Consider the following 106,887-nt stretch of genomic DNA (forward strand, 5'->3'; position numbering starts at 1 on the left):
TTTTAAATGTGTAACTTAAATCCTTCCCCAAATGATTTGTCATCCCTGGCACTAACTCCTCCCTAATCCAACCCACATCCCAGGTGCTCTCAAATCTGAATATCAAGGTGTTGTATAAGATAAACTATAAGCTTTCTTTTAGTTTTAAAATTCTTTGATTTTTATGTATCATAGCCAAACTTCCTCTGCACAGAAAAACAAAAACAAAAACAAAAAAACAGAAAATCAGCCCGAGTGAAATCCAATTCAGTCAGAACCAAAAATAATTCTAAGGAGAAATTTGCAGTTACACACACACACACACACACACACACCCCACACACCATATGCTCTTGGGTCAGCTTTAAAGAGTGATACTGTGGGGTTTTTTTTCTCATAACATTCCAGGTTTTGATGCTGCTATACATGATTATGAATGGCTTTTGAGCTGCTCTTACCCCCTCCTTTGTGCAAAACCAAACCGAAATTCTTCAAAATGAATCAAGTCACTTGGGAGTCTGAGTAGAAGCTTGAGCTAAATTGCATCCCTACGTTGATGTGAAACCAATTTCCCAAGAGGTGGAGGTTCTTGGGGAGCAATACAGGCAGCGTCAAACTGATTACGCAGATACCTGTTGGGGCTGTAGTGTTAATGGAAAATTTGGTAACGTTTTATAAAGACCAGCGATGGTTTTGTGATGCAGGCTTATCGTATACCGAGAACAAACTTAAGGACCTGCTGGCGGTTTTTTATAAGCCGGTGCTTTTATGCCCTGTTACCTACTGGGCCAACGTCGGCGGCCAAAGACGGGGAGAAAGCCATTTGTCCCCGGTTTCAGCTAACTGGTCCTGAGAGCTGTGAGTGTGCTGTGACCGCTGGGAGAACCCAACTGCGGGTGCCTGAGACGTTTCAAAATTGAACCGGGAAGGGTTTTTAAACGGCGCAGGGAGAGGTGTTTCAGCGTGACGACTTTGATGTCCCCCCTCCCCTCGCCGTCGGCTAACCATCAGTAATCGCCCCTCGGTCTCTAGGTTAACCCACCCCCAGCCCTTCCCCCTCCCCGCCTCCAGGGCTCCCGCGCTCCGCCCATCCTTCTGTAGCCCGCCTCTACCCTGTCTTTCCTTTCAGCCTGCCTCTCATTGCCCTTCCCTGCCCCCTTCTTCCTTTCCCCTCTCCTCGCCCCTCCTCTTTTTCCCCTCACCCTCCAGCCCAGCCCACCCCGCTTTCTGCTTCTCTTCTACGCTCAGATTTGCGCTCCAGCTGCAAATCACCACCTCTTCTTCCCCAACCAGAGGCCAAGGGGAAGGCGCAGCGGGCCGGCTGCACGCAGGCGCACTGTGCGGCGGGCGCGCGGCTGGCCGGGCGTCCGCGCAAGCGCGCGCTGCTCGGGCTTGGCTCCCGCGCGGGCGGCCGGGCGTCTTTGGCTCGCTCAGTCAGGGTTTAGGACCCCGCGGCGGCGGTGGCACCATGTTTCTTCACTCTGTCAACCTCTGGAACCTGGCGTTTTATGCCTTCATGGTCTTCATGGCCACCCTAGGGCTGTGGGACGTCTTCTTCGGCTTCGAGGAGAACAAGTGCAGTATGAGCTACATGTTTGAGTACCCGGAGTATCAGGTGAGGTTCCGCCCTCTCCTCACCTGGCTCTCGCTCGGAGATTCGGGCTCTTCCTGCCTGGCCCTTCTGTGGGTTTCCTCTGCCCTGGTTCCCCGCGCCTCTCCAACCCCCTTACCCCAACCTCGCCTCTGTCTTTTCCTCCTCGGAAGGCTGCAGAGCCCCATTATCCCCCTCACCTGCCCTTTGTGTCCTTTCTGTACGGCGAGGTGTTTCGTAGATAGTTCCCCGAGCACCCTCCTTGCCCTTCCAGTGATTGTTCCTCTGCCCCTCCGCCTCTTCCACATCCCAAATGCCATGCACAGGCTTTACAGACTAGTCGCGCCCAACCCCCTTCACCCCCAGAGATGCAACCTCAGCCTCTCTCCCGAAATCCAAACCCCACCTTCCCTGCGTTCCTGCCTTAACAGGTGCCCCTGGACCTTCCTTTGCTTCCCACGCGCCTAAATCCTCCCCTTCTTGCCCAGTGATTTACATATCAGCTCTTGCTTTTCTAGAAAGGGACCGAGCTTCTGCAGAGTGTGTATTGGCTACATAGTTCCCTGGACTGCGTTAGACTCCAGGGTTGCACCTCTGTGTGAAAGGCTAACTCGATGGGTAAATACATGGAAAACTAGTGAGGTTCCTTTGCGGAGCCTCCTGCTGTGTAGGTTATGGGTCCGTGCGTGTGCATGCATACCTGTGTTTATGCTGTTGCCTCCTTACCATTTGCATTCAAAATCTTATTTCATGGTGTTATTTTTGTTTTCTCACTGTGTTTGCTATTTAAGAGAGACCCGGCCCTTCTCTCTCTCTCCCTCCGCCCCCACTTCTCCCATTCCATTTGAGCATTTTCAGTCACAATTGCTTCATCAGTTCGGCATAGGAGAATCTAGAATTTCATTCATGACCAGCTGTAAAAAGGGGTTGTGACAAATCACACAACTGCCCGAAGAAATGTCTCCCCAATGATTCTTTTATTTCTAAATGCATCTCCTAATTAAGGAATACATATTATAATAGCCCCCCATAAGATGTATATGTACTATAAGGCATATTGATAAAATGCATTTCTAATATACTTTTTAAACCATAGCAGATTTTTTTTCTTTAAGGTGAAGGATGCCGATCGTGATTACGTCTGTGTATAGATCATTTTGGAGGAGCATATTTGATTATGCTGCTATTATTTAGATCTTAAAACTGCTTAAGGTTTAAATTGCTGATGAGATTCCTTTCCCATGGGCAAAATTCTAGTTTACCTTTTACTTGTGTTGAGATTCTTACCTTCGTTTTGCATCAATGCTTATACGAGGATGGAAGCATTTGATATCAGATGCTATTGCAGGAAAAGATTTTAATGTTACTGTTGTCTCTTAATTTCTAAGCGAATATGCTGGTTTATTTTTATCAGAGTCTATGTATAGTTAAATATTTGGGCTTCTAGTGTAGGTTTTTAAAAAATACTAAAAATAGAGCCCTTATAATCGCCTTTGATTTTTATATGGCTTAATAATTAGGAAACTCCCAATAGATTGAAGTAGGTCACTTTAGTTCTGCACTGCATTGAAGAATTTGGTTAAAATAAAATTATTGTGGAACAGTATACTGATTCCCACTTACTTTTAGATTGCCCACAATCATTGAAGCTATTTTAATGTTTGCAGTAGTAGAAATTGCTTACTGTTGGGAACAAAGCATATGGACCTCACAGATGCATTTTGTGCCTCATAAAATTGACTGAAAAGACACTGAAAATTAGTGTAGCTAATTCAAAAGAGCTACTTGGCTTTTTTTCCTGTTGTTGTGTCTGTATTTACTTATTTTGATTCAAATTGCCCATTTGAAGTTTCATATTCTGTTAATAACTTGTTAGTACAGTAATAATTATAGTGGCAGGAATTTTTGATCCACATTTTTGGTAAAGTTTTATTTTTCTGATGTAAAAAGCTGTGTTAATTCTCTACAGTGTTTATATTTGACTCTTAGTCCTTTTGTTGTACATACTAGGTCGTGCTATTTTACAAATAAATTAAAACCTGCCTGTAGAAATGAGTCATTTTGAGTACAGTGAGATTTCTGGTTAACTGAAGTTGTTCTCTTAAGAACCAGTGGTTTTTAATGAATAAAAATATTGTAAACTTATTTTATATATTGCTTACTTTTAATTATATTTTATAGTAAATTCTCTAGTTGTTCACAGGTTGCTATCCATTAGATGGGATGTCCTCATCACTGGGTTTTCTTCTCTTTCTTGATGCCTTTCTTTCTTTTTTTACTACCCATTTGAATATTCTTTAGCCAAATGTTAGAGGAAATGAACAATATTTGAAACATACTCAGTTTTATTCTCCATTTGAAAAATAGAAGGTGGGACAGGAATTTGAAACTCTTGGTAAAAATGAAGTTTTCAATTTAGAAGTGTTTGATTATTTCTATTCATTCTCTACCTTTGGTTTTCCTCAATTTGCTTATTGAGAGTTAACTGAATGTCTTACTAGCCTATCAGGCAAAATACTCATTATCCTTTAAAGCTTCTTGTCTTAGGACAACAAGGCAAAGCTTTTGTAGGGTAACAATCAGTTTTGGGCATATTGTAGAATTGGAGAAGAAACACCTGCGTTGTTTTCTAGAGTAACTTATTTGCCTGTCTTCAGATATGTGATCTAACAATTGATCTTTGAAAGAAAATGTTGATGTTGGAAAATACAAATCACATATTTGTTATTAAGTCTGATATTTATTTAGCAAATCATTTATTGAATGACTGTGTCAGGTATATTCTAGATACTGGGTATGGATAAGAGGGAATTACAGATGGATCAGACCTTGTGCCTTTAATTTATGTCTTTACAATGCAATGGGGCACAACAGGAATATAATAGATAGTTAAAATGTGCTACATGTTATAATTTGACTGTAAGGTAGTATGTTCAAGGCTCTTCACAGAAGAGCATTCAGGTTCATCTTAGTAGTCGAAGACTGTAGAAGAGGCAGTGAATTGGGCCATGGAGGGTATATAGTTCATAAAGTGCAGAAACAAGAAAATTGCAGGAATAAAGAATAGCATTTGTGCCCTGGCTGCTGTGGCTCAATGGTTAGAGCATTGTTCAGCACACTGAAGGGTTGCAGGTTTGATCCCCAGCCCCGGTCTGGGGTGAGTGTGGAAGGCAACCAATTGATGTGTCTCTCTCTCCTCCCTCCTCCCCCTTTCCTTTCCCCTCCCTCCCTTTCACTCTCTCTAAAAAAAAAAAAAAAATCAATGAAAAAAAAATCCTTGAGTGAAGATTAACACCACCACAAAAAAAACCAACCCACCAAACAAATAAAGAATAGCATTTGTGAATAAAGAAGGCACCAGGATACACTGCATAAGCAGTATGTATAGTATGTTACTATTTATATATAAAGGAGAAAACCTATAAACATGTTTTTTTGTATACATGTGTAAAAATTTCTGGAAGCACAAACTGCTAACATTAGTTGCCTTTTGGGTAGGAAACTGGATGGCTAAAGAACCACAGGTATGAAAGAGAGTCTATACCATGTATATCCTATTGAATCTTATTTTTTGAAACATATTAAAAATAAATTTAAAAACCTGGCATATGTAAGTTATAAGAAAGTAGATAAGAATAATTAGAGCCAGATTTAAGGTCCTCTCTCTTAAGCCTTTATCATCTCAGTATGCAGTGAAGAAACACATAGGTGTATGTTTTAACAAGGTACTTCTTGACAGCAGTATGGCCTGTGGATTGTAGCAGGGAGATGATGACAGGGAGAGAGACCTGTCTAAAAGATTCAGTTGTCCCTAAGTCTTTGTATCAAGCTGGAGTCCTGGAGACTTCTGGAGTATTCTTTTTTTCATTTTATCCATCACCATTTATCTCCTCTATGCCCTCTTCCACCTCCACTCCTCTCCCCCCACCCCCACCTCCTACCCCACAGTCATCACACTGTTGTCCATGTCCGTTGAGTTCTCTCTCTTTTTTTCTTTTTTGCTCAATCTCTTCACCCCACTCCCACCCCCTCACCATCACCACCAGAGCTGTCTTTCTGCTCACTATCTATGAGTCTGTCTCTATTTTGCTTCAAATTTTTTTCAAGTGTATGTGTAGCACTGGTAGATCATTAAATCTATTTAAAAAATTTTTTTTCCATTTATTGATTTTAGAGAAAAAGGAAGGGAGAGGGAGAGAGAGATAGAGACTTCGTTGAGAGATAACATCGATTGCATGCCCCCCACTGGGGATCGGGCCCACAACCTGGGCATGTGCCCTGACCGTGAATCGAACTGGAGACCTCTTAGTGCATGGGTCAATGCTCAACCACTGAGCCACACCAGCTGGGCAAGATCATTAAATGTATTGATGTCACTTAAATAAAATCTACTGTTCAAAGTAACTGATTTCATTTTAAATGGTTTCTTTCATTGAAAAAAAGGAACAGAAGAATTTATACTTTAGTACCACTTTTACAGATGCCTACCTTTTGGGGATGACATTAAGACCTGATTTTATTTTTATTTATATATATATATATATATATATATATATATTTGTTGTTGTTGAAAAAAGTTTATGTGAATTACTGGTTCATTTGGTATACAATCATATGAATTGCCGAGTAGTTTAGGGCTTGCTGACGAGCCATGCACCTGATTTATGAAAACTGAAACAGATACTAATTCATTGGAATGTTTATGGAAAGAAGAGTGTGCATGTCTTGCCCTGCCTGGTTTGGCTCAGCGGTTAGAGCATCGGCCTGCCGACTGGAGAGTCCCAGTTTTGTTTCCTGCTAAGGGCACATACCTTGGTTGCAGTTTGTCCCTGGCCCAGTTGGGGTCATGTGGGTGGCAACCACTTGATGTGACACATCGATGTTTCTCTCTCTTCCTCCCTCTCTCCCTCCTGCTCTATCTGAAGGTAAATGCAAAGATGTCCTCAGGGAGGATAGGAAAAGAAACCAAAGCAGAGTGTGCCTGTCTTGACCAAGACGTGGTTATAAGATTCAGATTAATTTGTTAAGCACATTGTAAGTCAAAGCATATTAAGTTGAAAGGTCAGAAAGCTACATTATAAAACAGACTTGCTTTCTGTTGAATGATGCAACAGCTAGAATATGTAGTTGGGCCTGAGTAAAAGGAGAGACATTACAAAACATTTTTTTTAAATTCCTCACCCAAGGATATTTTTCTACTTATTATCAGATGGAGGGGGAGGGAGGGAGGGAGGGAGGGAGGGAGGGAGAGAGAGAGAGAGAGAGAGAGAGAGAGAGAGAGAAACATGGATGTTAGAGTCACATTGACTGATTACCTCCTGCATGACCCCACCAGGGCCGGAATCGAACCTGAGACTCATTGGTCTGTAGGCCAGCGTTCCAACCTCTGAGCCAAACCAGCCAGGGCTTCAAAACATTTTAAAATAGTAAAAAATATTTGATTTAATAATGGAAAGCTTTTATCATTTCTAAGTGTAATTGATACTGATACTAAATTAAATGAATTTTCAATTATGTTAACATGTAACTTGCTGACATCTACCAGTGTTTTTCTGTTGTCATTGGCTGTTTTGAGTAATTTATTTTTATTAGAATTTTAGGTAGTCCTATTTTATGATTTTCCAAAGAATGCATGGTTCAAAACTCACATAATTCAAGACTAATTCTTCATATGAATAAACTAAAAGTAGAACTTGAACTTATGTGCATTAAGTGCAGTTTTATCATCAGTAATATTTTTATATTGCACTATTTGTATAATTTAAAATTGGGTATGGTTGCTGAATTGTATTAATAACTTTGATTAAAGTAAAATTGCACTCTTTGTTTTATCTTTTTTTTTTTTTGCTGTAGAAAATAGAACTTCCAAAGAAACTGGCAAAGCGCTATCCTGCGTATGAATTATATCTTTATGGAGAAGGATCCTATGCCGAAGAACACAAAATTCTCCCTTTAACGGGTATTCCAGTTCTCTTTCTTCCTGGTAATGCTGGAAGTTATAAGCAAGGTAAGTCTCAGGAGTAAGTTTTGAAAGCTAGAAAATACAATTGAAGAGTTTAACAGATACATACTCTGTGTTAAGTACTGTGCTAGACATACTGGAAACACAAATGTATGACATTTTATCTAGAAAAATACATGTGAGAAATACATGAATGTTGAAGACCACGGAGAAGGAAAAAAAGAAGATGGAGTGGAATGGGATAAAGTGGTGATATAGGGGTTTAGGAATCAGCAGAAAGAAGCTTATATTGGAAATAGAGGGTACAGAGCACAGAACCTGAAGCATTAATTAGAGAAGTAAATCAGTGGTTTCTGTTTTGCTGAATAAGAGAGGAGATTGGTTTCTTTCAAAGCTATTTAAGTTAGACTTAGACTTCTGGTCAAGATGGCAGAGTAGGTACTGCTGTGCTCACGTCTTCCCATAACCACGTCAGAATTACAACTAAATTGCCTAGCTGGTGTGGCTCAGTGCTTGAATGTTGACCCATGCACCAAGAGGTTGCCAGTTCGATTCCCAGTGAGGGCACATGCCCAAGTTGTGGGCCAAATCCTCAATGGGGGGCATGCAGGAGGTGGCCAGTCGATGTTCTCTCTCATCAATGTTTCTATCTCTTTCTTCCTCTCTCTCTAAAATCAATAAAGAAAAAAAAATTATTTAAAAAAAACACCGCTACAACTAAATTATAGAACAACCACCTTGAGAACCACCCAAAGACTAGCTGAACAGAACTCCTATAACTAAGGATATAAAGAAGAAGCACCATTGAGATTGGTAGAGGGGGCAGAGTTTTAGAATGGGCTGGTCCCACACCCGTGTGTGGCGGTTAAGAATTGAGAGGGATAGCCCTGGCCAGTTTGGCTCAGCGGTTAGAGCGTCCACCTGCGGTCCGGAGAGACCCGGGTTCGGTTCCCGCTAAGGGCATGTACCTCGGTTGCAGTTTGTCCCCGGCCCTGGTTGGTCGTGCGGGTGGCAGCCACTCGATGTGTCCCTTTCACATCGATGTTTCCCTCTCTCTCTCTCTTCCTCTCTCTCCCTCCCACTCTGTCTGTACAAAAAATGGAAAAATGTCTTCGGATGAGGATAAAAAAAAAAAAAGAATTGAGAGGGATACCCTGACTAGTTTTCTCAGTGGTTAGAGCATTAGCCTGCGGACCAAAGGATCACGGGTTTGATTCCCAGTTAAGGGCACGTATCTGAGTTGCATGTTCGATTTCCGGTCCTGATCAGAGTCGTGTGGGAGGTAACCAATCAACATGTCTCTCTATCTCTTTCTCTCCCTTTTCCCTCCCTTCGAGTTTCTCTAAATAATCAATGGAAAAATATCCTCGGGTGAGGATTAACCAAAAAAAAAAGAATTGGGAGGGATATCTCAGCTGAGAGGTCCCCTCTGAGGAGCAAGGGGTCCCAGCTCCACTCCAGGCTCCCCAGCATGGAGCACCAGTGCCATAAAGAGACCCCACAAGAGCTAACTATGAAAATCAGCAGGGCCTCAGTTTGGATGAGATAGAAGGCTTCTATAAACTCAGGTGTCTCCTTAAAGGGCCTGAACACAGATTCACTCTCAAACACTCGTCCTAAGCTCCACAGAAGAGACAAGCTCGAAAAGCACCAAAAACACATGGGGAGGAACTGAATTTTCTGGTTTCAGGGCGAGGGGTTGAGGATCAGCTCTCTCCCAGACTAAAGGCAAGGGGACCAAAGAGAGGCACTTGTTTTTTTTGAGCTTTCCACATCAACCTGGCTAACAAGGTTCCCTGGTAATTCTCTGAGCCCTTGCCCCAACCAATTCACTTGCCTGGCCAAACCTTTTTCAGAGGCTGATCTATATAAGCAGCTGGCCTGGGCCTACACTGCAGACTTTCCTAAAATCTCAAAGGTCCACAAGCCCCAAACAACCAGCAGCTGGCTTTAGTGTGCCCTGTACCTCTCGCTAAGTGGTCCCAGGTACTCCATTAGTGGCAGCTGTCCTTGGTTCACAGCATAAACCACTCCTAGGCACCACCAAGCCTAGCACAGGCTAGCTACCAACTTCAGATCACTTTGTAGCTCCTACTAGGTGGCCCCAGGCCAGACACAAGCAGTAGCTGACCTTGGCCTGCACAGGAGCCCCTCTCTAGAGGCCTCAGAACCAACATTCTGGTGGCTAGCTTCAGACCACACCAAAGCACCACCCAATTAGCTCCACAAATGACACATCCAAAGGATGGGTTTGGCAGGCATCAATGCCCTACTAAAGTGAATTCCTTAGCCCCCAGACAATAGCTTGTCCACTGTAATCATGGCCAGCCCTACTAAAGTGAATTCCTTAGACCCCGGACAATAGCTTGTCCACTGTAATCATGGCCAATCCTCACAGCCAGTCAGCCAGAGGGTCGATCCCACACACAGACATGACAGTAGGAATCAAGGCTCAGCTGCAATGGGAAAGCAGATACAGCCCACACAAGGAACCCCTGGAGCACCCAGCTAAGTGAACAGGGAGATTGTGTCACTGGGCCCTGCAGAATACCAACTATATAAGTCCATTCTGCCAAGACTGGGAAATGTAGCAGATCTACTGAGTAACAAACATGGAAAGCAGTTATAATGAGGAGATAAATGTGTCAAATGAAACTACAGGACAAGCCCTGGCCGGTTTGGCTCAGCGGTTAGAGCGTCGGCCTGCGGTCCGGAGAGACCCGGGTTCAGTTCCCGCTAAGGGCACGTACTTCGGTTGCAGTTTGTCCCCGGCCCTGGTTGGTCGTGTGGGTGGCAGCCACTCGATGTGTCCCTTCACGTCGATGCGGAGGCAAGGAATTTACCAGATACAGAGTTCAAAACAATGATTTTAAGGATGCTCAATGAGTTTAAGAGAAGAATAGATCATCTCAGTGAGAACTTCAACAAAAAGACAGGAAACATAAAAGAGGAGATAGAAAACATAAGAACCAGACAGAAATGAAGAGTACAATAACTGAAATAAAGAATATATTAGATGAGCCCTGGCTGGTTTGGCTCAGCGGTTAGAGCATCTGCCTGCGGTCCGGAGAGACCCGGGTTCGGTTCCCACTAAGGGCATGTACCTCGGTTGCAGTTTGTCCCCAGCCCTGGTTGGTCGTGTGGGTGGCAGCCACTTGATGTGACCCTTTCACATCGATGTTTCCCTCTCTCTCTCTTTCTCTCTCTCCCTCCCACTCTATCAGTACAAAAAATGGAAAAATGACCTCGGGTGAGGATAATAAAAAAAAAAAAGAATATATTAGATGAAATCAACAGCAGATTAGATGAAGCAGAGGATCAAATAAGTGATTTGGAATGCAAGGTAGCAGAATATACTCAGTAGGAACAGCAACAGTAAAAAAATGAGGCCCTGGCCAGTTTGGCTCAGTGGGTAGAGTGTTGGCCTGCGGTCCGGAGAGACCTGGGTTTAGTTCCCGCTAAGGGCACGTACCTCAGTTGCAGTTTGTCCCTGGCTGTGGTTGGGTCATATGGGTGGCAACCACTTGATGTGTCCCTTTCACATTGATGGTTTTCTCTCTCTCTCTCTCTCCCTCCCACTCTATCTGAACAAAATATCAAACAATGTTTTTGGGTGAGGATGAAAAAAAAAAGGAGGATTGTTTAAGGAACCTCTGGGACAACATTGAGTGTAATAGCATTCACATCATAGGGGTACCAGAAGGAGAAGAGAGAGAACAAGGGATTGAAAACCTATTTGAAGAAATGATGACCAAAAACTTCCCCAAATTTGTGAAGGAAATAGACATACAAGTACAGGAAGTACAGAGAGTCTCAAATAAGATGAACCCAAAGAGGCCCACACCAGGCATCATAATCAAAATGCAAAAGATTAAAAAGAAAAATTTTTTTTTTAAATGTTTTTATTGATTTTTTAGAGAGAGAGTAAGGGAGAGAGAGAGACATTGATCGGCTGCCTTCTACACAGCATGTGCCCTGACCGGGAATTGAACCAGGACCTCTCAGTCCATGGCACGACACTCAATCCATTGAGCCATGCCAGCCAGGCAAAAGAGAGAATCTTAAAAGCAGCAAGAGAAAGCAGTTAGTTACCTTCAAGGGAGCACCACTAAGACTGTCAGCTGATTTCTTAACAGAAACGTTGCAGACCAGAAGGGACTCTCATGAAATAGTGGACTCTCATGAAATAGTAAGTGATGAAAAGCAAGGACCTATACAACCAAGTTTAATCTACTCAACAAGGCTATCACTTAGAATTGAAGGAGAGATAAAGAGCTTCACAGACAAGAAAACTTGAAGGAGTCAATCACTACCAAACCAGTATTATAAGAAATATTAAAGGGACTTCTTTAAGAAGAAGAAAAAAAATTAAAAATATGAATGAGGAAATATCACAACGAAAAATATTTTCACAGAACACATCATTTAAGAAGATGAACAGAATAAGAACAGTGGAACAACCAACACTAAAGTTAGTACAAAGGATAAAAGGTAAAAATGGAAAAATCATGTGTAATTACAACAATATATTAAGGATACATACAAAAGAAGTAAATAATGACAAAAACATAAACATGGAGGGGGTGAGTAAAAATGGTAGTGATTTTAGAATGTGTAGGAACCTAAGGTACCATCGACTTCAAATAGCCTTTTATAAACATAGCTTGGTATATATGAAGCCCATGATAACCACAAACCAGAAGTATTCAAGAAATATACAAGAAATAAAGAGAAAGGAATCCAAACACAAAACTACAGAAAGTCATTAACATACAAGAGAAAAGAGCAACTGAAAGGAACAGAGATCTACAAAAATAATCAGAAAAAATTAATAAAATGGCAATAACTGCATATTTATCAATAATTACTTTAAATGTAAATGGTTTAAAAGCTCCAACCAAAAGATAAATGGAATGGATTAAGAAGCTGTAGAGCCCTGGCCGATTTGGCTCAGTGGTTAGTGTCGGCCCGCAGACCAGAGTCCTGGGTTCGGTTTCTGCTAAGGGCATGTACCTCGGTTGCAGTTTGTCCCCGGCCCTGGTTGGGGTCGTGTGGGTGGCAACCACTTGATGTGTCTCTCTCACGTCAATGTTTCTCTCTCTTCCTCCTATTCTCCCTCCCTCTCTCCCTCCCACTCTATCTGAAGATAGATACAAAAATATCCTCGGTTGAGGATTAAAAAAAGAAGCTGTGGAACATATATAAAATGAAGTATTACTTGGCCATAAAAAAGAATGAAATCTTTATTACCGTTTGCAGCAACATTAGTGGACCTAGAGAGTATTATGCTAAGTAATATAAGTCAGATAGAGAAAGATGAATACCATATGATTACACTTGTATGTGCTATCTAAAAAACAAAATAACAAAGAATAACAAACTGATAGATACAGAGAACAAACTGATGTTTGCCTAATGGGAGGAGGATGGGGAGACTAGTGAAAAAATAAAGGGATTAAGAAGTACAAACTGGCCCAGCCTGTGTGGCTCAGTGAATTGAGCACCATCCCATGCACCAAGAGTTCCCAGGTTTGATTCCCCATCAGGGCACATGCCCGGGTGTGGGCTTTATTCCCAGTAGGGGGTGTGCAGGAAGCAGCCACTCGATGTTTCTCTCTCATCGATGTTTGTATCTCTCCTCCTTCTCCCTCTCCCTCTCTCTCTCCAATCAATAAAAACATATTTTTAAAAAAGAAGTACAAATTGCCAGTTAAAAATAGTTGCAGGGATATAAATTACACCTTAGGGAATATAGTCAATAATATTGTAATAACTATGTGTGGTGTCCGGGGGTACTAGACTTCTTGGGTAATTACTTTATAAGTTATATAAATGTCTAAGCACTGTGCTCTACACCTGAAACTAATATAATATTTAATGTCAAAAGTTAGATCTAGAAATACCGAGGGAAACACAGAAAGGTGAGGATAGGGAAGTTATATGCGCAGATTCCAAATTGAATGTTGGCTTGGAGATATAGCAGTTATTTCTGGCATAATGATCAAGTAATCTGAAAGTAATTTCAGCTAAAATCTGCTTTTTTGGTTATTAATAAAAATAGAAATATTTCAACATTTAGTATAATTAATTACACATTTATTTATCTATCTTATATTTTGAGGTACCTGCCATGAGCTAGGCAGTATTCTAGGAGTTAGAGATCCAAAACAGATGGGGCCAGATAATGTCCTTTTCTTGATCAAACTTATATTCTTGTTGGGAAGACAGACAAACACATATGCCAGTAATGTTAAAAGTTTGAACAAAAAATAAACCATAGTAAGGAATAGTAACAGGGTCAGCAGGAAAGGACACTGTGAGGCAATGACATTTGAGCAGAGGCTTGACAGTAGCAAGGGACTGAGGTATGTGACTATTTGGGGGAAGAGCCTGAGAAAGGAACATGCTGGATACATTTAGGGCCACTGAGACTAGAGAAAGTGAAAAGAGATGAGGGTGGATAAGTAGCCACAGGCTAGATTACATAAGCTGTGGAAAGCACTTTGAATTTTGATCTAAGTGTGATGGGAAACTTTTGGAGGGTTTTTGGGTAAGAATTATATAATCTGATGTTTTGTTAATCGTTATATTTGAAATACAACACACAGAGAACTGCATAGAACATAGGTATTCAGTTAAAAAATGTAAAATGAGCCCTGGCCAGTTTGGCTCAGTGGTTAGAGTGTCAGCCTGCGGTCCGGAGAGACCCGGGTTCAGTTCCCGCTAAGGGCACGTACTTTGGTTGCAGTTTGTCCCCGGCCTTGGTTGGTCGTGCGGGTGGCAGCCACTCGATGTGTCCCTTCACGTCGATGTTTCTCTCTCTCTCTCCCTTCCTCTCCCTCCCTCCCACTCTATCTGTACAAAAAAATGGAAAAAATATCCTCGGGTGAGGATTTAAAAAAAAAAAAAAATGTAAAATGAATCCTGATGGAACCAAGACCCAGGTCAAGAAGTAAAAGATTGCCAGCACCCTGGAAACCCTGTTTAAAACTTCTCTTTCCTGATTAAAACTCCCATCCCTCTTTCTAGATGTAACCACAATCCTAACTTTAAGGTAGTAATTTCCTTGATTTTTAAAAATAGTTTTAGCATCTAACTGTGTATCTCTAATATAAGCTACTTATTCAGGGCTATTTATAAACTTTGTATATAAATATATTCATTCAGTATGTTTTCTTTTGTGTCTGGCTTCTTACATTTAAATCATTTTTAAAAGCCATCCAATTGTCATATGAGCTATGATTCATTCATTTTTCTCATACTGTATTATTTTATTGTACGGCCATACCATAGTTTATTCTGTTTTGGAACATGTGTGGTGTTTACCTTAATTGGCAATTATAAATAATGAACATTCTTCTTATCTTAGAGCACATAAGCCTGTTTTTCTGTAAGTTGTATGTCATAGGATCATAATTCTATGACACAGTTTATGTATTCTTTTAAAAAAATGAGGTGATGTTTTTTAATATATATATTTTTTTACGTTATTGATTTTTAGAGGGAGAGAGAGAGAAACATTGATGAGAGAGAACATTGATTGGCCGCCTCCTGCATGCCCCTCACTGGGGACCTGGCCCACGACCTATGCATGTGCCCTGACTGGGAATTGAACCAGCAACCTCTTGGTGCAAGGGTTGATGCTCAACCACTGAGCCACACCGGTCGGGCTCTTTTATTTTTATTGATTGTGGTAACTTATACACCCAGAAATAGTACATTACACTTCCCTTTGTTCTACATCCTTGACAACATTGGAATTATCAGATTTAAAAATTGTAACCAAAATGGGCAGAGGAACTAAATAGACACCTCTCCAAACAGGACATACAAATGGCCAAGAGACATATGAAGAAATGCTCAACATCTCTAATCATCAGGGAGATGCAAATTAAAACAACTGAGGTATCACCTCACACCTGTCAGAGTGACCACCATCAACAAATCATCAAACAACAAGTGTTGGTGAGGGTGTGGAGAAAAGGGGACTCTAGTACACTGCTGGTGGGAATGCAGACTGGTGCAGCCACTATGGAGAACAATATGGTGTTACCTCAAAAAATTAAAAATTGAACTGCCATTTGACACAGTGATCCTACTTCTAGGAATATACCTTAAGAAGCCTGAAACACCAATCAGAAAGAATATATGTACCCCCATGTTCGTAGCAGCACTATTTACAATAGCTAAGATCTGGAAACAGCCCAAGTGTCCATCAGTAGATGAATGGATAAAAAAGCTGTGGTACATATACACAATGGAGTACTATGCAGCTGTAAGAAAGAAAGATCTCTTATTCTTTGAGTTGACATGGAGGGACCTGGAACGTATTATCCTAAGCGAAACAAGCCAATCAGAGAAAGACAAGTATCATATGATCTCACTTATTTGTGGAATATAATGAACATAACAGTCTGAGTTATGGGATAGTCCCAGAGATGTGGAAGTAGGGTACAGACTTATAACCCCCATAAGAGGGGGTAGTGGGGGAGAGATAAACCACAGAACTTATATGCATGTATGCATGAACAATGGACATGGACAACAAAGCTGGGGACAGGGCAGGGAGGGAGAGGGAGGAGGGAATCAGAGGGGGGAAAAGGAGAAACATCTGTAACAAAAATAAATTAATTAATTTAAAAAAATTGTAACCAATCTAGTAAGTGTGATTTATTTTTTAAAGATGATCACTCTGACTTTGCTATGCAGGGAATATGCTATAAAAGAGCAAGAGTGGAAGTAGAAAAGATACTAAATTACACTAATCATCAGAGAAATGCAAATCAAAACTACAATGAGATATCATTTTATATCCATTGGGGTAACTATAATCTAAATGATAGATGATAATGCCTGGCTAGTGTGGCTCAGTGAATTGAGCTTTGTCCCATGCGCCAAGAGGCCGCTGGTTTAATTCCTGTTCAGGGCTTGACCCCCAGTTGGGGGTGTACAGGAGGCAGCCAATTGATGTTTCTGTCTCTCCCTCCCCCTTTCTCTCTCTCTAAAAAAATCAATAAAATATATTTCAAAATAAAATAAAAATTAAAGATAGATGATAACAAGTATTGTTGAGGATGTGAAGAAATTGAAACCCTCATACATTGCTAGTGGGAATGTGAAATGGTTCAGCCACTTTGGAAAACAGTTTGACAGTTCCTCAGAATATTAAACGTAGAGTTATATGACCTAACAGTTCCACTACTAGATATCTACCCAAGACAAATTAAAATGTACATCTATACCAAAACTTGTATACTGATGTTCACAGCAACACTGTTCATAATAGCTAAAAGGTGGGAACAACCCAAATGTCAATCAACTAATGAATGGATGAATAAAGTGTGATATATCCATATAATGGAATATTCAGCAATAAAAAGGAATTACTGATACATGAATTACATACTACAGTGTAGATGAACCTTGAAAATATTATAAGTGAAAGAACCCAGTCATAAAAGACTGTATTTTATATGATCCCACTTATAGAAATGTCCAGAATAGGCAAATTCATAGGGACAGAAAGTAGATTAGTGATTTCCTGGAAATAGGAGGAGAAGAGGAATGAAGAGTGACTGTTAATGAGTACAGTGTTTTCTTTTCGGGGTGATTTAAAAATGTCTAAAGTTAGATTGCAGAAATGATTGTATAACTCTGTGATTGTACACTATTCATGATGAGCTGTATGTGAACTGTACACGTTTTAAAAAATGGAATGAATGGAAAACAGTTGCATTTTGTTTGCTATACCATACACTACAAATTTTAAAGCCAATTAATGTAATCAATTAATAAATTCTGTGAAAGGGTTACAGAGTTAAGTCTAAAACAGTGGAAACAGGGAGACCACTTAAATTATTGGACTAGTTCAGACAAGAGATGATGGTGCTTGGATTAGGAAGGTAGTGGTGGAAATGGTGAGAAGTCTCTATTGGGGATACGTTTTGAAGGTAGAGCATGTCCGGATTTTCACATGGATTGGATATCATGTGTAAGAAAGAAAGAAATCAAACGTGTACCTAAACCAAGTGACAGGCAGACTTTTTTTTTTTGTAGGAATTTTTTCATTCTTAAAATACTCAAGAATGTCAAATTTTTTGCTTCTTATTCTTCAAAGAATTCTTTCTCTCCCTTTTATTTATTTATTGTTGCCATTACTGAAGGGAAAGCAGGTAGAGAATGAATGACCTGTTCACTTTTTATTTAATTTAAAAAGATATTTAGGGCACAAGGCATATACCCTCTAGGTTGGTTTGCTCTTCTAAGTTGATACTGTTAAAGGATATCTTGAAATAGGATTTTTATATTCAGGATATGGAAATAAGTTATTTGTTAAGAGACAAAAATGGATGAAACTTTAAAATTTTTTGGTGTGGCTCAGTGGATTGAGCGTTGTCCTGTGGTCTGAGAGGCCCGGTTTGATTCCCAGTCAGGGCCCATGCCCGGGTTGCCGGCTCAATTCCCAGTAGGCGGTGTGCAGGAGGCAGCTGATAATTTCTCTCTCACATTGATATTTCTATCTGTCTCTCCCTAAAAAAAATCAATAAAAACATTAAAAATTTTTTTTTTGTTTAATGTGCACTGTACCCTTTCCTTTGCAGTTCGTTCTATTGGCTCTATTGCACTGAGGAAAGCAGAAGATATTGACTTCAAGTACCACTTTGACTTCTTTAGTGTGAACTTCAATGAAGAACTGGTGGCACTGTATGGTGGAAGTCTTCAGAAGCAGACTAAGTTTGTACATGAATGCATTAAAACAATTCTCAAACTCTATAAGGTAAGAGATAAACTTGCAAATCAATAGCGATCAGCTCTGGCCGGCGTGTTCAGTGGTTAGAGCATTGGACCACAAGCCACAGGATTTTGGGTTCGATTCTCAGCCAAGGGCACGTACCTGGGTTGCAGGTTCAATCCCAGGTGCAGGAGGCAACCAATTAATGAGTCTCTCTCACATTAATGTTTCTTTCTCTCTCTCTCCCTCGCCCCCTCCCTACTGCCTCTACTCTCTCTAAAAATCAATGGAAAAAATATCCTCCAGTGAAAATTAACCAAAAAAAATCAATAGTGATCAACCTACTAGAATCTTTCTTTTTCAGAGAAATTCAGCATATTTCAAATCATTTGTTTATATGGAAGCGGAAGCTTCCATATAAAGGTCTTTTGTTGGAGTCTGTTTTTTTTTTGGGGGGTGGTTCTTTTAACTATTATAAATTAGGAGTGCAATGTATTTCCTAAAAACCATTAGTATAAATTTCTGTTTTTAGTTATGACTGTATAACTGGTACTAAAGTAGACCACTTCCTTATGTAAACAACTATAAAACTGGTCACGATATTTGAAGTACATGTTTTCAGGTGTTGGACAACAACCAAGTAGTAAAGGACTATGATTTCTAAAGGAAAGATAATACATGAAGTGAGCTCCATAAGTACTTTGCCTTTTTGCCTAGAAGCATTTTCTAGGCCTTGGGAAAGTAGGTGGAAATCAGGCAGACCACACTGTATCACTGAACCGAAGAAACTGGAATTTGGGGGCTTCTGAAGTTGGCTGGATTTCTGACGAGATGTGTGAAATAAGAAAACTAGAAAGAGATAGGAGCTCTAGAAATTTGCATTTTTTAGTCTTTGAATGCTGTGCTATTTATACACAGGTCAAGAATTACAAGGCAATGAAATAGAAAGGAGGAAGTGATGGGTGTGTACACCCAAAGTGCAGTTTAAAAGAGGAATAGAACAGACTTAACATCATTCTGTGCCAGCATTTCTAAACATTGTCAGAGATAAAATACAACTACCTACTTGGGCAAGCCACTTCTTCTCTTGGTGTGCCACAATACAAGTCCTGGCACAAAACAGCTATTAGAGAATTGTGAGCTGAATTGAGATTTCAGAGGCCACATGGTACTGGGAAATAGGAGATCTGACCAGCTAGAGCAGAACACTTTGGGCATTCAAATGAGACCCCAGAAAGGACACGATTTAGGATTACTCCAGTCCTAAAGTAAGAGCTATTCTAGTGTCCTCCTTAACAGTGCTTAAATGTAAGCCTCAGAAAATAGCAAAGTTAAGGATATAAAGTAAAAGATGCATGTAACAAGGGAAGAGGTGGGGAATCTCAGCAGAGACATGGAAACTAGTTTTATTTTATTTATTTTATTTTATTTTATTTTTTATTTTATCCTCACCTGAGGATAATTTTCTGTTTATCTTCAGATAGAGTGGGAGGGAGAGAGAGGGAGAGAAAGGGAGAGAGAGAGAAACATCGGCATTAGAGGGACACATCGATTAGTTGCCTCCCGCATGACCCCAACCAGGGCTGGGGACAACCGCAACCAAGGTATGTGCCCTTGCCTTGAATCGAACCCACGACTCACTGGTCCATGGGCTGATGCTCTACCACTGAGCCAAACTGGCCAGGGCTGGAAACTATTTTTAAAAAAGAACAAAAAGAGACTTCCGGTAAGGATGGTGGTGTAGGTAAACTCTGTACTCACCTATTCCCATGACCACATCTAAACTATAGAACAACCATCATTCAGAACCACCTGAAATGGAGCTGAATGGAATTCCTAGAACTGCAAAATTAAAGAAGCCACATCGAGACTGGAAGGAGGGGCAGAGGCACTGAAGGGCTGGTCTCACACCCATGTGTGTTAGATAAAAATCAGCCATGAAGGTCCTCCCCAAGGAGCAAGGGTCCCAGTCCCACACAACGCCCCCAGCTCAGGGTTCCAGTACCAGGAAGAGAAGTCCCTATAACTTCTGGCTGTAAATAACAGCAGACACTGAGTCTGAGGAAGGCTGAAGCTGTTGGAATCCCAGGCAATCCTCTCAAAGGGCCTGCACACGGACTTACTCAGACTCACTGCCTCTGGGCTCCAGCCTTGGGGAGGCAACTTGAAAAGCACTGGAGACATGGGGAAGAACTGAATTGTTTAGTATCTGGGCAAGAGCTAGAGATGCAGTTTCAGTTTCTCCTGGAGCTGGCAGAGTTTATTGTTCCTTTGGTGAGCCCTTCCCCCACGGGGCTGGCAGATGGGCCCCATATCTAGTACTCCAGCAACCACACTATTTGCCCCACCCTGGTAATTCCCTGAGGTCCTTCCTCACCCAGCTGTCAGGCACACCCACTCTGTTTCCAGTGGCTTTACCATAAGAATGACCTGTCTGTGCTCACACTTTGGATTTTCCTAAAATGTCTCAAACAATCCCTGGACGGTTTGGCTCAACCGCTATAGAGCATCGGCCTGCGGTCCAGAGAGACCCGGGTTCGGTTCCCGCTAAGCGCACGTGGCTTGGTTGCAGTTTGTCCCCGGCCCTGGTCAGGTCATGAGGGAGGCAGCCACTTGATGTGTCCCTTTCACGTTGATGTTTCTCTCTCCCTCTCTCTCCCTTTCTTTCCCTCCCACTCTATCTGAACAAAAAATGGAAAAATGTCCTCAGGTGAGGATAAAAAAAAAATGTCTCACACAAGCAGAATCTGGCCTCAGTGAGCACCACACCTTTCACTATGTGGCCCCAGGCTCAGCACTAGCAGCAGTCAGCCTTGGTTCACAGATTGGTCTTGCCTGGACACCTTCAAGCTCAGCACAAGAAGCAGCCATCTACAGATAGTTTTGTAGCTTATGCCTGGTGGTCCTGGGTAGAGCACAGGCAGTGACTGACCTTAGCCTTTGTGACCTTAGCCTGTGCCTCCCAGTGGACAGTGGGAGGCCCTAGAGCCAGCAGCACACCTAGTGGACAGCTTCAGACCACATCGAAACACCACCACCCAATCACTTCCTCAAGTGATACACTCAGGTGGTGGACTCAGTTGGTATCAGCACCCTGCTGAAGTAAGTCTTACTCTGTGTGATGGGCTCTGCACACTTATATCCTTCAAGGTAGTCAGAGGTCAGTAGTCAGTGGGCACAGCTAGTCCTTGCAGCTGATCAGCCTGAGTAAATCCCTCTCACTGATATGTCAACAGCAATCAAAACTCATTTACAACACAAAGGTGTACAGTCCACACAAGGGGTGCACCTCGAGGGCCCAGCTGGAGTGATCAGGGAGGCTGTGCCACTGGACCCTACAGGACACCTACTATAATAGGCCGCTCTACCAATAGTAGGAGAGGTAACAGCTCTACCTAATACGTAGAAACAAACACAGGGAAGCAGCCAAAATGAGGAGACCAAGAAACGTCCCAAATGAAAGGACAGGACAAAGCTCCAGGAAAAGAACTAAATGAAATGAAGACAAGCAATCTAACAGAGGCAGAGTTGAAAACACTGGTTATAAGGATGCTCAAGGAACTTAGGGAGAGCCTCAAGAGCATAATAAAGGACCAGTCAGAATTGAAGGGTGCACTAACTGAAACAAAATACAATGTACAGAGATTTAGTAGTAGAGTATGAGAAGCTGAGAAGCAACGCATGGATTTGGAACATAAGGAAGCAAAAAACACTCAATCAGAACAGCAAAAAGAAAAAAGAATCCAAAAAAATGAGGATAGTGTAAGGAGCCCTTGGGACAACATCAAGCAGGCCAACATTCACACTATGGGGGCGCCAGAAGGAGAAGAGAGAGAACAAGAAATTGAAAACCTACTTGAAAAAATAATGACAGAAAACTTCCCTAACTTGGTGACGGAAACAGTCATACAAGTCCAGGAAGCACGGAGAGTCCCAAACAAGGTGAGCCCAAAGAGATCCACACCAAGACACATCATCATCAAAATGCCAAAGGTTAAAAACAGAGAATCTTAAAAGCAGCAAGAGAAAGGCAGTTACCTACAATGGAGCTCCAATAATACTGTCCGCTGATTTCTCAAAAGAAACTGCAGGCCAGAAGGAAATGGCAAGAAATATTCAAAGTGATGAAAAGCAAGGACTTACAACCAAGATTACTCTATCCTGCAAAGCAATCATGTAGAATCAATGGACATATAAAGAGCTTCCCAGATAAGAAAAAGCTAAAAGAGTTCATCATTACCAGAGTTATATGAAATGTTGAAAGGTCTTCTTGAAGAAGAAGAAGATAAAAAATATGAACAATAAAATGGCAATATATACATATTTGTCAACAATTGAATCTACAAACAATGAACAACAGAACAGAAACAGACTCATAGATACAGGGAACTTTTTGTTGGTTGCCAGATGGGAGGAGGGTTAGGGGAATGGGCAAAAAAGGTGGAGTGATTAAGAAGTACAAATAGGTTGTTAGACTGGCAAACCTCAGAGGGAAGGGAAGAGGGGGAGCCAGAAGAGATAAACCAAAGAACTTACATGCATATACATAACCAGTGGACACAGACACTAGTATGGGGAAAGCAGGAGGGGGCAGGAGCAGGGAAGAGGGAGTAAATGGGGGGAAAATGGGGGGCATCTGTAATACTTTCAACAATAAAAATAAATTTTTAATAAAAGGAAAATCTAGCCCTGGCCAGTTTGGCTCAGTGGTTAGAGCGTCGGCCTGCGGTCCTGAGAGACCCGGGTTCGGTTCCCGCTAAGGGCATGTACCTCGGTTGCAGTTTGTCCCCGGCTCTGGTCAGTCATGCGGGTGGCAGCCACTCGATGTGTTCCTTTCACATCGATGTTTCTCTCTCTCTCTCTGTTCCTCTCTCTCCCTCCCACTCTACCTGAACAAAAAATGGAAAAATGTCCTCAGGTGAGGATAAAAAAAAAAAAAAAGGAAAATCTAGAACTGAAACAATACAGGGTGGGGCAAAAGTAGGTTTATAGTTGTGAATATATAAAACAGTTTATTCTTCTATTATTATTTGTTAATGTATTATTTTCTATACGAAAATACATATCAAGAATGAAAAATTCAGAAGATAGGCTTTAAGCAGATTGAACACTACAGAAGAGAGATAATTGAATTTGAAGAAAGGACAATACAAACTATACAAAATGAAGTAAAGGAAAAAAACAGGTGAATTCACAGAGTTGGAGAATTCAACAAACCTCTCAATAATTGATAAAATAGCCCTAATAGCTCAGCTGGTTAGAGCATCATCCCAATATACCAAGGTTACAGGTTTGATCCCCAGTCAGGGAACATAAAGGAAGCAACCAAAAATTGCATAAATAAATGGAACAAGAAATCATTGTTTCTCTCTCTCTAAAATTAATAATTAAAAAAAATACTTGATAAAACAAAAAGACAGAAAATTAGTAACGTATGGAAGATTTGAACACTATTCATCAGTTTAACCTATTGACATTTATAGACACTACATCCAAAAAGTGTAGAAACAGTATTCTCTTGATATGTACATGGAGCTAAGATATGCCATATGCTAGTCCATAAAACAGGTCTTAATAAATTTCAAAGAATTGGGATTATACAGGGTTTGTTTTCCAATCATAGCAGAATTAAATAAAAACCAACAAAAAGATATTCGGAAAATCTTCAAATATTTGGAAATTCCTTCTAGCAAACACAGAGGTCAGAAAGGAAATTGCAGGTGAAATTTGAAAATGTTTTGAACTGAATTAAAATGAAAGCACATCAGAATTTTTAAGATTAAAATAGTGATTAGAAGAAGTAGTCTTAAGTGCTTATGTTTATTTCATAGGAACAAAGTTTAAAAGCAGTGATCTAGCCCTGGCCTGTTTGGCTCAGCAGTTAGTGTGTCGGCCTGCAGATCAAAGTGTCTCAGGTTTGATTCCGGGCTCATACTTCAGTTGTGGTTTGATTCCCAGCCCTGGTTGGGGTCGTGCGGGAGGCAATCAATCAATGTCTCTCTCTCTCTCTCTCTCCCTCTCTCTCACATAGATGTTCCTCTCTCTCTCCCCCTCCCTTCTTTCCTCTCTCCCACTCTATCTGAAAATCTGGAAAAATATCCCTGGTGAGATTAAAAAAAAAAAAAAAAAAGCAGAGATCTAATCTTCCAACCTCTGAAGCTAGAGAAGAGAATAAAGTACACTCTAAGTACAAATGTAAGGAAATAATGCAGATGAGCATCGAAATCAGTGAAAAAGGAAATAGACAAACTAAAGAAATATAGGTACTGATAGCTGTTTTATTTATTTTTTAAATATCTATAAAATTGATAAAGTCATAGCTAGACTAATTTAAAAAAAAGAAGAGGGGCACAAATTAATAGCAGGAATGAAAGAGGGGGCAGCCTACAGATATTAAGATATTAAAGGAATATTATGAACAACTTTATACCAAAATATTTGACAACTCAAATAAAGGCACAAATCCCTTGAAACAAAGTACAAAACAGACACAAGAATAAACAGAATCTGTTTCTAGCAGACTAGCCTTATATCTGTTTAAAATTTTTTGAGCCCAGCCGGTGTGGCTCAGTTAGTTGAGCATCGTCCCATGTACTAAGAGGTTGCCGGTTCACTTCCAAGTCAGGGCACATGCCTGGGTTGGGGGCTCAATCCCCAGTAGGGGAAGTGCAGGAGGCAGCTGATGGATGTTTCCACCCTCACATCGATGTTTCTATATCTCTCCCTCTTCCTTCCCCTCTCTCTAAAATCAATAAAAATATTTTTTAAATAAAATATTTTAAATTTATAATTAAAAATCTTACTGCCAAGAAAAACCTAGTGCCAAATGACTACAGTAGTGAATTCTATCACATATTTAAGGAAGAAATAATACCTATCTAACACAAACTCTTTTAGAAAACAGAAGGAGAGATAACATTTAACAGTTCATTTTAAGAAACAAGAAAATCCTGGCTATAAAAATTAGACAGTGACATTCTTTGAAAAGAAAATAGGTGCCTAGTATCCCTCTGAACGTAGAAATAAAACCCTTAACAGAAAATTGGGCTGTCAAAATTAGAGATATTTTAAAGTTTAATACATCATGACCAAATAGAATTTATCCCAAGAATGCAAAGTTGGTTTAATATTCAAGTATTAATCATTGTAATTCATCATAAGATTATCTCTGCAGGTGAAATGCATTTGACTACATTCAACACTAATTCATGATTTAAGAAAACAACAACACAACACTCAGCACAGTAGGAATAGAAGAAGACTTCCTCACCCTGAGGAATTGTATTATGGGAGGAAACAAATCATATTTGGTTAAGAACCATTATGTATTTGATAAGATATCTATTGGATAAATAAGGGGCAATCACAAAGTGAGATTTATTTTTATAAATGTTATTCATAGTAATCAAATGTCTTTCATTTTTCATCTTCTGTCTGCTCCCACCACCTCTATTCAACATTGTACAGAGGTCCTACATAGTGCAATAAGGCCAGAAAAAAAGACAGTATTAAAAATTAAAAGATGCCCAGGCTGGTGTGGCTCAATGGTTGAGCATAGTCCCATGCACTGAGAAGTCCGATTAGATTCCCGGTCAGGGCTCATTACTGGGTTTCAGCTTCAATCCCCAGTAGGGGGTGTGCAGGAAGCAGCCAATCGATGTTCCTTTCTCATCATCTATGTTTCTCACCTTTTTTTCTAAAAATCAATAAAACAATGTTAAAATAATAGAAATATTGAAAGATGAATTAAAACTCTATATTCAAGATGACATAAATATATAGGAACATTGAAAGGAATTTACATAAAATTATTAGAATTCATAAGTGAATTTAGCAAGGTTACAGAATAAATGGTCAATATTCAAAAGTCAGTGAACAGCCCTGGCCGGTTTAGCTCCGTGGTTAGAGCATTGGTCTGCAGACCAGAGAGACCAGGTTTGGATTCCGCTAAGGGCACGTACCTTGGTTGTGGTTTATTCCTGCCCCAGCCCAGGTTGGGGTTATGTGGGTGGCAACCACTCGATGTGTCTCTCTCACATCAATATTTCGCTCTCTCTTTCTCTCTCCCTCCCACTCTATCTGAAGATAAATGCAAAAATGTCCTCAGGTGAGGATAAAAAAAAAAATCAGTGGACAAATGGAAAGTGAAATTTTAAAATGCATTTACAGAAGATGGCAACATAGGTAAACACGGTATTGCCTCCTCTCATAACCACATCAAAATTACAACTAAACTACAGCACAACCATCTTTCAGAACCACCTGACATCAAGCTGAATGGAAGTCCTATAACTATGAAATTAAAGAAGCAGCCACTTTGAGACTGGTAGGAGGGGCGGAGGTGTGGATGGGCTGGTCCCACAGCCACATGTAGCAGATAAAAATCAGGAGGGACATCTCAGCTGGGAAGGTGCTCCCTGAGGAGTGAGGGGTCCCCGTTCCACACCAGGCACCCAGCTCAGGGTTCCAGTGTCAGGAAGAGAAGTCCCTGTAACTTCTAGCTATAAAAACCAGCGGAAACTGAGGCTGAGGGAGGCTGAGGCTGCAGGAGCCCCAGGCAGCTCCTCTTAAAGGGCCTGAGCATGGACTGACTTGTACTTGCTCCCTAAAGCTTGGAGAGGAGGAAGCTTGAAAGGCACCAGAGATATACAGGGAAGAACTGAGCTGTTTGGCCTGGAGAAGAGGGCTGGAGAGGCAGCTTTCTCTCAGACAGATGTGCTGGTGGTGGCCTTTGTTCCTTTGATGAGCCCTTCCTGGGGACAGCAGATGGCCACCATATCTGGGACTCCAGTAACCTGATTCACACTGTTTTCCCCACCCTAGTGATTCCCTGAGGCCCTGTCCCTTCCAGCTTTTGGGTACACCCACTCTGTTTCCAGAGGCTTTACCATAAGAATGGCCTGTCTTGGATCCTGTTTTAGAGTTTCCTAAAATCTCTCAAACGAGAAGCATCTGGTCTCAGCGAGCCCCATACCTCTTGCTAAGTGGCCCCAGGACTGGCACTAGAAGCAGCCAACCTTGGTTCACAACTTGGCTTTTCCTGGGGACCTCCAAGCCCAGCACAAGAAGCAGCCATTGGCAGATCACTTTGTAGCTTATGCCGGGTGGTCCCGAATAGAACATAGGCAGTGGCTGACCTTGCCCCAGAGCCAGCACACCCAGTGGACAGCTTCAGACCACATCAAAACAGCACCACCCAACCACCTCCACAAGTGACACGCTCAATGAGCAGACTCAGTGGGTACCAGAACCCTGCTGAAGTAAGTCTTGTTCTGTGTGTTGGGCCCCTACACCACTGATCCTCCAAGAGAGTCAGAGGCCAGTGGTCAGTGGGCACAGCCAGTCCTTACAGCTGATCAGCCTGAGTAAATCCCTCCCATTGACATGCCAAGAGCAGTCAACACTCAATTACAACAGAAGGGTGTACAGTCCACACTAGGGGTGCACCTCGAGGGCCCAGCTGGGGTGATCAGGGAGGCTGTGCCACTGGACTCTACAGGACACCAACAACACCAGGCCACCCTACAAAGCCTAGGAGAGGTAGCAACTCTACCTAATACATAGAAACAATCACAGGGAAACAGCCAAAATGAGGAGACAAAAAACATATCCCAGATGAAAGAAAAGAACAAAACTCTAGGAAAAGAACTAAACATAATGGAAATAAGCAATCAGTTAGATGCAGAGTTCAAAACAATGGTTATAAGGATACTCAAGGAACTTAATGAGACATTCAAGGAACTTAAGGAGAACTCCAAGGAACTTGGTGAAAACATCAACAACATAGAAAAGAACCAGTCAGAAATGAAGGGTGCACTAATTGAAATAAAGAATAATTTACAGGGAATCAACAGTAGAGTAGGTGAAGCCAAGAAGCAAACCATCTATTTGGAATATAAGGAAGTAAAAAACACCTAATCAGAACAGCAAAAAGAAAAAAGAATAAAGAGAAAAAAAAAAAAAAGAATAGTGTAAGGAGCCTCTGGGACAACCTCAAGCAGGCCAATATTCGCATCATAAGGGTGCCAGGAGGAGGAGGAGGAGAGAGAAATTGAAAACCTATTTGAAACAATAATGACAGAAAACTTCCCTAACTTGGGGAAGGAAACATACATACAAGTACAGGAAGCACAGAGAGTCCCAAACAAGATGAATCCAAGAGGTCCACACCAAGACGCATCATCATCATCAAAATGCAAAAGGTTAAAGACAGAGAGAGAATCTTAAAAGCAGCAAGAGAAAAGCAGTTTGTTATTCTCAAATGAGCTCCCATAAGACTGTCAGTTGACTTTTCAAAAAAAACTTGACAGGCCAGAAAGGAAGTGGCAAGAGATATTCAAGGTGATGAAAAGCAACAACCTACAACCAAGATTACTCTATCCTGCAAAGCTGTCATTTAGAATTGATGGACATATCAAGAGTTTCTCAGATAAGGAAAAGCTAAAGGAGTTCATTTCCATAAGTGTCATTCGCAATAAACAGTCATGTGTTTAATGTTATATATTGGTTTCTTTTCTTCTTTGTTTTCAGATTTTCTTTAATGACTACATATTAAATTTATAATAGAACTAACTTTAAAGTTGAGGCGTTTAGAAAGAAAGATTTTTATTATAAGTAAAATAATAGGGCTTAGAGAGAGACAACTGAATCTTGTTGAATGGATAGGATTTGGGTGTGGGAAAGTGAGAGAACATTTGAAATGGAGAAAACCTCTTTTATTCACAGAGTCTACATGCACATATAGCAATAAAATAAAACAGATGCAAGCCCTCCTTGACTTTATGTTCTAGTGGGGAGAGGCAGATAGGAAACATCAGAAATAAGAAAAACCTATACCATAAATGCCAGGAAGAAAAGTAAAACAGGAAGGGGAGATAGGGAGTTCGGGATAGAGCACTACAAATACAAATAAGAGTGCTCAGGGAAGACCTTTGTTGAGGAGCAATGTAATACAAATAAAGAACATGGGAAAGGAGCTCATTTGCATATCTAGGAAAAGAGTACTCTAAGCAGAGGAAACAAATATATGACACAAGCACATGTGTGCTGTATATGAAGAAAAGGGGGAAAACAATGATGCGAGAAGAATTGCCGAGTGATGTACTTGAGAAGGCCAAAGGGAATAACTTTCAGAGCACATGTGTAGTTTGGCTTTTGCCGAGATCAGGTCTGTGTTGGGGATCACCAAGACCTTCCCTATGTTCTGTAATTTTCCAGCAGGACTCAGCATATAGTTGTACTCATGTTATGATTTATTACAGTGAGAGGATACAAAGCAAAATCAGCAAAGAGAAAGGGTACATGGGGTGAAGTCTGGAGGAAATGCAGGTGCAAATTTTCAAAAGTCCTCTTGCAGGAGAGTCACACCGGGTGCATTTAATTCCTGTAGCAACAAATTGTGACATGTATGAAGTGTTGTCTATGAGAGCAGCTCATTAGAGAATCAATGCCCAAGATTTTTACTGGGGGCTGCTTATAAAGATACTCTGTGCCAACCACATACCAAAGTCCCAACCAGAGGGACAGTGTGTTCAGCATAAAGAATATTGTTTGCACAGTTTTATTATAGTGAGCCATTTTTATCATTTAGGGAATGATGGGAACCCTCCCAAAGTCTAAGGTCCCAGACTGCAGAGCAGAGCCAACCTTCATGCAGTCCATTCTAAGGATAGCAGTTTCAGGCTTACTATGTTAACTGTTTTCTGCATAAGGTCCAATTAATTCAAAGCAACAGGAGAGAAGGCATAGATGAAGGATCAGTATGGAGGACAATGAGCAAAATTTGGTAGTGGAGCTGAAGATACTGTGTGGAGACAGAAAATATATTTTTGTAAATGCAATACTTATTTAAGAAATAAAATATGTAATTGTCAGTAAATGTTATGGAATGTTGGTTTATTTTTAAACCCAGTTGCATAATAGGGAAATAATATGCTGAGATAGATATATGATGAGGTAGTATATTGCTGTAGCAACCATCATTTTTCTGTTTTTTTTTTATAGTATTTCCATTTTTAAATAAATTATCCTATAAAATCTAATAGTCTGTTATACACCAAATATAAGGACACCTCTTTTTTTGTTTATCCTCACCTGAGGACATTTTTCCATTTTTTTTTCAGATAGAGTGGGAGGGAGGGAGGGAGGGAGGGTGGGAGAGAGAGAGAGAGAGAGAGAGAGAGAGAGAAACATCGATGTGAAAGGGACACATTGAGTGGCTGCCACCCACACAACCAACCAGGGCCGGGGACAAACTGCAACCGAGGTACGCATTCTTAGCAGGAACCGAACCCGGGTCTCTCTGGATCACAGGCCGATGCTCTAACCACTGAGCAAACCTGCCAGGGCATAAGTACACCTCTTATATCCAATATAACAAATGGTAAAACATGATTTGCTAGATCCAAGTTTTCTGATATTGGTTCAGAAATTCAAAACATAGCTGTTAAAAATATTTGGCAGAACATAAAATAGTATGTATACACAAATTATAAGTATATGAAAACATGTTTCTATATTTTATGACAGGAGGTTAGATAAATAGTTTAACTTTTTTCTATAAAATTGCTCATATTTAGAGAAGTATTTAGTATTGTTATTATAATACTGTTGATTATGCCGTGGTGATTTTTTATTTTATTTTTTAATAGGGTCAAGAATTTGCTCCAAAAAGTGTAGCAATAATTGGTCATTCTATGGGTGGCCTTGTTGCAAGGGCATTGCTTACATTGAAAAATTTTAAACAAGATCTGATAAATCTTCTTATTACCCAAGCCACCCCTCATGTTGCTCCTGTGATGCCATTAGATCGTTTCATTACAGGTGAGTACTGTACACAACACTGACTGACCTCCGCTGTTTAGAATAAAACAAATTCTTGCAGCTACTCCCTTTAGAGTATGCTGCAGATTCATCCATGTGTGAAGCAGCTCAGTTTCAAATCACCTCCACTTCTCTCTGTTTCTCTCTCTCTCTGACTCTCAATGTAGGCTCATAACTGAAACTGCTGTTACTTCTCTCTGTCTAGCATCTTAACATGGACGACATATGTCTGGTTGTCCCTAGGCACTTAGGCTTCAGTTTAGTTATTCTTGAGGATGACTCCCTGGCTCTTAAAGTATGTTTAAATTTCCTATGTTGTGTTAACTTTCCAAGACTCTATGCAAATTAAGCTTATTTTTAAGTAAACTAGTAGAAATGTCTTGTTTGTAAATAAACAGGTCTGCTAACACTTTATGTGGTGAGGTAGAATGGCTAATATTTATTGAGCTCTTACTATATTTCAGGTATTGTTTAAGGACTTTACATGATGTTTTATTATGTCACTTAATCCTTATAGTAGTCCTTTCAGGTAGGTACCATTGTTATCACCATGTTTATAGATAGAAAAAAGGAGTCCAAGATAAAGTTTTTGCCCAAAGTTACGTGACAGAATATAATGGAGTCAGTATTTGACCCTTGTAAACTTGTTTCTGGGCCTGTGCTCTTAACTTTTGCATGCTGTACTGCTTCTTAATTGAGGTATGTTGCTATGATAGAAGAAATAAAAGTATGGATAATGCTCTGATGTTGCAGGGAATTTTGAATGAACAATAGGAATTTATGATTGCTATCATGTAATCAAATAGTGATGTTACAGGGTAAAAATTACCTCAACTTTTTATTGAAGTCAAATATTATCTTCACTGCTTCTTGCAATATTATGTGAATAGAAGAAAATCTTTAAAAAGAAATAATTATTTTTCCTGATCAGTAAATTTATTCAACTTCTTACCCTGTAAAAATTTGCATTATCTTAATTGTTATGAAACTTTTGTATATAGTTAAGTGAGAAATATACCCTGCTGACTCTGTACCAAAGTAGTAATTGTCCAAAGCACTTATCTTTACATAACATTGCCAAGGAGTAACTTATTTGCTGGAATATCTGATACAACAGTACTTAACAGTGAAGTTTGACTTTGACTTTTCTCTTTACATCTAACACTTTTCCTAAAGAAATCTTAATAAAAATTTTTAGTTTTATTATTGAAGTTGTTTAAATCTGTTTTACTAACTCTAATAATTATAAATGACCTATAGGTTTAGAAAACCATCAAAGGCATAGACAAGTCATAATACTGCTCAACATAATGGAGAACTCTTTCTCTTACTGCGTCTTATATCTAGATGAGCCATGTGGGTTAAATTGGATTACTCAAAATATATTTTAAAAATTATTTGAGGAAAACGTTGAAGAGAGTCAGGTTTTATTGTTTTAAAGGGTAGCGATGGTCTGTCCCTGAAAGGCTCGGGCTGAAACTGATTCTTAGGGTCAGGTGTTTTTACTATGATGAGCAAGCTTCTTTCCCACTTACTTTTATTTATTTTTTATTGCATTAAGCCAGAATTAAAATGTAAAAACAGTAGTTCAAGAGGTCTTACATTTTAGGTCTTTAGGAGACTCAAGTGACCTCCAGAAGTAGATTCTGTGTGTAACTGGTGGAAACACTGGCCCTGACTAGGGGAAGGAAGCCCTGCACGGCTCTGCACTCTTGCACAAGCTTTCCAGTGTACAGGCCAAGCAGCCTCCACACTGCAGGCTGTGCCTTTACTTTTAGATCATATTCCAGGTAACCAAGCCTGTAGACTTTTCTTGTCCATATGCCCAAGCCCACTTCCAGGGCCCATGTGGGCCTCTTACTTGGATCTGTTCTGAGGGCAGGTATGTACAACCTTAAGCTTGAGTCGTGGCCAAGGAATGGCTCTGGACAAGGTACAGACAGCTTGGATATACACTGAGGCCCTTGTGATGCAGGACGGAATTGGGATGGGAAGAGAAGGACAATAGCGCAGCGATGGGCCAAAGGGATCAGCTCACTCTATGCTGCCATAATCCATTGTCCAACTATGAGTGTCCTAGAATTCTTCATTTGAGCCTAGCCTTCCAGGTTACTTTGATGATATATTTTTCAAGGTAGGCTGAGAAAATATATTTGATTTAATAGTTTGTTAGCTGGAATTTTGACGTTTAAATATTTAAACATGTGGCATATGTACCCCATTGATACTTTTATCCTGTGTGCTGCAGATGTTAGGAATGGGTTTGCTTGGTCATGATCTCAGTAAATACTAATGAGAACTTTGATGGGAATTGTATGGTGTTCCAAGATATTTGAAGCCCTCAATGGGATCAAATGCATTAAGTTTAGATAATCAGAAGAGGAAATAAGAACTCCCCTGCCCTGACCTCAAATCTTGACACTAAAATTTTTTCATTGTTCATATAAAGTGGAAAAATTGTCTGCAAGTTCTACCCTTTGAAATAGTTATTGCACTAAAGGATGGAACCTTAACCCTCAGATTTTCCATAGCTGCATAGTTCCAAGACTAATATGAATGTCATTGTCCTGATAGATTTTATTTTGAGAACTTACATGGTACTTTGTGTGGTGGTGGTTGGCTTCAGGACAGAACAGAACCAGGGACACTATCTCATTAGGAAGATCTATAGCTCTCTAGCATAGTAAATGTTTATCATTGGAAGAGTTTTAAAGTTTTTTCTTCTTGCTGTATAGTGTGGCTCATGAACAAGTAGCATCCTTGTGGAATGTAGGGACCTGTTTGTGTATCAATTTGTCAAGTTAAAAAATTTGGGTATTTTTTTTCATGATTGATGCCTTTAGTAACTCTTAGTACTTTTTATCTGAATTAATGCAGAAAACAGAGTATGTGTAAAGATATTATCTTAAAATAGAGAAATGTGAATAACATTGTTTATAGATAATTCAGATGCCTTAGAAATTCAGTTTAATATTAATATTATAGATATCTTATTGCTGCAGGGAATGGCCACTAATTGTTAATGTATCTTTTTTATTTTCTACCAGATTTTTATATGACTGTAAACAGCTATTGGATTCTAAATGCTAGACACATAAATTTAACCACGCTTTCTGTAGCTGGAGGATTCCGGGATTACCAAGTTCGTTCAGGACTGACTTTTCTGCCAAAACTAAGCCATCACACCAGTGCCTTATCTGTTGTGGTAATCTTTTCTAAAGAATTTATTGAAATAGTGACATGATGAACACGGTGGGGCATGAAAGGAGAAGTAGTATGTAGCTGCTTGGAAATGACTGCTGAGTTGGTGTAGTGCTGCTGTTGTGCTTGCATTTGTGTGTGTGTGTGTGTGTGTGTGTGAGAAAGGGAGAGACAGAGAGAATGAATGAATGAATGAATGAATGAATGAATGAATACGACATTTTGGGAAGGTAGAGGCATGGATGCCAATGTCCACAGAAAGTAAAAAGAATCTTAGAGACTTTGTGAAAATGACTCTTATTTATGAGAAATAATTGTATCTTGTTCAAAATAAGAGCCTATTCATTGATTTGAGTTATAAATATAAGAAAGTGTAGACTGAAGTCCAAGGGCCTCTTGTTATATCAGAGTGGTATGCTGTGTACAATAGTACTGAAATATCAAACATTATTGCTAAACTTGAATGAAGTTTTACCTATTCTAAAATTTTTAAAAAATAGCTTTGATAGTATAATCAGAACCCTGATTAGTTAACTTGCTAATTATTCTTCCCTGCTAGGACATCAAGTATTTGGTATTTAACTGGGATACATAGCCTCTGTAAAGGGAGTTCACGTTTCCATTTAGGACTTACATTATTTCTTTTATTTTTAACCTTGAAGTCTTCAGTTAAAATCTTAACTTTTTAAACTTAATATACACATCATCTTCAAGTATGACTTAATTTAATTTCTAAAAAAAAATCGATAGTTCCTTTTGCTTTTTAGGAGCCAGTGCTTTGTTTCATGGTTGTTTTCCTCACAGATACTCCCTTGCTCAGCTCATCTGTTGCCCCACCTTAGATTGCTGTTTGTTTGTTAAGCAGGTATTTACTGAAAGCTTACCATGCATAGAACAGAAATTATTAAGCTATTCTGCTATTACCCACCATTTTCTTATAACTGGAGTTGTGGTATAGCCACAGTAAGTAGCCTTGGAACAAAATTGGTAAATCTCTCAAACCTCATTATTGGTATGAATCTTATTTGATGTTGAATGTTTTGGGCAGATATTTGCTGTGGTCATCAAAACATTAAATGTTCACTCTATAAAACAGATGTTTTATCTAGTCATAAGATATAACTTTTCTAGACTTGGTCTAGAGCATGAAGCTGTATTGATATCACATTCTGCAGGCTTTTTAAAAAAAGAACTTTGATCTTTTCAATCGTGTGTGTGTGTGTGTGTTTCCCTCTTTTCTAATCCATTTGATAATGTATTGCTTTCAAGGCAGCTAGTATGTCTGTATCTCTGTTGAAAATATTTTACCTCTTATGGAATTTTCTCAGAGCTGGTTATTTTATAATCTGAGTTTTATTTAATTTTTTAGCCCCCAAATAGTCTAGGGTCTTTCACATTTTAAAGTAGGTTCACTTAAAATGATTATTAAGAAGTAACAGTTTTTTGTTTGTTTTTATCCTCACCAGAGGACATTTTTTCCATTTTTTTTTGTTCAGATAGAGTGGGAGGGAGGGAGAGGGAAAGAGAAAGAGAGAGAGAGAAACATCGACATGAAAGGGACACATCGAGTGGCTGCCACCCACACGACCAACCAGGGCCGGGGACAAACTGCAACCTAGGTACGCGCTCTTAGCAGGAACCAAACCTGGGTCTCTCTGGACCGTAGGCCGACGCTCTAACCGCTGAGCCAAACCGGCCAGGGCAGAAGTAACAGTTCTTTAATGATTATCTCAAGAACAGTTCAATGACATTTACATCCACTGGGACTAGAAAAATTGCTTACTTTAGAGAGCACAGTTGTATTAGTAGGGTAGGCTACACTGTTATATATACTCATGCAGGTAATGGCACTTGAACACAATAGGGGTTTACATTTTATGTGTATAATTTCCCTATGTGTATTTAAGTTGGTGAGTGGTTTTCAGAACCAGTAGCATCAGTGTCGTAAGGGACCAAGGCTGACGGTAGGCATCTCCTTCTTGAGTGTTTTACTCTTTAGGTGGCTCTAATTGTCACTGTTTCAACCCACAGGAAGGGGAAAAAAGAGTAGCCAGTCCTGGAAATGTCACACATCACTCTTATTCACACACTATTAGAGAAAAATTAGTCATATCTTAAAGTAAGACCAAGAGATGTAGTCTAGCCAACTGTACAAGAAGTCAGGAATGGATTTTGGTGGACATTGAGTTTTCACCAAAGATCATGAACAAATACCTTTATTATTTGTGTTGCCTTTCCCTTTTCAACTCTAGCACTGATGCATTCATTAGCCTGAATGAAAGTAAACCCGTTTTATGGTCTTAGTAATGGTAAGTGCTGTCTACTGTGAGTTCTTACTCTACTGAGCATCTAATATAATCTTAAAACCACGATGAACTCTGGTTGTCTTAACTTTTTTAGTAAGCTGCCAGCAGTAATTCCTAAATAAAATATCTAATGTTTATAAGTTCAAAAAGTAAGTTATAGATTTCTCCCATTTTAGAGCCTGGTTGAAGAGTGTAATGTCGTTGTTAGGAAGCCTTCTGCAAATAGTTACTTTTTTTTTTTTTTTATCCTCACCTGAGACATTTTTGCATTTATCTTCAGATAGAGCGGGAGGAAGAGAGAGAGAGAGAGAGAGAGAGAGAGAGAGACATTGATTGGTTGCCACCTGCACGACCCCAACCACGGCCGGGGACAAACTGCAACCAAGGTACGTGCCCTTAGCGGGAACCGAACCTGGGACTCTTTGGTCCACAGGCCAATGCTCTAACTGCTGAGTCAAACTGGTCAGAGCCAAATAGTTACATTTTTAGGAGACTTTGCCCTTGTGTCTCTAACCAGTAGTATATATACCAGTCATCTAGTGATTTTTTTCAAAATAAGTAAGCCTGGACCCCACTTGTAAGAGTCTGATTTGATAGTTTTAGAACTGTGATCAAACATATGTCTTTTGGAAAATCTCTCCAGGCTTAGGTATTTCTTAGGCACACCCTGGTGAAGAAGTAACATCTTTGAATGTATCACGTGGTAGTCTAGTCAGAACTAAAGTTACTAAAATATTTATTGTAATTTATCCATAAACTCTGATTTATTAAAGAATCATAAGCTTAGCTTCTTGTTAGAGGAATAAAGAGTTAGACATTAGCCCTGGCCAGTTTGGCTCAGCGGTTAGAGCGTCGACCTGCGGTCCAGAGAGACCCGGGTTCGGTTCCCGCTAAGGGCACGAACCTCGGTTGCAGTTTGTCCCCGGCCCTGGTTGGTCGTGCGGGTGGCAGCCACTCGATGTGTCCCTTCACGTCGATGTTTCTCTCTCTCTCTCCCTTCCTTTCTCTCCCTCCTACTCTATCTGTACAAAAAATGGAAAAATATCCTCGGGTGAGGATAAAACAAAACAAAACAAAAAAGAGTTAGACATTAAACTCGGGAAGGAACCTGGATGCTTTAATAATTTTTAAGTGTGACTTAGCAGTAATGACAGAGAATTATTTTATGCAGGAAATATCTTAATATGTTTGGAATACCTTTTATAAGAATGCATCATTTAAAAATGGCAATGCATCATAAAATAGTGAAACTAATGCTACATGTTTCTAAATATTAGCTTGTAAGAATTTCAAGACTTTTGGAGAATAACAAATATGCTTTTCTTAAGTTTGATTTTTGTTTGTTTCTTTCTTTCCTTTTTTAGAGTTCAGCAGTGCCTAAGACCTGGGTCTCAACAGACCACCTCTCCATTGTGTGGTATGTTAATATAATTTATTTTGATGAATTGTGATGGTCCTCTTTTCTCATCAGTGTATTGATTGGTTTGTTAACTTTCTTAAAGCTTTATTCATAAGTAGATTTGGGAGACAGATTAATTTAGGGGCTTGGAACTCTAAACTTGGTTCTTGTCTCAGTGTGACCAGAGTTCCCTGGACAATCTATGAAGTCATCTCAGGACCAGTAGCATCAGTCTTAAATGAAGCTAGTGTCAAAAACCAAAATTTTAGTTTGTCATTTAGTTTGTTGTAATTCACAGTTGGGCAGAATTCTTTGTCATTTAGTTTGTCATAATTCATAGTTGGGCAGAATCAAAGGCACTTGTAGGACTTCTGAGCTCTCGGCCAGTCACCAAAGTCAGGGACTCAATTGATGCAGCATTGGTTATTCTAAAGTAGCACATGGAAAACCAAGTAGGAATTAGATTTACCCTTAACATAAATAAGGGTCAAGAAATACACAGACCCTAGGATCTTATCTCCATGTTTTTTGGCTTTTTCACCTTCCTCTGGCTCTTTCATCTGTGGGGTCTGCAAGAACCACACAGTTCAGGGACAGAAAGATGGGGTAGATTGTATCTATAGCTGGGGCAGACGACATTTAGGGAAGATAGATTTCTACTGTCAAATGTCCAGGAAGACATTTTGCTTTATTTTTATGTTTCAACTTTAAGGTATATGATTAATAATTATGATTTCGTAAATAATTTAAGAGTTTACAGCATTAAAGGAAACTCAGATGTTTGATTAAATAATAGAATTGTGTGTTTGTATCAAAAGTATATTTTTAAAGAGTTTCATTTGTAACACATTTTATCCTTTAGGTGTAAACAATTACAGTTGACTACAATTCGAGCATTCTTTGATCTTATTGATGCTGACACTAAACAAGTATGTATTTTTAAAGTTATTTCAGTAAACTAAGAGCTTTGTTGCAGCAATGGTGGAATTAATACATTTTTTACTTTGATATAACTAGAAGCCTGTACTATAATTACTTTCAAAATGGAAATATCTTTATTTTTATGTGATAATACTTTGGCCACTATTAATAATTAATAAAATGCAGTGGAGGAATGGGGGTTGGGGGAGGTAGAAGAGGGTAAAGGAGGGATTAATTGTGACAGAAGGAGACTTGATTTTAGGTGGTGAACAAACAATACAATATAGAGATGATGTATTACAGAATTGTACACCTGAAACCTATATAATTTTATTAACACTGTCACCCCAATAAATTCAATAAAAATTAAAAAAAAAAAGAATGCAATGAAAATGAAAAAGTTAAATGATTCCTTAAATCTTCCCCTAGTTTTTTCCCTTTACTGTTTACATTTTTATATGTATTCTTTTAGGTTTATTTAATTAAGGGAAATACTTATTACAAGCTATTTTATCATTTTTTTTCTTAGTAATGTATTATAGATCTCATGATCTATCATATTAGACATTTTTGTTTAAATTTTTTTAGAAAGCATCTTTACCTTTCTGATAGGATCAAAATATCTACATTTATTGAATAACCCAGAACTTAAATTATGGACTTCTTGAAGCTGAACCTTTTCTGTAATGAGATTTCACACATAAACTCTCCAAACTAATAATTGTATAAGTTGTTCAATTAGCAGGACACCAGGAAATCATAGTGCCCTTTATAGAATATCTTATTACTCTTTCATCTCTTTCTTGTCTACTAGCAGATAAATATTAGTGGACGCCAAGGATTAAAGCAAAATTCAGATAATTCTGCCCATTAACTTACATGTTTGTTTTCTGTGACTTGGGAACAGATTTCCATTATTCATCTTAGGCAGCCTTCCCACAGGTCATCTTGCCAGTGCATCACTATTTCATAGACACATGTTTTGAGAACTATGGCTCTTGTTTCCTCTTTTAGAGAAAAGGTTCCTTGCAAACTAGGGTTAATAATAATAGTAATTATTATTGTTATTATTATTATTATTGTTACAAAGTATTGCAGCCCGTATATTTTTGGATTCTTTCCCCTGGAGACTCTCATTCTTTAAGAGATTAGTATGTATGGCCTCTTTCTCAATTGATTTCTAGGTAATGCTTTTCTTATCATTGTGTTTTCAACCTTGCTCCTGTAGCATTCTCTTGTGGGAGTGGGGTAGTGTCTGTATTTTTCTCCTTAACCCTTTAGAATCATAGATTCTTAGCTCTTCCCCAAAGAATGTAGTGAAAGAGAGACCCAAATTGTTCTGTGTTTTATCGCATTTTAAGCTACAAGATACCATATATAAGTTAGTATATTTATTAAAGTAAATCAGCTTTCATAGAGTTAACATTGTGAATTGGTTATGGAATGCAAACATTTTTCAATTTTTCAACATTGTTTTAATTGTCTTAACTAGGGCAGACATTTTTAGCCTGAGAGAATGCAACTAGATACAATAATATACTCAATTAAAATTGCAAGACCAGTTTGTATTTGAAATGACATTTGGTAGGTTTAGGAAAACCCCATTTCAACCAATGAAGAACACAGTATCTAAGACAGGTATGTATACTCTTAAAAAATTGTACATAAAAATAATTTTAATATATCTTATTTTCCATTAATCCTAAGATGAGAAAAGTTAATACTGGTGTGTAACAAGTTATAATTCTGAAAGGATACGTATTTTACAGACACATTTTAAGAGAAAAATGAGAAATGTTTTATAACTAATACTGCTAAGGATCAAAATATGAAACTCAGTTCTGTTTCACAAACTCACTATTATATAATGAATTGGACTAAATGTTAGACATTAAAATGTTAGGATATGATTCCTACTCAAGAAGCATGTAGTCTAGAAGAAAAGGCAAGCATATATGTAGGGAATCTATAACTCAAATCATAATCATTTTTAAGCATGTGGTACCAAGGAATCATAATTAGAGTATAATTTTTTATAGCTATCAGTGTAAACATCAAAGCTGAACACTTGTGAGTGGATGGGTTTTCTGGAGTGAATAAGGATGGGAGAGTCTAACTTAACTGAAATTTGGTTGAAAGACCTATGGGTTTTAATTGATGGCAATCAGATGCGGCTGCTTTTTAAAAAATCAATACTAATTTTGTATATTAGACTGAATTGGTTGAAGTATAGTTTGCATCAGTGAAGTTAAATTTCACTTTCCTCCCCTCTAGTCACACAATGTCTAGAGAATTATATTGTTTTGTATGTCATATTTTAAGGGAGGACATTAACAAACTTGAGTTTACTTGATAGTTTAGTTTATTCATTAAATTCCACTTGGGGGGGTTGTTGGGGGGTGGAGGGATTGAGCAAAAAAGAAAAAAGAGAGAGAGAGAGCCCTGACCAGTTTGGCCCAGCAGTTAGAGCATTGGCCCGTGGACCAAAGAGTCACGGGTTCAATTCTGATCAAGAGCATGTACCTTAGTTATGGTTCAGTCCCCGGCCCTGGTCAGAGTCATGTAGGAGGCAGCCAATTGATATGTCTCTCTCACATTGATGTTTCTCTCTCTCTCTCCCTCCCTCCCTCCCACTCCATCTGAATGAAGATAAATGGAAAAATATTCTCAGGTTAGCATTAAAAAAAGAGAGCGAGAGAGAGAAAACGCATGGTCATGGACAACATGTGGTAGATTGCAGGGGTAGAGGGGTTTGGGTGGAGGTGGAAGAGGGCATGGAGGGTATAAATGGTGATGGAAAAAATGAAAATAAAATAGGGTAGAACATTCCTGGTAAGAATTGTTGAAATTGAAATGTAATAATTTAAAAAATACTGAGTTAGAAATGTTCATGCAAATACTGGGTGATTTAGTAGATTTAGTAGACCCGAGTCCTCACTGTCATTTCTTTATCATTCGATCACTATGTGGTTGTTGAGAAAAATCACTTTCCTGTCAGGGCCTCAATGCTTAAGCTCGAGAATCGGATAGTAGTAGTTTCTAGATAAATTTTATACCCCAATACATTTTTTCCCCCAAAGGAGGGACTGATATAAAGTTGCCAACATTTATTATACTGGGATATTTTAAAATGGACAACAGAAAAATCCTATTGTTTGTTTGCATTTTCATTTAATGAAAGAAATGATATTTTGATTCGGGAAGTAAATAGAGCAGAATAAAAAGTAGTTTACAAGAAAGAACAATTGTATTTTCTCTAGGGACCATATAATTTCTTTGGTGTGAGATTGGCACTGCCCTGAGTTTAGAAACTAGTGTGTTGGAATCACTAGACTGGAGGATCACTTAAATTCTTTTCTGATTCTGTACATGTTTATATGTTTCATTCTCAACTGTTGTTTGAGAGGCACTATTGCATAATGATTAAAAGCCTGGGCTCTGGAGCCAGAATGCCTGTGTTTGAATACTGGTCCAAATTCTTAATAGGAGTGTGACTTTAGGCAATTCCTTAATTTCTCTGTGTTTTAGTTCTTCATATTTAAAATACAGATAAAAAGGTGATTATCTCCTAGAGTTCTTGTGGTAATTAAATGAGTTAGTAACATGTTAAACACTTAGAAGAGTGTCTGGCCCATAGAAGTAACTGTTGGCTCTTATCATTATTATTACTTGAAGCAAAGTTTCATTGAGAACTATCACAATGGATATGAAAGGATACAGATTGTAACATTGTTCTTTCTAGATAACTCAAAATCCCAAGAAGAAATTGTTGGTTTTGAATCACCACTTTATAAGACACCCAGCAAAACACTTTGAGGAAAATCCGGCAATAATTTCTGACTTAACAGGTTAGTGGTAATAACATGTTTTAATTTTAAGTAGAGTTTTAATTACTATTTTGAGGTAAATTGGTTATTAGGGAAGTCTTTGAAATTGTGATACTTCAGGAACTATAATCCTATTATGTTTTGTTAATTTCTTTAAGATTGTTTGTTATGAGGTTCTTGGTTAAGGAAGGGAAAAAGCAGAAAAGCAATTTGTAAGATGTTGCTGGTAAAAAAATTTGTCCTGAAAATAACATGACAAGTAGAAAAACTTTAAAGATAAGGTTACATGTCTCTATTCTCCTGACAGTCACATAAAATAAGTACTATATTATTCTTAACTTAATCCCTCAGTATCAGTCATTCTTCAATCTTCTTTTGAATTAACAAGCATATATTTTCCTGGTAAATTTTGCTTTCATATATAATACCTTTCATACTGTACTTAATTACTTGTCTTTTTTGGAAAATAAAATATTGACTTTCTTCTGTTGATACTTCCTTAGAGTTAAAGACACCAGATAGATATAAAATGCTTTATTTGCCCTTGCGGGTTTGGCTCAGCAGTTAGAGCGTCAGCCTGCGGTCCAGAGAGACCCGGGTTTGGTTCCCACTAAGGGCACGTACCTCAGTTGCAGTTTGTCCCCAGCCCTGGTTGGGTCATGCGGGTGACAACCACTCGATGTGTCCCTTTCACATCGATGTTTCTCTCTCTCCCTCCCTCCCACTCTATCTGAACAAAAAATGGAAAAATGTCCTCGGGTGAGGATAAAAAAAAAATAATAATAAAATGCTTTATTTGATGTGAATGCTAGTTGGTGATAAGCATATAAAGAACATCTCACTAGATTTTCTAATTTAAAATAGTGTTCAGGGAAACACTTCTTTTTCAAATCCTGTTATGATTGAGAAGTATTTCACCAGTATTTAATAAAGGAAATTGTTTAATATAAAAAAAATAACAAGCTAAACAAATTTATTTCCTTTTCCTTAGGGACATCTATGTGGGTTCCTGTAAAAGTGTCGAAATGGACCTATGTGGCTTACAATGTAAGTATAACACCAATGGATTTTCTTTTACTTAAATAAAAATTTAGTATTTATCATTAAATGTTAAAGACTCTTTAATAAAGATAACCACATATTTTTCCACATTAAAACTATTTATTAATAATTCCTTAATAGTAAATAAATATCTAGTTGGTGTTCAGTTTTCCAGTTTTAATCTCTAATACTTAGTTAACCGTTACCTTTCTTTCCTTGCAGTTTCTTTATTTAAAAAAAAAAAAAAAGAGTCATTTGTCCTATAAAGTTTCAGTCTTGATTTTCTTGATTGTATTCCTATTCAACATATTCCTTGGCCTACTCTTTTCCTGTGACTTAGTAGTTGGACCTAGATGCTTGATCAGATTCAGGTTTTTGTTTTTGCTAGAATGTCTCTCTTTTTGTGATATTAGCAGCTTTGAGGAAAGGTGCCTAGTGTCATTAATTAATTTAGGGGGGTGCAAAAATGGCGATACGCTAATTTGATTATTTATTCTTAATTTATCAATTGGAACCTATATAGAAAAATTTATGTAGGAAATTTATCAAAAATGGAACAAATCATAAAGGAAAAAAATGATAATTACTTGGGTCTTTGGATCTTATATTTACTGGTTTTCAGAATAGTAAGTTGGTTCACAAACATTCACCATTAGTGACTGTAAGAGGTTTGAGGCTTTGTCCCTCCCTGATATTATTATGAACTCAATGTATTTAAGCATATTTGTCTTTCTAGCTAAACTAAAATGCTAAAATTGTTCTATCTTTGGTACTAAAATTGTTCTATCATTGACCAGTGTAAGCCATTTCAAGTTAGTCTCTGGAATCTTCAACATAGCTGCTCTTTAGTTGTCTTTGATAGTTTTCTCACTGTCTTGTATGAGACGATAATTCAGTTCATTTTATATATCTCCTGCCCCAGCCCTTGAATCAGCTCTTTTTTCTATGGAAGTCTTCCAGTATTTGGGAAATGGCACCTAAAATCCATAATCTGGGAACTAAAGGTGCTTATAGATAGTGGGTTAGCATTTCTAGGTCTTTTCAGTGGACAGAACTAAGAAAGATATTTTATCTTGCTCAAAAGAGCAAAAAACAAAACATATGCATTTATACTTACACTTTTTAGACAGATTTCAGAATTACAGATTTTGTACCTGATTTCTCTTTTTTTTTAAGTCTCTCTCTTCTTCTTTGCACTCCTACAGTATTGGTTCTCAACAACACCAAAAATAACAGAATTAGAATAATGACTAATGGCCTTAGCTGGACTTTTGAATGATGAAATTATCCATTCTCATGATAGTTTTATTGTGTTTCTCCTCCTTTTTTAGGAATCTGATAAAATATATTTTACATTTCCTCTTGCAAATCACAGAAAAATCTACACTCATGCCTATTGCCAGAGCACCATGCTGGTAAGATGATTGGTAATTTTATGTAAATTCATTTATTTTTATTTATTTTTTTTTTAAATTTTATTTATTTATTTATTTTTTTAATTTTATTTTTGTTACAGATGTTTCTCCTTTTTTACCCCATTGACACCCTCCTCCCCATCCCCCCCACCCCATCCCCTGCTTTGTTGTCCATGTACATTGGTTATGCATATGTGAATATAAGTTCTCTGGTTTATCTCTTCCCATACCCCACCACCCGTATTCTTTTTTTTTTTTTTAATTTATTAAAAAAAAATTTTTTTTGTTACAGATGTTTCTCCTTTTTTACCCCATTGGCACCCCCCTTCCCATCCCCCCCACTCCTTCCCCGGCTTTGTTGTCCATGTCCATTGGTCATGCATACATGCATGTAAGTTCTGTGGTTTATCTCTTCCCACCCCCACCACCCCCTCTTCTGAGGATTGTCAGTCTGTGCCCTACTTCCATGTTTCTCGGTCTACCGTATTCCTCAGACTGTTATGTTCATTATATTCCGTATATAAGTGAGATCATGTGGTATTTGTCTTTTTCTGCTTCGCTTCTTTTACTTAGGATAATACTTTCCAGGCCCTCCATGCTGTCTCAAAGGATAAGAGACCTTTCTTTATTACAGCTGCATAGTACTCCATTGTGTATATGTACCACTGCTTTTTTATCCATTCATCTACTGATGGACACTTGGGCTGTTTCCAGATCTTAGCTATTGTAAATAGTGCTGCTATGAACATGGGGGTACATATATTCTTCCTGATTGGTGTTTCAGGCGTCTTAGGGTATATTCCTAGAAGTGGGATCACTGGGTCAAATGGAAGTTCAATTTTTAATTTTTTGAGGTAACACCATATTGTTTTCCATAGTGGCTGAACCAGTCTGCATTCCCACCAGCAGTGTACTAGAGTCCCCTTTTCTCCACACCCTCGCCAACACTTGTTTGATGATTTGTTGATGGTGGCCATTCTGACAGGTGTGAGGTGATACCTCATAGTTGTTTTAATTTGCATCTCTCTGATGATTAGTGATGTTGAGCATTTCTGCATATGTCTCTTGGCCATTTGTATGTCTTGTTTGGAGAGGTGTCTATTCAGCTCCTCTGCTCATTTTTTAATTGGGTTTTTGTTTTGTTTTTTATCCTCACTCGAGGACATTTTTCCATTCTTTGTTCAGGTAGAGTGGGAGGGAGAGAGAGGAACAGAGAGAGAGAGAGAGAAACATCGATGTGAAAGGAACACATCGAGTGGCTGCCACCCACATGACCAACCAGGGCCAGAGACAAACTGCAACCGAGGCATGTGCCCTTAGCGGGAACCGAACCTGGGTCTCTCAGGACCGCAGGCCGATACTCTAACCGCTGAGCCAAACCGGCCAGTGCTTAATTGGGTTCTTTGTCTTCCTTTTGTTGAGTTGTATGAGTACTCTATATATTTTGGAAATTAACCCCTTATCTGATGTATCATTGGCAATGATGTTCTCCCATACAGTGGGTTGCCTGTCCATTTCGATGGTTGTTTCTTTTGCTGTGCAGAAATTTTTTAGTTTGATGTAGTCCCATGTGTTCATTTTTTCCTTTGTTTCTGTTGCCTTAGGTGATGTATCAGTGAAAATTCTGGTGCCTATGATGTCTGAAATTTTGTTGCCTACATTTTCTTCTAGAATCTTTATGGATTTATGGGTCACATTTAAGTAACATTTTGAGATTATTTTTGTGTATGGTGTAAGTTGATGGTCTAGTTTCATTTTTTTGCATGTAGCTGTCCAATTTTCCCAACACCATTTATTAAAGAGCCTGTCTTTACTCCACCATATGCTCTTTCCACCTTTGTGAAATATTAATTGAGCATATTGCCTTGGGTCCATTTCTGGGTTCTCTGTTCTGTTCCACTGGTCTATATGCCCATTCTTGTGCCAGTACCAGGCTGTTTTGATTACAGTTGCTTTGTAGTATAACCTGAAATCTGGTACTGTGATCCCACCTACTTTGTCCTTCTTTTTCAAAATTTCTGTGGCTATTCGGGGCCTTTTTTGGTTCCATATGAACTTTTGAAGTATTTGTTCTAGTTCTGTGAAATATGTCGTTGGTATTTTGATGGGGATTGCATTGACTGTATAGATTGCTTTGGGTAATATGGACATTTTAATGATGTTAATTCTTCCGATCCATGAACAAGGTATGTGCTTCCACTTTTTTATATCTTCCTCTATTTCTTTTTTCAATGTCCTGTAGTTTTCTGCAAATAGGTTCTTTACTTCTTTGGTTAAGTTTATTCCTAGGTATCCTAATTTTTTTGCCGCAATGGTAAATGGGATTGTTTTTTTAGTTTCTCTTTCTGTGAGTTCATCATTGATGTATAAGAATACCGTCGATTTCTTGACATTAATTTTGTATCCTGCTGCTTTTCCAAATTCATTTATTAAGTCTAGTAGAATTTTGATGGAGTCCTTAGGATTTTCTATGTATAATATCATGTCATCTGCAAATAATGACAGTTTCACATCCTCCTTTCCAATTCAGATCCCTTTTATTTTTTCTTCATGTCTGATTGCTGTGGCTAAGACTTCCAGTACAATGTTAAATAAGAGTGGTGGAAGTGGGCATCCCTGTCTTGTTCCTGTTCTTAAGGGAAATGTTTTTAGTTTCTACCCATTGAGTATGATGTTGGCTGTAGGTCTTTCATATCTGGCCTTTATTATATCGAGATATGATCCCTCTATTTCCACACTGCTGAGCGTTTTTATCAGAAATGGATGCTGGATTTTGTTGAATGCTTTTCCAGCATCTATTGATATGATCATGTGGTTTTTATTCTTCATTTTGTTTATGTGGTATATCACATTTATTGATTTGCGAATATTGTATCAGCCTTGCATCCCTGGGATGAATCCCATTTGGTCATGGTGAATAATTTTTTTGATGTATTGCTAGGTTCGATTTGCTAGTATTTTGCTCAGGATTTTGGCGTCTATGTTCATCAGGGATGTTGGCCTGTAGTTTTCTTTCTTTGTAGTGTCTTTTCTGGATTTGGAATTAGAATTATGCTGGCCTCATAAAAGGAGTTTGGAAGACTTTCATCTTCTTGAATTTTTTGAAATAGTTTGAGGAGAATGGGTGTTAGTTCTTTTTTGAATGTTCGGTAAAACTCCCCCGTGAAGCCATATGGGCCTGGGCTTTTGTTTGCTGGGAGAGTCTTGATTACCTCTTCAATTTCCTTAGTTGTTACTGGTCTGTTCAAGTTTTCTATCTTTTCCCGGTTCAGTTTTGGGAGACTGTGTGTTTCTAGAAATTTGTCCATTTCGCTTAGATTGTCAAATTTGTTGCCATATAATTGTTCATAGTAGCTGTTTATGATCTTTTGTATTTCTGTGGTGTCAGTTGTTACTTCTCCTCTTTCATTTCTGATTTTGTGCATTTGGGTTGTCTCTCTTTGTTTCTTGGTGAGTCTAGCTAAGGGTCCATCAATCTTGTTTATCTTTTCTAAAAACCAGCTCTTTGTTTCATTGATCCTTTGAATTGTTTTTTTGGTCTCTATGTCATTTATTTCTGCTCTGATCTTTACTATTTCCTTCCTTCAACTTGCTCTGGGGTTTTCTTTTTGTTTGGTTTCTAATTCTTTAAGTTGTGAGGTTAGACAGTCAACTAGAAATTTTTCTTGTTTCTTGAAGTAGGCCTGTAGTGCTATGAACTTCCCTTTCAAAGTGCTTTTGCTGCATCCCATAGATTTTGTGATGTTGTGTGTTCATTTTCATTGGTTTCCAGGAAGTTTTTAATTTCTTCTTGATCTCCTCGGTAACCCATTCATTGTTTAATAGCATGCTATTTAGCCTCCATGTGTTCAAATGTCTTTGCATGTTTTTGTTGCAGTGATTTCTAGTTTCATGCCATTGTGATCTGAGAAGATGCTTGATATGATTTCAATCTTCTGGAACATGTAGAGATTGAGTTTGTGTCCTATTATGTGGACTATCTTTGAGAATGTCCCATGTGCACTTGAGAAGAATGTGAATTCTGTAGTTTTGGGGTGTAATTCTCTGTAGATATCTATTAAATACATTTGGTCTAGTGCTTCATTTAGAGTCTCTGTTTCCTTGCTAATTTTTTGTCTAGAGGATCTATCCAGTGGTGTCAACAGGGTATTGAAGTCCCCTGATATGATTGTATTGCTGTCTATTTCTCCTTTGAAGTCCTCCAGAAGATTTTTAATATATTTTGGTGCTCCTATGTTGGGTGCATATATGTTTATCAAGGTTATATCTTCCTGTTGGATAGATCCTTTCAATATTATGTAGTGGCCTTCTTTGTCTCTAGTTATGGCCTTCATTTTGAAATCTATTTTATCAGATATGAGTATTGCTACCCCAGCTTTTTTTTTGCTTTTCGTTTGCTTGGAAAATTTTTTTTCATCCCTTCACTTTCAACCTATGTGAGTCTTTTGTTGTGAAGTGGGTCTCTTGAAAACAACATATAGATGAGTCATGCTTTCTTATTTAATCAGCTACTCTGTGTCTTTTTATGGGAGCATTTAGTCCATTTACATTTAAGGTGATTATTGGTATGTACTTATTTATTGCCATTTTTGTTGGGTTTGGTTGTATTTTTCTTCCTATTTTTTCTACTAATTACAGCAGTCCTTTTAACATTTCTTGAAGTGCTGGTTTGGTGCTAATGTATTCCCTTAGCTTTTTTTTGTCTGGGAAGCTCTTTATTTGACCTATTATTTTGAATGACAGTCTTGCTGGGTAGAGTAGTCTTGCATTCAGATCCTTGTTTTTCATGACCTTGATTACTTCATGCCATTCTCTTCTGGCCTGTAGTGTTTCTTGTGTGAAGTCAGCTGAGAGCCTTATGGGGTTTCCTTTGTAGGTAACCTGTTGCTTATCTCTTGCTGCTTTTAGGATTTTCTCTTTGTCTTTAATTTTTGTCAGTTTGATTACTATGTGTCTTGGTGTGGGCCTGTTTAGGTTCTTCTTACTTGGGGCTCTCTGTGCTTCTTGAACTTGAATGACTTCTTCCTTCACCAAATTAGGGAAGTTTTCTTTGAATATTTTCTCTAACCCTTGCTCATTTTCTTCTTCTTTGGGGACTCCTGTGATGCAAATAGTTATGTTTCCAGTTGTCACACAGTTCTCTTAAGCCGTTTTTCTGTTTTTTAATCGTTTTTCCTTTTGGTTTTCTGATTGGTTGATTTTTTCTGCCCTGTCTTCTAATTCACTGATCTGGTCCTCAGTTTCCTCTACTCTGCTCTTTAGACCTTCCAATGTGTTCTTTATTTCTGATATGTCACTCTTGATCTCTTCCTGGTGGTTTTTAATTTCCAGCTGGTTTATTTTCAGCATCTCTATGTTCTTACTCATGCTGTTGAGCTTCCTCAAGATCATGGCTCTGAATTCTAGCTCTGTTAACTTGCCCAACTGCTCCACATTGATATCATCTTCAGTGGAGTTCTCTTGTTCTTTCATTTGGCTTTTGTTTCTGTGTTTCACCATTTTGGCTATCACAGTAGGCTTTGGAGCCTGCCAAGTTTTCCCTGTGGGTATTGGTGTTCTGCCGTTTGTGGCTCCCTCCTGGGTTTAGATGAGCGAGGGAGGACCCACGTTAAACACCATTGTCAAGTCTAACTTTCCTGGTTAGAGCTGCTAGCCCAGTAATGGTACTGTTATCCTCTAGCTTTTTGCCTGGAGGCTAGCAGTCCAGGTTACTTGAAGAGTTTTGGGTTGTCAGTTGATTGAAAGACTCCCTCAGTTGCTCAGCATAAGGGGATTTTCCGAGGGTGGGTCAGATGCTGGTTGTTAGTAAGCCTCAATTTGCATTTCAATGGCCCACAGAGTGGGGTTGAATCTCTGAGGGAGGCGCTACTGCCTCTCCCCAGAGCCCTGGGAAGGAGCAACATGGCCACCGTCCTGCATGGCTGCAACTCAGCAAAACCTCTGAGTGCCCTCCAAATCCCGAGTGTCCCCACAGTTCCAGTCCAGTCTGCCCTCTCTCTGCCAGAGCCCAAGGTGAGTGGCTGTGGCTATTTTAGCCTCTGTCCGCTTGGGAGTTTAACCCAAGGGTGCTGCTCACAGCTAAGGCTGCTGCCGAGCTGCCCACCATGGGCTCCCAGCCAGGATCGATTCAGTGTCCCTGGTTATATGGTCCTCGCAAACGCCTTTTCTGTTGCTTTTTCCCATCGATTTGTCTGTGTTTTAGTTGTAATTCCAGTTTGGTCCTGGGAGACGGTCTGTGTAGCTTCCATTCACTCTGCCACCATTTTCGAAATCTCAATTTTATGTAAATTTAAAAGGCTGTTTATTTTTCAAATTCAACTACTATATAGATCTCATCCTTAGCTGTGTGCTATTATTAAATCTAATTAGTTGAGAAATATTTGTCTGGAAAAGAGTTTTGAGTGAAAAGTACTAATCAAAATGTTTCTAAAGCTGATAATATACCAGGATCTAATATAGCACTTAGTTGGTTGATGCTACACTTTGACATATAATAAAGCCTTTAGAAAAGATCATTGGCAGGCATTGTGGGCTAGGTGCTAATGAATGCATACTAATTGTAGTGAGATTATCAGAATTTCGCATCTCTCACAGAGACTGGCATCTCTCAGCCTAAAATATGGATGGGCCATTTATCCTAAGAGAATTTGGTCGAGAGTGATGGCTTAAAATATCCATATTCAATACTAAATTTCAAATCAGAATATCTGTATTATATTGAGAAAAATCCTTGCCAAAGTGTAAATTATGTATTTGGTTTATTGGGGGATTCATTTTCTGTACTTAAGGTCCATGGGTATTAATTAGCAGAAGGTCATGTTGTGAATTTTTAAATATCTTTTCAGTTTTTATTATAGAAATTTTCTAACATACAAAAGTAGAGAGAGAAGACGATAAGGAATTTTCATGTAACCATCACATACAGCTTTAACAGTTACCAGTGCTGTGCCATTCTAATCTTATTTATCCCTTCTCCACTTTTAGAAAAAGAATTTTTAAAATAAATTTCAGGCATTTTATCCTTTCACCCACAAATACTTTATTTTTCTAACAGATAAGAATTTTACACATTACCATTAACACCATTAGTTTATCCAGAGAAAATTTACTACTTTCTTGACATCCTATGGTATCCAGTTCATGTTCAATTTTCCTCTGTTCAATTACATTTTAAGTTGTTTATTTGAATCAGAATCCAAAGTATAAACATTGCATTTGATTCATTGATCTTAAGTCTCTTTTATAACAACCCCTCTTTCTCTCCATTTATTTATTCAAGAAAGGTTATGTGCTCTACAAATTTCCTACATTGTGGGTTTAGCTGATTGAATTCTTGTGGTATCTTTTAACATGTATTTTTATCCCTTGTGTTTTCTGTAAACAGGTAGTTAGATCTAGAATCTTGAATAGATTCAGATTAATTTTATGTGGTAAAAACGTTTTATAAGTAGAGCAGTGTACTTACCTCATCAGGAGGTATATAATATCTGGTTGTCCCACTTTTAGTGACATACAGACTTACCAGTAGACTTAGGTGGTATTGGTATGATCTATCCATTATGAAGTTCTAATCAGTCTTTCACCTAATGATTTTAGCTGCCATTGAGGGCTGTAGACAGATTTTTTTTTTTTTAAGAAATATACATTTATGATCTAGTAGTATTTTCTTTTCTTTATACTTCCTGGAGTTACCAATGCTCCAGTGACTTTTTCTAAGATTTTTAATGCAATTTTTGTAATTAGTTAGGGATGTTTACTTGATGACCTGAAGTTGTTCTTTTGATACCTTCTAGGTTATATAAAAATGGTGTTTTAGGGTGGGCTTGAATAATACTTTATTCAAATCATTGATGAATGAGTCAGAATTCCCTATACACTGAAGTAAGTAGTGTGGAATATTGGCAGTTTTCATAGTAAGGGCTATCTTTGAGGATAGGTTCTCTTATTAGCTGCAAAAACCCAGTGTGAAAGTGGGTTGTGTATTGAGAGGCTGCTAGAGTTTCTTTGTCTCGGCTATGCAGATCTGTTTTGTTGCCTTGTTTTATAATGTCATGTTGTTCTGAAAAGCATAGGTAACTGATACAGAAGTCACATAGGTATTTTGCCGGCAATGGAGAGCAGAGGAATTGAATATTGTTTTTTGTTTCCTTTTAGCTTTTTTTTTGTATTCTTGAAAAACGTCTTAAAATTTTATTTGTTTTATGAGAGCAAAGACCATGTCTGCCTGATTTATCCTTTTCCTTGAGGGCATAATTCTTTGGCTCTGGAATAGACTTTATAAGTTATAAAGATTAGTTTAATGAAAGAATTTATTTATTTATTTTATTGTCCTATATGTATACTAAGGAAGAATTTATGTGGCTATCTGAGCAGTGTCTCTCATCCTCGTATGCCCTGGTAGAATTTCAGTAGTTGGATCATCAGGTCTTGGAACATTGATCTTGCTACTTCCTTAAAAATTGGAGAGATCTTAGGTCATACTTCCCTTATATGACTGAAGCTAAATACATATATATTATTGTTAAAATATCACAACCATCTCTGTAGTATTCCTATGCTATGCTGATAAAGTAGTAACTAGCTTCAGTCTTGGATTGTGTTTCAATCCAAACACATTCTCAGCTGCATAGAAGTTATCTGCCTGGTAATCAAATAAAAACTCAAGTGATAAACTAAAGACTATACTTAGATTAATTGTTATTTTTAATTACTTGGCTCTGGACATTTTTGTTTGTATGGAAGTCCACCTCCAGTTGTTCATTTTTCTGTTTTTGTTAAAACGTAGGTTACTTACTATGTAGCTACCTAATTAAACTATGGACATTGCCAAACTTAAAGTGTTGGTTCACAAATTAGAAATGCTGCCCTGGCCGGTTTGGCTCAGCGGTTAAAGCGTCAGCCTGCGGTCCTGAGAGACCTGGGTTTGGTTCCCGCTAAGGGCATGTGCCTCGGTTGCAGTTTGTCCCCGACTCTGGTCAGTCGTGCGGGTGGCAGCCACTTGATGTGTTCCTTTCACATCAATGTTTCTCTCTCTCTCTCTGTTCCTCTCTCTCCCTCCCACTCTACCTGAACAAAAAATGGAAAAATGTCCTCGGGTGTGGATTAAAAAAGAAAAGAAAAGAAAAGAAATGCTTAGGTCATGTGCTGTGGAGAGATGTCTATCAGGTTACTCTTTCTCATATTGCTACTCTAGGTTACGTGCTTACCTATCTTGTTGATTGTGGACTTGTACCCTTGACTTGTAGATTGTACCCTTGACCTATTTGACTTTTAGACTATCTTGTTTACATTCCTAAATAATAGCTGCTGTTTTATGTTTTCATTGTACCTACTGACCCTATCATGTAACAGTAAAATATTGAAGATGCCTATTTTACATAATGATTTTCTACATTATTTAGTGTGCTTTGTTTGTGTAATTAATCAACAGGACACAAATAGTTGGATTTTTGGCTGCATAAACAGCACTTCTATGTGGTAAGTATTTTGACTCTAAGACCTTCCATTATTCATTTTTCTCAACATAAACATACTCACATATTACACTTTCAGAATAGCTTCATACATTTTAAGCTCATTTTGGTTATATACTAAATTGAAGGGTTGATTTTAAAGTGAAAAATAAATAAAATTAGCATAGCAGTAATTTATGCAAACATTGTAATAGCTGGTTGCTAGGAAAAACAATTATTTTGTTCCAAAAGGGACTATGTGGATAGACTATATTGGATTAGATTTATTAGATTTTATTTCATTAGAACTCTCTCTGATAGCTCTGTAAATGGTTTCTTTTTCTTCTAACACTTATTTATAATTTATAATACTTTAATATATGTGTCCTTTAATTATATTTTTATATTTATTTCATAGCCGGCAAGGGGTTGATTTATCATGGAAAGCTGAACTGCTGCCAACAATTAAGGTAAATTATGGCTTTAGAATTTTAACATTTAGGTGAAAAAAAAATACTTGAGCCTGTAGGCATTTTAGAACATATTTTATTAATTCATCTAGGTATTAAGTAAAACTTGAGATTTTGTTAATCTGCCCTAGAAATGGAGAAATTTAATAAAGAAAAACATTTATTTTAACTTTCAGAGGTAAAACCTATTAACAATGCTCTAAATAAAATTAAATCTATATGTTATAGCATCATACCAAGAGCTACATAAATTTTTAAAATTCAATTTGAGGGTATGTTTAAGGCCCTTTCATTTATATTAGGATATTTGTCTGTTGCAGAAATTTTGCCGAGTAAGTTGAGGTGAAGCCCAGGAGTTTTTTTAACAAGCTCTCCCAAGTAAATCTGATTAGCTTGTTAGATGACCACTCATTGACAGACAGTTCTTGAGCTTCAGAACCTCTGTCTGGACTTGCCCACAACAGTGCCTCTGAAGAACAATGAAGAAAGTTATCTGCAGAAATTTCCTAATGCATACAAATTGGTACAACATATAATTACTCCCACTGCTACATGAACTTCCAGAAAAAAAAAAAGTGCATTTAAAAACTATATTTGGTGGCTTGGAATTTCATTAAATAGACCAGTCTCCTATCTATTTATTCCTTAAAATACAGACTATTGGATCTGGTCTCCCCTTTAGAAGGGAATAGATGATCATTTGGTGAAGTACATTATTAGTCCTATTGTGTCTTTTTTTTTTTTTTTTTTTTATCCTCACCTGAGGACATTTTTTCATTTTTTGTTCAGGTAGAGTGGGAGGGAGAGAGAGGAACAGAGAGAGAGAGAGAAACATCGACGTGAAAGGATCACATCGAGTGGCTGCCACCCACACGACCGACCAGGGCCGGGGACAAACTGCAACCAAGGTACATGCCCTTAGTGGGAACCGAACCCGGGTCTCTCTGGACCGCAGGCCGACGCTCTAACCACTGAGCCAAACCGGCCAGGGCAGTCCTATTGTGTCTTCATGTCATTTACTGAATAACTTCCAGGGGATGATGTTCATATACATTATTAGCCAGCAGCGCTACTAGTTGGGCTATATCAGAATCATTTGAGATTAAGTTCCAATTCTTTCATCATGTTTAGCATCCATTCATTCATCAACTGTCGAGCCTCTGTCATATACCTCCAAAATAAATGTAGAATAAAGCTGTGACATTGTTTGAACAAATAGACAAATTATAAAAAGATCAAACTGTAAATAATTATGTAAAATATTTAAATGTAGTGTTAAATGTCATTTGTTTTACATGAAGGGATACATACAGTTGAAGGGATAGAGGGACTATTTTTGGTAGTCCATATTCACATAATTATTAGGAATTTGACTTTCAGCTAGATTATTGGCCTGAAAATATAAACATGGGCACCTCATGAAGTATTGAACATAAAGTTTGAAATCTGTTTTTTATAACTTTTTAAATAAAAAATAGTGTGTTTTTAATTTATTTTTCTTTTATTGTACTTTAATCTTTGTATGACCTAAGGAATAAAATCAGCCTTTTACTTTCTTTTTTTTCAGTCTCTGACGTTAAGACTTCAAGACTATCCATCTTTGTCTCATCTTGTTGTTTACGTGCCATCTATTCATGGAAGTAAGGTAACAAATGGATTAAGGTGTTATCAGAATGTTTTTGGGATACTCATGCTAAATATTTGTTATTTTTTACGAATTGTTCAGCACAGAGCTGATCTAAAACAATAGCCAGTTTGGGGATCCACATAAGACTGGTAGGATCATCTACTCTAACTTGAACTAAACAGAATAAACCCAAGTCTCTGTTCCTAGTGGGAACATCAGTGTTTCCGAATCTGTTAATTATTGAGACCCTTTTATGTACAGTTGGCCCATGTTTATCGCAGTTAATCAGTTCCAGACTCTACAGCAATAAATGAATTTCCACGAAGTAGGATTCTTTATTTATATACAGTGGCCCCTCACCACTTCGCACTATTTGAAAAAACTGCGATAGAGTGAAGCTGCGAAAGTCAAAGTGCAGTGGCGAGGGGCGACTGTACAAGAGTCTATGCCAAGAATTATAGGAGTCACACAAATGAAGAAGAAACTAACCATATTCTTAAAAAGCTACATACTGTTGGGTAGGGGAAAAGAAGTAAATTTGGAAACAGGGGAAAGAGAATAAAAGAGGTATGTAAAAATATGTGATACAAATCAGAATATAGCAAATACATGAAAAGTGTAAAGGAGGCAATATTTCTTATGGAATCAAGAAAGGCTCTATTATGAGGTGATTTTTAAGTTGCCTTAAAGGATAGTTAGGATTTTAATAGTTAGAATGAACATTCTAGACCTGTTCTATCCAATGTGGGAGTCATTAGCACATGTAGCTATTTAATTTTAAGTTAAATTAAATTAGAAATTCAGTTCGGGGAGTATACTAGCAACATTCAAGATGCTAAATAGTAACATCATGCTAAATAGTAACACCATTACAGAAAGTTATAATGCAGCACTGTGGAGACAAAGAAACAGTGGGAACCAAACACAGACCTGAGAAAGCATGCGGTATGTTTGGAAAACAGAGTAAGTAAATAGTAATTTTTAAAGGATGGCCACTATGAGTAGAGTAGTAATGGAAGACAAGTCTGAAAAAGTGGCTCGTTGCCATATTGTGGAGGGCCTTGATTGGAAGATTCAGGACGTCATAATATTTAGGAGTCAGTAGAGGGCTGAAAGATTTTTACCAGAGTAGTAATGGGATCAGACCTATTTTGGAAGACTAATCTGTTTAAGGTATAGGATGGATTAGAAACAGAGAGAGTAGACACCTCATAAGGGGTTATGAGAGCTGTACTAGAGAAGTAGAAGGAGAAATAAAAGGATGCTAATTTTTGAGAGAAGTGGGGAAGGAAGAAAATGGCAATAAACACCCCTTTCCACATTCACCCAACAAAATTATCCTTCAAGATCTAGCCTAAGTATTGCCCATTTTCCTTTCCTGGATTCCTTCAGTAAACTCTTACTTACTCCCATGTTACTTTATAGCTTCTTTGAGGAACTTATTACACTGAATTATAATTTATTTATGTCTCTGTTCCCATAACCATACTGTAAATCAGAGTAAGGACCAGATAGATTTTATTCTATTTTGCATCTTCAACCTTTAGGTACTTCCACGTAAAATGTTTAAATGTTTCTTGAATGAGAAAGTTGATGAGATTTTAACCAGAATCATTAGGAAAATTTAAAGGAAAAGGAGAAAGGGAAAGGGGGGTGTAGCTGGGAGTCATCTCAAAGATGGAATCTCACAAGTAGCTTATAGTGGATTCATTGTTTTATTTTGCTTAGCTCAAGTGAGAGGTAATTCAGCATCTTCAATACTAAAAGCTCTCTTTAAGGGTTTTTCTGTCAGGTTAACTGAAAATATGGTTTTCAAAATGCAACAGGCAACAAACAGTGTGGTGGTTACCAGAGGGAGAGGTAGTAAAGGGTAAAGGGGATCAAATATATGGTGATGGAAGAAGATTTGACTTTGGGTAGTGGGCACACAGTGCAATATACAGATCATGTATCATAGAATTGTACACTCGAAACCTATATAATCTCATTAACCAATGTCACCCCAATAAATTCAATTTAAAAGTATTTTTAAATTGTATTATTTTAGATACCTGTGCAAATCAATTTAAAACTCCTTCTGGCCCAGCTGGTGTGGCTCAATGGATTGAGTGTTGACAGACCCATGCACCAAGAAGTCACCAGTTCGATTACTGGTCAGGGCACATGCCCGGGTTGCAGGCTGGATCCCTGTTAGGGTGTGTGCAGGAGGCAGCTGATTGATGGTCCTCTCTCACATTAATGTTTTTATCTTTCTCCTTCGCCCTTCCTCTCTCTCTCTAAAAAAATCAATAAAAACACATTTAAAAAAAATAAAAATAATAAATAAAACCCCTTCCCTACTTTAGGCAGTGGCTCACTCAAAAATACTTTATAAAAATATAATGAATAATCCTGTTTAAGAAATGATTTCTCTAATCTTTTAATAGCTGCTTTCTATAATGAAAATATCTGTGTTCTTTGTCTTGTAAGTAAAGAAGGAAAACTAAAAGCAAAGCCCCTTAACATGTTTATTTGTTTTTAATTTCCTCATGTGTGTACTACAACCTAATAACATTTTCCCTCATCTGTTTTCACTTTCAAAATGTCAAAAATTCACCCAATTGACAAACACAATAACACTGCTTCAAACACAATCCAAGTTACTAGGAAGGCCTAAGATAGACCCCACTGACTTTCTGCTTTCTATAGACAGCAGACTATTTGCTAGCTACAGTTAGGCATGAGATTATTTTATTCTTTAGCTCCTATAGATTGAAGTAGTAATGAAATTGTTCTTATTGCAGACAGCTTAGATCAGAGTTCCTTTATGCCTTTGTAAAAATATTAGAAAAGAAATGTCATTACAAAAAATATTGTAAGGATGCAGATTTTAGATTTACTTTTTAAAACTATGTTTTTATTTTTTAGAGAGAGAGAAACATCCATCAACTTCCTCCTGTATGCCCCCTACTGGGGATCAAGCCCAAAACCTGGGCATGTGCCCTGATTATGAATCAAACTTGGACCTCTCAGTCCATGGGACGATGCTCAATCCACTGAGCCACACGGGCCGAGCTAGGTTTTCTTTTTTTGAGATAGCATTTCTTTTTTCTTGTTTCATACATAGTAGACCTTTTTTTTTCTTTACTATGATCGTTGTTTAGCCTGATAATAATTTTATACAAATAACATTAGCCATCTGTAGATGAATGGCAGTGTCTCCAAAAGCTTTTCGTAGTCTAATTAGACTATAGATACTTAATAAATGTGGGATTAAAAAAAAGTAACAAAATCACATTTTTGTTTAGACCATGAAAGTATACATATATTATCGAAATCCTTCATTAATCTTCAGTTAACCTTGGCTTCATTCTTTAATGTCTCTCTTCTAGAAACACCTAAAACTAACTACAGGAAAACTTTGTATAGCTCTGTTGTTATAGCAGTGACCCACTAATGATGTATTTATTAAATTAAGCTTGTTTATCAGATTTTCTTAGTTTAGCATCTCTGCTTGAGGAGTGCTTGCCACTTAGTAGAGCCAGAGTTAGAGGGACACACAATACCATCTCCAAAGCTAAAGACTTTTATTTTCCACTCAAACAGCAAGATGTTTTACTAAAAAAAATCTGTTTTTTTTCTAGTAAATCAATATTTTATATTTCAGTTTGTTGTAGATTGTGAATTCTTTAAAAAAGAGACCAGATCCATACAGCTTCCTGTAACTCATCTTTTTTCCTTTGGTAAGTATTTTGATTTTGGAAATCTTAAGAATTGCTTTTATTTTTAACAGTGCTGACTTATTTTACAAGGTCGTTGCTATAAAGCAGAACCATGTAACAAGACTATTGTTGTGAATTTCAAGTGTAGTTCTTAGAGTAACCATATGAGGTGGTTCAGTAGTTTGATCCTTATTTGATACTGGGCCAGCAGTCATCCTCTGAGAAGTGACATTTTCCTCAGATTTCTTATTGTGATAAAATACACATAATTACATATTCTTTTAAATTTTATTATGAAATAATTTTAGATTTACAGAAAAGTTAAGAAAGATTACAGAGTTCCTGTGTATCTGTCACTCATCTTTCTATAATGGCCTCTTAAACAATACAGTTGTCAAAACGAAGAAATTGGCATTGGTAAAATGCTATTAACCAAACTACAGGCTTTATTTGGTTTTCATTGGTTTTTCTACCTATGTTCTTCTGCAGGTTCCACATTGCTTTTAGTTTTCATTTCTCTTTAGTCTCCTCTAATCTTTTATAGTTCCTCAGTCTTCCTTGTCTTTTGATACCTTTGAAGAATACTGGTCAGGTTACTTTATAGAATATCTCTCAATTTGGATTTGTCTAATGCTTCCTTATTAGTCACAGCTATGTATTTTTGGCAAGACTATCACAGAAGTGAAAAGTACTTCTCAGTGTATCCTATCAGAGGACACATTTTATCACTCACTGTGTCTGATTACTGGTGATGTTAACCTTGGTCACTTGGTTAAGGTGGTGTCTGCCAGGTTTTTCCACTGTAAACTTACTGTAATTAATAAATATCTTGGAGGAGATACTTTGTGAGTTAGTATCCTGTTTTTCTTCAAAATAACCTAGTAATCTTAGCATCCATTGTTTCATCTAGTCAGAAGCAATTATCACTGATATTCTATATTTACTGGATTTCTTCCCAAGGGAAAGTTCTCCCTTCTCCCTGATTTATTTATTTATTTAATTTTTATTTATGTCAATAATGGATTCATGCATATTTATTTTATTCACTAGGTTATAATCCAATACTATTGTTACTTTTTTTTTTTTGCCTAAGTTTTTCCAGCTTTGGATATTGGGATCTCTTTTTCAGTTGGCTCTTGTTCCCTTGAGTGCCATTCGTGAAAAGAATCTGTATTAATAGAGGAAACTTTATGTCAGAAGTCAGAACCTATAAACTGTTTTTTAATATTGAAAAAATCTGTTGGTATTATTTTAACATTGTTTAAGCAATTGGTACATTTTTTATTCTTTGGTATTCTGAGCAATACAATGCCTTTAATTTCACAGGATTATCTTCAAGGAAAGTGATATTAAATACAAGTGGCCTGTTCTATAATATAGAGCTTCTGAACTTTGGGCAGGTAATTATCCTGACTATGACAAGGATTTTATTTTACTTTACTGTTTAGTTAAACAAACAAGTAAATTTTTGTTTTTGTTTTTGTGGTCAAACTCTATTAGATATACCAAGCTTTTAAAATCAACGTAGTAAGCAAGTGCTCAGGAGTCAAAGGTAAGTATATTTTCTAAAAAATATATTAATGGTATTGTCATTTGAAGGATCAGTAGGTTTTCACTGAGTGTTCTATATTTATGCTTCTATATATTATGTGTGAAATAAAATTTAATATAATAGAAAAACTTTATATTTCCAGTGGATTTAACAGACCCTTTTTAAACAGTAAGCTTCTTTTTCTGTTTTAGTTAAAATAGCCATAAATATATATATACACACACACACATACATATATAAACACACACACACACACACACACACACACACACACACACACACACACACACATATATTGATTTCCAAGAAAGAGGGAGGGAGAGAGAGAGAAAGAAACATCGATGTAAGAGAAACATTGATTGGCTGCCTACCGCACGCTCCCCAACCAGGTATTGAGCCAACAGCCTGGGCATGTGCCCCAACGGGGAACCAAACCCCTGACCTTTTGGTGCACAGGACAATGCTTAACCAACTGAGCCACACCAGCCAGGGCTTAAATATCCACATTTTAAAAATACTACATATCTTACTATCTTATTATAGTAGTAATTCAGATTTAGCTGTTTAGTGTTTTTCCAGTTTCTTAGTACTTTCCATATGCTCTAATATCTTTTGTAAGTCTTAGTATTATTACTTAATAATTCCCCATGATTTTCTATTATATTATATAACTCTTACTGATTTTTTTATGAAATTGGTAATTGTATAATTATGTATTATGGTAGCTTAAATAACATTTGATGTGACATAAGGTTAGTAATACATATTTTCTTTGTTTTCATAGAAGAAATAACTAGTATCTATAAACTTCACATACCCTGGTCTTATGAAGATTCACTAACCATTGCACAGTAAGTATATTAAAGAATTTACCTTAAACTGTTGTTTTTGAATAATACATATACATTCTACTTTATACTTTATAGTTTATTTAAATCATAATAGAATTATTAAAGTGTCTCTTAGTAAAATGTAGGTATGCTTTATGTAACATTGTGCCCATAAGATATAATATATGATATTCTTATTTAAATGTTACAGAATTTAAACCTTAATTGCTTGAAACATGAACCCTCTCCTTCAAATCCTATGTCCTAGAGGGAGTATTCAGACAACTGTGATATGACTAGAAGTGTCCATTCATAATAATGTGTCTGACATCCACCTTCCTCTACATGGTCGCGTTGTGTTGTGCCAAGGATTGACCTAGCCATTGTTATTTATTAGCATTTTATATTTGAGGATTGATATTTAAGTTACTTTTCAGGGTTCCATCTTCAACAGAAATTTCTCTGAAACTCCATGTTGCTCAACCAGAAAATGACAGCCATGTAGCATTATTAAAAATGTACACATCATCAGACTGTCAGTATGAGGTAAGCTGTGTTTGCTTAATTTTTAAGATTTAGTTATAGAATAAATTGGAAATATATTTTTATATTAGCTTTAGGTGTATGTTGATGTGAAAGGTGATAAATATTAGAAATAGACATTTATAAAAAAGGAATAGACATTTATATTACTTTAAATATTCTCTTTTACCTATTATTAGCACTACCTCAGTAGTTTCTTAGCTAGACCATTGAAAGTATACATCTTGATAAGTAATAGAAAAAGAAAATTGAAACTGTAGTTTAACCTTTTCAATTTGGAAGACAAAAGTCCAGAATCCTTTATAAATTGAAAAACATCATGAAGTCAGCTATGTGGCTTAAATTTAGTAATTAACATGATGTATATTGTTTTCTAGCTCTACTGGATAAGCTTAAGGAACTTCTTTCCTTTTCACTAATTATGTTAGGCTCTATTAGTCATTAATATGTTAAATTTGGTGTTTATTGTGTTTGTGTTACAATTACATAGATTTATTTGTGCTAAGAAGAGGTAAATAGAACTCAAAATTAACGTTTTATTAACTTATGGATTTATGAACTCCCTGTATTAGAACATGCCAGGTTCTGAGGATTCTAGATTTAAGTAGTTGAAGTATGCATTTGTGGTGACATCACAGGTCTCTGGTTTATGTGAAATACCTTATTTCTACTCAACTGCTTTAAACCAAGCTTAAATATTTGGATTCTGTACTAGTACTAATTTTTTTGGGTAAAGTAGAATTGGTAGGTCAAATGAGTAGAATTTGTTCTTATAACCAAGTTTCAGTTGGACCAATATATTATGAATTATTCTAGATTTCATGGAATTTTTTAAATGCTTTGATAGCTTGCTTTCTGTCTCTAACATTGAAGGATTTTACAGGGCTCTAGTGATTTTTCACTTGTACCTTCATATTTTACAGAGGTAGTAAGGATTGTGTTAATACTTTGGCTCCAAATACTGCACACTCAAAATGTTCATGTTTTTACAGATAACTTTATATTTTCAAAAACTCTTTCTTGACAAAATGTAGTCATTTTTGAACCTCCCTGTGAAAGATTTGTTTTATTTTCTCAGACTTCCTAATATCAAAAAAGGTGTATTTATGTTAGAGGTAATTAATAATGAATATCTGTTTAAAATACTGTTTTGGCTTAAATTTTACTAAATGTGCTGTTTTTTTCCTGGTCTTATATCATATGAAACCGATTTTTATAAAATTTACTGAGAAGTGGTTTAACTTAATTCTGTTTAGTGCTACACAGTTAATAAGTTTGAGACCTTAAAAAACTGGTTGTATAATGGGTTAATTTGTGCTTAATTTTTCAGCAAACATATGTATAGCATCTGGACTCAATCATTAAAACATTTCTCTGGTTTGCATGATCTTGTAATATGATATTCTAGTTAATTAAATATTTTAGTTAGTAAAGAGTTGCTATGTATACCATAGCATTCATTCAATTGTCAAAGAATTAGAATGTGGGAAAATATACTGAACAGTAAAATGACTTTTGATACAAGTTAAATGTTGGTGATTCAGAGGATTATTTTGAGATCTTGAGTTCCTTTAGGTTTATAACTATAAAAAAAGTTAATGATTAATTTAATAAAATCTGAACTAGAGAAGCTTTTGGTAAAACAACCTTTTTTTTAATGATTGTTTTAAAATAGGTAACAGTTAAGACTTCCTTTTCACAAATACTTGGACAGGTAAGACACTCCTGTTTGATTATTTATTGTCTTGTGAAGAGATACTATAAGTCAGGGGTTGTAAACTTCTTCTGTTAAGGACCAGATAATAAATATTTTAGCTGACCATCTGTTGTCTCTGCTGCCAGCCCTACTACATCTGCTCTTTCTTTTTTCTCTTTTCTTCCACTTTAATAAAATCTAAAACCCATTCTTGGCACACAGGCCATACTTGGCCATCCTGGCTTTAAGAGAATGCTTTTATGTTTGATACTTCCTAGGAATAAGAACTAATTTCTGATTCTCAAACAGATTGATATTCTGCGCTAACTGAATGTCATATTAAGATTTCATGTTTTTCATACACTATAATTTGTAGTCTAATAAAATCTATAGATTGTCATTTAATGAACATTTGCAAAGAACTTTTAATTTTGTGCATGCTCAGTTTGTAATGGGTAAAAAATTATATTCAATAAATGTGGAAAAATAGTTTAAATGTATTTGCAGAATATCTTTCCATAAATCATAGAAAATAGTGTTATAAAAATAACTTATCAGCCCTGGCCAGTTTGGCTCAGCAGTTGGAGCATCGGCCTGCAGTCTAGAGAGACCCGGGTTCGGTTCCCGCTAAGAGCACGTACCTCGGTTGCAGTTTGTCCCTGGTCCTGGTTGGTCGTGTGGGTGGCAGCCACTCGATTGTCTCTTCCACTCTCTCCTTCCCACTCTATCTGAACAAAAAATAGAAAAATATCCTCGGGTGAGGACAAAAACAAAAAATAAATAACTTATCAAGCAGTATAATTAGCATATTATTCAACATCACTATAATTTTCAGAATTGTACAACTATGACATAGATAATATTGATTAGTCAGAGAAATTAGGTAGTTTTTTCTTTTTTTTTTTATCCTCACCCGAGGACATTTTTCCATTTTTTGTTCAGATAGAGCGGGAGGGAGAGAGAAGAAGAGAGAGAGAGAGAGAAACATCGATGTGAAGGGACACATCGAGTGGCTGCCACCCGCACGACCAACCAGGGCCGGGGACAAACTGCAACCGAGGTTCGTGCCCTTAGTGGGAACTGAACCCGGGTCTCTCTGTACCACATGCCGACGCTCCAACCACTGAGCCAAACCAGCCAGGGCAAATTAGGTAGTTTTAAGTCACTAAAATTTTTATTGTGCCTTTTATTACTTTCACTTTATTCATTTTTTTGTGCTTTGCAATCTCGGTATAGCAGAATAATTTAAGTCATTTAATTCTATAATTATAATAAAACTTATAAATCAAAATTAAATTAGAAACTTTTTTATATGCATTATCTTGTTTGATCCTCATAACAATACGATGAGAACCAAATTTTATTATTAAATATGTGAACATTAGAAAATAAGTTAATGTGTAAAAATCTTGTGCTACATTAGAGAAGATTAAATGTTAGTACAGGTTGAAAAATAGCATCATGGAGAGTTATAATAAGCAAAATGTTAAGGGATTGATTATTAAGAAAAATTAGCTCTTGGAATATAGGGGAAGAATCCATGCTATCGTCTTTTTAGTATGTCCAAAGGCATGTTACTGTTCATGGTGGTATGGGCTGAGGATGTAACATTCTGTATTCTCTTTTGTCAGTTTGGGCTTCATAATTCAGGTTAGTGACAAAAAAAAGTCTAGTTAGCTCAGTACTCTATAGTCAAGCATAATTATATGTGCATCAAAGATGACTAAAATCCTTGTTTAGATGGGGAAATTTTTCAAGAAAATGAGGATGTGGGTGTTATAGGATCAGAGGTGGGTACTTTAAAAGTCTGAAAGAATCTGTGGTGATTGAGTTAAGTCCCTCTCAAATTATTGAAAAGATATAAGATGCCCTTCCTGCCCAGCCAGTGTGGCTCAGAGGACTGAGCATTGTTCCATGGACTGAGAGGTCCAGGTTCAATTTCTGGTCAGGGCACATGCCCAGGTTGTGGGCCAAATCTCCAGAGAGGGGCATGCAGGAGGCAGCCAATCGATGTGTCTCTCTCATCGATGTTTCTCCCTCTCTCCCCCCTCCCTTCCTCTCTCCATAAAACCAATAAAGAATTTAAAAATAACATAAAATATAAAGAAATATTATGCCAAATATAAAACTAAATGAAACATGTTATAATTTGAATTTGATTCATGGGGGATGCCAGTTTATGATTGTTGATTTAGTCAATTTTATACCAGCTGTGTATGTGACCCGGTATAACCGTTAATACTCCTAACAATTATACTCAGTCATTAAAAATAAATTTTATGTTCAGAATACTCTGTTTAGGACCTCATACAAGATTTTGAAAGACAATGAAAGCATTAAAGGTTAATAATAACGGCTCATATTTTCCAATCACCTACCTGTACCAGTTACTATTCCAAATGCTTTGCATAAATGAACACATGTAAGCCTCAGATGCCCAGTGAGGTAAGTGGTATTTATTTCCATAAATGGAGAGAGTTGGAAGGGTAAAGTAACTCGCCCAAAGACACAGAACTGGTGAGAGGCAAGGCTGGAATCTAAACTCAGGAGTCTGACTCTGAGCCTGCTATGCTACTTAACTTCCCTTCCATACTCTATACTCTCTTTTTTTAAAATGTTCTTTTTTTTATTGATTTTTAGAGAGAGAGGAAGGGAGAGAAAGAGAGAGATAGAAACATTGATGAGAGAACATAGATTGGCCGCCTCCTGCATGACCCCCACTGGGGATTGGGCCCACAACCTGGGCATGTGCCCTGACCGGGAATCGAACCAGCGACCTCTTGATACATGGGTCGACACTCAACCACTGAGCCACACCAGCCAGGCTATACTTAATAACCAAAGTATGCTGTATATTTCTTAGCATGTGATTAGCAGGCAGTGAGTGTCATTTAGTAATAGAAAAATGACTGTTTCTCTTTTACTCAACTCTCTTCTCTCTCCACTAAAGATATCAACAATGAATCATGAATATAGCCTGTAAGTTTTTTTAGTCTTTCTAATCTCTTTTAACCTGGGAATCTACAGAGGAGCTTCAAGAAAACCTTGAACTTTCTGAAATTTTACTCAGCATTATATGTAAACATGTATAGTTTTTTCAGATTGCCAGGGAAATCTATGTTTTCCAAACAAGTTTGTGTAATAGAGAACATGTGTTAAAGTAAATTTACTTTTAAAACTTTATCATTAAAATAAGAACTTAAGCCCTGGCAGATGTGGCTCAGTTGGTTGGAGCAGTGTCCGTACACAGAAGGTTCACGGGTTCCATTCCTGGTCATGGTGCATACAAGAGGCAACCAATCATTGTTTCTCTCTCACATCGATGTTTCTCTCTCTCCCTCCCTCCCCCTTCCTCTGTCTCTAAAATCAATAAAAATAATTTTTTTAAGTAAGAACTTAATACTTTTTTGTGTAATATGTATGTTTTTTTACAGAGATTGGACCAGCCAATAGGCTGGTTTGAGACACTATTACAATGATTCAGTACTTGGGCTCTGAGTTAATTCCCATTCACAAGATTTCCAAAGACAGTGGCAGACATAAAAGTTTAATAATAGCTGCTAATATTTTCTGATAGCTTACATGCTCAAATTATAATTCTAAATGCTTTACACAAATGAACATGTTTAATCCTTAACTGAAAGGTAAGTGCTATTATTGCCCCTGTTTTACTGATGAGGATATAGAGAGGTAACAAGTAAGTAACATGCTTCGTATTATATTTTTAACTGTGCAAGTTATGTAGGCTCCCTGTGCCTGAATTCTTTTATTTGTAAATAGGGATAAGAATTATCTCAAAGAGTTTTCAGAAGGAGAGCATGAGATAATGCATATAAGATGTTTAATATCAAGCCTGGAGCATGGTAAATGCTCAATAAATATGCCTTATAAAAAAGTCTGTAGCACTTGCTGCTCAATTATCTATTCTCCTTATTATGCCTTTGATGAAAAATTCAGATACTATGTTTCTAATATGCTATATATTATTAACATTTATTTTACTTAAAGTTTTGAAACCCATTTACTGGAAATACCTTTGTGACCACATCAGGAAAGACATAAAGTGAAGAACAACATTTTTATTTCATGTGAAAGTACATTTATTTTATTAACATGACTATTTAGAAGTTGTCCATTGATTTGCCTGTTTTCTAGGTAGTTCGATTTCATGGTGGAGCTCTTCCTGCTTACGTTATATCTAGCATCCTTCTTGCTTATGGAGGACAGTTATACTCTCTTTTCTCAACAGGTAAGAACGTTATGCCTTCCTCCCTCCCTCCCTCTCTATTTTCTTGTTTTCTCCGTTTTATACTCGCTTTTCTCCCGCAAGAAATTTCTTATTTGCTTTCTCCATATTATATCCTTGTGCTTGAAGAAACCTAGATTAGAGTTGCCGAGGAATGTGGAAGTATTGGAGGTGACAGTTCAGGGGAGCAAAGTTTCTTTTGGGAGTAATGAAAATGTTCTAAGCCTAATTTATTAGATGGATGTGTGATGAATATACTAAAAACCACTGAATGGCATATACTTTGAATGGACGAATTCTGTGGTATAAGAATCATATCTAGTAAAGTTGTGGGTTTTTTGTGTTTTTTTTTAAATCACCTCTGGAGCTTTGTGAAAATACATATGATGAAATCCCAGCCTTGGTTTCCAGAATTTGTTTCACAAGTGACTAAGAGTATACTCTTATATGAGAACCATTAAATTACAGTAATTTTTCATCTTTTGAAGAGTCTATGTGGTAGTAAAGAGGACCCTTGCTTTCTCTGACATGAAGTATGTGCTCTTACAGACGATGTAGAATATAATATGTCTCATTTGTAATTTCTGTGAATTATTTACTACATACAATTTTTTTTTTAAATCACCAGGTCATTGCTTAGAATATGCTACTATGTTGGATAAAGAAGCCAAACCATACAAAGTTGATCCTTTTGTAATTATGATTAAGTTTCTATTGGGGTAGGTCTTATTATCTCTGATAATGACTTTAATTTTGTATTGTATATAAAACATTGTGTTTGTCTCCATACTGGAATATTAAAAATACAAATATGGCAATTGACTTATTTATTAAATGGGATTTTTCTCTTAGACAAAGACCTGATAACTATATCAACATTTACGTCAACAGTATAATCATTTCAAAAGAAATTATTGAACATATATATATCAACTAAACTTAGACTGTAGATATTCCAGGCCTTTAACATTTGCAAAGGGATATATATGGTCCATGATCTTTGAACATCCTATATCGTTAATATAACCATTATAGGATATTGATGAGACAGTGCCCCAGATGACTTTTTCTTACTTTACATACAAAATATGTTTTAGATCTCTCTACCCTACTTAACATTCCATTCCTAATTTATACAGATTTTGTTTTTGCTTAAGAACCATTGCTTAGATCTTTCTTCTTCTGTCATTAAAACTAGCTATTGACTTTCCAACTTAAAAATTATAAGGAACAATAGAGAGCAGTAATACTGCATTGAATCTCTGGGCTCAGATCCTTGAGATCAGTAGACTCACTTGGAAGATAAATGACTTGAAGTTTGTTTTCTGGTATAATTACAAGTTAAATATTATAGCAATTTAGGGACTCTAGTGAATGGTCATACACCTAAAATATTAAATCCTTAAATGTTAGTTGTTGATTTTTTTTTGCTTTTATGTATATTTTCTTTTATCCACAGGTATAAATGGTTTAAAGAATTATGGGATGTTTTATTATTACCAGAATTAGATGCTATCGTCTTGACTAGTCAGAGTATGTGTTTCCCCCTTGTATCCTTGATCCTCTTTCTGTTTGGAACATGTACTGCGTACTGGGGTGGCCTACTCTCTTCTACATCTGTAAGACTCCTCTCTTCATTGTGGCTAGCTTTGAAAAGGTAAAGAATGAATGATTAAAAGCTTTCACATTGCTCTTAATTAAGAAGAAAATTATATTCTGATGAGGAAACTTAAAATTCATTTGCTTTCAATAGACTAATTTCTAAGGAAAGGTGTTATAACTAGAAAAACGTGGATTAGTGTAGAAAGTTATGTCCTTGTCCAAGATAATCATTTATTGTAAGTTAAATGCTACATTTGATTTTGACCTTGTTGCTTGACTTTCAATCACACTTGAGGGCAAGATACTCTAATCAAGATGTTTAGGATTAGATTAAGATTAGATGAAACATATAAGAGCTCCAAAAACATTCCCTGTGGTTTTATTATAGGCTCAAAGACATAATTTTAAATTACTGGTCAACTTTTCTTATAAACCACTGATTTAGTTTCCTTTGCTCCTCCTCCCACCAAACTTGTTACATGATATACTGTCACGGAGGGTATTATGTGTGATGCTTCCTCTTCCACCCTTCCGAGGTGCCTTTGACACCATCACATGTGTGAGTGATCTTGAGACTTTAAGAAATAAAAAACTGTTTCTCCACCTATCAAGATTAGAAATGTATGGCACAGGGCCTATAACCATTGATTATCTTGAAAAGCAACATTATTTCCTTAGCACAAATGTCAGCCATACTGAATCTAAATGGAAGAGGTGTTATCACCATATATTACAGAATTTGTAATCAAACTTGCCTTTATAAAAAAATATCTTACTGTTAATCTTATGGGACTTGCATATTAGTAAGCAGGAAAGACTGGCAGAGTGCTGTGGTGTTTTTTCTTGTATGTGATTGTATAAATAACCATTAAGAGTTTTATTCTTGTTTTTCTAGGCCCTCTGAACTTCCTAAAGATATCAAGATGATATCACCAGACTTGCCCTTTTTGACCATTGTTTTGATCATAGTTAGTTGGGCAACTTGTGGAGCATTTGCCATACTTCTTACTTATCTTTACTATGTGTTTAAGGTACGTCAGATCAATAAAGTCAGAATAGCTGGGCTTTGTATCAGGCAGGCGTAGAATTTCCTGTAGGTGTTGTTAGCAAAAATTATAGTTACTACTGTAGTAATCTTATGTTGTATAAGAGGTTTAAGTGTAAAGGTTTTTAGCATCTTAGTTAAATTTAAAATATAGCCCTGGATGGTTTGGCTCAACAGTTAGAGCATTGGCCTACGGATCAAAGAGCCACGGATTCAATTCCAGTCAAAGGCACATACCTCAGTTTCAGTTTGATCCCCGGCCCTGGTTGGGGTTGTGTGGGAGGCAACCAGTCGATGTATCCCTCTCACATCAATGTTTCTCTCTCTCTCTCTCTCTCTCTCTCTCTCTCTCTTTCTCTCCCTTCCTCCCTCCCTTCCTCCCACTCCCTCTGAAAATCAATGGAAGAATATCCTCGGGTGAGGATTAAAAAAATACACGCACACACACACACACACACACACACACACTCACACGTACCTTTAACTGTGAAACTGAAATTATTAACCTGAGTTAAATTAGTTTGATAAAAAAAAAGAGGGGGTTGGAGGAAAATATATGATCTGTTCCAAATTGCTTCCAGGTTTTGCAAGTAATGTTAACTTACATAAAACATTTTACCAGAGCAATTTTTATTCACACTTCCCTCTAAACAGGGGTTATAGATAAAACAAAAAGTTATGTCAGTTAGGATCCAGCTATCAGTCATGCTAAAATAATGTAAAATGTTACATATGTTGCTGAAGAATCAGAGGACAGTGATAAAAATAATTAGACTGATAATTTTACTGGGAAAATAAAAACACTTCCGCCCTGGCCGGTTTGGCTCAGCGGTTAGAGCGTCGGCCTGTGGTCCAGAGAGACCCGGGTTCGCTTCCCGCTAAGGGCACGTACCTCCGTTGCAGTTTGTCCCCGGCCCTGGTTGGTCGTGCGGGAAGCTGCCACTCGATGTGTCCCTTTCACATCGATGTTTCTCTCTCTTTCTCTCCCTCCCTCCTGCTCTATCTGAACAAAGAATGAAAAAGTGTCCTCGAGTGAGGATCAAAAAAAAACCCACTTCCAAGGTTGATAGCTTTGCAGGAAAATATAGGTCATATACTGCATATTCTCTATATTAGTCTTATGTAGAGACCGTTGATACCAGAATGCTTTTTTTTTTTTTTTTTAAACAAAAGTTTATTTGCATCTTCTTTTAACACTAATACATACACATTATAGATTATTTCCATCAGAAAAAAACTATTTAGTACTACTTTGATTTATAAATATAATATTTTGAGTTTTTTTATTGCCTTTTTTTTTTTGGTACATGTCCCTAGCGTGAACTGAACCTGGGACTCTCTAGTCCTTAAGCTGATGCTCCAACCGCTGAGCCAAACCAGTTCAATAAATTTCATTGAATATTTTATTTATTTATTTATTTTTTTTATTTATTTTTTTTTTATCCTCACCCGAGGACATTTTTTCATTTTTTGTTCAGGTAGAGTGGGAGGGAGAGAGAGGAACAGAGAGAGAGAGAAACATCGATGTGAAAGGAACACATCGAGTGGCTGCCACCCGCACAACCAACCAGGGCCAGGGACAAACTGCAACCGAGGTACGTGCCCTTAGCGGGAACCAAACCCAGGTCTCTCTGGACCACAGGCCAATGCTCTAACCGCTGAGCCAAACTGGCTAGGGCGAATATTTTAATTAACTAACCCAATAAGCAAAACTTTCTCAAATACTTAAGCAAATCTAGTAAATTAAACTTACAGACTTTCTCAGATTCTTGTGAACATTTCACCACCATATATAATTGAGTTCAGTTATTCAAAGATTTAGAAAATATGAAACATGTTACTCTTTATACTGTACTGAATATAATCGAAATTTTATTTATTTATTTTTTTGAAGAAAGAGAGAAACATCGATGTGAGAGAGACACATTGAGTGGTTGCTACCCACATGACCCCAACCGGGCTGGGGACAAACCGTAACTGAGGTACATGCCCTTAGCAGGGACCAAACTTGGGCCTCTCTGGTCTGTGGGCCGACACTCTAACCACTGAGCCAAACCGGTCAGGACTATAATCGAATTTTTTATTCACAAGACACTTTTAAGCTGTTATAGCCAAAGTATCATTCAAACAGAGATTCTAGGATGTAAAAGGTGTAGCAATATATCCTGCCCCCAACTTACTCTGGAAGTTTGTATCATTTTTTAATCCATGACAGCAGCATGTGTAGTTATTACTTATCTTTTCTAAAAGAATATTTTTAAATGTTTAAATGAATTTTTAGGTTTTAAGATTATAGTGCTTCTTGATTTTAATATAAATGATTGTTTTTTGTTTTAAAATAAAGGTAAAATTAAATGGTCATTTCTTTTTCCTAGGTTGTTCATCTGCAAGCCAGTCTAACAAATTTTAAAAATAGCCAAACTGTGGTAAGTTTTATTTTCAAAATTCTACATCACTTTAATATAAAAGAACATGGGAAATTAAAAAAATTTTTTTAGTATTGTGATTTTACACTGTTTAAAAGGCATTATGAATTTAAGTAATTTTATGAAAAGTGAACCTAATGAATATTAAAATAGATTGCCTAAGTTTAATTTGATCTTTGTTAGTACTTATCATTTTTGTTATTACAGATGATATTTTAATTTTTATTTTGAGTTATTACTTAGAAAGTATTTTTTCAGCAGTGAAATAGCAAGTCAAAGAAATAAAAGTTTTATAACTGATAACCACTTTAAAACAAGATAATTTAAGCATTTTATATCAATTTGGTAATGAAAAGATTAATTTATTTAGCTATTAAGTCATTGAATACAATCCTAAATAAAATAAATGGTTTATTTAATATCTTGATATTTTTTCTTTATTGTTTATAGAATCCGAAACACTCTCGAAGAAGTGAAAAAAAATCCAATCAGCATAAAGACTCTACAGCACACCCTCTTCGTCTGTCTGCCAGTGATGCTGAGGACAGTCTCCGCATGCACAGTACTGTGATTAACTTGTTGACATGGATTGTGTTACTCAGCATGCCGTCTTTAATTTACTGGTTGAAGAACCTTAGGTGTGTTTTATTTATATCATTATAACTTAATGAGGTTCGTATAGTAGATATCTATGAGTAGAGACTTGGTATATTCCTAATAGTCCATAAAATTTCCTCAAGAACAGGAAACTATAAATCCCCTGAAATTTATTTTTAATACATTCACATTTTCTCCCTTATCATGAGAATATAAACTTTGGGAAAATAAACTTCCCCAAAATCTGGCCCCCCCAAAAGAGGGAATTGTCACCTTTAACCTTCTTTGATCTAGACATGTGAAAATGTGCTTTATTTTGTTGACTTAAGGTATTCATAATGCTAGTGCTTTATGTATTTTTCAATTCATGATCAGTTTTATGTTTTCTTAAATTTGGGAGGAAGAAAGATGCTTCCATTTAAAACTATTAGAAATAATGAAAGAAGTACTGTATGTACTTTTCTAATATGTCCCAAACATAACTAAAATAAATGATTAGCTATCTTACTACTAAAAACCATCATTTGCTTTACTACCTGCTAAGTGTCCTAGGTCAAATAAGTCTGAAATGCCCTCCAAGAAATCTCTAGAATATTTCATTATTGATAAGTTGTTTTTTTAAAAAAAATACGCCCTGGCCAGTTTGGCTTAGCAGTTAGAGCATCAGCCTAAGGACCGAAGGGTCACAGGATCCATTTCAGTCATGGGCACGTAGCTGGGTTGCAGGTTTGATCCCTGGCCCTGGTCAGGGTCATGTGGAAGGCAACCAATCAATGTATCTCTCTCACGTCGATGTTTCTCTTCCTCTCCCTCTCTTCTTTTCCTCTCTTCTCTCCCTCCCTCCCTTTCGCCCTTCCACTCTATCTAAAAATCAATAGAAAAATATCCTCAGGTGAGGATTCACAAAAAAATTTTAAAAAATAGGCTACCTATCTAAGTAATAATTGAACCTCTATTCAATATAGTTTTCAGAAATTTATAAAACTTGGATTCTCTAAACACTGGAAGTTTTGTTATTGTATTGAAAAATTGACAGGACCAAAATAAGTGTGATAAATTAAGTCACAGATTACCAGATATTAATATCCTTTCTTTGTCCTTCATTTTAGTCAAGATCCATATTTTTGTTCACAGATTTGGGGAGAGAATTATTTAAGGAGCACAAATTTGTGATTCTGAAAGGCTATAGATGTTACACTATCAATAAATGCAAGAAATGAGAATTTGAATTTTAAAAAGATAAGGAACAATTACTTTATATAAACCTATTTCATCTTTTCTAAAATAGAGAAGCCTTAATATATTTTAAATAATTTGTTTTATAATTTTTTTGGGGGGGTACGTGCCCCTAGTGGGAACCGAACCCAGGACTCTCTGGTCCGCAGGCCAATGCTCCAACCACTGAGCCAAACTGGCCAGGGCTGTTTTATAAAATTTTTACATGAACTTTCAGGCATATACTTATAAAAAGGAAGCACGTTCGTAGTGAATATTTTCATTTCCTTTAGTAATTTCTGAACATAATTCTCCATATAGAGCTTGGGTATAAAGATAATCTAGAGCAAAAATTATTTATCAGAGATTTCATGAGCTGTTTAGAGCTGTCATATCTATATTACTACTGGTATGTTTTGAAATTTATTGAATGTTATTGATTCTGATCATTTAAAATGATCAGGTATGCTTTGTTGATTTATTTATTTTTTCTCTTTGATATAGGTATTACTTTAAACTTAATCCTGATCCATGTAAACCTTTGGCATTTATCCTTATCCCAACTATGGCAATTCTTGGAAATACTTACACTGTTTCAATAAAATCAAGGTATGGTTGTTTAATCTTTCTTTTTCTCACATCTATTCCTGGCTCTCTTACCCTTTCTTTTATGTCTGAATCATGCTGTTCCTAATACTTTGACTATTCTTAAAGGGAAAGCTATAATAGTAACTATGGTGTAAATGCAAATATAGTTTATATGAAAGTACATTATATTTGTTTTCTTAATTATGGGTTTTACTTATCAGGATATAATAATGTTTTTTCTTTAAGTCAACCCTTAAAAGATATGATGGCTAAGATTTACTTCAAAAAATACAGCAGTGGAAGTGGATAGGAATATAGGTAAAATAAGTTTGACTGTGACTTGATAATTTTTGAAGCTGGATGATGGGTACATGAAGTTCATTATACTGTTAGTCCACTTGTATATTTATGTTTTTTAAATTCTCCATAGTAAAAGTTGACTTTTCATTGACTGGTTGTTTGCTCTCAAAGCCTTTTCTGTTGGTTCTGGCAGATATTCACAGATGCTGCAGAGTCAGGCTGACATGGGTTTTAAATATTGGCTCTGCTATTTTATAGCTCTATATCCTTAGGCAAGTTTTTTAACTCCTCTTATCCTGTTTCCCTGTTTTCAAAGTAAAAGGTCTTTCCTGATAGTGTAGATGCTTCTTGGCATATGATGGAGTTATGTCATTATAAGCCAGGTCATCGTAAATTGAAAATATCATTAAGTCGAAAATGCGCTTAATACTACATTGTAGAGTATTGGTTGTTTACCCTCGTGATTGCGTGGCTGACTGGGAACTACAGCTCCCTGCTGCTGCCCAGCATCGCAAGAGAGTATTTCACCACATATTGCTAGCCAGAAAGATCAGAATTCAAAATTCAAATGATAATTTCTACTGAATGCTTACCGCTTTCGCACCATCGACAAGTCAAAAAACCATAACCCTAACAGCCATAAGTCGGGAACTATCTGTACATTTCTTTTAAAAATATTCAGTGTCTTGTTTTATGTGCTCCTCTCACGAGTGAAGGATGGTTACTTATTTTTTTTGGTTGAGGATTGTTTTGCTATTTTAAGTAGGGTTAAATATTTCTGTAACTTAGTCTTAGTAAACATTATTGATTATTTTTGTTAGGATGGATTTCTAGAGGTAGAATCGCTGAGTAAACATCCAACTAGTATTTTTCTATTGTTAAAATTTAAAAGACTAAACAAAGCAGGTTATTTACTTTTATAGAAATATTTTCTTTTTTCTAACCAAAATATAACTTGGATTGATCATCTTTTAATTATTTCATCTAAAACCACTTAGAACACTTCCCTAAAACTCTTTATACGATCAACATATTTTGGTTTTGCTCACAATGTACTTTACGTAATATATATTTCTCTCTTTTTACAGTAAATTGTTGAAGACTACTTCACAGTTTCCACTCCCTCTGGCTGTTGGTGTGATTGCTTTTGGGTCCGCACACTTATACAGGGTTCCATGCTTTGTCTTCATTCCTCTTTTACTGCATGCGTTGTGCAACTTCATGTAAGACTGGATGAAGGAATGATGAAGCTGATTTTTGCCTTTAGAGTCAGTAAGTAATAAGAGGGATTGCACAGATCCGTCAATGTGGACAAGATCCTTTGGAGAAGACACATCTATTTTTACAGTATTGAAAATAGGAAATTAGTTTTGTAATGCTTGAAGAGAGTAGTTGAAGCATGGTTTTGTTTTGTGGTGTGGCATCTGTATACTAGTCGTTTTTTTAAAAATTAGTAAAAGTGTATGGTGGACACTGCCTTGGAGGACTCCTCTGCGTATCTGCTGGTCTGTTGGATTGGCCATACTAGGGATCTTCTCCTAAATACTCAGTAAATGTAAAACATTTTTTGTAATCTCACTTCAAGCATTCTGCTCATTTTATCAAACTTTCTTCTAAAAAGTGGATTACTTTGTATTTGCTACAGTACATACATTATGAAATAAGTCTTAAAAGATTGAAATTCACAACTGTTTGGTTTCTCAAAAATGAAGTGGCCACGAAGAGTCTTCGGTCAGTTTTCAGCATCCACAGTAAACAAAATAGATCTTTTGTTTTCTTACATCTGTGAAAATATACCTTTTTATTCTAAGGAAACATGTTTTCTTAGTAACCAATGCAACACTGATGGATGGAAACATAATTCAAACTCAAAACTTAATATTTTCTTGTTACTTTTCAAATACAGATCTTTAGTTTTATTCTTGGTGAATATGAGGAGACTATTAAAGAGATCTATTATTAATTTTAAAGAAAATGCTCATAGATATTTACTTACTGGGGTTGGAGCAGGTCAGTTGTTCAATCTATATCATTTATTTACCAGTTTAACCATTGACCATGGTTGCCAAAAGTGCCTCAGGTCAAGATGGATTATTAACTAAATTCCATTGGTCAGAAAAAAAACCTCTAGGTTTGCACAGTTTTGACTATTGTGGGAGGAAAAATTAGCATGATCATGTGCAGTAGCACATTTGATGTATAAAATTATTTATTAATGGGGTAACAAACTGTTACCCTGTTAATAGTATAAGTATAAACAGTATACCTGAATAAATTAGAGGCTTTTGACACTAGATTTAACAGTGGAATCTTAATTTGTCAAGGTAACTACTGTTTGACAGATAAGAGATTAATATTTCATTTCAGATTTCAGCTCACTTTTATCTGGAAGGGTAGGAAGCAGGTAATGGAGCTAGGTATCTTTGCCTTAAGAAAGAATAAACTCAGGCTGAGGTATACCTGGCTGATAGAGCCCTTTAGATGTATATGCTGTGAATACTGAAAACCTCTCAGATTCTTAAGTCTCAGTAATCCCACTGTTACACCTGTGAACTTTCATCCTTCTTAGTACCCAGGAACGTCCTAGAGTACCAGGTTTATTTCATCTGCCGTTGCATCTGGAGTCCATTCAACCTCTCAGCTGTTACTGCCTACAGAGGGTGATCCCAATGTTACTGCCTATATAGGGTTACCCCACCTCTCAACTGTTCCTCAGGTCTTTGCTCTTTTGGCATCAAAGAGGGTCTTGCTATCATTTCTGAGGCTTGTAAGTTTGTTTGAGTCCATTGTTGTCTTTTCTGACTTCATGCCTATTGTTCAGAAGTCATATTTCACATACTGATTTCATTAAAGGGAAGTGATAACCTCATAGTAGACACGGCAGGCATACCAGGCTCTTTTTTTGTTGTTGTTGTTCAGACAGAGCGGGAGGGAGAGAGAGGAAGAGAGAGAGAGAGAAACATCGATGTGAAGGGACACATCGAGTGGCTGCCACCCGCACGACCAACCACGGCCGGGGACAAACTGCAGCTGAGGTACGTGCCCCCGGCGGGAACTGAACCCGGGTCTCTCTGTACCGCAGGCCGATGCGCCAACCGCTGAACGAAACCGGCCAGGGCCATACCAGGCTCTTATTTGAGAGAAATAGCAAAAGGGATAAAATACAAAATGCTTGAGTGTTCAGTACCCAAAAGGAAAGAGAATTTGTAGATTGTACACTTGTCCCATGGCATATCACATATATATGTTTAGCTATACTCTGATAAACAACTTCTATACACGTGGAATCTTTTATTTTTTCACGGATATAATTGTACTTCAAGATATAGATTAAACGTGTTATTTAATTATTTCTAAATTTGAACTTAGGTTTATATACAGAAAGAACTTCAGAAAATTTGTTAATTTGAATCCTCTATTGACAACCATAATCATTATGTTTCTGTTATCTGACATCTCCTTGTTTAGTCAATATGGCTCATGAATAGAATGTAAAAAGGTTAAATTTCTCATTTGTGAGTAATGCTTTAGCTTTTTAAAGCAGCAGGGTAGGCACACTGTTTCTCACTAAAATATTTTTATGTGAGTGTAGTTATCAAGTTCTAAAGTCTTATTTATTCCAACAAAATATTTCATTTTTAAACTATAGAAAGGATTCTAATTAAACATTTTAGGAACAACAGTAGGTTGGATCTTAGCCATTATATACATAAATATATACACCATTTTTTAAAAATACACTTGGACAGGATCTTCACCAAGTCTTGATGCACTTTAAATCCATATAACTACCAGACATGGGAAGGTAGACTCTGAAGGTTAGCAAAATTGATATTTCTGTCTCTTGAGTAAAGGAAAGTGCTTTTGTGTTTAAATTACACATTGTGTCTGCCATGCTTACAACCTATGTTATTATCTGGTAAAACCACACAGCTTTATTAGTGATGTTATTAAAAATGAAATTGTTTATTGGTAGTTAAGGATTATCTAATTCAACAAACTTCTGAGCTCTAATGTTACAACAATTTTATTTAGAACATATTGAGTTTTGAGTAAGTTTTTGCTTATAAAAATTACTCCTGAACCCTGTTGCTGATAACTGGATCAAACATAGGCTGTGCAGGAAAAACACTGGGTACTTTGTGTTTCTAAAGCCACCTCTAGAGTTACTGCTCTTACAATTTAGAACTGATAGCACAATAGAAATCATTAAAGCTCTTTTTTCTGGATCTCTTTCATGCTACAAATTAAACAAGTTCTGCTAACTCTTTTCTTGTTTGTCACCAGAGTTAAATTTTTTAACACAGTTGTCCTAAAAAAGCCATTTGTGCCTGGTTAACACTGCTTTTTTTTTAAGTCTCTTTAGTATACATTAGTCATGTATCAGTCAATTTTTTTTTTTCCTTCATATTTTGGTCAGGTAAATTTAGATATATAATGGAAACCTTTTCTTAATTAAACCACACTGTGATAGCTACATGATTATACAGTAAGGAAAAAGAAAGAACTATAGTAGGCCTAGAAAGTGTTTGTTAATGATCATATCACTCATGCAGACAGTACACATTTGCGCACACACACACTTAGGGGAGGAGGATAATCTGATGTGTTCATTCTCTAGTTCCTACACTTTTCTTAACTCTTCAGAATTTCCACTTAAAGCATAGTTTATTTCACCTCAGTGTTCATTAGCACTTCTTACAAAAAGTGGTCAAAAGAAATTAAAGGAAGTAAAACTCAATTTTCAGTCTAGTTCCTGAAAGCTCTGGGGAAAATGGGGGAGACAGAGATTACGAGACAAGCTGGGGCTGTTGACTCTTGAACCCCCAGATAATAGAGTTGGCCTATATTTTCATTGTAGGCATTACATCTAAATTAGTGGAATGTCTTGCTTTATGATAAGATTTAATGGAAAAACTTCACATTGCTGCATCTGCAGTTTCAGTAAATTAAAATCAGTTGGGAAATGTTTTTTAAATGTGTTGAGACCTTCTATGAGTAGGCATTTGTTGATTACTTTTCATCATCATTCTGTTTTCTCCATGTTTTAGATTTGTGAACTTGTATGTCACAGGAACAAGACACCTTGTGAAGTTTTGGTGGGGAGTGAATCTGGGGAGCATAGCACTCCCCAGGATAAAGGAAGCAACAAAAGTATCTTTGTATTAGGAAATTAGACCCTGACAGAAAACTTTATTGCCATATTAGGTAAATAAATGTAGAAGATAATTTTACAGAATATTAAGATGATTAGGAGCTAAATTTTATCTTAGTCTTTTTTGAATAAAGGACATTTCAAATTCTTTAATGAACTTTTATTTATACATATTATGCATTCTTTAACAACCTGAGGAACTAGAAAGTCTATGAGGCTACTCTCTTTATTGTTAATAAGAATAATGGGAAAGAAAATTCCGGTCAGTTATCAAAATCCAAATATGTGTACTATAATTACTCAAGAATTCACTCTTTTTAATAATGTATTATAAATATGGAAGATTGAATTTTGTATATTAATACTTAGTTTTAAGAATGGAATAATGTTTGGAAATAGTAAGACCCAACTGCTATTTCATTAATATTATAGATGCCGGGGTGGGCAAAAGTAGGTTTACAGTTGTTCATATGGAGAATAATAAATAATAATACAATACTAAACTCTGTTTCACATACTCACAACTGTAAACTTTCTTTTGCCTAGCCCTGTATAACTACACCTGAATTGGTAACATGTCTTTCATATGTGAGATGATATTCTAAGCTACATCTTGATTACATTGTCAATGGCCAAAAATTTTTAAATCAGTACAGTGCTTACTAAAAGTGTTTGGCATGTTATGCTTCCAAAATGACTGTTTTGAAATTCCAAGTAACCAGTTAATTTCTGATGACTTTGTATAGAACTTGATATATATGAGTCAGAATTATTCTGTTCTGATTCTGTACATTATAACTGAACACTTATGAGAAAAACTCTTGATGTATTTTGATTAGTTAAGTGTAAATTTGTTTGCATATTTGAATCCTAATCTTAGTTTAGGAAGTCTAAAAGTAACCATTTTTGTAAAGTTCATATGCTCTTTTTTTAATGTTATCTTGGTTTTTAGTATTTATATAGTAGTAATGTTACTAGTAAAAGATTTATAGACAAAGCATATAACTACTAACTGTTCAAAAGCCTAAATGATAGGCATATTTTGTATTTCATGTTACACTTGTTTTGTTTCACAGTGAACTTTTTAATCCCTTTTAGTAAAATAAAAAAGACATTTGAATTTCTTTTAGCATAAAACTCTACATTGGAAAATATAACTGTGTTCATATGGTTAGCAAAATACACTTTGCCACCAAAGCTAAATGAAAATGTAAAATACCTCCAGATATTTGTGCCAATGAACTTTTCTTAGCATATTGGGGTTAAAGCAAAAATAATCTTTTATGTATTTTTCATTTAGGATTTATGTTAAATATGTAAATCCTCAAAACTTATATTCCATATGCTAATTTTTCTTTGAAAATATATAAAGCTTATAGCATTGTTGTATTCTATTTCAACTGATTTCTGGAACATTAGTTCTCTGATATTGGGGGTAAAAATTAGTTTACCCATTAATGTTCTTTCAGTAATTAATTGAAGTAATCACTTGAAGTAGTCTTACTTTAGATTCATTCTGTGATGTAAAACTTTAAATTTTGTTGCACAGATAATTTTTAGTACAGGTGTCTCATTTATGCAATGAAAGTTTATAGAATTTGTTTTCTTTGTGTTTCCATTCAGTCCCTTTGTACAGTCATGTGTTTCATAGGAGAGAATTATCCACTAGACCCTAACATAGTACAATGAAATAAATATTTTAAAATGCGTATCTTAAAGGAAATTATTATTTAAAAACCAAGATGTTAATGCTAAAATGTTAACATTGGTATGGTATACTCTTGAGAGAAAAGTAGAAATTTGGTAGATTCAAAAACTTATGTTTATGGTTAATGTTCCTTAATTTCTCCCCTATACAAATTCTCACAGAATTTTAGTCTCTTTTATTTTAGTATTTTCCTTAATTTAATGTCACTTACTGTTTCTCTGCCTAATAATGTGGGATGCAGTTTGCATAAGAAGCCTTGGCTGTGAAAAGGCAGCCGAGAGAGCCACGTATTAAAATGTTGAGCCTTGATTTAGTGACACTTTACCCAATAATCTGGTTGAGACTGTGGATCTTAGTAAAAAGATGACGTACAAGACCTAAAAGTTAAGTGAACATTGTTTTTTGGAGTGAGTTTGTCCTTTGTGTTGAATAACTTGATCCTAAGTAGGAGATGCCTGTATTTAACATAACCATGCTTTCTACATAATCAGATATGTGTTCGTTGGAATACTGGTAGAAATAACTTTTCTCTTCCTCCACTGTGGAGGGGGGGAAATTCCAATTTTTAGTGTATATAAATTAGGAAGTTGTATATTGTATTTACATTTTTAAAATATGAACATGACTTAAACATATTATTTTAAAGTGATTGTCTTATTGTTTCTTAAACTTATGACTAACTAAATGTAGCAATGTACCCATGAGAAACCAGACCAAAATTGAATGCATATTATCACTGTGACCTTGAACTTATAGTCGTTTGGGATAAAATAGACTGTGCCTTAAAATGATGAAGGAATGAATGCCCTGCAATTTTATAACTGTATATTTTATTATTGATAATCTTCTCAAATTGGCCCAACTCCTTTTCTTTGAGGTTGGTGAAGTAAAAGTCTAAAGTAAAAGCTGACCAGTATTTCCCTTAGTATTTCAGAACTTTGCTGTAGAGGCCACTCTTAGTTTCCAGAGTTCTCATTTCAGATTAATGATGACTTACACTTTATAGACATAGAAAGTCACATTGGGTGTAAGTTTATGAAAATATTTTTTAGGATAAGGTGGTGACACTTCTGTTCTGAATTTATAACACATGGAAAGATTAATCTTAATCTTAAATGTAATTCTTTTGTCTTTTTAAATAAATACTCTATCAAAGACAGATTCTTCCCTAAGACCTGTATTTATTTTTCCTCAGATTTTTGAGGTTTGTATTTATGTTTAAAATAAACTAATTTCACCCAATGATGGTTTTTAGTAATTAAAATAATCTCATTCATGTATACTTTTAAATATTATTTTCTCCTCTTCTGTTTTTCCTTCCTAATTATTTTTAAGATATTTAGAGAACTGACTACAGTTTTGTTTTATTGTTTTTTTTTAATGTAAAGACTTGCATTTTACAGTTCTTATTTAAAACCATTGATATAGCTTCTATTAAAACATGTTATTACATTGCTTCTCAGCTTTTTGGCTAAAATCAAGTGTAGTATCTGTTCGTACCAGTTTAATATCCGATACGTCCTCTGTCCGAGGACATCATATTGCATGCGTTTTTGGAGCAGGGAGATGGAATGGGAGCTTGCTCCTTCCACTCTGCGCATCGACCGGTGTTGCAGCGTCTCCGGGAACGGTGCCTTGGAAAAAATAAATAAAACAAGTTATTTCATCCATAGGACATTCATGGTCTGTGTTAAAAGATGCCCACATCTCTCAGAAGTTGATGTATATTTTTCTGTTTTAATTTTGAACATAAACTCAACACATTTCCCTCTTTCCATTTTATCCACTACCTCCCCCGCAAAAACATAAGTATAGGTTTTTCTAAAAGTATGTAGAGAGAAAACATGTATTTCCTTAAAGCATGGTCCAGTTGAGTTGGAAGTAGTTTGGGCAAGGGTATGTAATAAAATACATGGCTGTCAACCTATGTCAGTTTTTATAGTTAAAAGTTTATAGAGGATAAACTGTGTTATGCTGAGGTAGACTCAGTAATCATTTGTTTGCAAATTGATCATTTTGTTCTCATCTATAAAATGCAGTGCTTAGTAACAATACTTAAGTACAGAGGAATTTGTCCCATAGTATATATGGAAAAATATTGTCACCTCGCAGATCTTTCCATTTGAAAACATGCATGATCTTTTCCTGTGCTTTGTACAATGTATGGTGTACTAAATACACTTAAGTGTAATTTCCTGTGTATTTTTGGTATGGTATATAATTAACATTATTACATTAACTGGTTATGATTCACAAAATGCAGTTTATTGTATTCGGTAGAGTGTTGTGAATGTTTTTATCTGTGTTTCAAAATAATGGTGTAGGGTTTAATAGATGAATATTTGCCTTCGGTCTCCGCTCAGGTATTAATGTGTAGCAATTTTTGGTGCTTTCTTTTCAATCTGTCATAATCTGGTGTTCTGAATGTTCAACAATAAATTTGGTGAACAAGGACGTGTGGTGCAGAGATTGCTTACCAGTTCACTTTCCACAATGCCATCTCAGGAAAAACACCTTAAACATGCTGTCTTTACAGCATGCCCAGCATTCCAGGAATTTTAACATCTAAGCATGGGGATATGGTCAACATGATACATCACAGCTAAATATTGGCAACAAGGTAAATTCTGGTATTTTCCAATTTGGTATTTTGTAGCTTCCAACATGCATTTGTATGGACATTTCATGGTTCATGTTTTATTTTAAGGAATTGTATAGTTACATATCTCTCGGAGACCCTGCTCTCTACTTTCTTACCCTAACTTGATATATATTCCTGGGTGGCCAGTTTCCCAAATTACATGAGAATGGGAATGATTTGGATGTTGTTTGTAAACAGATTTCCAAGTCTCCTTGGAACTACTAAATCTGATCTGTGAGGAAGAGACCTGCAGTTCTGTTTTAACAAGAGCCCAAATAGTAATTCCCAAACACTGCTTTAATCTGTAAGATGAACGTGCTAGGATTGCAAGATGCTGGAAGAGACAACATGTAATTTGAGAAGCTAGCATTGATCTAAACTTTATTATAGAACAAATGAGAGGGGTAAAAAAAATGGGGTAGGACCTCTTTTGAGGGATAAGTGTCTTCTGACACGTTGAGTAGAAGTGTTTTCTAAACTATTTTAGCCAGGATCTCTAAATATGTGAACATTTATAAATCATCTGTATGTGTTAACATTGTGTATATTATAAAATATACCCCCAAAAATAAAGTTTTAAAGATGAGAAATATATAACCTAGAAGCTTTAAAATTTTACTTGAATACTTAAAGAATTATCTTGAGCCCAGCTGGTGTGACTCAGTGGATTGAGCGTTGTCCCATGCACCAAGAGATCACTGGTTTGATTCCTGGTCAAGGCACACGTGCTTGGGTTGCGAGCTCAATCTCCAGTAGGGGGCGTGGAGGAGGCAGCCGATCAATGTTTCTCTCACATCAGTGTTTCTCCCTCTCCCTTCCTCTCTAAAGTCAGTAAAACATTAAAAAATAAATAAAAGAATTATCTTGAAACCACCCCAATATAATAGCCACTTAGGTATACACCATGATAGCCTCATAGGCCTTTCCGTCTAGTTTTTCTCCCCTTTTTTCAGTTCTCACTTCATCTTCACACTTTTTCCATTGTGTGTGTGTGTGTGTGTGTGTGTGGTGTATGTGCTGCTGTGTAGCAAATTACAAATTAACAGCTTAAAACAACACATTTATTTATACATAGTTCTGTAGGTCAGAAGTCTGGGCATAGACTTCTCAAATCAAGGTAACCATCAGAACTGCTGTCCTATGAGGCTCAGTCAGGTTGTTATGGGCTAAGGTTCCTGTTCTCTTGCTGGCTGTTGACCAGGGGCTTTCTTCAGAGCTCCCGGGCCATTCTCTGCTCTATGGCCCTCCACACACAGGCTGTTGGCTCCTTCAAGACCAGCAGGAGAATTCTTCTCACAGTTTGAATCTATTAAAACTTCCTCTTTCTCTGAACTTTAGACCCAGATTTAGAGGGCTCACATGAGTAGCTTAGATCCACTGAGATCATTTCCCTTTTGCTTAACTCAAGGTCAACCTTAATTACAGCTGCAAAAGTTCTTTTTGCCATGTGAGGTAACATAACTATGTTTCCATCGTACTCACAAGCTCTACCCTCACTCAAGGGGCATGCATGATTCAAGGTGTGCACACTAGGGGGTGAGAATCTTGGGAGGCATTTTAGAAGTCTGCCTACCATGCATATCAGGGAACTAAAGTCTTTTTCATATCTGCTATACTTAAATGACATTTTGTCCATAGTTTTAATTGAAAGAGTTGATAAATATAAAATGTTTCAGTGGAAGAAAAATTTCTACATTCTTTGAATTTTTATAAAGACCTTAGAAAGAGGAGAATAAAACAATATCCCATCCCTGGGTTGTTTTGTGTGTCATTTTTATTTGTTTAGAGATGGGTTTGTTGTTTTCGTTGTTTTATTTGTTTTTGTTTTTTTTTTTCATTGATTTTTAGAGAGGAAGGGAGAGAGAAACACTGATTTGTTGTTCCACTTATTTATACATTTATTGGTTGACTCTTTATGTGCCCTGACCGGGGATCTAATCCACAACCTTGGCGTATCTGGACAACACTCTAACCAACTGAGCTACCTGGCCAAGGCCTGAATTCAAGAAAGAGTAGGATAGCTTGCTTTATCAAATGAGTGAAAGCATTTTACTATACTTAATGGATATAATTTTATATTGGGTATAGGTCAAGAGTAATGATTCTAACTCAAATAAAACTATATACAATCAAATTGATCTTTTAAAAATGTTTCTAGCCAGGCTGGTGTGGCTCAGTGGTTGAGCGTCGACCCATGCACCAAGAGATTGCCGGTTCGATTCCCAGTCAGGGCACATGCCCAGGTTGTGGGCCTGATCCCCGGTGGTGGTGGGGGGGCATGCAGGAGGCAGCCATTCAATGTTCTCTCTCATTGATATCTTTATCTCTCTCCCTCTCCCTTCCTCTCTCTAAAATCAATTTTAAAAAGTTATAAAAATGTTTCTAGTGATTTGCTTTCCTTTTAAATATGTTTGGAGCAAATCCACGTTCATAAACTTTCTAAGTGAGCTTAAATCATAGTACACTGTGTAAATGAAAGCATCAGATTTTGTAGAGCTACATGTTCATCTGAATATTCATATATGCAAATCAGTTCATCCTTAAGTATCAACTAGTTCTATAAGGCATGTTCATATTAACACATGCTCAACAAAAAAGACTCAGTCACCATACTTTTTACCTTTAGTATTTGTGCCATTGTGATCAAGAAAAATTATAGAGGGTTAAGAGAAAAATAGCTATAATGATCTAAGTTTTCCCATCATTTGAGTATAAGATTTGATTGAAACAATGAAAGGCCTCTTCACTCTGGAACTGCGAAGATTTAGTTAGAGGATATTTAAAGAGGAATATTTTGTTCACTTCCTTTTTGTTCCCTGGCTTACAGAAAATAACATTTTATATTGTGGGCATTACAGAGATTGTTGTCCTTAGGAAGGTGATATAGGATTAGGAGAAGGGAAGAGGAGGGAGTTGTTTTCCTTCTATAAAAAATGTTTGCCCTGGCCGGTTTGGCTCAGTGGTTAGAGTGTGGGTCTCCAGACCAAAGGGTCACTGGTTTGATTCCCAGTCAAGGGCACATATCTGGGGGTCAGGTTTGATCCCAGACCCTGAGTGTGGGAGGCAACCAATTGATGTGTCTCTCACATTGATGTTTTCTTTCCCTCCCTCCCTCCCTCCCCCGCTATCTAAAAATCAGTGGAAAAATATCCTTGGGTGAGGATTAACAACAACAAAATATTTTGACCTGGAGAAAAATGAAAAGGAATTTAGTTAAGAAAGGAACTGGTTTACCTTTTTTAGGAAAACAAAATAGTTGCTTTTTAAACTAAGAATGTGTAGCATTCACTGCATTTAAAAATCTTTGTTCTAACCAGTTTTTAAGTACAATTAATAAAAGTTACATTTTTTATTTTTTATTTATTTATTTTTTAAAAGTCCTTTTTTAAAAAATTTATTTTTTATCCTCACCCGAGGACATTTTTTCATTTTTTGTTCAGATAGAGTGGGAGGGAGGGAGGGAAAGAGAGAGAGAGAGAGAGAGAAACACCGATGTGAAAGAGACATATTGAGTGGTTGCCACCCGCACGACCCATCCAGGGCTGGGGACAAATTGCAACCGAGGTACATGCCCTTAGCGGAAACCGAACCCGGGTCTCTCTGGACCGCAGGCTGATGCTCTAACCACTGAGTCAAACCGACCAGGGCACATTTTTTAAATTACAGATCCACAGGGCACTGTAAAATGAAATATGGTTGTTTTGGACAGTGCTCTCCAAACTTTCATTGTACGCTTCTATTGTTAAAAAAAAAAGGTTTGAACTTTTCTCCCATGCATGCAACTACTACACTAAGATGTAAATAGAAAAATGAGAAAGACAAGATATGGTTTTAAATGTCTTGCTAGTTATAATAGCTTTTCTTTAAACCTTCACCCGAGGATATTTTTTCATTTATCTTCAGATAGAATGTGAGGAGGAAGAGAGAGAGAGAGAAACATCGATGTGAGAGAGACATTGATTGGTTGCCTCCTGCACGACCCTGACCAGGGTCAGGGACTGAACTTCAACCAAGGTACGTGCCCTTGACTGGAATTGAACCCGTGACTCTGGTCTGCGGGCCGACGCTCCAACCACTGAGCCAAACTGGCCAGGGCATAATAGCTTTATAATAGCTAATATCTCGAGGGAGAAAATACATTTAGGGCAACAGTGAATATAAATTAATTTTTCCAATAATCATATTTTTTAATATTAAGGGAGGAGTAACTTTTTATCAGATTTGATAATCGTTTTTAATTCCTGATGAGCCTGACAAGAATAGAAGTGTCAGCACTGGTATTTTCTTTCATTGGTTTGTACTTGGCATTATCTTTTTTCAGCTTTTTATTGTAAGGACTAGTTTCTTGTGAGGAGTATATCTAAGGCTGCTTGATTTTTTTTATGATAGTTACATCAGTTAAAAGTAGGTAATATAATAAATACTTAGTAATATAATCCATGAGCCCTTTAACCGGCTCACATATACTGCAATGTCACATTATGCTCGAAGTAAACACAGATGAGCACAGCAGGGAGGTCCCCGCACCGCCACCTGCTGCGGAAGCCCTGTCCTGGGCTCTCCAGGGCGTGGAGGTCGGCTCTGGGAAAGGCAGAGTGAGCGCTCTGGTGTCAGTCCAGGCAGAAGATGTCAGTGCAGTAACTTGTTTGATTGAAAACATGAAAATGAATTGCTTTTCTCCCATACCCCAATATGTTATCCTGCACACCACTTAGAATGTACACACTCCCTTTGCAGAAATTCACTAAGAATATATCTTGTAATCCTTTGAGGTCGTCTTTGATAGGTTTTTAGTATCTATGCTTATTTTATCCTAAAAGCAAAACAGTTTCTGGACGAGGAACAGAGTGTTACTGAGGCAGAGCTCCTGCCCTGTGAGGGGAGCCGGTGAACCCTGCGTGTGCAAGGGGTTTGTTGTGCACGGCGGGAGAGGAGCTTGGAACCTGAACCTGGGAGCTTATGGAAGGTGGGAGCTGCCTTCCTCCCCTCCTGAGACCAGAAGAGAAACCTTTGCTCCCAAATGTTTTCTGATCTTAGGAATGTAAACGTGGTTACACCAAACAGGAGGCAAGCGGGAAGAAGAGCTTTGAAGAGTAAACATGTTTGGGAAAAGGCGACACAGCATGTCAATTAATTTCCTTTGATGAGGAAGTCAAACCACGCAGAAATGAAAATACTCACAAAGCATTGTTCCCCCAATAATCTTCGTGGAGTACAGAAATAGTGCCTCGCTCCTAGCATCACTGTTAGAAATATTTAATGACCAAATGGAGTTGGCAGCTTAACTCCCGTGGCTTATAACCCTTCCCTAGTGATCTGTTGGGTAGGACAGGCAGGAAGGAAACTGGTGAGTCAGCATGGGGAGTTCTAATACTGACGTTGGTAAAAATCTTTGTTTAAAAAAGACTGGTGGGAATATAATGGGATAGAAGGGACGTGGGTGAGACAAGGAAAGATCATTTATGAAACTGCTGTAAAATTTGGGGTGCTAGTGATGATGACCTAAACTAGAAAAGAGGAAACCAATGTAAGGGTGACTTTAAAGTTCTAGACTCCTTAGGGCTTAGCAACTCATTGAATATGATCGACAAGACTCTTTCTGTGTTACGTTTGGTCTGGGACCCTGCCTGACTCCCATGATGTGGAGGATGTCATGAAACACAATCCAAGTTTCTTAAGATACTGCCGGCCAATAGCCTATCTTAATTTTCATGATTTTCCCAAGATCGTACGTACCACAACTACAAGGGAGAGCGTGGAGAAGAGGCTTTCTGAATCTCCATGTTATTCTTTCTTCATTGGGTTGCAGTATCTTACAGTTTTAAATGAACTTTTTTTAAAAGAAGTGTGTTGTTCCAGCGAGACTATAATGAAATAATATTTAGGAGGGCCAAAGTGCAAGTACCAGGAATCCTTAATCAGAAATATATACTTTAATTCGACTTTGAAGGAAAAGACACAAGTCATAAGAAACCCAAAAAGTATAAGCAGTTTCTTTCAGTAACCTGCCAGCCCATATTGTGGGGTCCGTACAGACGGCCTCGTCACCTGGACTGTGTCTTCCAGCAGGCACTGGTTGAGTACCTGTTGTACCAGAGCCTGTCCCTGACATTCACACGGAGCTGTTCATTTCGTTCTCCATAAAAACCCTTACAGGGAACGTTATTATCTCCACATGACAAGACAGGAAATTTCTCTGCTCAGAAATTAAGCAATTTGCCTCTAGTAGAGTTCAAAACCAGATTGTCTAAGAACTAGAATTCTTCCACCAAAGACCTGTAATATGTAATAATCACAATATTAGTTCACTTTCTTCTCTGTGTCAAAATCTTTTCTGACTATATTCCTCTTGCCTTGAAAAAAAATTGTTTCTAATGATCTGCCCACAGCCTTCCTTTTTTCCTTTATATTCTCTCCCTGACTTCAATGTTATATTCTTTTTTTAAAATTTTTTTATCTTTATTGTTGAATGTATTACAGATGTTCCTCATCCCCCCCCCATTGATCCCCTCCTCCCCACTCCCGCCACCCTCCTGCCTTTTCCCACTGTTGTCTGTGTCCATTGGTTATGCATATAAGTTCTTTGGTTTATTTCCTCCCACCCCCTAACCCCCTTCTCTTTGAGGTTTGTCAATCTAGCAACCAATTTGTTCTTAATCCCTTCACATTTTTCACCCATTCCACCAGTCCCCCCTCCCATCTGGCAACCAACAAAATGTTCTCTGTATCTATGAGATTGTTTCTGTTCTGCATGTTCATTTTGTTTGTAGATTCAATTGTTGATAGATATGTGTTCGTTGCCATTTTGTTTGTTCATATATTTTATCTTTTTCTTCAAAAAGACCCTTCAACATTTCATATAATAACAGTTTGGTAGTGATGAACTCCTTTTACTTTTTCTTGTCTGGGAAAATCTTTATATGGCCATCAATTCTAAATGACAGCTTTGCAGGATAGAGTAATCTTGGTTGTAGGTTCTTGCTTTTCATCATTCTGAATATTTCTTGCCACTCCCTTCTGGCCTGCAAAGTTTCTTTTGAGAAATTAGCTGACAGTCTTATGGGAACTCCCTTGTAGGTAACTAACTGCTTTTCTCTTGCTGCTTTTAAGATTTTCTCTTTGTCTTAAACCTTTTGCATTTTGATGATGATGTGTCTTGGTGTGGGCCTCTTGGGGTTCATCTTGTTTGGGACTCTCTGTGCTTCCTGGACTTGTATATCTGCTTCCTTCACCAAGTTAGGAAAGTTTTCTGCCATTATTGTTTCAAACAGATTTTCGATTTCTTGTTCTCGCTCTTCTCCTTCTGGCACCCCCAAGATGCGAATGTTGGCACGCTTGAAGTTGTCCCAGAGGCTCCTTACACTATCCTCACTTTTTTGGATTCTTTTTTTTTTTTTTTTTGCTGTTCTGATTGGGTGATTTTTGCTTCCTTATATTCCAAATCGATGGTTTGCTTCTTGGATTTACGTACTCTACTATTGAATCTGTGTAAATTATTCTTTATTTCAGTTAATGCCTCCTTCATTTCTGACTGTGCATCCATCATTTCTGACTGGTCCTTTTTTATGCTTTTGAGGCCCTCACTGAGTTCATTGAGCATCCTTATAAGCAGTATTTTGAACTCAGCATCTGTTAGGTTGCTTATCTCCATTTCGCTTAGTTCTTTTCCTGGAGATTTTATCTGTCCTTTCATTTGGGACCTGTTTCTTTGTCTCCTCATTTTGGCTGCCTCTCTGGGTTTGTTTCTGTGTATTACTTAACGAGAGGTATGGGGCTAGCTGAGACCAGATGCTGCTTGTTTGAAAGAATTTAGGAAAACCTGAAGCAGGATCCAAGACAGGCCAATCCTTTGGTAAAGCAACTGGCAACAGCTTGGGTGGGCCTGCAAGTTGGGTGGGGCGGGGCCTCAGGGAGTCAGCAGGGTGGGGCTACCAGTGTGAGCCAGGTTGCTGGAGTCCCAGATATGGCGACCGTCTGCCGCCCCACGGAAGGGCTCACCAAAGGAACAAAGGCCTCTGACAGCATGTTTGTCCCAGAGAAAGACCCCTCTCCAGCCCTCACTCCAGTGCCAAACAGCTCAGTTCTTCCTTGTATGTCTCTGGCGCCCCCCGAGCTGCCTCCCCTCCGAGCTTAGAGGGAGAGAGTCTGATAAATCCATGCGCCGGCCCTTTAAGAGGAGCTGCCTGGGGCTCCAGCCCCTTCAGCTTCCCTGAGCCTCAGTTCCCGCTGATTTTTCCAGCCAGAAGTGATGGGGATTCTCTTCCTGGCACTGGAACCCTGAGCTGGGTGCCTGGTGTGGGACGGGGACCCCTCAGTCCTCAGGAAGGACCTTCCCAGCCGAGGTGTCCTCCTGATTTTTATCCGCCACACGTGGGTGTGGGACCAACCCGTCCGCCTCCGCCCCTCCCTCCAGTCTCGATGTGGCTGCTGCTTTAATTCCGTAGTTGTAGGACTTCCATTCAGCTTGATTTCAGGCGGTTTTGAATGATGGTTGTTCTGTAGTTTAGTTGTAACTTTGATGTGGTTGTGGGAGGACGCAATAGCGTTTACACTGCCATCTTGACCGGAAGTCCTCAATGTTATATTCTTGATGGATGATTCACCAAGTCAGACAGACTTGCTGCCTCGATTCCATAGCTAAGTATCTCTGAATCAGTGGCAATAACTTAGCCTCCCCGGTATTGTATCCTCATCCATAAATTATGGCTGGTAACATTATACAAAGCTGGGGTGAGGATTAAATGAGAGAACAGACCAAATGCACCTGACACATAATATAGGTGCTCAAGAAATGATAGGTGCTTTCTACCTAACACCAATCTTTCGTTTTCTCCAAACTAGACAAACTTAGTTTCAACTCACTGTTCAGATTTAATTTTTTAAATTTCCCTCCCTGCCTAAGTAGCAACTCTTTTTAGTTTCCTCTCAATTACAAAAATTGAAAATCCATTTATTTTTATAATCTCCCCCTTGCCCATGATATCCAATTAGTTACTAAACCCTAAAGAATCTGGCACTTTAAGGTCACCCTGACATTGGCTCACTCCTCTCTGGCTCCCACCCCAGTTTAGACCATGATTACTAGTACGTATTCCAAATTTTACAGCAACTTCAAAAATGATGTTCCTCCCCTTGTCCCAGCCACTTCCCTTCTATCCTGCATATCATATTCCCATTAATCCTTTTTACACAGCAATTTAGCGTTTTTACTCTCTTTTCCAAAACTTTTAAATCTTCCTTCATTCCATGTTCTATAGGATAAAAAAAGTTAAAACTTCTTTACATTTTGATCAAACTACATTTCCCACCTAAGAAAGGACTTGAAGAGCTTATAGTCCAACAACTAAAGTTTTACAACTTTCTTTCTGCCTCTCATAATATCCTTTTCTTTTCATATTCAATTTATTTATTTAATGTATCTTTATTGTTGAAAGGATTACAGATGTCGCCCCTTTCCCCCCACTGATACCCCCACCCCCACCCCAGGCCTTCATCACACTATTGTCTGTGTCCGTTGGTTGTGCGTACATGCATGTACGTTCTTTGGTTTGTCTCTTCCTGCCCCACCCCCCTCCCTCTGAGGTTTGTCCGTCTGTTCCCTACTTCCCTGTCTCTGGATCTATTTAGTTCGTCAGTTTATTTTGTTCATTAGATTCCACAAATAAGTGATTTGACGTGATACTCATCTTTCTCTGACTGGCTTATTTCACTTAGCACTTCTTTTAGCATCCTTTCTTCACCTTTACCATTACGTTTGATGTATAGTCTAATTAAGGTTGTGATTCAGTCAGCACATATTACTGGATTTCTCATATGTGTGTAGCCTTGTGCTGAGTGCTCTATTTCCCTTTCAATTTCTAATGGAGAAATGCCAGCAAAGACCTTCATTCTGGTGCCTGAGTTGGAAGAGCCTTTTTGCCTGAAATACCCAACTGCTAGTTTTGCAAATGCTCTATTTAATGAAGAGGCCAAATAGGATAAGTTAGACCAAATTAATGATTTGGGAACCTGAACTATCCTGGGGGTATTTTCCTCTCTTTTGATTGTACTTGTCAACCAAATAATGGCAAAAGATCTCCTTAAAGGTGTGTTGATACATTCTGAAGCAATATCAGCCTTATCAATACATTCTGCTCTTTAAAACAGATTTACATTTAAGAAAAAAAATGAATGAAAAACAATTGTTTTATTTAAATATATAATTTATTCTAAGAAGCAGGGAAACTCCAGTCTTAGTGAACAAGATGATAATATGTGTATATTCATTTTAGTCCATTGCTCCTTTGAGAAACTAAATATTTCTTAAATGGAGAACTCTTAAAAAGGGGAACAAATGAACTACATTTTTATACAGATGGAATTCAAGTTAGAAGTTTTTTGTAGAAAAATGCCTATGAACCTCTATTTTAATTTACTCCATCTTTCCCATCCAAAAAGTCTGTGTATGGGGTCCCGGAGGCACGGGGATGTAAGGAGTGAGCTCTGTTGAAGGAGTTTACGTGTAGTGACCTTGCTATCATCTCATTAATAACTTAATACTTCAGTATTATCAGGTGTTTCAACTTCAAAGCCCTGGAGTTTTAAGGACAGTTGATGTAATGAAATTCCAGGATATTCTTTTGCTCACTTAACCACTGACAGTCAAGCACACTCAAGCCTCTCACATTAAAAACAAGGATGGCACCATCTTCTCATGACTCCATTTCCCCTCCTGTTACTGCGTCTCTCTCTCCCACCTGTCTCTTCACGGCTGAACTTCTCGGGAGCTTGATGTACCTGGTCTCTCTTCTCGTCCATCCACTGACTTCTTTCTAATCTGACCTTCCCCTCCATCTGCCACAACAGTCTAATGCTCCATGGACCCTGCTCAGCCCTCATGTCACTCCCTCCGCCCCTTCTTGGAGCACTTGCTTCTGCTTTCCTACTGTCCCGGTCTCCCCTACCCCCAGGGTCTCTTCCGTATAGATTCCTGTATATGGCTGTTAAGTGTTAAAATTTCTCCAAGTTCAAGCCCTAGACCAACTTTTCTTCTCATTTGCTAATCTTTACTGAAGTCTTACCCATGTATATGCCAACAACTCCCGCTTTTACACTTTCTTCCCAGACCTCCCCTCTGAGCTCCAGACCTGTGAGTCCTACTGTGTGTCTCCATCCCCACTTGGATCCCCAAATGTAACATGTTCTGAGCAGAACTCATGACCTTCCCCATCCATGCCAGTGTTTGATAGCTCAGTGAATGCTGTTATAGTGACCTAGGGATGGTTTTGAAACTCTTCCCCTTAGCTCTGCCTCCTGTCGTATCCAGTACATCACCAATACCCTCTCTGTCTCTCAGACCACCCACATCTCTGCATCTGTGCAGCCATCCTCATCCCGTTTAGCATCCTGTCCTGCCTGGGCTGCAGCAGTAGCCACCTAACTGGTCTCCCTCATCTCTCTTCTCTCCCTCAATCTGTCCTCCCCTTCCAACCTTTCTAAAATGCAAGTCTGATCAAGCTGCTTGGAGGCCGTAAACCTTGCAATGACTCACCACTCACTGCCCACAGCAGAAAGGTCATTCTCCAACTGCCTCTCCAGCCCCATCTTGAACCAGGCCTCGGCTTGTGCCCGCTCCTCCTCGCATGCTCACTCCCAATTGCTTTAATGTGCCGTGTTCCTTTCAGCCACAGTCCAGCACAGTCGTTCATCTTGTTTGAAACTCCTCTCTCTCTGTCCGCCCTAGGTTGCCTAGGTAACTCCTACTACCCCATGTCAGGTCACTTCACAGAATCCTTCCCTGACCCTTGAGGCTGAACAAAATTTCCCTGTCCTACACTCTCATAGCACCCGGTTTCTCCTCAGAGAAATGATCATGATTTGTGTTGATATAATTTGTTATATAATGATTTGATTAATGTCTGTCTTGCCTACTAATATGCTAGTGCAATGAGGGCAGGACCTGTGCAGTGCCTAGCACATAGTCAGCACTCAACAAAAATTTGGAATGAGTGAACAAAGAAATGAACAAATGCTTGTCATAGTGACTGGTCCAAGGTCAAGATAAGAAGGCTGAAACCATAGCCAGGAATTCTAATTTTCAGTTCAGATTACTAACCTCAGCAAAGAATTCGTCTGGGATTGTTCTGCATTACGGGAACCAAAGCAACCTCACAACTAAACACCAATTTCTCAACCCTGTCACTTTCTATGATTACACTTATTCAGCAAGAGGATGTTGTAGGTATAGTGGCTTTTCTTTTTTCCACAAAGCACGTGCTATCTTGTAGCTCTACTGGGGGTGGGGGTGGGGTATTAGGAAAAGCCATGCCACTATTTAAAACTTGTAAAGATTGCCCTGGCCGGTTTGGCTCAGCGGTTAGAACATTGGCCTGCAGTCCAGAGAGACCCGGGTTCGGTTCCCGCTAAGGGCACGTACCTCAGTTGCAGTTTGTCCCCGGCCCCGGTTGGTCGTGTGGGTGGCAGCCACTCGATGTGTCCCTTTCACGTAGATGTTTCTCTCTCTCTCTCCCTCCTACTCTATCTGAACAAAAAATGGAAAAATGTCCTTGGGTGAGGATAAAAAATTAAAAATAAAACTTGTAAAGATTATTGAGATTCTCAGAAAAAATATAAGGTATAGATCACAAAGAGCAATTTTGTGCCTTGCAATAGAATTTTCTGTTAAAAAAAAATGTGTTGTTAATTTCAAAAGCTAATATCTCAAAAAAAGCATTTGATTAGGTGGGATAATCATCATCATATTCCCAGCTGCTGTGTACAATACATGTTCTCTTAAGAGGAAAAAGCCGCGTTGCTGTTTGGGAGTGCCTTTTATGTTTTATGATATCCACATAAAAAGACCAGTGGTTGCGAAATTTATAAGACAAATTGTTTGTCTGAAGAAGTTTGAAGATGTGATTCTCAAGGGTATTTATGCTGCGGATGAAAATGGAATCATTATGTTGTAATTCCCCTTGCTCACGTCAGTGACTCCCACCCGCAGCCAATCCACTGGTTATAAGTAGCCATGTCCTGCCTTGTGGATTGTAGTCCACCAACCAGGCCAGCCCAAGCCAAACTCCTGGTAAGCTTTATGGGTCCTTTCTATGGGTTTCGTTTTCATTCCACACCTCTGGGTGGGAGACAGTCTTTACTTGCACTGTGGTGGTGTGAGTCTCAGATGTGTGTGTAAAGTGCATTTCTCAGTTTGGGGTTTTTCTTTCTTTTTAACATTCAGTGTTATGTTATATTAGTTTCAGGTGTACAGCACAGTGGTTAGACAATTACATAATTTACAAAGTGAGCCCCCTGATAATTCAAGTAGCCACCTGGCACCATACTCAGTTATTACATTGTTGTTGTTGAGACTGCTGTCTTAACACTTATTGAGTAACGTAAGGTTGGTTTTTCGTGCTTTTTTGCGTGTTTGTTTAAGATTTTCACTTTTTTTTTGGAAATAAAGTTCATTTTTTCAAAGATAAAATAGTATACTCAGAATTGGTAGGTTGTATTCACAATTACTTTGCTTTTCATTGTATAATGTTCTCATTATCACGGACTCCTTTAAGCCCACCCTGGATTTTGAAGGTCTTAGTTGCAAATGAGCCTGGAGGGAAAAGGGGCTGCAAACTTCAGGTGAACCGAGATACTGTTTCTTCTTCCTTGTCTCCCTTTAAAAATGTTTCTTTTCTTTATTCTACATTTGCGTTCTCTCTCTCTCCCTCTCTCCCTCTTTCTCTCTCTGTCTCTCTCTGTCTCTCTCTCCCCCACCCCCTCTCCCCCTCTCTCCTCTAACCATTGCCATTTCCCCCATCCTTCCTTTCACGCAGCTTCACTCCGCCATGCCCAAAGCATTCCTGCTGCTGTGTGTTGCCCTGGTGCTACTTGGGCCTATACATGGAGCCACCCTGAGAAATAAAGAGAAATGGAAGCCACTCAACAACCCCAGAAACGGAGATCTTGTAAGAACGTGCGCGGGCCGTGCGGGGCTGGGGAGTGACCGATGCCTCTCTGGATCTGTGCGCACTGAGCTCAGCGCGCAGTCCGAGAAGGCTGCCAAGGGCTAAGCGGACGCCCAGCAGGAACGGACCAGAGTTTTCCTAGTTTAGTAGCTGACATCCTTTTGTTCCTCTAGCTAATTTACATTTGCTTCTGGAAGGAGAAACGTTTATATTTAGAAGTGACCTGATACACACAGCACATTACATTTGTAAGTGATCGTCTATGCACATTGATGTGAAACATAGCAATACAGGATGAAAACAATCAAATAGCCCTTTGCACAGCTTCTGTGTATTTATTCATTTCCTAAAGGAAAGCTGAAAAGTCCATGTCTGAACAACAACGATTTCAGAAGATGATGTCAGTCCGCGAGTTGGCGCCAAGCTCTGACACTGGAGTGCAGTTTAATCTCCGACGCTGGTATTCAGAGACGGTTTACAACAAACCCTCTGCCTGGTGCTGTTAAGTCACTGATATTCCTCTCTCACCATTCAAGAATGGTGAATTACTTGTTTGGGGTTGATATGTCGGGAAGAAGGCAGGGTGGAAAACAGTGGAGGGCGAGGGGGAGAAGTAGCCAAAGCTGATACCCCTGAGTTGTCCACCTCCTGGTCTTAGAGAAGCCTTACGGTCAATCCAGGTGGGGAAAGAGAGGGGAAAATATTCATCTCTGAGTATTTTTGCTGTTTAATTTTTATATGGCAACTAAACATTTTCTCTCTTTCTTCAGTTTTTCAGAACCCTTCAGGCATATTTCAAGGGAAGAGGTCTTGATCTTGAAAGCTTTCCGAATACTTTCACCATGAGTGAGAACCCCAGACCTCTCTCTTTGCCATCAGAACTTATTGCTTCTGCGTTTGCTGATTATGAAAAGCAGAAAAAGCCCTTTCCCAGTTACCTCTGAGGCTGAATGTTTCTTCTGAGAGCAGGTAAAATGTATCCCTTTATTCCCAAACACACAGCTCAGTCACAGTGAGATTTTGAAAGTATTTATTTGAAAAATGATTTTATTTCTTCATAGAAATAAGTGTTTAGTTTAGAAGATACTCATTACTGGTAATATTTGGACTTGGTTCAGGCATTTCATCTCTGGTTTTAAAAAGAAATGACAGCTATGATTTTTTAAGCATAGTTTTCTGGGAAGAGATGTAGTAAAATAATAGAATTCCCCATCTTAATTGGATTATTAAATTTAATAGGCTGCCACACACTTTTACCTATATCCTTTTAATCAGACCAGGTCATATAGCTAAATTATGTGTAAAATCATATATAAAGAAGATACATCCAATTGTGCAGTTAAATTAAATAGAAAGTAGGGTTCAAAGAATGGCTCTTTTTAGAAGAATGTAATAAGCATATATTTGAGTTTGAACTTCTTCGCCTACAGGAAAAAAGTAAAATATTAAAGATGAATTCTTCTCATTGGAAAACTGTTCAAAATTTACTTAATGTTTAATACTTGAATTTTATTATTCTTGTTACTTTAGCATTTCTATCTAATGAATACCTGTCATCTAAAAAAGATAGGTGTAGTGCATTCCAACAAAATACATTCTGATTCTAGTCTATTAGCTTTTTGTTCAGCTGAATAATAAAGGGAACAGAATCATATTTGTATCTACTCCTGCTCGTCTGCGGGGTAGGGATGGAGTCACGGGGAAGCATTGCGCCATTGCACTCGACTGTGCACAGAAAGGATTCTGATGATCAGTTCTTTTCAATGTGTTCAAAAAACAAAAATACAAACAATGTTATTCTAAAAAGAAGATGCAACTTACCATGTGGTATATGCACTTGGAAACTCTCCTACATGAGAAAATAAAATAGAATAAACAGAAAGATGTTAATGAGGTGTTCCCTCGACCATTTTTCACACTTAGGCCCTAGGCTACAGGAAACCGACCCAGAACAGTTATTAACACCACAGCAGCGACTTTAGTCTGAGACAGAACTGCATGCAGGTGACTTGTAAGCCTTAGTTTCTTTGTCTATAAATTGCAGATACTAATCTTTAACTCATAGGACATCCGAGAAAATGTCAAACGCGTACTTTGATGTGGGTGTGGAATGAGTTCTGGGTGGGGGGCAGGAAACAGGAAGAGCACCCAGTTTGCTGTTACAGTACAGTGGGAACCCCTCAACAGGGGGAAAGAAGCAGAGCTTCTGATTTGGAGAATTTTTTATAACTAAGCTCTCCTGTCCTAACATCTCTGGGTATAAAATGAGGACAAAGTGGTTGAGATGTGTTGATCTTTGAGTCTTTGTGCTGGTTGCCCAGTCTTCATTTTCCATTTCATTGGGACATCTTGTTCTTGCAGGTATCTGGCTATTTTTTAACTGAAGATGAAGCCTCTTGTTAGAAAAATCCAATCATGGTCATCGCTAAACTTCCCCCTCCACTGTCGTCAACCTGCAATGATTTTATTCTATGTCCAGATTTATAGGGAACAGCTTGACTTTGGGGTCATCTGCAACTCGTGCATATTTCTGGTGTTTTTCACTCTCTAAATATCAATGTAGAGCACTGCATACATTTGTAAGTGTTACAAAACACAGAGACAAGAGAAATGATCTTCTAAATTATGTTTCATTTAAGCTTGTCTTATATGTGTATATTACTTTTTATCAATCAATACTTTGAAAGGGACGTTCCTCCTTTTTACTTTAGGTCATTATATGTACTAGGGATTTGGGTTTTAAATTTGTTTTTTTTTTTCTTGGAAAGACAATGCACTCACACTTTCAGCATATGCTGTTGAAAGACCTCCCAGTCTTACCTGGCTGGTGTGGCGCAGTGGATCGAGCATCCTCCCATGGACCGAAATGTCCTGGTTCGATTCCCCATCAGGGCACATGCCCAGGTTGCCAGTTGGATCCCCAGTGGGGAGCATGAAGGGGGCAGCCAATTGATGTTTCTCTCTCACATCCATGTTTCTATCTCTCTCTCTAAAAAAACAATTAAAACATAGCTTGAAAAAAAGAAAAAAGAAAGACCTCCCAGTCTTAGTTTCATACCAAGGAAGGTAAGTGATAAATATCCATAATTAAGTTGAAATAGAAAGCAAAGAAACATGGGATTCTAGAAGTTGCTGGGGTCCCTGAGAGATGTACTCTGCCACTGTGTTCAGAAGTGGATGTTCGCCACACCAAATACCCTAGCCCACCTCAGCTCTGGCTCTCCCGCACACAACTCCTCAAGAAGGGAGGGGAGAAAGCCAGAGGGAATGGGGGTAGGGTAGGTAGAGGTGGGCAAAGTAGGGAAAAGGGGAACAGAAAGAGACAATGCAGTGTGCAGATGATGTTTTATTGAGTTATACTCTTGAAACCTGTATGGTTCTGTAAATCAAGGTCACCCCCAATAAATTCAATTTTTAAAAGGGAGAGGGCAGAAACTGGGGTGGGAGACAATCAACCTTCTCCCCTCCCTCCTTCTTGGGCCAGATTATTCTGATTCTCACATTCTCATTTGGAATAACTGCTTTTCCTGTATCTTAATGGAGAGCTGCATCATTTTCTCTGTGATTCTTGCCAAAGGAACATGGTAATAGAAGTAAACATGGTGTCCTAATAACACTGTACATTCCAAGTTTTCTGTGGCTTTTCTGTGGATGATTGATACTGAATATCACAAATAACATTTATGCAAGAACAGATTCTGTGTCTGGTTTAATATGTTCTGTTGTAATTAGTTGTGTATGTGTCTGTTTTCCCTGGAGGGTTGTGAGGCTGTTGTAAGCCATTTTTATTTCTCCAGCACCTAGCACAATGCCTAGCATGTAGCAAGTGTTCAATAAATACGTGTTGACTTGAAATAAATGTGTGTAGCCCTGGCTGGTTTGCCTCAGTGGTTAGAGGGTTGGCCCTCAGACCAAAGGGTCGCAGACTTGATTCAAGTCAAGGTCATGTACCTGGGTTGCAGGTTTGATCCCATGCCCTGGTAGGGGTCATGTGGGAGGCATGAGTTTCTTTCCCTTCCTCCTCTCCTACCTTCCACTTTCTCTATAAAATTCAATGGGAAAATATCCTTGGGTGAGGATTAACAATAACAAAAAAAAAGAAAAAGAAAAGAAAGGTGTGTTATTCTGCTACTATTCACCCAGTAATGAAAGCTCACTCTAGTTAATGTCAAGAATATTTTCGACCACTTAAAATATATAAATAATTATTGATGAGCTATTCCTCATAAAAATATAGCCTATTCAGATCAATGGTGAAGTGTCTGGAGACTGGTTTTCCCTTTCCTCTCCCCACCCTGCTCTGGGTGTCAAGACCTCCACAAAGAGAATGCTATCAGTTCAGGGCCTTTGACAAGGAAGTGTCCACATGGGACTTTCAGCTATGAGCTTACAAAGTCTCAGGACAGGGATATGTATCCTTCTGGAAAATTCCTCACAATTGGCAGGTAGCTGTTAATGAAAGGCTTGCTCTCCACACTGACCAGAGTTTCTTAATGCTGATGCCATTGGCAGTTGGAGAAGGTCCCGTCTTCACCATGTGTGACCATTTAGCACACCTGGCCCCCAAACACTACATGTTAGTAGTTTCCTCACCGCTGCCCTGCTATGTGGACAACACAGACCTCCCTACACATATTTCTCAAAGCCCACTGGGGAAGTGATTTTGCTCTTGGCCAAGAACCATCGCTAGGAAAACAGCAGAAGAGCAGTGTGTCTGTGTCTCCTCCAATGGAAATAAATGTTCTGCAGGTGATCTAGGCTCTCAGGGGGTCATTGGGTACTTCTCTGCAGTCTCTCAACACTGACTGTTCCTGTTTGATGAGCACTCCTCTCCCATCCTTAGGACATAGCCTGTTGTCTCCAATCCCAGATCTAGGGAGGTAAAAGCTGTTAAGGGTGTTTTTTACCTTCCTTGCAAGCTACATGCTGTCCTGCGTCAGTTTCACAAATCTTGGCAGACACATGAGACCCTGGGTCTGAAGCAATGGATTTGAATACTCATGGTGTGGCAGGCAGCATGAGGTTTACATTCACCTTGGTTCTCCTGATCTGTCAAGGTGTCCTGGGGCCATTGAGGTGGGTCCAGGTGTATGCTGTACACAAGTGGGTTTGTGCCACAGCTGAGGAACCTCAAACTCAGGAAACCCCTGCTCTTATGATGGGACTACTAGCAAGAAAGCTGAACCTTTGCCCCAGAGAGAACTATTATCTTTATTATACTTGTCAGAAAACAAATTTGCTCTCTTCCCCAGAGAGAGAGAGAATATCTCTGCCTTTCCAAGGATGTTTGTAAAAGATAGCCCAGACTGAAAGCTGTCACAAGCTTTTACAGAAAAGGGGAAGATGCCCTGGCCAGTTTTGCTCAGTGGTTGGAGTGTTGGCCTGCAGACCAAAGAGTCTTAGATTTGATTCTGGTCAAGGGCATGTACCTTGGTTGAAGTTTGGTCCCCAGCCCTGGTCTGGGTTGTGCAGGAGGCAGCCAAGAGATGTGTTTCTCTCACATCGATGTTTCTCCCTCCCCCTCTCTCTTTCTCTCTCACTGTATCTGAAAATCAATGGAAGAATATCCTCAGGTGAGGGTTAAAAAATAAATAAAAGAAAAAAAAAGTGGAAGAACCATGGAAAGATATCTTCCCAGAAGGGTCACACCCCATTCTGGCTCCTCTTGACTGTTTTATAAGTAGAAAGGATGGAATAATTTCTTCCCTCATACTCTTAATTCTGTTGTCACAGCACAAATTCAATGTTCTGCTTTCTTCAAACATTCCTTTGATTCTCAAAAATGAGCTTGAAAGTCTAAAAAGTTCCCTCTTGCTATTTTCATTACTGCCATAACAATTCCATTTCATCGCAGGGTATGGTGGATGCCCTCTAACTCACCAGGGGACAAAACACTCACAGGGAAGTGGAGAAAAGAAAAACAGAAAGATTACAATTTCAAGTTATCTTGCTATGTTCTGACCTGGAAAAGAACTTCCAAGTCATAAAGGTGTTTTATACCAGAAAAATTATCCTTGCACCCCTTGCTCCCTGCTCCCTATTCTCCACAACATGAATCTATATCTTCACAATCATTATTCCCCTATTCCAGGCAGCAGTACTAAATCAGTGCAAGCCAGCTTGGTTTTAGGAGAGCATTCTCCTTTACCAGTTGACCGTCCTTCCTTCTTTGATTCCCGTCTTTTCTTCTAGGACTAGAGACTTTTAACTGTTTCTTAGGTGCAGTTCCTGACTGCCCAGAGAAATTCAGAAGACAATTTCCCTATATGTGATTTCTGTGGATTACCTTAATCGAACCTACCCTGCTAGCTCCTCATATTTTATACCCAGCTAAAGCCCTGAGGATTCTTCATCACG

At 37.7% G+C, this 106,887-nt stretch overlaps 2 protein-coding genes and 1 non-coding gene across 5 annotated transcripts; all 3 read left to right on the forward strand.

Annotated features, from left to right (window-relative positions):
- The first annotated feature begins 1,404 nt into the window (after positions 1–1,404).
- On the forward strand, positions 1,405–82,545 carry PGAP1 (post-GPI attachment to proteins inositol deacylase 1). Of its 3 annotated transcripts, XM_036254691.1 has the most exons (28): positions 1,405–1,594; positions 7,424–7,577; positions 18,134–18,309; positions 30,915–31,086; positions 34,134–34,291; positions 37,958–38,010; positions 38,855–38,921; positions 42,656–42,761; positions 43,732–43,787; positions 45,113–45,196; positions 54,627–54,673; positions 55,067–55,118; positions 56,686–56,763; positions 60,392–60,467; positions 61,773–61,846; positions 61,947–61,998; positions 62,783–62,849; positions 63,266–63,374; positions 65,047–65,085; positions 69,223–69,316; positions 69,942–70,032; positions 70,773–70,970; positions 71,811–71,946; positions 74,336–74,386; positions 74,837–75,024; positions 76,703–76,807; positions 78,175–78,358; positions 82,138–82,545. In XM_036254691.1, exons 1-27 carry the CDS (start codon positions 1,448–1,450, stop codon positions 78,311–78,313), a joined length of 2,769 nt encoding a protein of 922 aa, XP_036110584.1. In that variant the 5' UTR covers positions 1,405–1,447; the 3' UTR covers positions 78,314–78,358; positions 82,138–82,545. The 3 variants fall into 3 exon arrangements, with proteins under 3 accessions (XP_036110584.1, XP_036110583.1, XP_036110585.1); XM_036254690.1 differs by lacking the exon at positions 82,138–82,545 and having other exon boundaries at positions 78,175–78,793; XM_036254692.1 differs by lacking the exons at positions 1,405–1,594; positions 7,424–7,577; positions 18,134–18,309; ... (3 more) ...; positions 38,855–38,921; positions 82,138–82,545 and adding an exon at positions 40,437–40,551 and having other exon boundaries at positions 78,175–78,796.
- Positions 82,546–85,400: 2,855 nt separating this feature from the next.
- On the forward strand, positions 85,401–85,590 carry LOC118625954. Its single transcript, XR_004958798.1, has one exon. It is a non-coding gene; the product is annotated as a U2 spliceosomal RNA (small nuclear RNA).
- Positions 85,591–100,410: 14,820 nt separating this feature from the next.
- CUNH2orf66 (chromosome unknown C2orf66 homolog) lies at positions 100,411–101,474 on the forward strand. The gene is made up of 2 exons (XM_036253294.1): positions 100,411–100,530; positions 101,301–101,474. The coding sequence occupies exons 1-2, from the start codon at positions 100,411–100,413 to the stop codon at positions 101,472–101,474; spliced, it is 294 nt and encodes a 97-aa protein (XP_036109187.1).
- Positions 101,475–106,887: the final 5,413 nt, after the last annotated feature.

The sequence above is a fragment of the Molossus molossus genome, unplaced genomic scaffold, assembly GCF_014108415.1.
Source record: "Molossus molossus isolate mMolMol1 unplaced genomic scaffold, mMolMol1.p scaffold_m16_p_11, whole genome shotgun sequence".
Lineage (NCBI taxonomy): Eukaryota > Metazoa > Chordata > Mammalia > Chiroptera > Molossidae > Molossus > Molossus molossus.

Bases quoted from the DNA above. Each gene is read 5' to 3' on its own strand.
- PGAP1 (XM_036254691.1), top strand. From the start codon at position 1,448: ATGTTTCTTCACTCTGTCAACCTCTGGAACCTGGCGTTTTATGCCTTC. The intron at 1,595-7,423 runs GTGAGGTTCCGC...TTTTTGCTGTAG, and splicing joins TTGAGTACCCGGAGTATCAG to AAAATAGAACTTCCAAAGAA. The intron at 69,317-69,941 runs GTAAGAACGTTA...TTAAATCACCAG, and splicing joins ATACTCTCTTTTCTCAACAG to GTCATTGCTTAGAATATGCT.
- CUNH2orf66 (XM_036253294.1), top strand. From the start codon at position 100,411: ATGCCCAAAGCATTCCTGCTGCTGTGTGTTGCCCTGGTGCTACTTGGG. The intron at 100,531-101,300 runs GTAAGAACGTGC...CTCTTTCTTCAG, and splicing joins ACCCCAGAAACGGAGATCTT to TTTTTCAGAACCCTTCAGGC.